At 39.9% G+C, this 144,179-nt stretch overlaps 7 protein-coding genes and 2 long non-coding RNA genes across 12 annotated transcripts; 7 read left to right on the top strand and 2 right to left on the bottom strand.

Moving 5' to 3' along the window:
* The first annotated feature begins 43,105 nt into the window (after positions 1-43,105).
* On the top strand, positions 43,106-53,719 carry psip1a (PC4 and SFRS1 interacting protein 1a). 2 transcript variants are annotated; one of them, XM_028598238.1, is made up of 17 exons: positions 43,106-43,370; positions 43,854-43,943; positions 44,111-44,187; positions 44,887-45,025; positions 45,362-45,451; positions 45,800-45,943; positions 47,052-47,111; positions 47,203-47,263; positions 47,827-47,923; positions 48,161-48,338; positions 48,442-48,521; positions 48,853-48,908; positions 49,255-49,325; positions 50,078-50,179; positions 50,281-50,482; positions 52,396-52,492; positions 52,717-53,719. In XM_028598238.1, exons 2-17 carry the CDS (start codon positions 43,872-43,874, stop codon positions 52,745-52,747), a joined length of 1,557 nt encoding a protein of 518 aa, XP_028454039.1. In that variant the 5' UTR covers positions 43,106-43,370; positions 43,854-43,871; the 3' UTR covers positions 52,748-53,719. The 2 variants fall into 2 exon arrangements, with proteins under 2 accessions (XP_028454039.1, XP_028454048.1); XM_028598247.1 differs by lacking the exon at positions 45,800-45,943 and having other exon boundaries at positions 43,107-43,370.
* A 152-nt stretch (positions 53,720-53,871) lies between these two features.
* Positions 53,872-58,955, bottom strand: snapc3 (small nuclear RNA activating complex, polypeptide 3). 2 transcript variants are annotated; one of them, XM_028598266.1, is made up of 9 exons: positions 58,691-58,955; positions 57,925-58,008; positions 57,736-57,814; positions 57,538-57,642; positions 57,271-57,436; positions 57,028-57,076; positions 55,655-55,813; positions 54,290-54,397; positions 53,872-54,201 (listed from the first exon to the last, which is right to left on the bottom strand). In XM_028598266.1, the coding sequence occupies exons 1-9, from the start codon at positions 58,921-58,923 to the stop codon at positions 54,054-54,056; spliced, it is 1,131 nt and encodes a 376-aa protein (XP_028454067.1). In that variant the 5' UTR covers positions 58,924-58,955; the 3' UTR covers positions 53,872-54,053. The 2 variants fall into 2 exon arrangements, with proteins under 2 accessions (XP_028454067.1, XP_028454059.1); XM_028598258.1 differs by having other exon boundaries at positions 57,028-57,110; positions 57,287-57,436.
* A 1,436-nt stretch (positions 58,956-60,391) lies between these two features.
* On the top strand, positions 60,392-67,685 carry LOC114572618 (tetratricopeptide repeat protein 39B-like). Its single transcript, XM_028604322.1, has 18 exons — positions 60,392-60,513; positions 60,879-60,910; positions 62,272-62,376; positions 62,879-63,010; positions 63,222-63,298; positions 64,396-64,525; positions 64,646-64,751; positions 64,906-64,971; positions 65,097-65,205; positions 65,320-65,387; positions 65,487-65,546; positions 65,667-65,828; positions 65,915-66,006; positions 66,101-66,221; positions 66,309-66,420; positions 66,514-66,631; positions 67,092-67,208; positions 67,420-67,685. The coding sequence occupies exons 1-18, from the start codon at positions 60,481-60,483 to the stop codon at positions 67,532-67,534; spliced, it is 1,755 nt and encodes a 584-aa protein (XP_028460123.1). The 5' UTR covers positions 60,392-60,480; the 3' UTR covers positions 67,535-67,685.
* Positions 67,686-69,307: 1,622 nt separating this feature from the next.
* Positions 69,308-81,475, top strand: dnajb14 (DnaJ heat shock protein family (Hsp40) member B14). The gene is made up of 8 exons (XM_028567070.1): positions 69,308-69,520; positions 72,501-72,666; positions 74,298-74,443; positions 76,615-76,815; positions 79,425-79,510; positions 79,682-79,791; positions 80,299-80,471; positions 80,565-81,475. Exons 1-8 carry the CDS (start codon positions 69,379-69,381, stop codon positions 80,687-80,689), a joined length of 1,149 nt encoding a protein of 382 aa, XP_028422871.1. The 5' UTR covers positions 69,308-69,378; the 3' UTR covers positions 80,690-81,475.
* A 581-nt stretch (positions 81,476-82,056) lies between these two features.
* Positions 82,057-88,309, top strand: LOC114570690 (phospholipase A2, group XIIA). The gene is made up of 4 exons (XM_028601140.1): positions 82,057-82,471; positions 83,031-83,107; positions 84,855-85,020; positions 87,367-88,309. Exons 1-4 carry the CDS (start codon positions 82,258-82,260, stop codon positions 87,483-87,485), a joined length of 576 nt encoding a protein of 191 aa, XP_028456941.1. The 5' UTR covers positions 82,057-82,257; the 3' UTR covers positions 87,486-88,309.
* A 10,765-nt stretch (positions 88,310-99,074) lies between these two features.
* LOC114569474 (caspase-6) lies at positions 99,075-105,247 on the top strand. The gene is made up of 8 exons (XM_028599305.1): positions 99,075-99,239; positions 99,559-99,600; positions 101,085-101,127; positions 101,234-101,383; positions 101,497-101,573; positions 101,781-101,956; positions 102,082-102,232; positions 103,463-105,247. The coding sequence occupies exons 1-8, from the start codon at positions 99,209-99,211 to the stop codon at positions 103,696-103,698; spliced, it is 906 nt and encodes a 301-aa protein (XP_028455106.1). The 5' UTR covers positions 99,075-99,208; the 3' UTR covers positions 103,699-105,247.
* A 175-nt stretch (positions 105,248-105,422) lies between these two features.
* LOC114569462 (mitochondrial calcium uniporter dominant negative subunit beta) lies at positions 105,423-123,891 on the bottom strand. 2 transcript variants are annotated; one of them, XM_028599283.1, is made up of 9 exons: positions 123,796-123,891; positions 123,316-123,703; positions 110,167-110,236; positions 109,373-109,540; positions 107,461-107,565; positions 107,175-107,332; positions 106,795-106,998; positions 105,978-106,094; positions 105,423-105,729 (listed from the first exon to the last, which is right to left on the bottom strand). In XM_028599283.1, the coding sequence occupies exons 2-9, from the start codon at positions 123,421-123,423 to the stop codon at positions 105,652-105,654; spliced, it is 1,008 nt and encodes a 335-aa protein (XP_028455084.1). In that variant the 5' UTR covers positions 123,424-123,703; positions 123,796-123,891; the 3' UTR covers positions 105,423-105,651. The 2 variants fall into 2 exon arrangements, with proteins under 2 accessions (XP_028455084.1, XP_028455093.1); XM_028599292.1 differs by having other exon boundaries at positions 123,316-123,539; positions 123,620-123,886.
* On the top strand, positions 123,845-128,750 carry LOC114569480 (uncharacterized). Its single transcript, XR_003694402.1, has 3 exons — positions 123,845-124,013; positions 127,574-127,675; positions 128,331-128,750. It is a non-coding gene; the product is annotated as an uncharacterized LOC114569480 (long non-coding RNA).
* Positions 128,751-130,812: 2,062 nt separating this feature from the next.
* On the top strand, positions 130,813-131,830 carry LOC114547752 (uncharacterized). The gene is made up of 2 exons (XR_003691266.1): positions 130,813-131,207; positions 131,690-131,830. It is a non-coding gene; the product is annotated as an uncharacterized LOC114547752 (long non-coding RNA).
* Positions 131,831-144,179: the final 12,349 nt, after the last annotated feature.

Below are 144,179 nucleotides of genomic sequence, written 5' to 3'. Positions count from 1 at the left end.
GAAAAAAAGGGTCCGTGCGCCGGGCGCATGGTTCAAAAGGGTTGTGCTTAGTGTCTTCATTAATTCATAGCTATGTTTTTGGGGTAACATGCAATGAACCAATCCGTGTCATCTCCCATTCCCTTTAAAACACAGGCACGTTTGTACCTTGGCACATTGCTATTATGATGGCAGATTTGCACCTAATATTTGTATTTGTAATCTTTTGCATGTTTGTGTGCTGCTGCGCTTCCGTGTGTGTGTGTGTGTAACAAGCACAGTGAGCGTGCGCTGTGCACAAGCCTAGGAGCATTTTACTAATTTGCTGTTAAAATAACAATTAAATGCTGCGTTTTTGACTTTAGACCAGGTTTGTGTTGGTCAATGGCGCCTCAAGATAGCAATACTCCAAGAATGCACCTGAACACACCTCCCTGTAAGACCGGCACGCCCATGGGCGCACAGATGGCCGCAGGTGCATTTGCCATTTAAACGACGTGGGTGCTGGACGGGAAATTGACTGCGTTGGTCTTAAACTAGCAAAGACACTTGCGTTGTTCTTTGCGCTGCTCTGCGCCGGGTGCAAGATAGGACCGTATATGTCTGTCTGAGTCAAACTGGTAGATTACTGTGCACACAAGATCATTTTGAGGTCACGTTTAACTGCACAAACAAAATCAAAACAAGTTAGGATTTATGGCAAATGTACCACTACTTTCAGTGTTGTTTGCTTACTTCACTTCTATTTCTTTTGTATTGATTTCTACTTACTGTAAGACAAGGTAATTATGCTGATGAAATAGATTTTTAAGAAATCGTAATTATTAACTTTTTGCTGCATGCTTCTGTGACTGCGGTTAGAGCAATGCTTGGGAGGCTTGGGAGTTTCAGTGGCAGGAAAAATAACGTGTTGTGTAACTAAACTGTAGCCTAAATTGTTTAGTATTCAATGGAACATACAGTAAAGTATTTCATATAATAGTTCATTAATTAGGCTATATATATATATATAGGCTATTTAATATTTGAGGGGTGACTTAATCGTCATATGTGCACAGATCTGTGTATCAGCAATATGTGTGTCTTCATTGATTAATTTATTTCAGGTGTGTCCAGATTCTTGTTAGTGGCAATTGAACTGTTGCTGCTGTAATAATGAACTTTAATATTCTTATTTTTTTCAGTATTGTAATTTTGAAATATAGGCCTAATATAAAAAAACAAATTACACCAAAAATGATGAAATAGTTGACATAGTATTGATTACCCTTTGAAGCACAGAAGTTGCCGGCAGAAATTATGTCAGGTCTAACCTTTCTCTAAACCAAAACTAAAACCTGGTCTACACTGGTCTTAATTTGATGATATAAAGACACTTCAAATCATCAAAATCAATCATCAAAACACTTATATTGCTAACAACAATCAGATACACATGCTAGATTTTACCCCATTCTATAAAATGAGGTTTGTGGTAAAATAGCAAAAATTTTACAAAACACCCATTGTGCAATGTTAATAAATCCTTTAGCAAAATGCCTGGCGCTGCATCTGGATTTCCACCTAAACCAAATCACTTCTTTCCTGGCTCATGGCCTAAACTCCATCCAAATTTCATTAATATTTGTTTATAGATTTTCCAGTACGCCACTAACTCACAGACAAACAACCAACAGAACTACAAAACACAACCCCCTTGGCAGATGTAAAAATTACAACATCTACAACTGAAAGGTTTAAAAATGTATCTGGACTCATAATTAAACAGAAAATAAAAACTGTATAGTCATAAATAACATGACCAAACATTTAAACACATTAATCAAACTCTGTGTGGAGCTATACAGTAAAGCATGTACTCTCAGTGGTTCTTGTGGACTTCTGTTGTGATTGTAAGTCCAGGCATCGGAGTGGATGTAACTGTGGATCTTTACAGTTATTACTGTGTGTTATTGGCATCACGAGGAGAGCAGACCTGGGAGGAAGGGTTCAGGGTGGAGGGGGCAGATGGGGGAAGTCTAGCAGCAAACATGATAATTTGCAGGTTAGCCAATTTCAGGAAGGCTGGATGGCCCGATATCCTTGGTAAGCATCTGAGAGCAGAGGAGACCCGAGTAGAGCAGGGCAGAGCCATGCACAAGGAAGATGAATCAAGTTTAATAACAAAGGGTTCTAATTGCCCCCCCCACCCCACAACCCCACACCCCCACCTCGGAGCTGAACTCTAATTACGGTGAGAACACAGTGCACTGTCACCCAATATTAAGTTGTTGAAGAGCGGGACGAGATAATCGATAAACACTTTAGCTGTAAAGGGGGGGTGGGGGAAGAGGAGGGGAACAGTGAGAAGAGAGAGAACGAAAAAAGTAAGATGCCCCTTCCATTCAGTGGGAACCAGCAGCACCCAAAGCCCTCCTGGCTCATGAGAACACCATTGGGACGGTCCAAGAATGATTGCAGAGCAATAATCCTGAGTGAACCCCCACCCCCCCACCCTCAACATCCTCATACAAATACACACATCCTAAACACTCCCTGAAAACGCACAAACACACACATGCACGGAGCACATGTGAGCATACAGCACAATGTAGAGCCCCACTTTCCCCACGGGCTGCCTGAGCACCCGTGCGTCTGAGAGGAAAGGTGAACACGGTCACCCTAATTACAGGGGCCCCAGCTCTCTCACACACTAACACACACTCACCAGGCATAACTAAAGACAGGCCAATTAGGGCGAGAGGGAGATAAGGGAAGTTTTATTTGTATACTAATTAAGCCCCTGATGAAATTCAAAAGGGAGGTGGTGAAGGGGACTGGGGGAGGGAGCGGACGGGTAATTGTGTGTTTGAGAAAAGGTTGCTTTAGGTGCGGTTATCTGAGAAGCACAGCCTTGAGATAGTTGCCCCCTAATCCCATGCTGAGCCCCGGCACTGCACTCAAGGTCTCTCATAATTTGATCTGTTACATATGAAATGGCGGGCTCTGACAGCGAGATCATCAGCAGTGTTTATTGTCTATTTGGTCCTCGTTTCACCTAAACGTAAAAGAAGTTGTCATGCCAAAGAGACTTAGGACTGGGGATGAACTGCCACCTCATTTGTTAAACAAATTGAGCAGAATTAAAAATATTTAGCAATGTGCATTGTACATATGCAAAGTAATATTTAAAAATATAAACTCTGATCACCGAAGTATGAATTAAAGAGGCAAAAAAGTTGATTATCCTAAATAGACTCTTTTAGGTAAAGCACAGGTGTAACTAATAACATTACCAATGGCTCTGTTCTATTCCACTGTCCCAGTACAGCTACAGTGAACATAGTCTGGATCAACAACAGTACATTTCCAGAATAATTGCTTAAAGCTTTGATATTAATAAATGTCCATTATATTCAAGCCATTGCCAAATTAGTTGCTAGAAAGCTAATTAAGACTATCAGCTCTCAGTATGGCTATGTTCAGAAGATTGTGTGGTCCGGTGACTTTCCCTCCTCCTGTCCTCCTTGACTACTAGCATCTGCGTGGAGGAGGGGTGGGGGTACGTGCGTGATCACATAAGGCTTGTATCATGTGGACGCGCCGACAGTGTTGTTGTCATTACATAGAATTCTTAATGGGGGAGACAGCAACTACGCGCTGTAGCTTTAACATTCGGCGCTGACAGATGTTCTGCCGGATGTCCCTCACCTTCTGTTCTGCGTGTTGCCGTTCTCAAATTCTGTTCTATTCGGGAAAGAACAACAACTTTCGAACTAGCAAGCTACATGCTAAAAATGGAACGATTTAAAAAATGTGCACGAGCATGCATAATACCCTAAGACAGTCACCTAAATGGAATGCAGCCATCATTAAGGTTGTTATTTACAACTGTGGGTTTCCTGCTATGAATAGCAAAAAGGTCTAATCACACAAACTGTATTTTGCTCAGCAGGTAGTCTGGTCATTAGTGGACATCAGTAATAACCCTTGTCACACTTTGTTTCATTTGAACATTTGTGCGAGGCCTGTAGGGGTAATATTCAGAATGTCAAACAAAAAAGGCAAAGATTACAGAAAAGTCTGAAAAAAACTAATATGTTGTGGGGGGTGGGGATGGGGTTCTTCCCTATTTCCTATAGTGATAAGACAACCGACTCTTTTACGAGTGTCGGTTCAACAGTACATATCTATCAAGATAACATTACGTGTATTTGTATGCGATATAGGCCTAATACTTTCCCCTTGGCAGTATAGCATATGAATTTCCATGAACACAATTCGAAAATGCACGAGACATAAAGGCTTCTGCTATCGGTTGATAAGTCAAACTTGCCGAGAACCTAGACACCCGTTTGATTACATGACTCGTGCATTAGGCACGGTTACGGTCTTGTTCAGTAGTCTGGTGCACAGTCTCCTAGTGACAGCCTACCTATCACGTAACAAACATTTAACTTAACATAACTACTAAGATAACATGACGTGCATTTGTATGTGATATCCATCAATAATGTAATCTATTAATTTGTATGTACACAATCATCTAAGATGCACGAGAAATAAAGGCTTCTGCTATCGGTTGATAAGTCAAACTTGCCGAGAACCTAGACACCCGTTTGAATATAGACTCGTGCAGTAGCCTCGGTTACGGTCCTTACTGTCTCGTTCAGTAGCCTGGTGCGCGGTCTATTTGTGACAGCCTAGCCTAGCTACCATGTAGCAACATTCACTTCTCTAACATTTAACTTAACATAACTACCAAAATAACATTTGTGTATTTGTATGTGATGTACTGTACTTCCCTATCGATAATGTGTGAATTGCCGTGAACACAATCCTCTAAGATGCACCAGAAACAAGGCTTGGTTAATTTCTCAAACTTGCCGAGAACCAAGACACCGCTTGATTACATTAGAGTCGAGCGGGCAGGCCGGTTGCACGGTTACATTCGGTCTCGTTCGGGTCTAAGCATTAGTAGCTCATTTCCTGATTGATTCTACCACCACCAGTCCAGTGGAGGCGCTAATGAGCTAGATTACAACACACACAGTAGCAGAAGAATACCAGCTACACAACGGCCAACCATTGACCCTATGCCATTGACATATATATAGTGCCAACGGCACGAATGAAGTAAAAGAAAAAAAAACAGGAGTGAGTCGGTTCATTGACGTATGGCACTCGATTCTCCCGGCTCAGTGACACGAGTCGGATTAATTAACCGGCTCTTCGGTCAGTTCGTCAACACTAATTTCCTATATCGTCAATAAACCCCTCAGACTTATCCCACAAGCCCTTAGGTTTTTTTTTGTATATGCATATATACCTGATGCCACAACATTAAACATTTTAATTTTAAAAATGTAAATGTCATACGCTTCATTGTGTATCTGAGGCTGGATATAAAGTCAGTTGCCAATTTATTAGATACACCTAGCTAAAACTAACATCCCCTGCAACTTTTGTTAAGGTTACAATGTTCAGTTTTTGTTGAAGCTGCTTTAGAGAACATTTTGGAGGATGTAGTTTGTGGTATGGACTATACTTCATACAGGGAAATTATTTAACCTATCCGCATTGATATAAATGGGACAAAATAATAGAAACACCTGTCAGTATAACACTGAGTTGCAATTCAACAGCACCACTAACTAACAAAATTATCATACAGTTGAATCAACAGCTCTTTAAAACAGCTTCAACAAAAACGGAACACATTAACCTCATTGTGATCGTTAAATATTTTGTGAAACCAACAATAGTCAACCCTACAATATCGTCCCAATATTGATATCGAGGTAACGTTATGTTAGAAAACGCAACAACGGTTAGCTAGCTAGCTAGCTAGCTTTACTAACGTTAGCTTATTTACCCAACATTAACATTAGCTGTATTGTAGGCTAGCTACAATACAGGTCACTTACCTTTCCAACAAATATAATGCCAACTCCAGTAAATCCCAAGTGGCCTCCACCTTTCAAATGTCACACCAAAGTTCACTTGTGTTTTGAAGAAAAAAAAACGAATTTATGAGCACATTAACTTCCTGCGAACATGTGTGTTGTTGCTGGACGTTCATAGATATAGTGTTTAGGCCTATATCTATGCTGGACGTTAAGGTTAAAATGCGCTAATCACGATTCCTAAACATGGTGGTCAACGTGAGCTTCAGTATCACGCAAAAGCAGTAACGTTCGTCATTCATTGCCCAGAAAAACGTGTGAATCTTCTGCTAATATTTTCTGTTTGGTTGGTTGTCCAGCAGTTTTATTAGCCAGTCTAAATAAAATTTTGTTTGTATCAAGACTACCTTTTATTGCTTAAAAGCATGGATTGGAGACCCAAAGTAGGATATATCAAATAAATAGATACAGTAAATAAGCCATTATTAAATAAACAATCATGTGAAAAAATACAGACAAAATATAGTCATTAAAGTCATTTTTATTCAATTCCAGCATTTATTATTTTAAAACGTACTTCCAAAGTCTTTTTTATTTCAAAACCCAATTTTTCCAGTGGCCTTTTTTTTCTGCATAATGCCATTTTTTTACATAACAAAGTCTTTGTCAATCAAGGAAAACAGGACAAAGACAGTAAGCTAATGTTCATGTATTTATGAAAAAACCTTTACATTATATTAAAATGATTAGCCATATTTGTATTAAAAAACAATAATGAAACACAAGTTACGAAGTAGATTTATTAAATATTGTCTTACAAAATAGTGTTGCTACTGCTTTGGTATAAGCAATAGCAACAATAATTTTCTTTTTGCAAGACAATATTTAATAAATCTACAGCATAACTTGTTTCTCATTATTGTTTTTTGTACAATTCCTAATTATAGATTTTTATTTTGATGAGACCGTTTCTTTTATATTTGGTTTCTCATAACTAAATAAATAAAGTGTTTTATAAAACAAAATCATAAATTATATAAATAAATAACTGCAATATCTCAGTGAACAGGAGCCCATCCAAGAGTGGAGGTCCATCATTAATGCTTCTACCTCAACCATCTTAAGACATCGTCATTACCAGTCAATCTTAAAGCAGTTCTGTAAAGATCGACCTGGCATTCAGCTGCTTCATCAGGAGCAGCATTTCATCTCTTATTAGAGATTAGCTTCACAGAGACCCCCTGTGATGTGTTGTCACAGTAAGCCATGTTGGGCTGGGTATCAAAGTGGGTGCCCCACCGAGCTTTAGCAGAGCTCCCTCTGTATTGGCCTCAAAAAGCAGACCACATGTGGCCAGATCTTCAAAAAGTCAAGCAATCTGAATGATTTGACGGGTCACAGCAGGTGGCTGTGTTGCTCATTTCTGAGACCAATTCTTCACTGTTTCTCCACCATTTTGCAAAGCTCTCTGCTTCAAATTAAATTCGCCTACCAGCATATGAAAATATTAATGATGTAATAATTTAAGATCAAATTCTTAGTATGTTCTATATACTGTGTGATGTTGAGTGATAAAGAGAATGATATATGACCTTAATCAGTGAAATAAAGACACAGTCATTCATATGAATGCAGTATATTTTATACTTGGGCACACCACATGTGTAAACAAAAGTTTTGAGATATTGTCTCAGCACAGATTAAAATTCAAACAGTGAATGGGTTTTAAGACAGACTTTGATGACTGAAATATTCTCACTGTCACATCCTACCATCAAGTGGAGTACACTTAGATAATTCATTTCCTGATATCATTTAGATTTAATATCACAGTCCAGCGAGAAAAATAGTTTGCAACGCTCTGAATTTCTATTGACTCTCAATAGTCCAATTAGTTATAGAAAATATAATAAGAGTGCGAACATTTATCTATGACCATTTGTACTGGTGTGGATTTACTTGCCAGAGAGGGGCATTGGGGGAAGATTTGAATAATTCATCCAAGTTAAACCTATTAAGACTATCCATGTGGACAATTTTTTGATGTTAAAGACAGTGTATGATCTTAGGGTGATTTCAAACTGTATCTAGCTTTACTTATGATGTCTGTTTTCCCCTGAAGTGACAAAGATCAACTGGCCTTGTGTTAATTTTGTAGAAGTGTAGTACAGAGGTCTTTGCTACAGTGTTGGCAGACTAGCTCCCCTGTCAGCGTTTTACAGCTTTGCACCCAGCCTGAATAAGGTCTCTCAAAAACTACAGAATGACAAATAACTCAGTGCATCTTTCACAAAATGTATTTGAAAATAAATAGGCACGAAGGAGCTTTTATTGTCAAATGACTCTGTCATCAGCTCAAAACTTTGATTAATATCCTACTTTTACCTCAGATGTTTATCAGCTTGATGAGAGTATCACTTAAAAATAAAGGCCCATGTGAGAATTGCCACTTCCTTACTTTCTTATTAATTCATATGCTATTAATGTTGTTTACTTATTTTCTGCAAACACATCAGTCCAATCTTCATCCATCTGATAGGTTTCCCCTCTTGAATTTCACACAAATATTTGGAGGTGATGCAAACCCCAGCAACAACCACAGGGTCAAAACAGGGTTGTGATATCTCAAACATAAACATAAAGCATCAAAAACCTCCCAGAATACTCCACTGTGAGTACCAGACAAAGAGCGTGCATGTGAGCATTTGAATGAAGGGTAATTCAACACGGTGCTTGTCATGGATCGCAAAGAATAACAACATCTAGCGATCGCCTCCAACAGCATAAGAGCTGTCAGAGCCTTTTTGTTTTTGCCCAGTGGTCACTCACACTTTTCAAGTCGGAGAGCTCGACTAAGCCCCCCCACAGCGAGGGTAAAAATCAGAGAGTAGGAGGTTTGGCATGTGAAGCAGGTGAGGCAGAGGCTTCCCTTTGGAGCCTGACTGACTGTTTCTCCCAACCTCAACATTGGGCTTTGCTCTCAGGCAGGATCTCTGTAGGCCTAATGCATAGAGTATACATTTTGGATGTCCATCTTCCAGTTTGAGTCCAACAAACTCCCTAAACAAAAGTACTGCTTGTCAAGCATGTAGTGATAAAATCGTTCCTTGTATGTTCAAATATTCTTAGCTATGCTTAGCTATGTGATGAATCCAACGGGGATTAAAACTCTGTGACCTCAGAGTGATTTCTTCAGCAGTTATTAGCCAGAGGCCACAAAGGAGAGCTCTAGAGAGTTTTCCACACAAGAGCCAGCGACAGGCCCTGCACAGAAAAACTGCCAGGGAAGCATAATAAAGATAATTAGCAATGAGACCACTAGCCGCCCGTAGCCCCATCACAAGCTCCCTATCCCCTGGATATCTCACCCCCTTCATCCTCAAACTGTGCTTAACTCATCCCCCCCTCCCCCCACCCCCATCTCCTCTCCCCTTTTTAACCATGTTCAGTATCTGTCAGTCCAATAAGCATCTGATACATGACGAGTTGTAATGTCTCCAGCTAGTGGTGAACTTTACAGGTTACTGTTAAACATTTTAAAAATGTGCCTTTTAGCCAAGAATTTGATGAGAGGATGGATAGCACTCTCATATCTGTCCACTTTTTAATGTCATCCCTTTAATTTCTTTAATTTCTTATTTCATTTTTATGTATTTCAGATTTAAATAGTTCTTTAAATGTTTTCTTACCTCTTTGCTTGTCTCGGTGTCTCTGTAAAATATGAATTACCCGCCGGGATCAATAAAATCCTATCTCTTATCTTAAATATGAAGCTGGAGCTAGCAGCCAGTAAGCTTAGCATAAAGACAGGAAAATAACTTGTTTTTTACACTTTTTGGACAGATTAAACAAACTGGCTAGAATGTGTTCATCTGTGAGCTTTATAGGTTCTGCTAAGTGGATTTTGTTGCCTTTGGACAGAGTCAGTCTCAGAGTGTTTACTCCTGTCTTTATGCTAATCTAAGCTAACCGGCTGCTGGCAGTAACTTCAAATTTACACGAGAGAAGTAACAATCTTCTCATCTAGCTCTCGTCAAGAAAGCAAATTGAAAAGTGAAGAAGAAGAGTGAATTTCCCAAAATGTTGAACTGTTGCTTTAAGCTTAAAAAACAGTGTGCAACATTATGCATTGAACATTAGCACTTCAATTCCAGGCCTCAACACTGAAACCTCAGTCTCGGCTTTGTAAGAAGCACGGAGTGAAATTAGTAAAAAAAAAGAAGAAAAAAAAAAGCAAGGTCGTCTGGTGTTTAGCAACCCATTACTGGACCCACAACACTCCACCATAATCCCAGCCCTTTGGCCATGTTACTTCTGTCTGAAAACAAGGTAGTGTAATTTAGAACGCATTTCAGGGCAATTAAAATTTCTCAGGCACAATTACTTATTCCCCCAGTGGGGCCGCCTCAATCAGTCTATGTGTGTAATGGGTTTACAGCCTTGATGCGGCAAACATGTCCTGCCTATCTGCCTCGTACTCTTCTCAAGGCTGTGGTTATTAATTGTGGCCAAAGTTGATAAATAAAATCACCAGTGCTCTTAATGCTAATTAGTGTTTGAGATAATATTTATGATTTCATAAGCACATATTTCTCCAAAGGCTCAGGCATTGTGCCCCCTATCCATCGGTCATAGGCTGTCTTGGATGTAATCTATCTTTGGGGAAAGGAGAGGCCGAAAGAGGGGCCAGAGGAAACACAGGCAGTAAATACTAATAGTACTTAGTGTGTACTTTGGGAGCAGGCGTATTTCAGGCTATTTATTGAGCGGGGCTACTAAAACAGAGACACAGGTTTATATATAGAGAAATATATGATAAATAGGATTGCAACACAGTATAAACAAATATTTAAAGCAGCATGTAATCAATATTTTTATATTTGCAATGGGTCACGACAACTCATAAATTAATTTATGGTGACAATCCAAAAGAGAGTTATCAACCGACTACAACTGGGAAGATAGTGGGGATAGAAGACCAGCTGAGGAGCCAGATATTTTGCTCATGAGTTAATGGAGACCAAAAACATATCTTAAGGGAGGCCTGCTTCCTCTGGTGGCCAGAAATAGACTCCATATAGAGTAGCAAAGTAAAATAACGGAACGTTCGGGTTCTGTTAAGACGAGTAGCCCCAGCAAGTTTAGATGTCTGTTATAACAAAAAATGACTTTAGAAGCGAGAGTTAGTGAATATTATGCATATGAATGAAACCAAGTTATGATGCAGTAAGTACCCACGCTGCTGAGTTGGTACATTTTCAAGAGAGGTTTTTGTATGATCTCACAGCAATTGTTAAAAGCAAGCGCTGCAGTGGCTGCAAATTTGTCTTAGAATATGTAATCCTGGAAACATGCTTTATTTTTTTTTAAAGACAGATAAAATAAATGCTCAATGAGAGATTGTATTGATTGATTGACAAGCTGGTGAAACAGGATAAATGATATAGCATGTAAATTATGTCTTTTAACATGTAGTAAGGGCAACAAAAGGATTTTTCTATTTAAAGTAATTTTTTTCTGTTGTGCTTCCATTCACAGAGCAGCTTTGTATGGCTTGATCCATTGTGGCTTTCCAGTACTTTGTAGCCTGCAGTGTGTGCTGCTGAGATGATCTTGACAGGAACCACTTCCTCTCACTTGCCCGGCGCACAGGCATTGAGAAGCACTACAGCTACTTTTTAACATCACAACATGCTGGTGCCAGTGGCTCACTGGTCTGACTATTGATCCAAGTCACCACATCAAGGTGAGCATCAGTGCTGCAGAATCCATTGTGGGACCTCATCCTAAAAGAGCAGAGCGGTCCACAGCTCTAGGCGATGCCCGAAAGAGTGACAAGTGCTGAAACCACTTCAAGGGGGCTAACAGTGCCCTCAGCCCTTTCTAGTCCCAGCTTCAAAGCCGATCGCAGCCTCTGGCAGTTCACCCCCTCCTTTTTCTCCCTCCCTCTCTCCCTCTCTATGGTCCTCTGGGGTAGCTGGCCCCCTTCTCCTCTCCCTGGGCCGTCAATGTCAAAGCATGAGTGAGTCCAGTCAAAGCTAGTCGCCCCCCTTCAACACACAATTGTTTTTTCCCCCTTTTCTCCCTTTAATTTTCTCTTTCCCTCTGATGCGCAGGTCCCATCCCCTCTGCATGACTGGCCCTCACTGACAAGTGGAAATCAGACAGATCCTACTGGCAAAAGATGGAGAGTGAAGAAGACTTCAGTAACGTGTACCCTACAGCTATCAGTGTCCTCAACTCCAGAATAAAGACACCAAGCACATTGTCTCTGCTATATACTATAATATGGGATTAGTTTTGTGACTTTAATTCCAAGCAAAACTTCTCAAGTATCAAACAAAAAACACTAACTCAAGCAAAAAAATTGTCACCTCAAAGGTAAAACTTAAAACTTGCAAACAAAACATTTGTGTAGTTGTAAACTATTGGTCTTATATTTGTTTGATATTATGTCCTTTTGTTTACAGTTCCCTCTGCTTCTTTCTCAATGATCAGTCTTTTGCTCTCTCCATCACGTTTGCAGTCATGCTCCCAGCTTTCTCCTTTGCGCTCCCTGAGTTTTTGCTTGCGATTCTGATCCAAATATCTCGCGTGGGCGGGTCTTACAGAGGTGCGTCCCCATTGGCTAATGAGTGTTAAGGGAAAGTTTGAGTGACAGCTCACCCTCAGTGCAGGTAAACTAACGTTAGAGACTCAGAGTCTGGTCTGAAGGACACACAAGCTACTCCACAGGGGATTCCTACAAGATTAATAAAGTGTAAGTATTGATCATATATATATTATCTGTGATCTACGTTGCAAGCATGGTTACTAGACATTTTTTGTTTCGTTGTGTTAAGCTATACTGCTAACATTATCTAAAACTTACTGAGCTAATAATTTACCATGGGAATCATGTATTCTTCGTGAGGCCTTACTCAATGGAGCTGTATTAATTATCGTCTTCTCTCTGTAGAGACCTGCAGGACCCGAGCAGAGCTACGATGCTCTCCCAGGTAACCTTAGGTTAGTAACGTAGCTTTATTATGGTCTATTAGGAAAAATTATTATCCAGCTAACTACTAATTGTTGTGGTTGCTATTGGCCTGATAATACCCAATGGGTATTGGTTAAGTTGTACAATGTAGAAGCTGTGAATGTAATGTATTATATAGCTATAGAGTTCACTGTAGCACTGTAAATGTCAACAATATTTAGAATTAATGCATAGTGTTACTACTGTCCAAACTATGTACTTTAACTTATACACCAGGCCCTTGACAAATACTTTGCTTAGTGATCCTTATGGTTTGATGTGATGTGCATGTGTCCTGGTGGCTGGCCATATCTTACTTTACACATGTAGTCAACGTGGAGGTAGGAATCTAGAAAGTGTGATCAGAAATAAGTGTTCCAGTAGTGTTCAGGAAAGCTAGAAAAATGTTTCTAGTGTGCAGGCTTTATTACAATTATTTATTATTGAGCTAATTTCAAACACTATACATGGGTTTCGCGGCAACGTCATCACTGCTTGCGCAACCGGGGGGCAGAAAGAAGACGTGTTTTGTGCTTTTGTGTAGCTAGGTAGTAGTAGCGGCATAGCGTAAGTCAAAATGCCAAGGAGTTGTTGCGTAGTTAATTGTACAAACAGAGCCAGGAATGGGTGCCTGATGTTTAACACACCTAGGGGGAAGCATGCTTTTGCCAAAAACCGGCGGAGGTTATGGCTTCAAGCCATAAGAGGGGCAGATTGGGGTCATATGCAAGAGTCAGGCTCCCATTGTATCAATCAGAAAAGTTGCAGCTTGTTGTTGTTCAGCTCAGTGATATCTACCTGTCAGGGCTGTGGTACTCGAGTCCGGACCATAGACCGTTAAATCCGGACTCAAGACAAGTTTAGACAGCTAGCTAAAGCTACGCCGATGTTTTGCTAACGTTAGGGCAACAGCGTTAGCGTAGCCTACTAGGTACATATTACGACTACCTTCGGAGTTTACTATATCTGCGTCCACGTTGCCAACATAAGACCTGTGGCGTTAGTGCTCCTTTTGTACATAATTTTATTGAATGAAATATTAAGCTTCGCTCCTCTGAGATGGGTGGGTTTTTGTTACGTTACATACAAAGCTAACTGGCTATAGTTAGCCTACATTAGCTAGCGGACATTAGCTAACGTTGCCGAGACAGTGGCAGTAGAGCTTCGGCGAGCTAACCAAGACAGTGTTGTCGCCCTCTCGCCCACAATCAACCTCTGCTGCTAAAAACAATCAAACTGCAGTGATGTTTTGAAACAAACATATCGTACCTTTTCCCAGAAATCATGGCCATTATTTTAAGGCATAAACCAACCATAAGGGTACACTCAGGAGTAACCCTGCTGCTAACACGGGCTATTACATTAGCCTAAAATGATAATTATAGCCCTACATATATATCACAGTAACACTGCAAAATTAAAGACCGACAAACAGATGCTACTAAAATTGTTTTATTTGAGTCAGCAGTTGTATACAAACAAAAGGAATACGCCACTGGAATGCATGTCGACATTCTAGCAGCGATGTTTCCCCATTGGATGAATGGCAAACAGAGCTATAGCTAGCTTCCTCGTAACGAGCGAGACCTCTCCAGCTCACAAACTGATTAAATTGTAATCGGTCAAAAACGTTAGCTTTGTAAGACCATAACGTATGTGTTATATAAATGCCATGACGAAATTCAAAGTGTAAATATATGCAATGTATGTCGAAAGTCTAGTCGCGATGTTTCCCCATTGAAATGAATGGCAAACAGAGCTATAGCTAGCATCTCATAACGAGACCTCTCCAGCTCAAAAAAAATGATTAAATTGTAATCGGCCAAACACGTTAGCTTTGTAAGACCAGAGTATGTGTTATATAAATGCCATGACGAAATTCAAAGTGTAAATATATGCAATGTATGTCGAAAGTCTAGCCACGATGTTTCCCCATTGGAATGAATGGCAAACAGAGCTATAGTTAGCTTCTCTCTAATCGGTCAAAAACGTTAGCTTTGTAAGAGCATAGAGTATGTGTTATATAAATGCCATGTCGAAATGAAGTGATTAAGACAATGTGCACTGAGACAAAAATGCGTTTGCATTATCGGACCAGCTCACCAATCTGGCTTTCTGTCCCTGGTATGCGCACGCACCCTGTAATGTTTGTAAACAGGAAACCCGTCTATAAGGTACTTCAAGCTTTACAATAAGAAGTCAAGGAAGTGAAGGACTACAGCCACATCCCAGCCAGAGATCTTCAGAGATCTTTCCTGCAGAAAAGGCTGTCGTCCAGACTGGAGCTGTGGGCCATCAGTGAGCTCTGGAGACCAGATGATCCCAGGCGTCCAGGAGTTGTGTGTGATATTCCTGCACCACCCTCAGACGTGTTGTTGCAGACACAAGTCAGCAGAGAAATACAGCTTGCCTTAGGTGAAACTGAATATGTGAAATATATACATAACCCAATTACTCAGTAGGTTTGTGTATTGTTGGTGATGAAAAACTGACCCTGACCTGTGATGTACTGCAAATAATGACTGACACTGAGTTCCAGCTTCTTCTACCACCGGGGCACCACCAAAATATGTTCAAATATCCATTATGTATGGTTTATATTGGACTAAAAATAAAGCATTATAATAGTCTCAACCTTATTTCCTGTTTTATATAATGAATCAAACAGACAAGGGTGAATGTAAAAAAATGTTTTAATATATTATGTGCATTTTAAAATATAATTACAGTAAGACAATGTAAACACATTAAATTACAGGACAGTATACTGTAGTAGGATATATTGACATAGAATGGACTAAGAAACTACAAGTACACCAATGAAAACTTAAGAAAAAGGTTATTGTAAGTGTTAATTGAGTATCTGAGCAAAATATGATCAATACATACGCTATTGGTCTACACCCTGGCTGTTTGAAGCCTTCGCACACAGTGTTTCCTCCACAGAGAGACCAAAGTTTCCTCTCCCTCTGCTGCTCCCACATCCTCCTGGTTGGTCTGCCTGCTGCCTGATGTGAGCTGTGATAGAAAATTATAACAAAGTTTCTTACACAAATCAAATGGTAACAAAGTTCTTACTGATAACTGAGGCTTCCAAGGTTGTGTGATTTACAATTAAAATACCTTGCTTTTAAGTAGCCATTAGCAAATGTGTAGGCTTTAAAAATACTATGAACATTTTCCTTATGCTGACCTGCTTGCAAATGCAACAGAAGACATGTAATTCGAGTTATTTCTGATCACACTTTCTAGATTCCTACCTCCACGTTGACTACATGTGTAAAGTAAGATATGGCCAGCCACCAGGACACATGCACATCACATCAAACCATAAGGATCACTAAGCAAAGTATTTGTCAAGGGCCTGGTGTATAAGTTAAAGTACATAGTTTGGACAGTAGTAACACTATGCATTAATTCTAAATATTGTTGACATTTACAGTGCTACAGTGAACTCTATAGCTATATAATACATTACATTCACAGCTTCTACATTGTACAACTTAACCAATACCCTAGCATTGTGTATTATCAGGCCAATAGCAACCACAACAATTAGTAGTTAGCTGGATAATAATTTTTCCTAATAGACCATAATAAAGCTACGTTACTAACCTAAGGTTACCTGGGAGAGCATCGTAGCTCTGCTCGGGTCCTGCAGGTCTCTACAGAGAGAAGACGATAATTAATACAGCTCCATTGAGTAAGGCCTCACGAAGAATACATGATTCCCATGGTAAATTATTAGCTCAGTAAGGTAGCCGGTGGCTACAAGTTTAAGATAACGTTAAATGCTAACTTAAAAAAGCTTTACTAGCTAGCTAGCTAGTAACTTAACACAACGAAACAACAAATGTCTAGTAACCATGCTTGCAACGTAGATCACAGATAATATATATATTAATAATACTTACACTTTATTAATCTTGTAGGAATCCCCTGTGGAGTGGCTTGTGTGTCCTCCAGACCAGACTCTGAGTCTCTAACGTTAGTTTACCTGCACTGAGGCTGAGCTGTCATTCAAACCTTCCCTTAACACTCATTAGCCAATGGGGACGCACCCCTGTAAGACCCGCCCACGCGAGATATTTGTGTCAGAATCGCAAGCAAAAACTCAGGGAGCGCAAAGGAGAAAGCTGGGAGCATGACTGCAAACGTGATGGAGAGAGCAAAAGACTGATCATTGAGAAAGAAGCAGAGGGAACTGTAAACAAAAGGACATAATATCAAACAAATAAAAGACCAATAGTTTACAACTACACAAATGTTTTGTTTGCAAGTTTTAAGTTTTACCTTTGAGGTGACAATTTTTTTGCTTGAGTTAGTGTTTTTTGTTTGATACTTGAGAAGTTTTGCTTGAGTTAGTGTTTTTTGTTTGATACTTGAGAAGTTTTGCTTGGAATTAAAGTCACAAAACTAATCCCATACTATAAAGACTAGTGAGAACATGTGCACAAAAAATTTAAAGGGGGGTTAGAAAAATGGTTTGCTGCGTGGTTTTTTTACTTTCTAAGATAAATAAGTGATAGAAAAGAGGCAAGAGAGGGAGCTTTACTTTGCCAAAAGGGACCTTGGGTTTTGCCCTGTGGGCATGGCAGCATTCATTTTCCTCTTTCCTCCGTTCATATTCCCAGCCGGTTTCCGGAGTTATGATTGAGTTTCACATATTGGAGTTATATCTGGCAGCCAGACTTGTTTATCTGCTGGGGCTGATAACTGTACTGGCCTGAGTATGAAGCAGAAAGCAGGTGGAGGGAAAAAGAGAGTGGGAGGGAGATACAGACAGACAGACAGACCACTCACATATTCTCATCTCCTCCAGTCTTTTCTCATTGATTTAGCATGTCTTCATCAACAGTCTGACCCAGGTACAGCTTTTTTTCTTTATCTCACACTCCAGCTTAGACCTCTGGTATGGACTTGACGGGAGCACCCGCCAAGCGTGTGTCAGTCAAAGCAGCTGAAAGTGGACTAAACAAGGCCAGGACATATTTTATGGGGACATATGGATACCATATTAAAATGTTTACCAAAAAGCTGTATTTCAGATGTCTATTGTTTCTAAGATTGATTTACTATCTAACACTAATGTGCATGAATAGAGTCACAGATTCGGTACAAACAGACATAACTTAAGTTGAGCTGGATGAAATTAGAAGTGAGAGAAGGTTTTTTACTGCAAGGGCACTAACTGATCAAAGTAATGGGTGACAGAGGGCAACACACAATTTGGCTCAGTTATAATCTAAACCTTCAGTGTCACAACATCTTCAAACCAGAGTCTGTCAAGGACTGGCTGTTGATTCCAGTTGAAAGGAAAGTGAGACAAAGAGACTTGGGTAAGGTTGAGAGAGGGGAAGAAAGAAAAAAAGACGACTGAGGGAAAGTGAAAGAGAGAGGGCAAGCAGTGCTTGCTGGACCCTGACTGCGTGCGAGGCCTCAATTATTCATGCGGCAGTGCACATGTCAAGAGCCCACAGACAAGCACAACAGCAAGGCCGAGCGCAAATCAAACAGCGCATCCGTGGGCAATGCCCACAATGCACCTGAAGGAACACACCTCGGCGCATTTCTCTGTTGTTCTCGGATAAACAGAGAACAAGGCTACCTGAGCACTGCCTGATTCTCCTCAAGAGCCAAGAGCTGCTGAAATCATGGAGTTTTTGTTTGTTTGTTTCCCCCTCCCCACACTTTATTTACTTATTTTTGGCAGAGATGTTGGTGCCAGTGGGTTCCATCTTTTCATGGCTCATTAGCCCCCTGTTTCATTCACTTTATTATCTGAACTAGCTATCATGCCCTTAAGCCTGCTGGTCCCCAACATGTCTACGTTAACTATGGCTGAGGTTTGTCTCCTCGATTGCTGGAGGTTAACGGATGGCTCCAGACTTTCATTCTCATCTTGTCTTAGTTTATCGACCACTGCCTCACATCTGTTTTATTTTTTTCTCTCCATTTTTTATATTATTATTGAATTGTTCAAGGCTAAAAAAAACAAAACATATAGTACCAGAAACTGCAGCTAATCATTCAAGAAATGACAATCCTTACTGGCTTGGCTTCATTGTGATGCAGTATTCTGCATGATTAATGATTGGTGTATAATTGTACTGTCTTAAAATAGCCTGATCACCAAACTGAATTTCCATTTTATTAGCTGTTTTGTGTTTGGGAGGGGTTTCAAATTGCCATTGCACGCTGCAGTAGCTGCTGCTAGGTAAGTTAACTGAACATGTGAAGTGTAATTTTTTTTTTTTTTTTTATGCTTACTTTTGGGCATTTCCGCCTTTAATGGATAGGACAGCTAGATATGAAAGGGGAGGGAGAGGGGGAAGACATGCAGGAAATAGTCACAGGTCGGACTCGAACCCTCGAGGAATAATCCTCTATAGATGTGCGCCTGCTCTACCAACTGAGCAAACCCGGCCACACAAAAAAATACTAATTTAAAAGCTCCTTTTTCTGTACGTTGACATAAAGTATAGCAACCTGTATAGCTGCATTGACCTCAGCTAAGCTTGTTGCCATTTTTATTTTATTTTTTAAAGAATATTTTTTAGGCATTTTAGGCCTTTATTTCCCGACAAGACAGCTTAGACACGAAAGAAGGGAGAGAGAGGGGGAATGACATGCAGCAAAGGGCCACAGGTCAGAGGTGAACCCGCAGCCGCTGCATCGAGGACTACATTTTTGTAGCAGTTTTTCTGTTGCTGTTTTTCTTGCTCATACACAGAAAGACGATGTTCCCATTTTTTAATACAAAGGTGTGATTGACTCAGTTGTTTTTTCCATAATAGAAACAATTTGAATAACTAAATTGAAAAAAGAAATACCATAAAAAATATTTTGACAGTTGTAGACAGCTCTAGGCTAAATAGGTAAAATAAAATAAAATAAAATAATGAGATGTGGGGAGTAACTCAGAGGTCTGGAACAAGGCTAAACCTTAAAATACTCTACAGTATTTAAAAGGACATACATGCAATATTTTAACAACTCTTTCAATGTTTTGGATACTTGAGAGCGAAGTATAGCACTTATATGCACACTTAAACCACATCTTCTCTTTACATTGCCTGTGAGGGGTCTCAGCGACCTCAAAGCCCTGATGCACTGCCTGTCACCCAAGGGCCATCCTTTTAGTGCCCTCTTTGATTGGCTCCCTGCTGTCGCTGAAAGGGAGGACCCATGGGTCACCTCAGGCCTGCCCCAGGCACACTGGAGTCTGGGACAGTTTACACATCCTTGGGAGGACTGTGAAACCACACAGCCAGCAAATTGTTACCTGCCTCATGTGCCTCTGTTGGCAGAACGGGGATGTTATACAAGAGTAGGTTCGGCCTAACATACCTCATTTTCTTTTTATCAATAATTTGCCGCCATAGATAATAAAAATATAAAATGACATACATTTATGTGAAAACAACTGGCGGTTCTGCCACAAGTCTACTTTTTATGTCTATAATGTTCTTTCTTTCCACTCTCAGAGAAGTGTTAATCAAATGATATGTTTTAGCAGTGAGTTCATAGTTAGTAGTTGTGTTGTACTGGACTCATTATATTGAGAGGTTATTGAGTTTCTAATAATCTGCCCCCTCATGTATGTAAATAGAGATGTAATTTATACATATAATTCAGTCCAGTAGAACATTATCTTCATCTATGACCTCACTAATAAACATAATTGAATTTACACATTTGTGACAGTCTCATCAATAACTGAACATTATGAGCTCAGTAAAGATAGATGTTATGGTAGATCAGTTGTACTGATTGCATTAGCTTGAACATGTGTACCCAATTAAGTGGCCATTTTATTTTTTAAGTATTTCCTCAGTTGCTTGACTTTTGCAGTTGTATATCCAAGGCCTTGCACATCCTTCAACATATTGGTACGGTACACGTGTGAAACAAAGGGAGACCACTTCTCTGTTGTCAACTAGTTCTCAAGACACAACTGACTGCAGGTTTCTACGTGCTTGAAAAAACAAAAACATTATTGGCAAATCCCTCTGTGTTTGTATCCTGAACTTAATTTTCACTGGCCTGACAGACATGAAATGTGCATGGCACAGGTTTAGAGAGCGCAGTGCCTCTGGGAGAAGAAAAAAAATCACTTTCTTGAGACATAATTTTACCGGTCAGTGAATCCCATTTCTTTCTTCGTAGGGGGATTCTAAGTCTTCCAGTAAATGCAATAATCTAACATGTTCCTCTGGACCGGCCCTGTTCAACATCATTTTAGAAGTATTTTCAAGGGAGGGCACACAAGCTCTTTGGGCCATTCTGATTTTACTGTGAATTTCTCTTCCCCTACCTCTCCTTGTTTGCTTGGTCATGCAACATCAATATATTTATGTGGGTGAAATGGCCTTTTTATTGTTGAAGCGGCACCAAAAGGACACTTGAAAAGAGCATTGTGAGGATGCAAACACTTGTGCAAACATACCACAACAACATTTTTGCTGTTGTTTGCTGATGTTCAACAGTAAAACAAGCTTCACAGGAAATTACCTACAATAGCGTGACTTCAGTGTGTGCAATAAACCCACAAAGGAACACTGCCACCATGTTTCCACTGTGGATTGTTGTGTTTGTGTAATGATACAGCAAACATCTGAGACTGATGGGGGAGTTTGTACTAGTTCAAGGCCTTCCTATTGTCGCAATAAGTCATCCTTGTTCACTATTCAAGAGTACAAGCTTCTACCTGTGTAGGCCAGTGTCTCTGTGTACACAAATACAGATATTCACTGTTCATTAAAGCCCAACAACATCATTCACATTTTCCATCCACAAGCAGTGTGTCCTCATGCTCTGCATCAGAGGAAAGCGAGAAGAATACAGGGACAGAATACATACAAGCACTAATTCTGGATTGTATACCATACTGCATCCTTACTCAGAGGTTTAGATCAGTGGGTAGATTTTCTCCCCTTAAACCTAGAGCAGCCAACCTTGGTGTTATCCATAGAGGCAAATAAGAAAAAATTGTGTGATTTGAATATTGCATTGTGTTCATGTTTTGACTATTGTTAGCACTGCACACAGGTTCAACATCTGCTCGGATAGCTGCTGGGTTTATAAAGGCTGACCAGCAACATGACAGCAAATGTGTGTGGAAATGTATTATTTTGTGTACATTTCTGAGAAGCATAAGGGGGAAAAGGGTTTTAGCAGGTTATAGGGGATTTTCTTGTCATCACTGTGATGTTACCTGGAAGTCACTGCACCCAGCCAAGAAATAGTCACACAATAGTAATGGACAGGCGTGAGTGCTGTCGATATTCTCATCTGACCTTCTGCAAAAAAAGCAATTGAATGTATTTCCCAAAATGTTGAATTATTCCTTTAAAAAAACAAACAAGCAAACGGTCTAAATCCAAGGCTGAAAAGCTTTATTTGCCTTCTGTGTGATTCATATTCTAAAGTGGCTACTACTATATTGCTTAGTGAAAATAAAAGACTAAATACCTGTTATGAAACCTAGAATGAAAAACTGAAGGTGGAAGGACGGCTGGTCTGCAGTGAAATTATTAAACTGCGTAGAGCAGTAATTAGTACAGCCTCTGTGAACTGCCAGACTAGAGTTAATCACACCCTCACTGAGGTGGCATTGGCCAGATATAGATTAACACGCACGCACGCACGCACGCACGTACACACACACACACACACCTCTCTGCAAGCAAGCAAAACAGACTTACTCTACCAAGTAAACACAGTCGGCCACGTCGGGCTGCTGTGTGGACAGCGAAAGCCAGCGCAGCGGCGTACTGCCCTGCGATGGCACCAGTGACTGCTTTATCAGCATCCCATCATTTATGTTGTGTTAATTAGGTCCCTGTGGCTGTGGCTGGCTGGTAGCAGTGGCTGGTCTCATGAAGGAAGAAAAGGATGGAGGCGAGAAAGAAAAGGAAGGGGTGGTCCTCACAGACACAGTTACATTAAGATGCCCTCAGCAAAGGCACCAAACTGAGATACAGGCATGTCATAATTAATGTTAGTGAATTATTAATGCAGCTGAACTCGATATGTTTGTGTGTGCAAGCTCTTGTGATTTTACATGTTTACCAGCAGCCTCCTGTGATTTTGAGAGTGAAACATTCACTCTGAGCTGCCTCCTTCACATTCTTTCAGCAATAAGGACGAATGTCATCATCTGGAACTCAGAATAAAGCTCAGCTGCCGTACGGCCCCCAGCTCAGCCATAGCTGCTCATTAGCTCAGGACGAGATCAGCGGGTCAGGCAGGGAAGAGATGCAGCACACCGGCGCCACGGTGCACGGGGGCCGACACACAGGCGGTCCTGCAGGCACCGCTGCCGTGTTATTAGCTCACAGGCATGCTGCAGAGGGCCGGTGCAGGTCGCACACTATAGTCCACTGCAGCTCCTGTGAGGATCCTATATGCACACAAGTATACAAACGTACGCACACGCTAAGCTGTGAACAGTAGAATACAAAATAGAGTACACTCATAAAGAGTACTTCCCAGAAAGGGGGGGAAACTTGCACACACTCACATAAAATGGAAAGGCTGAGTGGTATTAAGATCCATATTGACAGAGTGGAATCCCATAAGCACCCCAGTTCTCTCTATATATCAAATAGTCCTCTAGTTGCGGATCATACAGTTTTATTACCTTGCTTTAAATTTCAATTGCACAAGAGATTTAAGTCTTTTGGTGGAACACACACACACACACACACACACACACACACACACACCTCTGGAGGTATTATTACTGACAAAGTGAAATACAGATTAAAGGACTCATCCTTAATTTTTGTGACCATATAAATTTGAGTTAAATCCACTCATATATTTGGGGATACAGACATACTGTACGGATGAAAAATATAAGGTACTTGTACTTAACTTTAGAACTTTAGTACTGTATGTCCATTTCATGCTACTTCTTACTTCTGCTCTGCTAGGTTAAAAGGAAATATTGTACTTTTTACTCCACAGCCAGTTACTTTACAAATAAATATTTTACATAAAGAACACATTATGAACTTATAAGATATGATGCATTGTTATAGGTTAATCTACCTATTTACAGATAAATTAATCAGTAATATCCATGCAGTAATACAATAATAATGTAACACTTACTGTATGGCACATGTGTCAAACTCAAGGCACGCGGGCCAAATCCGACCCCTTGCCAGTTTTCATCTGGCCCACATATCAGTTTAACAAATTTTGGCTCTATGAAGGAACTTTTTTGCTGACTTTTGTCAACCAAACTGTAAGTGACAAAGCTGTATGAGACATGCAACAATACAGTCAACATTTTTTGACTTTCAATTAAATAAAAGCATGTCAATAAACTAAACATGTCTGGCCCTTAACCTCCTGAGACCCAGCCCATTGACTTATGTCCACTGTAGAGGACATTTGAGTTTCATTCATCTCCTTGGAATCTTTTGTGCAAGTCTCTTAATTCCTGCTGTACTGTACAGAGGACATCCTGGGCTTTTCAGTGATGTGTTATTTGATTGGCTGGGAGGCCGGGAACCGCCTCTATCTTTCAATCCAAAATGGACAGCATAGGAACAAGCACATTTTATGGAAAGATAAGAGATGAGTCAAATATTGTTTGTCTATGGTTTTGTTACTATGATAATCATATATTTTCTTGTTCATTAAGGTGTTGGGAATCATATATTGAGTTCTGATAGAAACTACATTATGTATCTTTTGAAAAATTTGCCATTTTATGAATGTCAATTATAGTGGACATCAGGACTATCTTCATGTAAATAATGACTCCACATCTACCAAATTTGTCTTTTTTTTTTTACTCAAATGATCCTGTTGTCCACTACAGTTGACATTCTTTAAATAAATAAAAATAAAAAAATAAAAATTGTAAGATGTTTTTTAACCTTAAACAGGTATGGAATCACAAAAAAATATGATTAGGAAAAACAAATTTTTCCTTGGTTCTCAGGACTCTCATTTTCTAGTGTGGCCCTTAGTGAAATTGAGTTTGACACCCCTGCTGTATGGGCACCATTTCCTGTATTGAGTGCTTTCACTTTTGATGCTTTAAGATAATTTACCTAATAACACTTAAGTACTTTTACTTGTTAGTATTTTTACATTCTGGCATTGCTACTCCTCACTAATGTATGCAAATATAGTGATTACAGTAAAACAAACCTTTAACAGCGTCTGAAAACTAAGATTTACTGTAGTTGATCTGTTTGCTGTGGTCATTTGACTAGTTCACTGTGCATTGACTATAGAAATAGAATAAGTTCAGCCGTCACAATTCTTTGCAATGGCAACGGTACACATAAAAATGGCTGTTGTGCTGTCCTGCCATGTTTATTTAAATAGGAATGTACGTTATACTCTCACACAATTTCTATGGTTAGCCCATATAATAGAAGACCTGCAAATTAATTTGGAAATGTTATCAGGGGTTCGGTCCTTTGGAGCTGCTCTTTTGATAAGATTTAGATGTAGGGTTGTGCCTTTAATGTTACATTAAAATATAAACCTGGGGTTTTCTATTATATATTTGTATTATTTATGTAGACAAAGAATCTATGTTGCTGGTCAGTGGAAAAGACACAAGTTGTATTAAAAGATTTTCTGTTAAAACCTTAAAAAACTGGGCAATCTAATCAGAAGAGCCAAGGGTCACCACTGATGGGATCTCCCGTTTCTTTAACTTCTGTCATTTCCTTTGATTTTGCGTTGAGTGTTGCAGTACTTGTGATACATTTCAAATAAATAAAACAACATAATTTATGCATCTGCAGCATTGAGGGAATATATATGCCTTTTGAACACACATTACAGAGGCATGGCCTGACAAGTAGCAGTTTTATTTTCCCTTTTACATACCCTACATAGAAAAGACATTTCAACTGCTAATCACCACATAGCTTTAATATCATACAGACAATAAATAATTTAGACAAATGTCCAGTCGGCATAATTCATTAACTCTCGTTCAAATCCCTCTTTATTTCCAATCTGTCTAACCTTGAAACACTTTAATCTAGTGATGTTAAATGAGATAAAATCATAATTATGGCAGCAGTTGCTGTTATTTAACCCAGATCAAGGACAAGAAGGACTGCAGGGATGGAGGGATGTAGCATGGATAGCCATGTAGTAGGAGGAGAAAGAGGAGAGGGCTGTAAATGGGCCAAAACCTCCCAGACCTTTGGCACTTTGTGGAGGGCTGTATTTTAAACCCACAGACCATGACTGTTTTTATGAAATAAAAACTAACCTTTAATGCACAGAAAAGGAAAAGTATAAAAGTAAACCTATAGTGAACCTTTCAGGTGAGTAGAGAAAGCTACAGACATACAGTCATACTGTCAGGATAAGAGGCATTATGTGTTTTACTGTAAAACCAACATTCATACAATTTGTCAGATAGTACCGCTGGAGCTGAACGCAACCCAACGCAACGCTGTTTACTGTTTGCGCATTGGTATTTGGCACTGTCCAAGCATTGGAGTATTTTGCGTCACTCTTGCATCAGTGAGCTTTGAATAAAGAAATCAAGTTTGTCTTCTCTCGTGTGTGTGTGTCTTGAGCTACAAGTGTAAGCAAGATGAAGGTAAAGTAAAGCGTTCAGACCAGAAACAATGTGCCTTGGAGTATCTATGACTGTGGTCAGGAGTGAAGGCGTGTTGGAGAGAGTTATTTGATAGCAGTCTAGTGTGGGTCCAGATGACTTTGGCTGGGTGTGGACGCCATAAAGAGGTGTGTGTGTGTGTGTGTGTGTGTGTGTGTGTGTGTGTGTGTGTGTGTGTGTGGTGGTGGATGGTGGCCAGAATAGTTGCCCCGTCTGTATTTGTGCAGCATCGGGCCAAGAGGAGCATGTCTGCATCATAGCCACAACCTTCAGTGCCCTGCCCATGCACAGCCACCTTAGCCCGGCTGCAGAAGTACAGGAAAACCACTGCAGGAATAACAAGTCCAAGATGTTGGATAACATTGAGTCTCTATCCACAAAAGTCAAGAATCAACATGAAGAATGTCAATGTTTGCGCAGAGAGAGTGAAAAAAAGACATCTTAAAATATACATTTATTCAGAGCCTGTGCAAGATCAAACAGCTAAATTGATCTGCTCTTCCTTCCACCCTTGCTCTGCACCCTCCCCTCAATTCCCCTTCTCACCAAGTATCGACTTTCCACACAGGCCATCGCCGTGACGACTCCAGCCTGGCCTGCTGTCACCTCTCCTCAGGGCAGAAGCCTGACTATTATGGGATAGGGTTCATTTGACTGCCTTAGGCAAAAATGTGTTTGGAGGAGAGCACTGAGCCCTATTCACGCACTTGCACGCGCACACGCACATGCACACACACACACACACACACACACACACACACACACACACACACACATACACACAAAATCAGAAACTTCTTAACTGGGCCCTCTTGTCTTACAGCAGTGAGCCACTGTTTCACAGAGGCCCCCTTCAGACCACAAACTACAGTCTAATCAAGACTAAGAATATGAGCCAAACTAATGCCAATTCTCCAGGATCCTCTTGCATTGATCCAACAGAAAATCAGATCACTCACTGTGACCCATCAAATTTAATTACAGTAATCCTTTAAGTTGCTTTTTTGCTGAAACTTTTTACAGCAAAAAAATGCCAGGAAACTTAAAAAAAAATGCAAATGGGAATGAGCATGTTAAAAGGTAGGAAGTGACCCACATATGAGGTGACATCCTATCCTGCAGTAACAGTTCAATTCAATTGGCTTGAATGCCAAAGAAAGGGAAGTAACATGGATCAATATTAATGATTTAAACAACAGCAACAACAGTGGCGATATTCATTAAGTAGAATTTACCAGAGACATTTATGTGACAATGGACTAGATCTGTTTGTGTTAGGTGATATTCTATACTTTTGTCATTGTCAACAAATCCCATAAAAGACCAAAATCAATATGGAATGATTTTTTAGTTTCTCAAAACACTTCTTACTTCCCTTTCCTGTTTGTGGCATTCAACCCCAAGTACATTCGTTTCTACTGAAGATGATAATCTTTTTTTTTTTAATGGGTGAGAAAAATATAATTTCATTTTTAGTACATACTTTAAACAGCTAGACACTGTAGTTTTTAAGCAAATGTTACTCAAACATGAATAAATAGTGAATTTGTTAGGGAATATTTTCAGCTGCGAATTAATACACATTTGGTGCTCAAGTGAGGATTTATGGCAGCAGGACATTGTATGTGCGAATGTGGCTAAATCAGTGGTGAAATGTGTAGCAGTGCATTGCACTGCCACAGTTTTAAAGCTCACATAATGTAACATAATAGGAAGTTCATTTTATTCAGCAGTTGAGTAGAGTTTAGAGACTACCGAGTCCAAAATCCAAAACACGATTCATTTAATACTATAAGTGAAGGAGTGCTGTTGTGGCTGGACGGACACTGGGTTTGGTCCAGTGGTGCAGATATGGATGCAACAGCTCCTGTGGAGGCAGATCAGATGGTCAGAGAGGAGGATCAATACCATGAGGAACAGATAGAGAGAATGATGGGCATCCCAGGCATCTCAGTGAAGTAAATTACATTAGAAACTCAGACACTGATTCATGATGAAAAAAAAAAGTAGTGGAAGGAGGAAAAAACAGCCAGAGGGAGTTTTTTTTATGATAAGTCAGCACTTAAATTTATGGACTCCCAGACTCACAGACTCCAGAAACATCAGGTTATCGTTTGTAGTCTGTAGTCAATTGTTCGGTTAAGGATTTTCTTTCTTCTGGTAAATAGAGTTTAATCTGTTATCCTAAACCCAACGTCTCAAATTCCCTTCAGCGTGATCATTTTTAAAGAATATGTTTGCAGGGAGCAATCGTGGCAGAAGTATTCAGATCTTTTTTTTAAGTAAAAGTAGCAATACTATAATATAAAAAAATGCATTGAAAATGTCACTTCAGTAAAAGTACTTAAGTATTGATAGCAAAATGTACTTAAAGTGTCAATAATAGTCATAATGCAAAAAAATGGCCCCTGTGAGCGTGAAACCATTATATACTATGTTATTACATTATCAATTTTGATGCATCAATGTGTAACATTATAAGCTCATCATATGCTTTGGATGTGAAATTCTGTAAATTCTAAAAGTGCCAAAAGTGGCACAAAATGGAAACACCCAAGTAAAGTTTAAGCGCCTCAAATTTGTACTTAAATACAGTAATTGAGTAAATGTACTTAGTTACATTCCATCACTGGCAAAAAGTGAATAAGGTCCACACAAGCCTGTCAAAGTGTTTTGTGGAATATGGGCCACAAATTTAATAAAAAAGGTCTAGAGTAGAGTGTGTCTGTGCTCCAATTCCTTGACCTAAAGCTCCTCCTCTGGTCAGAGCTCATCAACACCGCATTTCTTGATCTTTGCTTCTTTGTAGTCCGTCATTTTGGGTGTCCACCCCCAGCCTCTCGTGTGATTTGACAGTGTAAAAGTAGGAGACCAGTGGGTGGCCCCTGTGAGAGCCAGCCCCTAGGTCAGCCGGTCACTGTCCCTACGAGGCAGCCCTGCGGCGGGTCACCTGCTGCCCGCTTTCCCCTCGTTATTTATCTCTCCCTGACAGTTCATTCCTCTTCCTGTCAATGCCCCTCCTCTTCCTTCTCTGCATTTTCTCCTCTCCTCTGCTGAGTTTGGCACCGGTCCTCCCGATCCTTTTGCCAATACTGGCTACCCGTGCCAAGGCGTGCTGAGTCGACCCCTTTGCATTACCCCCGTCCGGGTCATATGACATCCAGCTTCAGGGGCCACCCTAACAACGGGGGCCGGGCCACAGGACCATAAGTGAAAGTCCACAGTGTGCAAGTTTCTCTGGCCGGCTGGAGGGGCTCCTCTAAGCGGTCCACCAGAGGGGTAATTACTTCCCCAAGTTGGGCATGGAACTGGACTTCTTGCCCCCTGCAGTCTCTGTGGACTGACCAGGACGCAGCACTTCCTTTCATTAGGAGAGCAGACAAAGTGAAGGCCCTCCTTTGGCCGGTGATAAATTGGTTTGCCTCGCAGACGGGGGGGGGGGGCGGGGTGGAGAATGACACTCAGAGGACATGAAGGGGATGAGGAAGTCACAAATACAGTGCAGGAGAGGAGGGATTTCACAGATAAAAATATCTAAAGATGAAGGTACAGAAGAGATGAGACACAAGAGCTGTTCAGTTTGGCCTCTATTCTAGATGTATAAGCTGGGGAGCACACATCAAGGACAGAGCCCAAAGTGTGAGAAGTGAAGGACATTAACATCAATGTAGCACGTGGTAATTACAGGAAAATAATTGCTATCATCTTCGCTCAGTCACTTAGCCGTTGTTATCCCAAAGCCAGTTACAAGTTTCTGTACCTTCCACTACCTCCCAGTGATCATAACCAGAATAAAGTGACATGGTAGGGAGGAAAGGGAGCGAAGTGAACATGTAATTAGCAAGTGGTTTCATGTAAGTGCTCTTTGATTTATAATTCAGCATAGCGAGAACCCCTGCTACCCAAGGCTAGCGCTCCTCTGAATTAGCCCTGCGACTGGGAAAGGCTGCAGCGAGAGGGGCGAAGAACCTGACTAATTTGTGCTCTGTTTGAGGTGGGTTTAAAAAAGGGAACGAGACGTGAGGTCCATACGTGGACTTGATAGGCGTCAGATCATAGAATATGGCAAAGGGAGGTTTAGGGTAAAACTGTTATGTATGTATAGGCATCTCTCCCTCTCGCTGATGAGATGAAATCATGGTCAGAGTTGTAAATGTCTTTGCTAAACCAAACTTGTTAAAAAGTTGATATGATAAAACATTTGTATTATGACTCAGAAGTAAAGTACACAATAGCATTAGATTTATATACTTTAAGATAATGTTGCTGTTTTCAAGCCAAGGTTGTGTATGAAGTTATTTTCTATGGGAATTGAGCAACATTATTCCCACTCTAACTGCATCTTTGATAAGCGAGGCTTTTCTGTCAGCAGTGGCCTCATTTTTCCTCCGCTCAGCTTGGTACATACTGGATTCTCTTTGGTCCCCCATGGGTCCAATGATCCCCTGATCATCCTATATTCTGACGCCCTTATAAAGCTAATGTGCTGATTTTACGTTTTCAACCTGCCATGATCCCCCACAATCCCCTCAGTTCCCTCCGGTTCCGCTTCACACTCAAGTGAGGATCCGCTGCCGCTTTGATCACAGTCCCCTGTTAAAGCTTTAAAACGTCTCAATTCCTGACGATTGTTGGGGCCTCTGTGGTTTACGTTAAGCATTTCCCCATGCCCCCTGTCCAAATTCACTACTCCTAAATGAGGTACCCACTCTCCCAGCTTCCCATCCCAGCGCTGCTTTCAAGTTCCCCCGATTGGGTGCCGCAGCTGTAAGCCCTAGATTTTGTCTCCTCCATCTTTGTCAAGCCCATTTGCCAAATACAAAAAAGACCCAATAAGCTAGGTCTTCATTGCTGCTCTCCAAAGTAATCCCCAGATCTCCCACTCTCTTGAAAATCAATGCAAAGGTTGGGATGAGGTGAAACTCCCTTCTTAACTCATCGGGCTGGGAAGTGATAAAGTCTGAGGATCACTTTTTTGTAATCATTATGGCTCCATGATGAAACTAATTGTCCTATTTCATGCAGCCTCACAGTTTTTTTAAATGTCCTTTATCAACACACTTAGAATACAGTAGATGAAGATGTCGTAAAATAAGTTAGTAAGCTGAGTAATGGCAGAAGAAACACTCTATAACAAACTTAGAGCAACATAGTTAAGTGCTATTATTGGGTGATGTGACAGGGTTATTTGTAACAGAGCAACATCATCCCACTGGAGTCCTCTTTCTCACTACTTGTCGAATATCAGCCCAATATTCACCCACTTTTTAGCTCCTGAGAAAAATATATCTGGGTCACTCTGGCTTTTGGATGTTCGACTTTCTTCATCAGATTTATTTGGCTCTCTGCCATTTCATGCAGGGCAGGTAGCAGGTATCATACAGTTGGCTTGTGTGAGCTTGTTTGCTGGAACAGGTTCCCACAATTTATTTGGAGGGTTTGTTGAAAGCCATTGGAATTGAAACACACAGACTAGTAAACCAAAACAAAAAAGTGTAGTGAGTAAAACTAGGGGCAACGTAACAAAGCTGTAAACGCAATATTGACATATTTTCGCCTCATAAAGGAGTTCTGTGATCATGTTAGTTAACTATTGCTGCCTATTTACACATCCGGTAGATATGGAGCAACATTATGATTTATTTGAAGTTTTTGGTCTCTTGCAAACATTTGGCTTTTTAGCAGCTAAATGCTTCACAATGTTCACTAGCTAGAGTCGCTAACTTCGTCTGATCCCATTTGGGGTGAGGCAGGTAGCATGCAGTGGCTTTATCAAAAATAAATGTTGGCCAGCAGGGGGTACTGTAACTCCACTGGCTCCAAAGAGAAGTCAGAATTCTATGAGGAAAAATTACCCTACTTCTCACTTGGCTTACTACCTTGAGATTGACAAGTTGCTGCCACGATGCCATGCATAGTGTGCTTGGCTTGTCGGTCAGATCACCCTCCCCCCCCTCTCTCTCACACACACACACACACACACACACACACACACACACACACACACACACACACACACACACACACACACACACACACACACACACACACACACTTACTTAAATTGAGCATCCATCTTTCTCCTTATCACACTTTTACTGACATGGCTCTTTTATAGTAACTCTCTAATGTATTAGAGATGTAGTTGTCATAATGTCGCTGTCTGATTTGATGCTCTGCATGCTCTTCCTCCCTCTCTGGTCTGGAGCCTTGTGGTAGGGCCTCATTTTAAATAGAATGATTAGAATCAGCATACGGTATTTACACTGGTAAAAACGCAAGACAACTGAACACTAGTGCAGCCAGTTTGTCACCCTACTTCCTGGTTTGCTCCCGTCATAACTACTGCGGCCACTAAAGGGCAGCGCCACTATAAACGTAAATATAGGTTGTAATTGCACAAATAACCTATGGGGGCGTTTCTCAGGGGAAGGACAGTCTTTTTTAATATTAATCATCTCTCTTTTTGTGTTTAAGGTCACATGACACAAAGTGTAGTTATATGTGATGTTATTCTGTATATGTTAAGGGCAGAGGTGTAGTGGTAAAAAAAGAGGTGGGTAAACTATAAATTCCGGTGGACCACGACGTGGTCACCCGGTACGGTGGGCCACTGCCTACCGGTGTATGTGTATCCTGATGACATCGCTAGAGGTTATCATTTGATGGTACTACCAAGGGTATCACTTGTTGTTCCCTCATCATAGGTCACACAATCACTATTCAATTCATACATTAATCTAAATTATTGTTGAAGAGACTCAAGAAGGAATAATATGGTTGTAATCTATAAAGTTTACTAAATGACAAAACAGATATCTCTTAAACAGATATTTAAGAGAGATAGAGAGGGAGGCTTATATCCAGGGCTTCCAATGCAATGCACTTTTACATAATGATTAGGGTTTAGGGATTTGGGATTATTTTCATAGTCGATTAATCTATTGAATATTTTTGCGATTAATCGATTAGTTGTTTGGTCTATAATATGTCAGAAAAATGTGGATCATTGTTTCCCAAAAGCCCAGGATGACGTCCTCAAATGTCTTGTTTTGTCCACCGGATCACCTACAAAATCCTGGTCCTCACCTACTAAGCCCTCCACCATCTGGCCCCCTCATACCTCACTGACCTCCTCTCCCCGTACCAACCCTCACGGTCCCTCAGATCCACCTAAACTGGTCTACTCTCTCCATCCAAAAGTCCAAACTCCGCAGTTTTGGGGACAGAGCATTCTGCAGAGCAGCTCCCAGGCTCTGGAACTCCCTCCCCCAAGAGATCCGCACCTCTGAGTCCCTCACCATCTTCCAGTCCCACCTCAAGACCCATCTCTTCACCTCTGCCTATCCCTAGCCCCACGCCCCCCTCCCTTTTCATCTGTGCCTGAATCTTGTTTTGTTTAGTATTTTTTGTCTTGTTCTGTTTTTATAATTTACCCTGCCCTGTAAAGCGACTTTGAGTCTGTGAAAAGCGCTATATAAATTAAATTTATTATTATTATTATTATTATATGACCAAGTTCAGGCATGTGTTGGCATTCTGAGTGCCTCCATGCTGCACTGTTACTGGACATCAGGTGATACACAGGGATGAGCTTCTTATGGTGATCATTCAAAAGACCAATATTTAGAACATTGAAGAAAGCAATCAAAGTAGACTAAATTGTTATTAGACACATTATCTTCACACTGTCAGAGATACGAAGAAGAGACAGATCCTGACTAAACACAGGCTCAATGACCACCAACTGGGTCAGACAGACAGGTCAGAGAGAGAGAGAGACAGGCTCAGTGACCACCAACGTGGAGGTGCACTTCCTCCTCCACTGGGAAAAAGTATCTTCACTAAGAGAATTACACCTTGGAAAAATAACCAAAAAAAGTTACCACCAGAAATGAAGCTGGTAGTTCTCCTAGGAGAGGGGACAGCAGCTCTACTGACAGCTAAACATGGATCTGAGGGACTCACAACCACTTTAGGATCCCAAAATTACAGATTGGTTTAGTATTTTATAGTAATTATAGTAGAATAGTATATATGTGACACCTACATATTTAATATATGACATGTAGGCTATGAATTTCTGTAAAGTACTTGAGAGAGAGAGGGTCAGTCTGATTACCTCCGCTGTCTGATAACTCCTGTTTTCCGAACGATAGTTGACACATCGACGTCCTATGTGAAGGCATTTTATCCTCTGCTGTTTTAGTGTGTAATCCCCTGCTGGGTCTTCTTGCTAATAACAACTGTTTTCGTCTTCTCTGAGGTGATTTTCGACCGTTTTCGACGCATTTTTTTCGACATTCTGAACTACCGCGGAAATGTTCATCAGCCAATGAGATTGCGCATTTAGAGTTAAATCCCCCCTTTTACTTTCACAATTGGATGCTTATGAAAAGTAAATGACCATATTTGGATCCGACAGCATTACACAGGATTGTAGAGGAGAGAGAGAGAGAGCTTTCCAACGGTATATGAGATGACAGGGGGCAGACAGCGATCGCGGAGCAGCGGGATGATTTAGAACGCCAACTTTTGTTGAATTTAGGAGAACGCGTAGTAAAATAAAGACCTAAATGTGTATTTTTTTACTTTTTTTCACCACAAGTTTGAAAGAATATATGTTATTGAAGACAAATAGCCCAAAATCTCAAAATTGACCAGTGAAAAAAAAACCATTGACTTCATGACTTCAAGGCACCTAACCATTGCCTAATCCTAGTGCCTTCCATCGCTGCCTGGAAGGCGACCTTTGGGGCTGAAACACCAAACACCGCAAGAGATTTAGCCTCCACTACATCCCTGGTTAAGGGGTTTAATACTTTTAATTACTTAATTTTTTTTCTGACTAGTCTGCAGACTAAAATAAATGTAAAGTAATAACAGCTAATCACTTTTTAAAAATAGAAATGCTGAATCTCGCAAGTTGAAATTGATGTTGAAAATTCGCACGTTGAAATTCCCACCTTCATTAACCTGCAGAGAATCAAAATTTGTCTTTTTCTTCTGTTAAAACCTCTTAAACATGCAAATAATCCAATAAAAACATCTTAATGTGCAGAAAATCCTTTAAAAAACCCTTTAACACTTACCAAGACATAAATGATAACCAATCAAAACCCTTCAATATAGTGTAATACACATATACATATATATATACATATATACATATATATATACATATATATATACATATATATATATATATATATATATATATATATATATATATATATATATATATATATATAAATAAATAAATATTGAGACAACCTTCTAGAGTCTGAAGAGCTTAGTTGGAAGTGAAAGTGCTCCACAGTTTTAAGGTTTTGAGTTCAAATCCCATTTTTGTCATTTGATTTTTTGTTTCATAAAAGATTCTCTTATTGTGAAAAGCCTGTGCCGGAACTCACTAAAATGCCTCAGAAGAGGAAATCACTCCCAACATATTTATGTCCTCTTTTAGGACAAAGAGTTAAACACATTTAATCAACTCACCAAACAGGATGTGACTCATAACTCAGCTAAAATATCTCAGAGGAGTTTGAACCTGCTGATGGAGGCCACACTGATGTTTTTAACTTGGTCTCATGCGATATACTGTACTGTAAGTGGCCACGTTTTTGCAGTGCCACAAACACATACTGTCAGGTAGCCTATATTCTGCCAGAGTTTTGAGAAACAAATGTCCACTGGAGGTGCTCAAGAGAAGAACTGTAATGTGCCTGAAATGGGTTATACTTACGCCAAACTGTAGCCCCAATAGTGCAGAACTTTGTACTGCTTTTACCCAGTAGCAATTTTGAAGTCCACCCCTCTACTTTTTGCAAAAACTGTAAAACTTCTTAAACCATCTCCTCACAGTTTTTTTTCTTTCAACTGACACCAAACGTAGGGAACTTCATCTTCAAACAGTTCTGCACAAATTTTGTATTCAGATTTTTGATATGTCAAAAATTGAGCCCACAGTACATTAAAACATTTTACTGCGGGCCCCTGGTTAGCTCACCTTATAGAGGGGGCACCCACATATAGAGGTTTACTCCTTGATCCAACGGCTGCAGGTGTGACTCCGACCTGCGGCCCTTTGCTGCAGGTCATTCCCTCTCTCTCTCTCTCTCCTTTCAAGTCTAAGCTGTCCTATCCAAAAAATGCTCCCAAAATTATGTTTAAAAAAACTGCATACAGTAGAGTGAACAAATTCAAGAATTACTTCCAAACAAAAAAAATCCACAACATTCGAAGATCACTGTAGATTTAGTGTGCAACATTTCAGAATTCTCAAAAAGTGAATTTAAAAAAGTGTTTGAATTTATTGATCTTTGTGAAAATAAATTACAGGCATCTCTATGTTGTCTTGACCAAGTACCTAGTGAGAAATGAATGAAATTAATTTTTGACAGTAGTTTAAAATTCAGCATTTTCATTCAATCCTGCCCCTTCTAAAAGATGTTGTGAGGCACTTGTACAATCACCCAGATTATAGCTCTGAGATCATAGCCTGCCTAAGGTCTCAAAGGTTCTGAGTTCCCTGGTGGGTTATTATTTAATGAGTCAACCCGGGTTGACTCAAAAAAATTAATTACAGGCATCTTTATGTTGTCTGGAAAAAGAACAATTTCTAAGAATTTACTAGTGATTTTTTCATTTTTTCTTTTTTTTACATTATTTTAATATCCTGCATTTGCATTGCAATTCCATTGACCCGGATCGGCTTGATATATTAAATTACAGACCTTACTAGAGAAAGTACACAAATTCTCTGTGTATAATTCTCTGATTAATACAATTCTGACCGTCTTAGCTGTCTAAGCTACAGGTGGTATGTCATCACCTGGTCAATAGTTATCTGAGATCAGCACTTACTCTGCAACCCAAAAGGTTGTGAGTTCAAGTACCCCAGTGCTACGAGATGACCATCTTATACCTAATCAGCCAGCATGTTTGGACACCTTGCCTGCATGTTTTAGATGTGTCTCTGCATCAACACAACTGATTCAAATTAACAATCAGTTCACCTGTCTGAAATGAGACACAGGTTTCTAATAATAAATTGAATTTTTTTTTTTCTTAGAGGAGCTGTAGCTTAACTAGGTTGATACTAGTTTTCAGAGTGAGAGGTTTGTAGTTCAAATCTCCTATGCACCAGGCACCATTACTCACTTAAACAATATACCTGTTTGGGTTCCTGGATAGCTCAGTTGGTAGAGTGGGCACCCCTATATAGAGGTCTAGTTCCTCAACGCAGCAGGCCAGGGTTCAACTCCAACCTAATACCCTTTGCTGCATGTCACTCCCCTTCTCCCTCCCCTTTCATGTCTTCAGTGGTCCCGTTTAATAAAGGACTAAAAATGTCCAAAAAATAATGTTTAAAAAAAACAATAGGCCTGTTTTCTTGGGCATAATAAACACAAGGAGCAGGAATGTTTGGTACTACTGCTGACAGAACACTTGTATATTTGCTGTTTTTCTCCTATTCTCCATCCACCTCTTTTTTCCATTTCCCCCTCATAATGCTCGGCACCGACAATTGCTGCGGAGCAGCTATAATTTTAAGGTTGTTTTTGTCGTGACGCTTAGCACAAATATCAAACTAATGTATTTTAATCAGAAGTAGCCTATATTTCATGCCTGCACCACATTTAGTTTCTGTCAGAAAACATACTCAATTTTACTAATGATGGACTGCCACAACAACAACAAAAGTAAAGAGGGGTAGCTCAGCCAATCAGGGCAACATTAGCCTGTACCTGTGCATGCACCTGATGTCCACTTCTTTTATACAGTCTGTAGTAGAGCTGAGGTGAAATGCAGTCGGGTGATACAACTAGTAACCTCATTCACATTATACATCATCATTTGATCCATTATTGCGATGAAAATATTGATTAGAGCAGCTTTAATGGACCTTAAACACTAACTTTTAGTTTTTTAATGCAAGTAAACGGTAACTAGTTTTTTAATGCAAGTAAACGGTTACTCCTGGATATCACCTCAGTTGTTGTGATTAAACCAATCCAAACTGCTGCCTCTGCATCAGTGAGGTCTGGTTGAATAAGCGGGCTAGTGCTGGGACAGCAGTAAATCTGCCAGCCAGCCTTGGCTAATGTCAGCCTGATGGAGGCTCCAAACCAGTGGGGTGGGATGTTCCGCTACAACCCTCTGCCCTATGGTCTACCGTCATAATTAATATGTTGTTGTATCAAAGTTGAAGCATTTGCCTCCAAAATGTCCCGCGCTCAGCCCCCTTATTAAAGACCTGACCTCCAAGCAGCTGAAGGTTGCTCTGCAAACTTGGCACACCCCCGAGTGAAAACATCTGCTTTCCTCACAGGCAGGACCGCCACGGCCCCCATGTCTCAGCAGGTTCCCACAGCTCAGAGAGAGAGCCCTTCCCCTGTCCTCGCGCACTGACCCCCACATTTATAACCCCGCTCCCACCGCCGCTGAGACCTCCTCGAGCCTTGGGCCCAGGCCTGGACCTCTCCATCAGCTCACCCTCTCCCTCGTCCACATGTCGCACCGTGCCAGTGTGGTCACTTTACTGCTGAGAGAACTGCTCCTGTCTTGTTATCCCCACATCAGAGCCTGTCGAGAGGGAGGGATGGAGGGAGAGGAGGGATGAGAGGGAGGGAAGGCATGGAGGTAGAGGGGGGAGGAGGCATCTGCGCTGCTCCCACAAAGCGGCGACTGTTGGAACGCTGACAGAAGCATCTGTCATCCCCTGCCTTCACAAACTCACCTGCTGTCCGAGGGCCTGACTCTTTCTATCTTCCTCCTTTGCTCCCTCCCGCTCTATCTGAGCTCCTGCCTCTCTTTGATTGTTTAAAGCTCTTGGACGCCTCCTTTAGAAATCCCACAAACTGTACCTTCTCCCTTCCTCACTCTTAATGAATCAGAGTCCTCAGTGCCAGTCTACATTGACAAGCATGCAGACTTCTATTAAATATGTGCTGGTATTATTCTAAAGTTGTTTTGCACATGCCTAAATAATACAATTTTGTTTTTCAACCATCATAATAATGCAAAAGGAAATCCTCCAACATGTACTTTTAGAGGATGTTCTCTGAACAACTATGCAGAAGTACATTAGATTCTACTTTGCCAAAGTCCTTGCCAAATTAAGCAGCATTTATTAAGAAATATTGCAATGGTGCTATGAAAAAGTACTGACCTGTCTTGCGACTACTTTATCATTCTCCAGTGGCACCCCCGTCCATTCCCCTAACATGCTGAAGGCTTGCCAGCAGTAAGGGGAAAGATGCCAATCCATGTGTATGACACACACATAAAAACGCACACAAGCTCAAGGACACCATCGCTCATTCAAGTCCAGAGAAGTTGCCCTTCAGATGATGCCACACGAGAAAGTGTAAAAACCCAAAATCAATGATTTTGCACACAGTTTGAAGCAGAAAAACCTTTATACATTTTCATCAGTATTGACAATTAGACTGAATAATGGCAGAGGGGTTACTTAGGGTGAGGTCTCTTCTTTTTTTCTGTTAAAGAGTTTTTGGGGGAGTTTTTCCTTATTCAAAAAAGGTTTAAGGAAAGAAGATGTAGTAAGCCCTTTAAGGCAAATTTGTAGGCTATATAGATCAAATTAAGCTTGACTTATAGGTTGTTTCTTAGCAGCATATCTGGATATTGCCATTTTAAATAATCTTTGTTATGTCCTTTAGTTTGATGGGCTCACATTGTGCATATTAGGAGAAATAGCATTTAATGAGTGTGAATACTCTCTTATACTTGATACAATATGTATTATTTTATTATGCAACTTGCCCAAAACCGAACTTGTATTATTATTATTATGTATTATTTTAGTTTTTAAAGTGACACACTTATTTTATTAATGTAAATCTTTTAAAAGAATTGAGTGGCCGGGTTTGCTCAGCTGGTAGAGCAGGCTCACATATATAGTGGTGTATTCCTCGACGCAAAATTTCCAGGGTTCAGGTCCGACCTGTGACAATTTCCTGCATGTCTTCCCCCTCTCTCTTCCCCTTTCATGTCTAGCTGTCCTATCCATTAAAGGCGGAAATGCCCCAAAAATAATCTTAAAAAAAAAAAGACAAATGATAGTTTTCCTTGTTTTTATTCAACAGTTCATGAACCACCAGGTGTCACTATGACATCAGAGCTCGCCTGTGCTGGTCAAGCTGCTGCTACAGCATCTGTCCATGCAGCAGTTCTATAGATCTATGCTAAATGTTGTAGAACATGTACGGCCAATTATTACCCTTTCTGGATTGTCTCATTGTCATGATTTGCCAGAGGGCAGCACTAAAGTATGGGGAGGGGGATTTTGAATGGCATTGGTCATATATAAAGTAGCTTCTCTCAGCATGTGAGAGAGGACACGGCAAAGAAGAGAGGCAGGTTAACAAATGAGTGAGAAAGGATAACAGGACTGTGTGGCCCTCGGAGACAGAGTGGGATGGGATGTTCTGCCAACACCTCGTCTGCCAGGGTGAAGGATACACACTCACATTCATATCCACACACACACACACACACACACACACACACACACACACACACTGTCATCTCTCTATAGCTCCATCCCTGGCCTCTGTTACAGCCGTGTGTCTGAGCAGGAACCCCACTAAGCTGGCTGGGGTCCAACACTAAGGTCTCTCACCTCGCAGGCTGGGCAGGGGGCCTGGTAGCTCCTGTGAGTTATTCCTGGGCACGGACCTGGGTTCCTCCTCTCTCGTCTCCTTTTGTCTCATCCACTCGCCTCTGGCCCATCCTGGCCTCCTCTTCTCCCTTATCCCCCTCTCTGGGTCCCTGTGGCTGATGAGCCTGTCCTTCAATTATCAGCATCTTTTATTGTCTAGCACACACACACACACACACACACACACACACACACACACAGTAGACTTGGATTTATGTAAGCTTGCTTGTGTATCTGTGTGGCCACAAATGTTGAGGTCACCTTCATATACTTTCACCATCTGCAGTCTTTTATTAATATAAAGCACTCCAGAGCCCTGTGGCTGACTTAAATGTAAATATTTTTTTTCTTAAACTCTTGGTTATCCCTTACATTTCCCTTAAAGTTTTTTCAACCTAAATAGAAAACCTTAGAGAAACAAACCAAAAAAAAATTATTAAATGAAAGTTTTAGATTTTGATTAGAACTGAAACAATGGTTTCCAAAAAATGAATCATCAACAAAAAAACAAAGAATTTAAGCAAAAATGTCAACATTGTCAAGTTCCAGCTCCTTATAAGTGAGAAATTGCAGCTTTTCTGTGTTTATGTCACTGTAAATTGAATATTGTTGGGTTTTTAAACTGTTGATTGTACAAAACGAGACATTTCAAGATATCAATTCGGCATCCAGGAAAACTTGATGACCATTTTTCAATATACATGTCAGATATTTTATTAGACTAAATGATCAAGGAAACAATTGTCAGATTACATGGGATCACTATGTAATCTGACAATTGTTTCCTTGATCATTTGGTCTAATAAAATGTCTGACATGTATATAAGAGAGCATAACAGGCTAGCAAGACAGCATTGTGTGAATTTTGTGGAATATGTAAATAAGATTAGGAAATAATTTGGGCTTTATAGGGAGTTTAACTAGAGTTTAAAATAATTTTGTTAGAACAATAATAGGGCATATGTTGTAACATGAGTTTGTAAAGATGAACACAGTGTTTAGACAAAATCAGCCATGGAAAAACATTATGGATACATTACAGGATATACTGGTAGTTGATGGTAGTTTGTCAGATGCACTGGCGTAAAATCATAGTTAAATAAGTTAAAATGAGTTTTAATGAGCATTCACACTAAATTCCATATCAATGGCTTTTACAAATAAACAACATCCAGGCAAAGCATAACATGGCCCTGCTATTTTAAGGCATATGCTCCTTACTTTATGGAGCAAATACCAAACACCAAAAGCTGAACACCAATCCATTAGTTTTGCTTTGCTACACTTCATGTGTTAGGCCACTAGAGGTCACTTAATACCAACCAAATGGAGTCCAAAGGTGCCCCTATTTTGTCCATAAAGGTGTCCATCCATTTTACAGAAAGTGTATGCTAATTATTAACACACACTTATACATAGATTACAGAATTAATTTAGTTTTGAGATTTTAGATTAAAGTGAAACAAAAGTGATCAAAGAAAATCTATTTCTTCGACAGGGATGTGAGCCATGTTCTTTATGTTGCTGAAAATAAATCCAGACAGCCCTACATTTAGCTGTCGGCCTGGGATAAACCTACATGTTTTTATTTAGGCTGGACCCTGCATCCTCAGCATCAGTACCAAGCAGCAGAGAGGAGCAGCTGCAGAGCTCCCACTCTGATTCTATTTTCAGGTACCAAGAACATCCGATATTGGACATATCACTAAAAGAGAATGAAAGTCATTGTAGGTTTGCCTCAAGTAGTTTCTATGACAATGACGTTTAGGGTGGCTGTATCTATTTTATTTTTATTTTTTTAACGTCTAATAAGTTTTTTAGTTCAGGCTGTATCTATTTGTAAATGTTGGTGTGATAGCGCATGCTTGGATGTTAACGCCCACTTTTTTCTAAGACGTCCGTCAACCCAAATACATGTAGACGATCTTGACAGTGTAGAGATACTCGCACACGTAAAATCCCATTTGGCGTAACTGTGACTCACAATATAACTTCACAAGCATTAAGCATTTTACTAAAGTACATTAAGGCGTTTGGTTCTCTTCCTTAAAAATAAACACAGGTAACGACGAGTAAATAAAATAAATCCCCCCCGTCCTGCCTTGTAATGGTACAGTCTATCGACGTCCTGCGCGGGAGCGGAAAACGTGCATCTGACTGTGAGGAAAAGGAGCGTCGTGGTTTCTGGTAAGAATTTGTGCTGCAACAACTCTTTACTGAAATACTAAACATATATTTCTTATATACGTTTGCTGAAACTAGAGGTCAGTGGTGGGAATTTTGTAGTTTCGGTAGCATTAACAGCTACAAGCTAGCTAGCATGCTAGTTTGTTGACAAGGCATTCTGCTCTCTGCTTAACGTTACATCTTGTTCACGCTTGTTAACTGCGTTGAGCTTTTAGGGCTCGTAAAGTGTCAGTGATATTAGCTTGAGTATAGTCAGTGTATGTGTGTGATACGGAACTATTTCTGTGAGACTTAACATGACATGTCATGTTTGATGAACTACCGACTCCAGAGGATGTTGGTGGTGGTTAGAGGGAGGGGCACTGAATAGATGTATACACGTTTTACATGCCTGAGTAGATGCACCTCATTATTAGATTAATTGAGTTGCATAGCAAATATGTTAAGGTGTGTATTCATTTCATTTTGTCCTCCTTTTTCCAGCTTGGTAATACGTTCAGCATGACTCGAGATTGGAAACCTGGTGATCTGATCTTTGCCAAGATGAAGGGCTATCCACACTGGCCTGCAAGAGTAAGTATGGCACATTATAGAATATGCTATTACAATTAAAACTCAATGTGCTTCACATTAAAATGCATGTGCAAACCCACATCCACCCCACAGACATAAAGCACAAACTAATTAACTAAGCACACATATTGTAGTAAATATAATTTTTTTCCTAATTTTCTGACCAGATTGATGAAGTCCCAGACGGTGCTGTGAAGCCATCCAATATCAAGTTACCCATCTTCTTTTTTGGCACCCATGAAACGTTAGTAACCAACCGTTAATGATCTTTGTTATCTCCTTTAGTATGATTGGCTTACACTTTTACTTAGATAAAGTAGCATTTCATGTTTTGCGTAGTATGAGTGGCCAGAACAATAGAAAGCATTGCAGGAAATTAAGGCATACTTCAATGTATTTTTAGGTAAGGTCAGGTAAAACTGATACAGAAATATGTATTGCCATAGAAAAAAGAAGAAAAAAAAATGTGGAAAAGTAGGAAAGTGAATTATGTACTAAATTTGAGTTGCCCAAGAGAAAGTTTGCACAAGATACCGGCCTTACATGTGAACATTTCAGTGTTCTTATAAATCATCATGGGAATGGCAGTGAGTGTACTACAGTGGTTATTGAAAACATTTATTTTATTAATTAAAAGTGTAACTTTTCATATTTTTTGTTTTTTAGATTGTATGCACTCACATACAGTGAGTTCACAACATATATATTTTAAATGGTAAATGGCTGCATTTATGTATCTCTTTTATCCAATTTTGTTTATTGAACTGTCATTCTTTTGAAAGTGTTTCTTTAAATACATAAATATTTGATGAGTGGCTGAATAGAGTTACCTGGAGGCTTTGTCTGTGTGCTGCTGCTCCATCTCACAGTAAACATACTACATTTGTAATAGTTCAGAAAGTATTAAATACACAGAGATTCTGGATTATCTTCTTTCAAACAGCGCATTTCTTGGCCCAAAAGATATCTTTCCGTACCAGCCCAACAAAGAGAAATATGCCAAACCCAACAAGAGGAAAGGCTTCAACGAAGGATTGTGGGAGATTGAGAACAACCCAAAAGTTGAGCTCACTGCACCCAAGGTACATCTTGCTCCTATCTGTCTCCGCCAAAGACATTTTTCAGTGTTAATCCTCCAGACGTTTTCCTTTGGCTTGAATTGACTGTACCTCAGATCCTGATTGACAGTTTTATTGTGAGTGCACTTGTTTGTTTCATTTTGTCCTAATTTGTAACCCAGAGGTTTCCCCTGGTTATCTAAACCTACAATATGTTGGCCACCAAAGTGTTTTCATATTTTTCTTAGTTTTTAGCTGTCTGAGAGATGTTGGGGTAAACAAAAATAGCTGGTTCGGAGCGTCCTAGTTGTGCTTTAGCTCATTTGTTTTATTTAATACATTTGTTTTGTTTGTCTAAAGCCGGTTGCCCCTGAATCTTTCACCGAAAAGGATTTAGACAGCAGCCCAGAGGGAGAAGAGGGAGCAGATGACAAGGGGATACAACCCAAAGTAAGTTTTTGCTCTTTAAATTTGTCATTCTGCAGTTAATATATACACAGTCGCTTCACTGCATTGACATGCTACTGGACTGGTTTGTTCCTGTGTTGTCAGCTTCTTTCTTTTTTTGCTGTTTTTCCTCTGATCGTTCTCTAATGTGTGTCTGCTTCATACTGAATTGCATACCAATGCATGCCATAGCTTACTGAATTAATGGTATAATTTTTGTATTAATAGATTAAAAGGCCTGTACGCTAAGAGTAGCGTGTGGAACAGAAGGATGGTCGCTAACTTTTCTCCCTTTCAAGACTCGTTTACCCCACCACACTGCGTCCTATGCTGTGTCTTGGGTGCATTCAGGTTCCAGGAAGTGAGGCTGAGCAGGAGAATGTGAATGAGGAGTTGGAGGAATTGGAGGAATTGGAGGAGTTGGAGGAGGAGGATGAGGAGGAGGAGGAGGAGGAAGGGTCTCTGATCTCTGAGCAGGGTCCTCAGAACCAGGATGTACGTACTTTGCATGCTGGCTTCCTATAAAACGGCGCAGGTCGCCTCACCCCCTCCCCACGGGAAAGCATGTGACACTTGGTGGTTTTTCAACTGGTGGTTTGTTTCTGTTTGACTCCGAGTTCTTGTCAGCGGCCACAAACATTGCATTGGTGCTTGGTGTTTTGGTTGGGTCTGGGTCTTCTGTGTTACTGCCAGTGAGGTGATAACTGATTATTTGAGAAAACAGTCCCTGTGTTGCCACTTTAAAGTAATATATATATGTAAGATAAAGTTTGGGACATAAACTCTGTGTGTGGCGATAACAAAAATAATTGTAACGTGTGTTTTCTTTTTCTCTGTTTTACCTCTCTGAGACCACCCTGACAGCTTGTGTTATTTCTTTCCATTTCCTGCCTTTCCCTGTCCACATATTCACAAAACTACTGTTTGCATTTTGTTGATTATATTTTATTTTTGCATGGCTTTCTGCGTGGTTCGGAGAAAGGTGAGTTGTTAATCTCTTTTACTCAGGATGAGATGGACTCTTTTTTTTTAAAAAAAATTTATTTTGACATTTCTCCTGCTGTCACGGCAACATTTTTTTCCAAGTCATAATCTGTGTCCCAATTCCTTACTATATACACTAATGTACAACGATCTTGCAAAACACAAAAAAGTATACTTTAATTTTAATAACATTCCAGATTTTCTTTTTGTGTTAGTATAAAACAGTTAAGTATGCTGATTTCTTGTATACTAACTTCAAACACTGTATACTTAGATTTTACCTAAATATTAGTATGTTTGGAATTTGGACAGAGCTACTGTTAATAAAACTGGCACATTTAATACTCGAGTGTGTTGTATCACAGCTACACACTAGATGGTGATATTGATCCATAAATTTAACTTGTTCTTGTTAAGCAGAGGGTAAAAAGAAATGGATCAAATCATCCAAGAAGGACTGCCTGTATGCTAAGTTGTCCACTTGATGTGTATACCTGGCTTTTATTTTAGCAAATGTTGCAGTTATACTAAAAACCGCAAAGACCGTTAAAAGTCGGGAACGTACGCTGAATTAAAAATTAACAACAGTTGTTGTTAATTGTTAGTTGTTGCATTTTAGGGCTCGACACGGAGAGACTCCGCAGATGTTCTGAAACCCAAGAGAGGAAGAAAGAAAAAGGTGAGTGAGTATACAATCTATATATAAATAAATGCTTGGTGGCAAGTAATTTATAAGATGGTATGTTATCTTTTTCTTTTCTTTTTTCCAGAGTGAAGCTGAGCAGGAGACTGACAAACACGATGCCCCTGTCAGTCCTGTTAGTCCCTTGGGTGAGCGGTGGTCCCTGTGATGTTGGTACTCGTAATGCGATTTAATTGCTTTGTGCTCTTAAGAAGATGCCTAATCTTAGAAGGTTTCAGCTCATTCAAAACGCATGTTATATAGAAAGCGTGTCCAAACTTTGGACTGGTACTGTATAGGGGGTGGGGGTGTCGATACAGCATAGTCTGCTTGACAATCCCATTTTGCAGCAATAAAATTGAAGTGAGATGAACAAACGGAGAAATGTATCTTTTTAGATAAAACAGATGTTGACAAAGTTTTCCTTTTGGGGACATAATTTGAAATTGAGAAAAATTTGAATTTGGAAAAAAGGTAATATATTACAATATGTTTAAAATTGCAATAATATCATATTGTGAAATAAGTATCATGAGGCCACCCCTAGTACTGTATGTATATACAACAGTTACAAAGAATACATTTATCACAGTGACAAACATATTGCACTGTGGAATTGTAGGATATTGGCACTGTACCAATACTTTATTTAGCATTCAGCTCTCATTTTGCGTAAACTGGATTTATGATGCGTGTGTGTCTGTGTGACCAGGTGCAGAGGGGCCTAAACGAAGAGGCAGGAAGCCCAAAAGTGAAAAATTACTTTTGCTCCAGCAACAGCAGGACCAGCGAGGCTCAGGAAGTGAAATGTAACCACATGGGAATGAACAAACAACATACAGACACACACACAATGCAAAATTCTCCCACAAGTCTGTTTCTTGTACACCACATGCAACTGTGTGACATACTCTGAATGATCTGTTGCAATGAAGAAATAATGCTAATATTCTTTAATTATGATCACAGGTTAGAGTCAAACTGGAACTATAGAGAGCTGACCCCCAACCCTTAGCCTCTTAACAGACCATTTACCTCAAATTTAGGGACACTGCCGAGTCGGACAGAAAGAGAAAGAGGGCACAAGAGGACAAGTCCAAGAGTGGAGAGGAGGAGAAGAGAAAGAAGGAGGACGGCAAAGGAAAGGAAGCCGAGGGGAAGGAGCCTGAAGCCAAGAAGAAGAAGAAGAAGGACGACAGCTCCTCAGGCTCTGACGATGAAGAGGCAGGTGTCCAGGCCAACGTGATGCCTCCTTATTAGAAAGTTGTGTGAACAGTCCTCATGATGCTTTCATGCACATGATTTTGATTTTTCTTTTTATTCCCAGAAAAACAAAGGCAGAAAGAAACACCAAAACTCAGAAATGGACAAAGATGTGCGGCGACGGAAAGCAGATGAATTGAGAGAGTACGCATACATATTTAGCCCATCGGAACTTACCACAGCCTAAAATCTTTGTCCTTACATTGTTTATTCTGGTCTTACCAACAGCCAACAATCCAAAAGTATTTAAATTACAATTATATGAAGAGAAACGCTACAATTTGAGAATGAATAACCAGAGAATGTTACATTGAAGGTATTTTAAATCCAGGAATACCTCGAATATTAAATGGAATAACATTAAAGGTTAATTCATTCATCAGCTACTCACATTGACACTTTTTAAGATGTAAACCGTTTCATTGGGAGAGGAATGGATATATTTCTTACATGGTGTGGTCATTCTGTCTTGCAGGCCGAACAAAGACGATGGGAAGAAAAACGAGGAGAGGACAGGAGTCAAGAAAAAGGGTGAGCAGTACTATAGTTCAAATATTAGAATGCAATTAGTGTTGAATTCAAGTACCATTATTTTCAAGACTCATGTTTAGGGAATGAGGCAGTCCTAAAACCTTCCTATTTGAAGCCAATGAAATTAAAGATCTCGTTAAGATGATAGTCGTCAGTGCAGCTAAAACCATGAAAACAGTTGAAAAGGCTAAAGCTTTCTTGTTATTATGCGATACAGGATTGCACACATGTAGCAGTTGTAGCCTAAAAAAAACTGTTGCATATCTCAACAGAAATCCTTTTTTAAATTCACACTTGAATAGAGTTCTGTTAAAAACTCATTTCCATCAGGTTTTCTATTCCACAGAAATGTCAACTGACTTGAAGCTCCAGAGACTGCACAGTGAAATCAAGATTTCACTAAAGATCGACAATCCTGTAAGTTCTACTGCCGACTGTCAGATCATAAATGCAACACATCACATACAACTCCATCTTTCTCCACAGACACATTTGCAAATTAATGTTTGTTTAGTGCATGAAGGGTAAAATGAAGAAAGACAAAGCATTCATACTCTGCACAGTGTTTATATCAGTTGTCCATAAAATGATGTGAAACTGAAAGCAGTATAAGGATTCCTTTTTATCTAAATATTATTTATCTTTAGTATGTTTTTATTTATTTATTTTTATTTTATTGCATTATTTCATGTATCCCATAATCCCCATGTTGTGGATCTTTTATGACCAACATTTTGTGATTGTATCCTAAGATGAATGACCCTGTGACTCCCATCCTTATACACCGCTGAATTTGTGTGTGCAGAATTTAGATTATTTGGGGCTCAGGTCTTAGCATGACCTTTTTAAAAGTATAAACAAAACAATGTTGTGTTCTGTTTTTTGAGAATGCTGTTATGCACCTCAATATTGCTGCTCACCAGGTTCATCCTTTTAATGTCCACCTTGCTTGAAATGGCACTTTAAGCTAGGATAATGCATCATCTTTGATGATTCAAGGAAAATGAAGATATCAGTTTATCTTAAATGTAGGACAGATATGCGAAGAGCTGTTTAAATACACCATGGTTAAGTTGATTCATTACTACTAAATGCCTACACTTCTTTTTTTTCTTTCTTTCTTTTTTTCTTGCTTGCATGCCACTTATCCACGGCTCCCTCTTCGCCAGGATGTGAAAAAGTGCTTGGAGGCATTGGACGACATTGGTGCCCTTCAAGTGACGACCCAGCACCTGCAGAAACACTGCGAACTCATTGCCACGCTCAAAAAGGTACACTCAAATCCATTTAAAACTTCAAATTGAGCAATCAAACTACACCAGCGTGTGTTTCTAAGCACAGATGTGTTTTTTTTTTTTAATCTGTCTTCTAGATCCGCAGATTCAAAGCCAGCCAGGACATCATGGACAAAGCCACCATGTTGTATAACAAGTTCAAGAGTATGTTTCTGGTTGGAGAAGGTGACTGTGTGCTCAGTCAGGTGCTCAACAAGTCTTTAGCTGAACAACGGCAGCACGAGGAGGCCAAGAAAGGAGCACTCAAGAGAGTGGAACAATCCAAGGAAAACAACTCTGGTAAAATGTATTCTAGATTCAATCGTTTTTCTTGTGATGTTGTTTTCTTACTCCCTCCCTGTCATACTGTAGACAGGAGGTTAGTTATTTCAGTTGGCTGGAACACATACAAACAGGCAAGTATTCTTGGTGTACACATAGCATTTGTTGAGTGATTTTTAGTAGAAATTGCAGCTGTATGTGACATTTGTATTCAAACATAATTAGTAGTTTTCTCCATGAATAAATAATAAAATTACAGTAGGCAAACTTTGATAGACTTATAATATCTCTGATCATATAAAAATAATGACCTCACAATTGAATTGATGTCAGATGTTCTGGACATTTCTTGCTTAAATTCAGAGATGTACAGAGTTTGAGCACTAAAGTATCTCTGTATGCGTGTTTTCAATGGCGTTACCCATGAGTCCATACAGTTAGGATAACTGCACCGTGTGTTCCATGATCAGACCCCATGATGTGGGCATATAGGGACAGGTCACACAGCTTATTTTTTTTAACCACCACCACTCTCTTACTAAATTTGATCAATACCGACTTTGTGTCTTTGGAATCTTCTAAAACAGCTACAGTAGGAGTTTTTCAGTCAATTTTTCAACACACACACACACACACACACACACACACACACACACACACACACACACACACACACACACACACACACACAGGATAACACTGGGGCTTGGTTTAGTTAAAAATGTCTATACCTGTGCCAACAAAATAGTTTGAGTTTCGTCACAATACGTTACCAATACTAAAACGTACGTAAACCTTTTTTTTTTTTTTTTTTTAACAAAAACTGCCAAACTGTGTAATGCACCGTTGTTTTAGGAAAAAGCATTGCATGAATAAAATGGCCGGGTTAGCTAAGTTGGTAGAGCAGGCGCACATATGTAGAGGTGTAGAAGGTCCACGGTTCGAGTCCGACCTGTGACAATTTCCTGCATGTCTTCCCCCTCTCTCTTCCCCTTTCATGTCTAGCTGTCCTATCCATTAAAGGCGTGAATGCCCAAAAAAATCTTCAAAAAAAAAAAAAGTCAGTCAGTAAACATCGCTCAGAAACTGACACATTTAGGTCAGTCTCAGAAAGTAGTAATGTCATTCCCCAGCCCTATTAATTACTATAATCACTCAACAATTAAAGAACAATTGTATTATTGGTCTGCTAATTCCTTTATCTCATTATAATGAATAAGGGCTGCTGTTTAATTCACCATTATTGTAATAACACATTCATGCTAAGAATAGCTGGTTATCATTATTCATGACAATGATTGTAATCGTTGTATACAAATGTTGATATCAAGGTAAACTTTATTATCCCAAAATAGGAAAATTCGGGTGGTCAAGGTGCACATACATAAGTGTCTATATATAAAAAATGGCAATGTACAGAAGGTTTTTAAGCTGGTAGTATTTCAGCACGTTAGTACAGTTAGTACAGTGAGAGATGACTTGGTCAGAGGATATAGATTTGTCATAAGGCTTGTCTGCTGGTTATTGTTAAATCAAGTATGACCAGCTGAGTCAAATATGAAAACCAACCAGACAACAGAGACATTGAAGCTTTCGGTAAGTTTCTTCTATCATCATCTTAGGATCTCTGTGGTTAACATTCTCAGTAGAAACGCCGAGTGTAATGGGAGGTTCTGCAGCCACATCCTCGCTCTATTGACTCACTGTTGATGTACTGTATTATGCACTACCCACTAAAATGAGTGTCTCTGAGAGGTCTCTTTCTACAGCAAAGCATGCCAAATGGATGGAAAATCGTGTTCATTTCAGTAAGGTCTGGAGCTCGGCGTGTGCCATCACATGCTCCTGTGAGTTCTCTCTGTGCTGTTTTAGGTTGTGTAGTGATGTTCTGTCTGACTGAGTCTGTCTCTCTCTCTCTGTACTGCCTAAAGACAAGATGACAAATGGTGATATCAGCCCCGAAGAGAAGAGGCAGGAGACGGAGAGAGAGAAGCTTCTCGAAGACACATCAGTGGGAGAAAATCACAGGTACATTTTACACAGTTGGTGCTCTAGTGAGCACCAGAACACAGTGTATGTGGGATTGACTTGGCAACCATGCTCATTGCACTGAAAGGAACATGTCACCCAGTGCAACCATGTGGCTCATTAATGTGTTTTAATAGTTTTTGAATCTGGATTGTTTAGAAGAAGCAGCTACACCAGATTGCCCATACTGTCTTAACCTATTTCTTTATTCTCTTTGACTGCAGTGCCCCTAAAGCTCAGGAAGAGTCCACTTGAGCGTCCTACATGCCTGAAGGAAAGACAAAATACTTGCTGCTGTACTATACAATCTTATGTCTAAACTGGGCTAACCAACTGGGATCTCCTGTCCAGTTCCTTTTTGATGACTGATAATGATCACCGGTTTCCAATTTACTGACCGTTTCTGTCAGTGTTGCTGCTTAAAGTTTTCAGCACATCAAACCCCTTCACTCCCGAGATAGACTGCCTGCATATTTTATTTTTTTACGTTGTGAAATCTTTAACTTTCCGACACCTTGTGTTACACCTGTTGAATTTGAGTAATGACTGAGTAAGAACTTGTAGATCTTTCAAAATGCTCACAGAGGCAAGGTTAGTACCATATGGTCCCATTTTTTTCAAATGGAGTAGTTTTGATAATTATTTTATATGCATTTAAGTTGTTTTTGACATTCACAGAATCAACAGTTTGATCTCAACTTTACTTAGATATTATTTGAAGCGTAGAGGTTTAGTTGTAGTTGAAAGCGCTATTATCATGTCTAATAATATTGGCTGCATTGACATTTTAAAGATTGACTTCAGATCCACAAAGAAAATTCACGAGTTCAAGTGTATGTATTTTTTTTTTTTTTTTTTTTTTTTTAAAGTAGATGTAAATAAGAGTATTTTTGTGCCTGTCTGACCTGTTAAAGCATCCAATAATAAAGTAGTATGTAGTATTCTTTTATTTTTTTTACTTTCATCATATATTCACATTGATTGCACAGAAATCATCTCAAACTTGGCTATCGTGGTTGTAAAAAGCACCTCACAAAGATCTGGACTCCAGTCTTCTTTAGATTTTCTATTGATGAAGTTCTTCAAAATGTTACTATACTTGTCCGTTTTACCACCAGGTTTATTGCTGTGTCATGTTACAATTACTACAGAGTTCCAATAGTTCCAAATGTGTTGAATTTGAGACCCAAGTGTTTAGGGTGAGATGGATTAAAGACTTACACCTTAGTAATAATGACTTGAGTACTTTTCTAAACACCAAAGTCATGAGTCACCAAAGTCATGAGTTTGCTGTCACATCTGAATTTTTAATGAATGGTTTACAAATTAAAATGTGCAAATAAACTTGAACCTGAAGAAATTCACAGCTCAGTAAAACATTTTCCAGTAAATGTTACTGTTTATTTCAAACATCTGTAAAATCAAATAATTATTGTCCAAAACAGTTTCTTTTTTAAACAAATTATACATTTCCCATATATCAAAACATTTGTCTCTGAACTATAATACATTGAACTGTATTATGCAACAGTGAATCAGTGATCTGATCTAAAGAAAAGCATTAGTTAAATGCACCAGGGTCGACAAAGGGATAGGCCAGGAAGTCTCCCAGCTTGTTGCCTTGCGCGTCGTAGTGCAGCATCCGGAAGCACTTGTCACAGAAGAGACACGGGTCACTCGGAGCAAACTGGTCATTGGTAGTAAACCATCTGGAAAGATTCGGGGATGTTAAAGTTCACAGTATGAGAATAACAATGTTTATGCTTTTTTTTTTTTTTTTTTTTTTTTTTTTTACACCTTCCAATGAAGACATGGCAGACGGCACACTTCTGGGTGATGACCCTGTGCTTGTGTGTGAGAAGTGGATACAGCTTCTTGTCCAGGCAGTCTACCTTATGGGACAGTCTGTACGGAGTCAAAAGAGAGCGAAGAAAAAAAAAAAGAAAAAAAGGACCAGGCCCATTTCTTAAAGAGCGACTGATGAGAACACACATTCATGATATTAAGAGCTGCTTTCAGGGAAACAAATCAGATTGAGATTTAGAGAGCATCAGGTTGCATGCTACGTGCCGGTAAATCAAACCACCATATCTAATTTTTGTAGTATAGTTCGTTTCGGTAGTGGGTATGATCAGGGGTTTGATCACGACATTTACCGTACCAGCATGTGCTTCTAACTCCAAACAAATACCTCATTCATGATTAGTTGCAACGAGATAAAATGACCCTGGACAGCTGCTTCGGTAGTTTAATGTGGCATATTTGTACTTGGTATATGAACCTGACAACAAGTACTTCTATGAGTACGTGTCTAGATAGATGGGGGGGGGGAACCTTTTGAGGAACTCATTAGCCGCTTTCCGACCAGAGGGATTTTTGCAGTTCCTAGAAGCCTTTTTTTCTTGTGTTCCGATTGGAACAATTTGGGGATTTTTAAGTTCCTCTGGCCACAGTTCCTGTAAGTCTAACTACTTGGTCGGAAAGAGGCTCTTGTGTTTTTCGACTGCAGCTAAATTAAATTCCGGGGACATTTTACCCCCCCCAAAAAAGTACCTGCTCAGGGGGTTGTACTTTCTGAAAGTACAGGAACCTTTGGTGTGGGGTTTGCAGGGATGACCGCCTCTGATTGGTCAAGCAGACACAGCGCTGCTGCTTCAACTCCCCGACCGCTTCGTTCACAAAACGAGGAGGGATCTGAGTATAGATTTCCGACCATTTCAGGACGAGGGGAGAACATCGGTCTTTTGTTTGATAACATTAAGTGTAAAGTTCGGCTTTGCTGTTGGCTTTCCGACTCATACTAGAAAAAGAGAGATAAAGACGTAGAGATCGCTCCTGCGAGCTGAGAGCACAGCATGGCCGATCGAGCTGAGAGAGAAAGACATTTCAGTCCGGACCAAAAGTGGTGGACCAACTGACTGCAGCCATGCTGCTAGTGTGGCTACATATACAATAATACAAGAACCTGAAAAATAATAATATATTTTTGAATCTAAAAACAAAAAAATACAAGTAAGAAAGAAAAAAAATAATAATAAGGGTAGTAAAGCAATCCTTAAAATAGCCACAAATGACATGATAGTTATTTTTGCTAGGGGACACTAACAAAAAAGCCGGATCACAGAATTAACACAGAAAAAAAAACCATCCAGCAGCACTGACCTGACGTCTGTGATAATGACGAGATGTTCGCAGTCTCCCTGATGACAGTAGAGGTACGGGAAGCCCACTTTCACTTTCAGATCCATGAATCGTGTGTCCTCCATCTTGGCCTGGCTGTAGGGGGGGAACTTGTGGGCCTTTGCCCATTCAATGGTAGTCCTGTATCGTAAAGACGTAAAGGGGACATCATAAGATCATTAAAGAAACAGTATCTGTTCATTTTTAAGTTATACATTAAACTTCCAGCTTCTGGAATGAGGGGTGGAAATGACAAAAACTTGAATTGTTAATAACAAAGCAGTACAAATGCACGTGACTTGAAAAATAGAGTAATCATATTATCAAGTGATTTGATTCATTTAAAGCAACACTATAACTTTTCCCGCTTCGGTCCCCCTACAGGTTGGAAGCGGAATTGTCCGTTACATTTCATTGTCCAGTTCATTCGAACTACAGATCCGCTACCCGATCTGGCAAACTTGCATAATGTAATGTAACGGACAATTCCGCTCCCAACCTGTAGGGGGACCAAAGCGGGAAAAGTTCTCTAGTGTTGCTTTAAAGCTAATTTGATTAAAAGACATTCATGATATTATGAAAACAGAGCCATGTTTTCATTATTTTCCCTGTCTTACATTCATATATACATTCACCCACAACACAAAATTGCCATGTATTATTCAAGTGAAGTGTCCTTAAGGGTGCAAGTAACAAAAAGTAATTGAAAAAAACTGAAGTGATGGAAATGCATGTGAATTGAAAAATGGATTATATATCAGGTAATTTGATAAACTTTTGACATTTTATTTTAAACAGTGTTGCTCAGATAATCAACTAGGCTGGGTTACTGCATACTGTCTACTTTTCATCATTCACAATACCTCCATCCCCCCCCCCCCATTATTATTTAGTAAACTCCAATAGGCAAAGACATCTTCATCTAAACAGGAAGTCAATAAATATCCCCTCAAACTGTCCTTGTCCGTGCTGCCATCAGCAGCTGACTGCAAAAGCTGCAGTGTGAACAATAGCACCACAGTAATATTTAAAAACATACTGTAGAGTTTTTTTAAATGTCTATAGAACTCGTGGGCTGCCTTACAGTATATGCCTATAGATATTGTACGTTATGGCACACTAGCAGTTAAACACCTGGTAAGACATTTTGGTGAGGGTTGATAGGTTCGAGACTCATTATATTGAAAAGTTTAAAAAGTAAAGCCACGTTCTTCTTACACATAGGGTTACCCCAAAAACCATAAAATAGGAATCAATTCAAAAACAATGTTTCAATGAGATTATAAATATGATTATGCTACTACAAATTGTGGTTATAATGTAGACATTAAAAAAATGTTCAATGTAAAACTTACATGCTGATGTCCTGACACTCGGGGTATCGCATGTCGTTATAGAAAACTCCTTCGAAGAAAAAGAAAGCGGACTTGTAATGATCCTGAAACAAAAAAACATGAAAATATCGCCTCCAGGAGTTTGTCTTGTGCGCAAATATTGACCGAATCAATACCATACAATAGATAACTATTAATATAACATTGTTAAATTAGGAGACACATAATAATCATGTTCAGATCTTGTTTGTAATCTCAGATGACCTGTACGTGTGCTCACTTTGCTGATGAAGTCTGGAGCAATGTCCGGCGTGTTGCTGAACTCTCCGCACACTTGCAAGTCGCTGACACAACAGATAGCATCCCTGAGCTCTGCCAAGCTGTGGGAGCCCGTCATCAGCAGAGTTATGTGGGGTCTGCTGTAGATAAACTGAGGGTGGTGGGGGTGTAAGGAAAATGTCAGTACAATGGAGAATAATATATTGTCATATATGGAGGGATTCTGGCAAACTGAGAAAGGTGAAAGCTTACTTTCTCATAAACAGCGGGGTAGTAGACGTTGATGGTTAGAATGACTTCTCCTTCAGGGACCATGTCAGTCACTGCTTCTGGTTTCCTACCGACAGTTAAGCGCTCCTGGAAATCACAAGGAGAGTATATTATATTAAGACACGAGAACGGTTGTCTGGAACCCCAGTCTATTTGTCTATTGTACTCCAATGGACTCACCAGTTCATCTGCGTACAGGTCGTGTCTATTCTTGCTGATTTTTAGAGAAGCTCTGTGATCTTGTTTCTTTTTTCTTTGTCTGTTAAAAACAAATCACAGAGAATCTCATTGGTTTACATGCCGAGAATTTCATTTGTGTACATGCCGACACGCAATATAAATTATAACAATTGAGGAATGTATAGTTACACTAGCGTTCTCAGCGTTGAGTCTGGAGGAACAACTTCTGTATCGGGCTGCTCGTCTTCAGGATGGCAACAGAGAGAGTCAAGACTTGAAAGGAAAACATGAAAAGTAATGTAACTACTTTGCAAACATGGTAAATACTGGCAAAAAGAAACCTTTAACAAACTAAAAAAAAAAAAACTATTTCTTTTGTTACAATATACCATAGCACAGTAAGCAATATGCAATGTCGGTCATACTATAAATCATAGATACATAGAAGGCATAGAGGGTTTTGGAATTTGCATTGGCATTTTTTGCGTAGTATATGTCATTTTCTTTACTTGCAGGGAACTGAAAAATATATATATATATATATATATATAAAAAGTTCCAAAATGTCAGTTCAGTGCCTAACTTTGTTACTTACACACCTGATGTCTAGGTGGTGTATCCTTGTGTCGTCACATACACACTGCACAATGATTGTATACATTATTTCAATGCGAAAATAATAACAATAACCCTAAACATTTTACTTGTAACAGAGTATTTCAACACTGCGCTACTTTAGTAACGTTACTTCTTCCACCACTGAGGTTGACACACTGGCCTGATAAACTGTAATGTAGTGCAGTTTCGTGATGTTTTATAAACCTGGATACATGTAGAGAGACAGAAAACTGAAAGAGCAGCTGGTAGAAACATTATCATTAGATACAAGTCGTGTTGCTAAACGTTAGCTTACTTTGCTACGTTGGAGTGACTACTAACGTTCCGTTAACGTTACCTGCAGATGGACTTGAGGTCAGTCATCGTCTCCGCACTGATCCCCATCTCTTTAGCAAAGTTAGCATCAAACGTGTCCTCGTCCTCCTGCTGATAGGAGTAGTTACTCGGCTTCAGTCGGTTCAGCCACTCGTTTCTGAAAGAGCCGATATGAAATATGTGAGTGTTAACATCAGTGTATTCATATTCTGGGATGTTTGTGTTCGGGTCTGTTGAGGGCTTCGACGCCGCCATGTTTTCCCGAATGACTACATCACGGCGTTGAGGATCATGGGTAATGTAGTTTTTACGAGAAGTGGCAAAAGGGCATTGTAGAGGCTTCAAAATAAAAACCTCAAACTACCAGAGGACAGGTTATGCATAAATATCTCCAGATTTGTTCATTTTTAAAGAATATTTTATACATTTATTTGTGCCTTTTTTCCTCCTACTTTTACAAAATGTACTTCTGTATTGCTTTACGAAAGAGCAGCAAACAATTACAATTAAAATATATTTGATATAGGCCTCCAGAAAGTACTTTCCCCGTTTTCTAGTTTAGACATCCAACCTGGCAAACCGTTTAATATGACATTTTTTCAAACACCGCCACCCTAGACATCTCATAAACCCACTCCTGGATTGACGGGACCCCTTCATTCTTCCATCTCCTTATAATATTCTGTCTGGCTATCATTAAACTATTCTGAACCCATCTTCTTATGTGCTTATCCATTAGGAGTGACCCATCTTCTGGAACAATTAATATTAGGCTGAATGTAACCTGGGTCCCTGCAATCCGACATACAGTAGTTTATCATGTATCCTGGTCCAAAAATTCTGGACCTTATCACAAGACCAACTGCACATGTTTAAAGATATGTCTGTTATCAATGTTTAGAGGGGACCCCTTTGTCTGAAACTGAATTAAAACATATGAGTCAAATGACAAAATGACTTATTCCACAGTGATGAAGGCTGATTAATAGCCTACTGGAATTTCTGTATTTGCTTTCATCTTTGACCAATCAAGGTCTGCGACATTTGCATGTGCAAAACTTTTTTTAATCTAATGTTTAATCCCCTTCAGGTCCTTTTTATGACGTGCGTTAAGAGTAAAAACGTCAGATGCTTCAGAGTGTGGAAATGACCAAACCACCAGAAATAAATAGTTAGGCAGGGAGATCACATGCATGCAGATAACCAGAAAGCACTAAACGATCTCACATTATCACAATAAGGACTTTATTTTCAGGGGTGCTGAGATGATATTTAGGGGTGCTTCAGCACCCCTAAAAATAGCCTAGCGCCGCCTATGCTTTTGATACTTTAAGTGGCCTACATTTTGATGATACTTCTGGACTTAAGTAGGCACTTTTACTTGTAATGGAGAATTTTCACATTGCTGTAGGCTAAAAAGATCGGAGGAATATTTAGGCTATTGATCATAACTTTATAGACCCAGTTTAATAAATTAGCTGTGTGCTCTGGACCATATAACCTACTGCACGCACCCTCGTGGGCTACACATGCACCAGTTTGTAAAGGTTGCTCATAAATTTGCAGGGACTGTCAGCTGTAGAGGATGTATTATCTTTTTTAATCAGTTCACACAATGATGTCGTTTGACATGGACCAATAGATTTGTGGGCGGCACCAAATCCTGACCTTATAAATATTGCGAGAGGCCAAACTACCAATGTGTCTTCAAGTGAAGAGATCGTTTTCCCTACATAGGAAAAGAAAGACGTCAAGTCTCTTTGCAACGTTAAGCGTAGTCTTATTTTAATCTGACTCAAATTCCGACATCAAATGGAGACTAAAAAAGACAATTCACTACAACAGGTAGGTTATGTTTTACTGCAGCTTCTCTACAGGTGTTTGATGACCAGAGATAGTTTTCCAACAAACTTATTTTATTTTTTAAATAATTTCTAAAGCTGTTTCTGTGTCTTCATTTTAATTGTTCAATCAAGTGTAAAATAATAGCGGGAGTTCCAAGATAAGAGTCGTTGTTGATAAGATAAGATACGAATGTTGTTATTCCTTTAATGCATCAGAGGTCCGAGTTCTCTTTTAAATTAATAAAATACGCTAAATTAAGTAGCCTACCAGCTTTGTCAGGCACACACAGTTTAAACATCACAGGAATTCAGTTGCACTATAAAAACTTAAAATAAGATTTTCCTTTTTTTTTTTCCCTATTTCAGGTGGACCTAAACCAAATCAGTGAGGATTCAGTGTAAGTGATATCATGCTTTTATTTTATAGGGTTTTACAGGGATGTGTGCATGTGTTTCAACGATTGGCACATTAACTGTGTTCCAAATTATTATGCAAATTATAATTTTATAATGATTTTCCTAAATAGTCGATGCAAATGAGATGGAGAGATAAATATAATTTTCAAGTCAGAAGTCGCCAACCGTTAGGGTATAAGTCGAATTCGATTGAACAAACCACCCAATAAAAAACAGGATTTTTTAAAAAAAAATAAAAAACTCAAAATGCACTGTTCCAAATTATTATGCCCAACAGAGTTTCAAATCATTTTATAGGTTGTAAAGAACTGAAAATAGAGGGTTACTGAACTGAAATAGCTTTTGATTTCAGTAAATATGACCTCCTAATACTGCAAATTCAGCAAATTACCGTTTTCAGTTCTTTACAACCTATAACATGTTTTGAAACTCTGTTGTGCATAATAATTTGGAACAGTGCATTTTGAGTTTTTTTATTTTAGAAAAAACACTGTTTTCATTTGGTGGTTTGTTCAATGGAATTTGCCTTATTATCTATCTATCTATCTATCTATCTATCTATCTATCTATCTATCTATCTATCTATCTATCTATCTATCTATCTATCTATCTATCTATCCATCCTTTGAATCGACTATTTAGGAATCAGTGTAAAATATAATTTGTATAATAATTTGGAACACAGTGTAACACAAATAGGAATCACAGAGAATCTTATGGAAATATTATTGGAAAAGGGATGTCAACATGTCATTACATCTTGTAATGTACTACACACACACAAGAGGGCAGTACATATATCTTACTGGTACTTTACTACTTATTCATTCTTCTAACTGTACATACATATGTACTTTAAACCCTCTTGTTTTACACACCCAACTTGCTTACATGCTGTAAATTTGACATCTCATCTCACAAAACTTTGAAGAAGTACATTGGGAGGGGTTAGACGGGCGGATAGGGGGTTGGGGGATCGTGGTCAGCCTGGTTGTGTTCTTGCCATCGTTTTTGTATTGTTACTTGTCTTGTTTTGCTTTGCCTTGTTTTAATGTTGTACCACTTTAAGTTTTTACTGTTTATTTGACTTTTTGAATTAGTTATAAAAAAGAGAATGTACAAGTGAATTGTATGTTAAATCGTATGCTTTAATAAAGAGACGCTTGATACAAAGCTTTGAAGAAGTAAAGCCTGAAGTTGTCCAGAGTGCCACTTGCTTCTTGGCTTTAACACTCCTGTGCTCCCCAATCCTTATTCATGTCTTGATGTCACTATGTATGTGTATATGTATGTGTCTGTTGGGATGTAGAAGCCTAAACTGATTTGCCTATCTGTCATTTAGATCCCCTGAAATGGATTTAGAGGCTGCACTGAAGGATTGCTCGACCGCCCTCGGTTTGTTTCTAAACAACAGGTTTTCTGATGCTTTGGCTCTCTTAAAACCCTGGTAAGTCCACCACACTCTTATAATCAATATTAGAATCAGCATAAATGTTCCAGTAAGTGTGAATACATACAGGGAATCTGACCCTGGCTTTTTGTTGCTGTCAAAGTACATAGACAGAAGACCTACGGCTAAACACAAGTTAAACAAACCTTTTGATACTATGTACAGATATAAGTTTGTATATAAAAAAGGGCATACACATACGTGCATACATACAGTACACCCATGTAAACAAACCGCTCTATGAGGATTGTAAACCGTAATACAATAGGGCAATGCTAAAGTGCAAATGGTGCTGGAATAGATTAGGAAATATTAATATAACAGGTTGCCTACATCTGAGGTATAGGTGGATATGACCGTATATACACACAGTGTATATTGACATATATTGACATATATTCATGTTTAAATTATGTGTTTAACACTATAAAAATACAGTTCACTTGAAGGGTGGATGCTTAGTGTTACAGGGTTATTTCACAGCATTTGTCCCCTTCAGGAAGAGTCAGAGCATGTACCACGCAATGGGCTATAGCAGCATCTTGGTGATGCAGGCAGGCATGACCTTTGACCCGAAGGACATGGATGCCGCCATGGCGTCACTGAGAGAATCACTGCAGACATGCCAAAGGTATGGCTGAACGGTTTCATAACAGTTTAGGATTTAAGTTCCCACTTTAATATTGGGAAAAACATGTGGTACATTCCTGAGTAAAGAAAATTACAATCCTATTCTGTATACAGAAGAATTGATTGGTCACCAAGTCGTCATAAATTGTTGAGACACCACCCTGTTGAGTTTGTCTTTATTAAATTGTTACCTTTTACTTTGTGTTCTTTAGATTTCGGAAGAAAACTGGAATAGTGGAGACTTTAACAAGCCTGTGGTTTAGACAACCGGCTGACAACCTGACAGAAGGTAAGTGATAAGGCTGAGGCTTAGCAGGTAGAGTGGTCATCTACCAATTGGAAGGTGGGTGGTTCGATCCACAAAGTGTCTCAAAGTGTCCTTGGGCAAAAGCCTCAAATTGCTCCCGATGATGTGCTGTGATAAACATTCCTTGTATTCCATCAGCGTGTGTGTGAATAGGCTAAATGGTGCCTATAGTAGTGTAAAGCGCTTTGAGTGGTTGTTAAGACTAGAACAGTCCATTTAACATAATCTTTGAGACTCTGTGGATCTATAAGGAGAGGAATTAAAGTGCCAATTAAGTGTTTTATTAGAAATAAACCTAATACTGGGCGACCTCTAGCTCACCCAGTAAGAGAGTGCGCCCCATGTAGGCTGAATCCTTTGCAGCGGCCCGGGTTTGGGTCCGACCTGTGGCCCTTGGCTGTGTGTCATCCCCCATCTCTCTCCCACCTCTCCTGTCTATCCACTGCCACATATTATGTCACTATGAAATAAAGGGAAGAGCCCCAAAAAATTATCTTAAAAAAAAGAGAAATAAACATAATATAGAATTTTATACACAAGGTGAACATGGGGTGTGGAGAGTATTTGCATCGGTAGTTGGTGGGGGGAAAAAATGCGAAACCAAAGCTTGGAGGGTGTGGAGCCTAGGTGTAAGGGGGGCTGACATTAAATTAGGGTAACAATCTCTCCCTGACTGCAGGCTCCTGAAGGAGGAAACCAGTTAGGCAAGTCAGGCAGGTTGTAAAAAATACTGTACATACTTGATCCTGTATGACAAGATCTCTTATGTTGACAAACAGGAAACTCAAAGAAATTCGCATATCAAATTAAGCTATGACCCATTTAACCAGAAATGACCAGAATCAATCAACATCTGGATTAATGCTACTGATCCAATATGAGTCGCAGCACAAAAAGCATGGGTTATGCCGGCCTTTCAACTTGTTCAAGTTCACAGTGACAATATGGGTAAATGCAGTTTGGTGCAGCCTGTATCATAAAATCCCAATGTGGATTTTTTTTTTTTTTTTTAACAATATATTTGCAGCTCTGAAAAATGTTTTTTTCACCCAGCATGTCACATTTAATTTCTGTCACAGAGGAAATGCATGCAGAGCTATGCTATGCTGAAGTTCTGCTGCAGAAAGCAATGCTGACATTCCTGGATGAGAGTATAATCGGCTTCATCAAGGGAGGGATGAGTATCCGAAACAGTTATCAGATTTACAAGTAAGAAGCTTAAATAGGTGTTTTTTTTTTGTAGGGGATATACTGTAAACCGAGGAAAAGGAATAAAGGAAACATTATATTTACGTATATTTTTAAATGAAATGTTGTCTCCCCAATCAGGGATTGCCAGATATTGGCCAGTGTCACAACTGATATGGAAAAACAGAAGAGCACACACGTTCATTTTAGGGGCGGTGTCAACATGGGCATTGGATCATTTAATCTGGTGAGAGCAAGAGAAAACATTGCATTCATACTAAACATTGTGTTTTTGCCTTTATTTTTTGCAAAAAAAAAGGCTAATGAAATGTCTGAATGAACAAAGTGTTGCTGTTAAGTTGTGTCATAATTACTTTACCCTAACCTACTTTGTTTATCAGATGCTGTCTCTGCTCCCATCCAAAGTCCTCAGATTGATGGAGTTTTTGGGCTTCTCAGGAGACAGGGTAGGTGCCATCAGTCTTTTTTTTTTTTTTTTTTTTTTTTGGTAAAACTCATGATATACTATTAGTGTTTCTATAGCAAAGATTTTTACGTCAAAACAAAGAATTATTTGCTAATTATCTTACAGGAAATGGGTTTGTCAGAGTTGAGAAAAGGAGCAGCCAGCAACAGCCTGCGCTCCATCCTCAGCACGCTGACTCTGCTGATGTTTCATCTCTACATTACAGTGATTCTGGGTAAATTTCTTCCAGGAATTTAAATCCCTCATTTATTTGTAGATAAACAGCATTTTTATCATTTATATTAAGATTTGTAATGGTCAGAACATTCTGCTCATGTACTTTCCTCAGGTACTGGTGAAGGTAACCTCACTGAGGCTGAAGCTCTGCTGGAGCCCTACATTGAAAAGTTCCCGAATGTGAGCGTTTTTGTTGTCGAACTAAACAGATCTCACTATTTTCTTATCCCCCTCCTCAGGGAATTATTTTTAATGAATGTGTTTGTATCTTGTCCACAGGGAGCCCTCATTCTTTTCTACATTGCAAGAATTGCTTTGCTCAAAGGAAACTTCTCATTTGTGAGTACTTGTAATAGCTGGTCTAACAGCATTTGTCTAAAGTAGCTCAATGTTTTTAAAATGCAGCTGATGTAGTGGTAGAAAAAAACCCTGAAAGCATAAGTCTGGGTTTCTCCGCAGGCCCAGGAGAAGTTCCTAGCTTGTATCGCCACACAGCATGAGTGGCGTCAGATTCACCACCTGTGTTACTGGGAGCTGATGTGGGCCTACTCCTTTGAACAAAATTGGAGGGAGGCGTATCGATACGCTGACCTGCTCTGCAAAGAGAGCAAGTGGTCGCAGGTAACGAATATAACCTTTTCGCCCTGATGTGAAACCGGTCATGTATTTACATTCCTTATGACGAGCTGATTGCTCTTCTCTTGCAGGCCACCTATACATTCCAGAAAGCCGCCATCTTGAGCATGCTACCAGAGGAAGAAGTGACCAAACTGGGAGAAAATGTGGTGGAGTTATTCAGGTTTGATAAGAATAACCATTATTTGTGCACACAACTCACTCTGTAAGTTCTGTAATCATGATACAGTAACTGCGAAATGTGGTTTTGTCTGTAGGCAGGTGGATGGTCTCAGACTGAGGATTGCTGGGAAGTCAATTCCAACAGAGAAGTTTGCCGCAAACAAGGCGAAGCGATACTCTTCTTCTAATCCTGTGAAACTAGTCGTGCCTGCTTTGGTGAGGATGTGTGTGCACTCTTACTTTTAATGGCTCAACATTGAAAAATCCGTACTGGCTTTATAACAACCATATATTTCCCCACAGGAGATGATGTACGTATGGAATGGTTTCACAGTAGTTGGCAAAAGACCCGAACTGACTAAAAACATCTTGACCACCTTGGAGGAAGCAGAGGAGCTGCTTAAAGATGATCCAAGTTAGAGCAGAACTTTAAAGCACATTGATTAATGTGTTTTTTGTTTTTCCCTTACACCCATGTGAAACTAACTGCATTTTATCTAATGTGTAGACCCATCAGAGTATCAGCTGGATGACCAGTGTGTGGTCCAGCTGCTAAAGGGCCTGTGTTTAAGACAGCTGGGGCATCTGGTCCAGGCTGAGCTCAGCTTCAATCATGTCATTTCCAGGTGAGGCAATCTTAATTCTGGATGTATGTATGTGTGTGTGTGTGTGTGTGTGTGTGTATATATATATGCTCCATCCTCCTCCACTATCCTCCCTCTGTCTACAGTTTGCATCTGAACAGACTCCATCATCTTTATAGTTGTGCTCTTTAAATTCATAAAATGACAGTGAGTGTGCACACACTGTTGCCTGATGGATGAAACCAAAACTACAAATGTGATGACTAGTCACTTTAACTTAACTGTTAACACACTGCTACATGTGATGTGAATTGCATTAGCTGTCTTTGATATTTTTCCATACATACCTAGTCTTGAAGAAAATGGTGCATAGATCCTACCTCTGTGATGTGGAGACTTGCAGTTACTGCAAAACTAGAATTAAATTTGGCCACTGTCAATGTTTTTTGAACACTACTAAATACACCCACTGAAGTGACTTTGATTTAATATTTTTTCGCAGTGAAAAAGATATCAAGCATGACAACTACCTGGTACCATTCACCATGTATGAGCTGGGCCTGTTGCACAAGCAGAAAGGTGACATCAACACAGCCATCACAGTGATTGAAAATGTCAAGTAAGTATTTTTAGTCCATCTTGGGCTACATTTAGTTCCACATTTTTATTTATCTTAAAAAAAAAAAAAAGGAACCTGCTTCTGGATGTCTTCTTTCATAGTCAAGGCGGCATTTCCCAAAATGCCTTCATGAAATATGGCTGCCAAACAAAGTGAAATTCTATACTGCCATCATGTTACATAAAGAGCTGATAAGTGATCTTATTTGTAGGATGAACTACAAAGACTACCAAATGGAGTCGAGGCTACACTTCCGCATCCACGCAGCACTCAACACCATGGGCTCTTTTTCAGCCAAACTTCCCCCTTCACGTACGCCAGCTTAAGAGACCGTTTGGAAGGATGCTCACAAAGTACAAACAACCTGAAATAAAAGTTCTCAACCCTGTTTGCTGCCTTTAACTCTGACTGTACTTGAAATCCTCTAGATGTGCATCTTGGTGCCAGCCCCATGATAATGGTACTGCATACATCCAAACTAACAGTTGCAACCCTGTGTATTTTTTTTTATTCTTTGAATTGAATCTAGAGCAAGAACAGTAAAGTAGACTCCTTGTTGACTTTAGGAATAGCTTGAAGATGACTTGGTTATTTCCATAATTACACTACAGCTGGTCAGATCCAGCCAGGGCAGTGTAAACCCCAGGAGAATGAGGGTCAAGAAGGAAAACTCCTAGCTATCAGAATCGGAAAGGGTTTTATTGGCAAGTACGTTTTTTTTCACACATGCAAGGAATTTATTTTGGTGTTGGTGCACGTCACACATTCTCTTAAAAAAAAACGCAACTTCATTGGTATTAACACTTCCTGTAGTTTTTTTTTTTTTTTTTTTTTTAGATTATTTTTGGGGCCTTTTTAGGCCTTTATTTTCACAGGACAGCCAAAGACATGAAAGGGGGGAGAGAGAGAGGGGGAATGATATGATAGGTCGGAGTCGAACCCGCTGCGTCGAGGAGTAAACCTCTATATATGTGCACCTGCTCTACCAACTGAGCTAACCCAGCCACACAACACTTATTGTTGTTTGAAGTCTCCAAAAAATGTTATCCAGATTATTTGTATTCATTGTATTAAAGTGTCAATATTTTAAGGATGTTGATGACCTACAGTTCAGCCATGTTCTACAGCTTAAGATTAAATTGTAAATAAGTGTTTGTCTTTTTTTCTGTGCAGTATAAATCTGTCTAATTTGATAAATGATATTATCCTAAATACAGCCTATGAATCAAATGATGTCCTAATGGTGGCACAACATGTAAGGCATTGTTTTGAGCACATTTGGTCACTGAACTCTTTGAGTGAAGGTGGTATTTTCATCTTGCTCAATGTCCCATCACTGTATCTGCTTGCTAGTGAGAATATGAAAGTACATCAGACATATGCAATGGTACTATGCCAGTTTTATTGATTAGATAGTTCTTCCCTCTCTGATTAAAGGTGTACGCTACGTTAAAATTGCATAGTAGTATTTGCTTGGAATAAACACCTGAGGCCTGTTTGAAGGCGCACGTTCCTCAGTTATCTGGGTAACTGAATAAAAGGTTAAACCTGCAGGATCTTTTTTTTCCACATCAGTTGCAGATTTTAGAGGGATCCAAGTTGTACTCAGCACAGCTATCAAGATATAAACCTAACATTACATACCTAATCAGAGCTCATTATAATATAATCAGGTAGTCATTGAGATTAAGATCTCATTTCCAAGAAAGACCTGGGAACAAGAAACATTCACAAGAACACAATCACTAGAACAGAAACACAACTATACAATAACAAGGATTTATGAACAAGAATCACAAAAAAACATCGGATTAAAATTTAAAATCTCCAAGGGGGATGCAAGACTGTAGTTTGAGGAAGGCTGGCAGGGAATTCCATTTAAAATAAGTATCTGAAATCACTTCCGGCAACATGTGCGTAAGGATTTAGTTGTAATGGAGCATTTTTACATTGTCGTACTGTACTGTACCTTAAATAAAAGATCTGAGAATTCATCCACCAATTCCAAAATATGCCTATTTTTCCATTCATAAAAAAAACACAAATATAGTAACATATACTGTATAAATATATAACAAGAGGAAACATAGTAGGTTGGATTTTGCTGCCAGTGCTGGTGAGCAAGTGCTGACTGAGATGATCAGCTGACTCTGGCGGAGGAGGAAGAGGGATGAAGAAGATGGAAGGAAACAGAGATGAAGCAGAAAAATGTATTAATATAGCGACGAAATCTCTCGAAGCCGGAGATAAAGAGAAAGCGTTGAGGTTTCTCAACAAAGCAGAGAAGCTGTATCCAACCGACAGAGCCAAAGGTAACGTCAACGTTAGGTCCGCCTGACCCCGGCTAGGGCTGTAAATTACTAAGTGTTAGCTAGTAGCGTTAGCTGACGTTTGTTAACATCACTAGCGGGTTACGGTTACTGCAGGTTGCCTGTTGAATCTCGCAAAACACATATTTGTAAAATTAGCTAGTTGACGTTAGTCACGCTTAAGGTGTGGTTGTAAGACAAGAAATTAGCTAGGCAACACACATCCGAGTTAGCGTTAGCTACGTTGAGTTGTGGGCCTAGCATTATGTTCGCTAACTAACCTAGCCAGCGCTTCGCTGTTGTGTGGACTTCTGTCATTTTGAGTAATCTATGATGAGTGTTAGCTTGTACTTTGCAGCTATCAGTAAAGCATTGTAATGCTTCTGAATACAAACAGCTGACACAAGTTAGCTAGCTAACCGTGAAACGTCAATCCACGATCAAGCCTTCATTGATTCAGAAGGCAATGCTAGCTGTCACTCATTGTAACGTCTTAAAAGCTAGCTAGCTGGACTTTAAAGGATTTTTTTCTAGCTGTAATTTTATTTTCACTTCAAGTAATACACTTTGGCCTAGCTACGTTATTGATGCTGTAACTTAGTTTAAAGGCCGTGGGTTTATAGGGATTTCGGGGAGGGCAGAACAGGCAGGTGGAGCCTGGAGAAGGATGGAGTCACGGCTCGGACTTCAGGCTGGCCAGCCGACTGTCAATCCTTTAATTGAATAATTGACCCAGAGTATAGGCTAATCTGGGACATACAACTGTGTCTCTGTAAAATGACTGTAAACAGATAAGTAAGGATGGGACTGACAAAAGTGCTTTGGATTGTAGTTCTAAAAGGCACATTACAAGATTGTGAGTGTGTAATAGTGTAGATAAACTTGTACTGTGTGTGTGTGTGTGTGTCTGTGTGTCTGTGTGTGTGTGTATGACAGTTCCAAGCTTCTCAAAGGAAGGTAATGGATAACTGGCTTTCCAAGACTGGACCTTGAAAAAAAACTAAATGGCAAATATATGGCCACCAATTTGCTGTGGAAAAAAGCAAGTTCCACTTATCAGTTTTCAGTTATTTGAGCAATCATCAAGGATAATATGGCCAATATAAAAAGCCATTTTTCAAAAGAGAAGTAAAGAATAAAGAAAAGGTTTTAAACAATATGCCAAAAAGGATGGGTTATACTGGGGGAGGAATTAAAATAAATACTGTAAATAGGAAAAATATAAAGTGTGTGTTTTAAGGGTAAGGGGACTGTGTGTTCATTGTCCTGGCAAGAGTTCACAATACTGATTGCTTTGGTGAAGTGTGTGTTTGTGTAAAATGACAGTTCCAAGTTTCTCAAAGGAAGGTAATGGATAACTGGCTTTCCAAGACTGGACCTTGAAAAAAAACTAAATGGCAAATATATGGCCACCAATTTGCTGTGGAGAAAAAGAAAGTTCCACTTATCAGTTTTCAGTTATTTGAGCAATCATCAAAGATAATATGGCCAATATAAAAAGCCATTTTTCAAAAGAGAAGTAAAGAATAAAGAAAAGGTTTTAAACAATATGCCAAAGAGGATGGGTTACACTGGGGGAGGAATTAAAATAAATACTGTAAATAGGAAAAATATAAAGTGTGTGTTTTAAGGGTATGGGGACTGTGTGTTCATTGTCCTGGCAAGAGTTCACGATACTGATTGCTTTGGTGAAGTGTGTGTGTGTGTGTCTGTGTGTGTGTGTGTGTGTCTGTGTGTCTGTGTGTGTCTTTGTTGGTAGGAGTAATCATGGGGGGTTTCCTACTGACACAAGAGGACAACAATTTGCTTTTTATATTAAATGGTGAAAACAGGGAAACAATATCTGAACATTCACCAGTTTCTTCAGTTTGGAGCCACTGCTGCTCAACACCTCTGGCACTACAAGTCTGTGAGTCTCTGAGAGGGTTTACATGTGTACAGGTCTGGCATTGAGCAACCAGGGACTTCGATCCCCAGATGATGCAATTCAGGGCATCACACACAAAAGGTTGACATAAGAAGGCAGACCAAGACAGCACCTGTCCGCCAGCTTTCCTCACATCAGTTTTGATCAAAACAGCCGCATGGGGGGGTTGAACCTGTCTCACAAATAACTTTCATTTTTGTCCTACTGTTTTTGAGTTATTTGGCATTAGTAAAACTTCATTCACACTGCCTGCGTCGGCCGTCAGATGGTCCAGCAAAAACACAAGTCTTTCCATTCATTTTGAATGGGGGTAGTGCGTTGAGGCTGCGGCGGGGGTTTGCCGCAGGGGCGACAGGCAAAAAAGCTGTGGACTCTTAAAAAAAAAAAAAAAAAAAAAACAGTGAACATGTTTTTGTCTTTCTCAACATGTTCAGTAGTCTAGAGTGCTATGGAAAAGAGGGATTATGGTTGTGCAAAAAGGCAGTAGTTGTGTTCTTATTTTACACGTCAATGCATTAATAAAACATTTAAAAGCATTTGAGAGAGAGAGAGAGAGATGATTAGGCTACTCTACTGATGCTGTACTGTTGCTGTCTGACTTTAAGTATGTATTTTTGCATCACTGACTATATTTCCTACATGGATGGCAAACTTGAAAGTAGGACTACTGGATGGACACTGCAATTAAAATGTGTCGATAAATACGTAAATATTGAGTAAATACTTGAAAATCTTTCAACTGGAAGTAATCGTAGAACTTTATGTTTTTGTGTCTGAGCAGAGATGTGCAATATAGATTTGGTCAAACAAATTTAAGCAGTGTAACAAAGTTGTATTGAATGATGAATGACTGATATTGAAATCCAAACTCATATCTGATAAAGTGTGTGTTATATTACACACATTTAAGTTTTAATCAGTGGTAATGTCAAATCTTTTTTTGTATATCATCTTTAGTGACACCTTTTAACTTTAAAAAGTTGTTAACAGCTTGGACACTTACATTATTCATTTAACTCATTGAATTCATCTTTAGCCTCTTCCTCTCTCCTTCAGCTTTGTTGGACGCGTTAACAAAGAATGGGAGCTCAGCAGGTAATGGTGCATATCGTAGGAGAGCAGCCGAAAGCACCGGTGCCCAGCCAGAAAAGGAAAGCCGAGAGTCTGGAGGAGGCGAGTCTTCTAAAGGCTTCACCAAAGAGCAGGTTGAAGGAGTGCAAAGGTGAGGATTTTAAGTTTACTAGGTCTTCCCTTTCATGCTGTATTTCTTTTCCCACTAAGAGGTAATCTGCCCCACTTCAGTTGCCTATTTTGGTGCTTTCATATGATTGGTCCTTAGCAGTACTGTTTCTATTATACTTGATTAGCCGTTTCATGTGTGGCTACAGGAGGACACTGTAGTCTCTGTTGTGCACACATAGCTATTGTCATGGGAACCTCTTCAGCTTTGTGCTTTACCCTTGAGGGGATAAAGTGAGAGACATTTAGCATGTGTGAACTAGATACCAGGTAACAACTACATGCTCTAATTTTAGATCGTGAGACAGGACTATAGAGAGAGAGGTAGGAAGTCAGTGCATTTAATCCACAGATGTCCTCCTCCAATCAGATCCTAGAAAGTTGCAGATGGCAACTAAAAAAACATGCTGCTCGTCATTACGCAATCCTACCAGTGTATTGTACCTCAAACATCTACTCCATTGTTACTCTATTTTTTATACTAAATCCTTTGGCTTTAGTGGGTTAAAAATTGCATCATGTCTTCTAAGAAAAATAAGACCAGTTGTGTGCTATGTTTACATAAAAACTGTCTCATTTAAAGTGCTCATATTATGCTTTTTGGCTTTTTCCCTTTCCTTTATTGTGCTATATATGTTTTTGTGCACGTTTATAGGTTTACAAAGTGAAATAGCACAAAGTCCACCACAAAGGGACTTACCATCTCCAACAGAAAACACTGTTCACAAACTGCTCCAAACAGCTCTATTGTAGTCCAGCCTTTACTTCCGTGACAAACGTGAGTCACTTTGTAACACACGTTATAATGCTCGCCTAGCTGCTACCGTGGTACGCCCTCATACTCTGCAACTGACAAGCTAGCAGTACTTACTGTGCATGTGCGACTCCCAACAAAGATGGTACAGAGAGTAAGATGCCTCACTCTGTAGCTAAAACAGAGAGCTCAACACACAGGGTGAAAAGAGGAGCTGCAGCAATGTGCAGTACGACAAATATATGGTGTTTTCTGATAATTAAACCACATAAACCTATTCTGGTACAACCTCTCAATACAATTATGAACCTGAAAGTGCGCATAATATGAGCACTTTAACTTATGAACTCATTACTAGTCCTACTAGTCATGATTCAGTGACGGGTACACTGGGCGATAACTTTATATTATGGAATTTTAGTTTATCATGATGATGTTTTCATATCATTAACGTAACAAAATCTGTTGTCTAAATCGATCAGTCAGTCAGTCCATCAGTTTTTATTTGTCACATGAAATTGTACGAATTCAATGTCTGAAAATGCAATTCTTATTGATACAAGTACCAATGTTCGTGTGGAAACATTTTAATCACATACAAATTTGAATCATGATACAGCTCTGATAACCTCCACCATCTCGGTCAGACTTTTTTTGTAACTCCCGCCTCCAAACACAAACACGTGGACCTGATTGGTTCTTGAGTGGTCCTCATTTGAATAAAGTTAAACTTTCGTCAACTTTGTTAAGCTTGCCTCGGCGAGGAGAAAGAATATTTTCTCACCTGCCTTCCTGTTGGAGCGGTCAAAAATGATCCTCTGGATTGTTCAGCTGCTTCAGTCTCTGTCTCTGTCTTTCAGAATAAAGCGGTGTAAGGACTACTATGAAGTGCTGGGTGTCAGTAAAGAAGTCAACGAGGATGAGCTAAAGAAAGCTTACAGGAAACTAGCGCTCAAGTTCCATCCAGACAAAAATCATGCACCTGGAGCCACAGAGGCCTTTAAAAGTAAATGATTGTTCTTTTCTGATCTATTCCAAGCTATTTGAAATGTAGCTTGCATGCTGTATGAAAATACAATATGTAATGCAAACTTTGAATATATAAGCATTAGGGCTGCACGATTAATCGCGATGTCACGATTACATAACCGCAAAATTTTTGCAATTTACACTAAGTAACCAAAAAGGCTGTGCGTGGACACTCTAGTCTGTGTTAAGAAGCTTGTTGTTTTACTGTTCACTTTTAACACACTTTACGTCGTCTTTGCTATCTCTTTTTCCTCTTGTTTTTCCCCTCACACAGCCTCTCGGACACCCCTCCCTCTGCCTCCTTGCTTGACCAGTCACTCACTGACGTCGCTCACTTAACGCACCTGCCATTCTCGCTCTCATTCACGCTCCCATCGTAACAACGTCCACAAAAGATATGACCAGTGTCGTGTATGGTCACGTGAGCATCACAAGTGTAGAGGCTTTCAGAGCAAGCAGACTTTAAGAAGAGGTTTTACAAAGTAGGGCTGGACGATTATCGAAAATGTATCGACATTGAAATTCTGAAGCTGTTGTCGACGTATTTTTCCCATGACGATAATTTCGATAATTTATTTCTGTTGATAGGCCTACTTTCTCCTTAAAAAACATTCTACCGTGTGTGTGCAGGGTCCGAAATTAAAGGTGCAGTAGGTAAGCCTTCTAAAACTAACTTTCTGTCATATTTGCTGAAACTGATCCTATGTTCGAGTAGAACTACATGAAGCAGGTAATAAAAAAAAAAAAAAAAAAAACTCTTGTAGTGCGTTTTGCAAAAATCCACAGCTCTGTTCAGATGCACCAATCAGGGCCAGGGAGGGTGTCTAACTGCGTGTCAATCACTGCTCATGCACACACATTCATTCTCCCTTGTGGGGGGAGGGGCTTAGGAGACCGTTTTGGGCTTTAGCAGAAAGGGATCTTCAGTCCAGTTGCCAAATGCGGGGGCGGGCCGACACGCACACACAAACACTGGCGCACACACCAGACACCAGCCACTACCTTCTGTTTACTGATAGCTTGCGTTTAACTCAGGCTAATTAATTGGCTAATAAGTGGCGATTTTTGGCAGCCAGCCTTTCAAAAGAAAGCACAATGAAATTATATGTAACCGAAGTTTTACCGTTGACCGGTAAGCAGGAAACGGAGTCTCAGTTCACCCGTCCAGGAGGCTCTGACACACTTCTGCACTCTGTATCTGCGGACAGCTGTAGGCTTTTACAGTGCTGATGTTCTGTGCATTGTCGGACACATGCAGCCACTTTCCTGAAACCGCTTGCGGGACTGACACAAGTCCACAGCGGCGTGTATGTCCGAGCCAGTCTCAACCTGCTGGTTGTCAGCCTGGCATACTCTCGGACAGCCAATTTAACTCGCCGGTCCTCATCAATATAGTTTCATGTGTCACGTAGCTCTCCACAAGCAGAAAAAAAAGAGGAGCTAAAACGCAACTTGCTGGTTCAAAGTTAAGACTAACAAGTTAATTAGCAGTTAAGAAATAGATTGTATAGCCTATTTACATTTTTTATCGTGCAAAAGACATTTTTTTTTAAACTTTATACAAAAAGACGCAGTATCCCTCATCAAATCACAATTTTTTTTTATTATCGTTCATTTATCGTTATCGAGGTGAAATGTGCAATTAATCGTGATTTTTTATTTTAGGTCATATCGTGCAGCCCTAGTACAAAGTATATTTTGTAACTTAATCACTAGTTACTATATCACGTTCATCTTAAATGTCAGTTTATAAGGGCATACAAAAAGTTATTTTAATAAGAATTTGTTTGTTCTTATTTATTCTATTTATTTGTACTGTTGAGCAAAGCAAAAATGTCTATTTTTTATTAAGTTATTTAAAAAAAGTATTGCACATTTTTTGTTGATGTATTTCTGCTCGTTTAACTTTGTATGTTTCTAAATGTTAGTATTTTGTGCATTATCCTTGATAATCAAGCAAGTAGACTCATGATACCGTTACATCGCAATCGCAGTATTGTCAATCGCAATATGATTTTTTTTTTTTTCTCCAAATCGTGCAGCCCTTCTAAGCATTGTATTTAAACACCTACAACGAAAAACAGCAAGAAATAATTTATGTCCATAACTCTTTCCCCTCTTTGATCCATCAACTGTGTCCTCCTTCAGAGATTGGTAATGCATACGCAGTGCTGAGCAACCCAGACAAAAGACGGCAGTATGACCTGACAGGAGGAGAGGAGCCGAGCAGCACGGGTCACTCCCACGGAGGAGGAGGAGGAGGAGGCTTTGACTTCCACAGGGGCTTCGAAGCCGACATCACTCCTGAGGACCTCTTCAACATGTTCTTTGGAGGTGGCTTCCCCTCCTGTAAGTGAGCACATAAAGTTCATTCACTTAAATGTGATTTGTGTTTTATCCAAATATATTGATTTTATTTATTTATTTAGTCTTGTAATGTCACATCGCTTTAGTAGTCAACTAATGATCGTGTCTTTAAATTTAGATGGAGTGTTTAAGTGAGAACTTTAACCATGTTATCTTGGTGTTTTGGTAAATGGTGACCGCTAGGCCTGTCACGATAGTCAATTAATCGCACGATAAAAAAAAAAAATCTGGCCGCGATAATTTCCATTTGCATGCTTGTTTGTTTTCCTCGTCTCTCTCTACCAAAGAGACTGGAGGACGACTCTCGGTTCCTTAGGGTAACGAGGAATGAACCCTCTTGTCAGTTGCATGGTCTTTGTGTGGGCAGAGAGAGAGAGAGAGAGAGAGAGAGAGAGAGAGAGAGAGAGAGAGAGAGAGAGAGAGAGAGAGAGAGAGAGAGAGAGAGAGAGAGAGAGAGAGAGAGAGAGAGAGAGAGAGAGAGAGAGAGAGAGAGAGAGAGAGAGAGATCCCGCAGCAGAAAAAAAAGTATATGAGCGATATCAACCGTGTTACTTGGCGTCCCGTTTTCTCCCTTTCATTCTAAACCACACAGCTGTCCACCTGTAGGTGGAGACAACGTGTGTGTGTGTCCGACCTGCAGAAGCCGCACCTTTGCCAAAATGAAGACTGAAAAACAGAACTATTTTGGTACAAACATTTATTCGCCATGTGGCAGATAGCCATATAGATGGATTTAATTTAATATTTAGTGTTAAATAATTGTAAAATGTAGTCTATCACACAAACATTCAAGGAATGCAGCAAACGTTTGACAGCCAGTAGGCTATGAATTGCCTGGGAGAACATACGTGTCACAAACAGCAATTCCACAACTGTACATCAGCGTGAAAGACAACATACTAAAGGAGATCAAAGACATATTGTGGATATTTAAAATGTCTTCCAGTTCAAGTGTTAAATATTCTTTAGAAATAAAAGTGTATTGATCTTTGAAAAGGTGTACCTGCATTATTATGCCATTATTATTATATTGGATGCAAATGGTCTCTCAACGACAGTATTATCGTTTATCGCAATAATTTCTGGGACAATTTATTGTCCAGCAAAATTTGTTATCGTGACAGGCCTAGCGACCGGTGCACCCTTTTTCTTTTCCCCGGCCCTAAAAATTGCCCACCAGGACTACAGTTTCGACATAATGTACGACTATGTGAACACCTAGTTCTGAATACTGATCTTTGAGAGTAGGTGTAACTAGGGCTGGGCGATATGGACCAAAAGTCATATCCCGATATATTTTGGCTGAATATCGATATACGATATATATCCCGATATTGTTTTCCGCAAAGTGAGAGCAAATGTTCAGTCAAAGCCAAAATCAAATATGACATGTCACAAGTAGTTTCATAGAGACAGTTGCAAAATCAAATAAATAATAAACCGGTTTCTTCACCTGGTTCATGATTAAATGCTCAGCTGTTCAAATAACAATAAAATGTAAACCTAAATACTGTATAACAGGAGTACCTTTTTTGAAATCAAAGCTCCATATTTGTGATTCGTTCCAAAGGTCAATTAAGCTTTTGATATTAATATAATCTACTTTGTTCAAAATGTAATGCCTCATGCCTGTAAGCCTAGGTTTATAGTCCCATTCTTCCACTTGATACTGCTTCCACTTAAGTAAACTAAAAGATGAACTATCGACTACAAAACAAAGAAACTAATTAATGTGTTAATACAAAGAATATTTATTATGATCGGTTCACAGATCTGAGTCCAAACGGAAACTTCACCCTTCTGAACTAAGAGTTTCTGCTTCAAGGTGAAGTTTAAAACAGACTGAAATGTCCAGGCTCATTCCTCCACTATTTATTTCTGTATGTATTTATGCGTTACGTGTCATTTTAACGGGCACTGAGCTCCAGATCCTGCAGCTGCAGACGGTCTCTGCTGCCCGCTGTAGCTTCTCTCCGTCCGCCTGCCGCCGGCAAACTTAGTGGAACTTTCCGCCGATATCGACATACAGGTCGTCCTGGACTACGTGTAAGATCCTACCGATCACCACTCTGTCTTTGGCTGGTCCGATTTGGATCAGCGGGGACCCATGCAGCAGCGAGGCAAAGCTGTGTTTTCCCTGGGGAAGAGACGCTGCGGCCGGCCACGGAGCTCTCCGCCTCCCGCTGCCGCCGGAGCTCAGGTTGCTGGTCGAAGGCGGCATACATAATCATAAAACACATTGTCACCTGTTAAATGTTATTCATTGCTGTTTGTTCTTTTCATTTCCTCTATCGAACATAATTAAGCAGTACAAAAGTCCGGCATCTTTAGCGTTGATCTGAATGCTTCGCACCCCTGTTCCAAGATGGCGGCGGTTTTGACGTATGTTTAGAACCTCAAGGCGACATCTGTGTATATATCTATGGGAGCAAGGATCACATTTGAACTATATCGATATATGCGATATGGTCTAATTCCATATCTCATTTAAAAATATATCGATATATTTTTAATATCGATATATCGCCCAGCCCTAGGTGTAACTGGTGAAATTTGTATCTGACCTCAGTCATAATATTTTTTGTCTCCAGCAAGTACACACACCTTCACCAACAGCAGAACGAGCTATAGCAATCAGACGGATTCCCGACAAGAGAGAACGGAAGAAAGGGGAGATGTACGTACATGGCTTCACATTTTGTGTCTTATATTTTAAAAATGTATACAATTTAATTTGCACATGTACATTATAATTTAAATTGCTGTGGAGAAACGACATGCTTTGACTGTACATTATCATAGTGTGTTGTTGAAAATGAAGTACTGATTGTGCTGTGTTTGCCTCCAGGGTGGTTTCTCAATGTTTATCCAGCTGATGCCCATCGTGGTCCTGATTTTAGTGTCAATACTGAGCCAGATGATGGTGTCCCCTCCCCCCTACAGCCTCTACTCTAGACCGTACGTTCCTTGACGATTACCTTAAATAACTGACAACTGATAAGTGGAATTTACTTTTCTTTACAGCAAATTGGTGGCCATATGTTTGCTATTGAGTGCCATTTAGTTTTTGTTTTTTTCGAGGTCTAGCTTTGGAAAGCCAGTTATCTATTACCTTCCTGGGGAAGGGGGAGCTTGGGGACTGCTATTGCCACTTTACACACACACACGCACACGCTTTCTTGTTTCTTGCAATTTGTAGGTAGCTCATCACAACTTTGTCAAATACACTTCAAATCTGTAGAACTGATTACAACATGTAATGTTATGATTGATTACTTGTCAACAAGGCTGTTTTGACTACTAGAAAGTATCCTTTTACGTAAGTACTATAAACTGTTGGCAAAAAAACAACTTTTCCTGGTGTCTCAGTAAAAACTGAGTCTATAAAACAATTTCAGAATTTAAGATATGCGGGGGATTAATAAAGTTGACAGCAACAACTTGTACTCCCTTAATCTCTTGCAGGTCCACGGGTCAGACCATAAAACGGCAGACAGATAACCTGAAAGTCGACTACTACGTCTCTAGAGATTTCAAGTCGGAGTTTAGGGGCTCGGCGATGCAGCAGATTGAGAAAAATGTGGAGGACGACTACGTATCTAATGTGAGAAATAACTGTTGGAAGGAGAAGCAGACAAGTGAGTAACCATGGTTATGATACACCCTCCAAACAAAACAAAGCTTTTTTCCTTATTTATAACTTGCATTGTTTTTCTGTTTTTCTCATCCAGAAACGGACCTGCTGTATGCTGCTAAGGTATACAGGGATGACCGAATGCGCAAGAAGGCAGAACTTATGACCATGGATAACTGCAGGGAGCTGGACAGACTAAATAGCCTATTCAGAGGAGGATGAGTTGGGCTCTTTAGATCATGTAAATGTATATGAATAGATGTGTATGTTCATGTTTTTTTTAAGGAAGAGTCTTTACACTAGAAGCAAAAACTTAATGAAATAAATTAGCTCTATTGTAGATGTTATAAAATGTCTCCCCCCGTAACCTCCTCACTCCAGCCTGACCCCAGGAACCGCCTTGTTACATCTTAATGAACCAATCTACATTCGCTGTAGAAAGCCACAGACCTTTTTTTTTTTTTTTTTTTTTTTTTTTACTCTGCTTTTCTTGTATTTTCCTGAAAACAAGATGGACAAGGACACTTGATTGTAAAGGCATGTGCTTTGAGTAGTGAGAACCCAAACAAATCACTGTCTTAAGATCAACAAACCACTTTTGGCATCATCTGCTTGACACAAATATAAGATGAGAGACTTTGCAGGTTCGTTTGGAGGGGCTGTCCTCCAGCCACGTCTGTTTTGTGAAGAACACCGGAAGAAAAGAAAACAACACAAGGCTTCTTCTAGCTTCCTACTTACCTCCGAGTGTGGTTGAAGATCAATGGATCATAAAGAGATGCCTGTGATTTTGCTACTAGAGAACATTTTATGTCGTCATCTTCAAAAATGTGAAGTTGGTTGGGACTAAACATGGAAGGCCAATGAAGCTGTTCTTCTTAAATGGTTGTACATTTTCATTTTTGAATGTTTGAAGTTTATGCATTTATTTAAGAAACTATAGAAGAAACTAAAATTTTCTTCGATGCTCACCTAATCATTTAAATAAAGTTAAATTATTACCGTAGACTGGATGTATTTTTGTCTGTGATTCAGATATGAAAGGGTCAATACTTTGTGAATACATTATGCACCAAGTATTACACAGATTCTCTACTGACGTAAAAGTAGAAACACCATAAGATATTAGAGCTCAACTCCCTGAAATGTATGCAGGGACCCCTTTACATTACATCCACACAGACCATAATGTGGACCCCTGATATACAGATCGCCTATGGGCTCCTTTAGTGGAATGGAACATTAGCTCTGTGACTTCCCTGTTACATTTTAATTTCAGCATATATATATATATATATAAAAAAAAAATTTTTCTTTCTAAAAAGGTATCTGCATGCATGTTTGCTGCATGCTGTACTGTTTGTCTTGTACTGTACTGTAGGTGAGCTTTAGAGTGATGTTGAATAACATTGCTTGGTGTTCGGACTTACAAGAAAGCCATGGGTTTTCTAACTGCTAAAATACATTGAACTACCGATTTTGTATGGCACTAAATTAATATTTCAAATATCACCACATGTTTTATTTGACTGACGTGACGTTTTAACTTGTGACGACACCATCTTCATTGGTTTATCAGCAGCCACGTGACAGCGTCAAACCCGGAAACGACATCACCACAGCTGCGACAGATATGTCAATGGCGACCTGATGGCGACAGGTAGTGAAATGAAAACAACCAGAAGTGGAACTTGAGATGCCATCAAGACAACATTTTTGGGAATAAATCAGCCTTAATTAAACTAATTATCCGGGAAACGCTGGTTTCTCGCTCCGACGTTAAGTGGACGATGCACTACCACGGCTGTGTTTTTCTGTTGGGTTTGTATTCTTTTGGACATCTCCAATGTGTGTCTGCATGCAAACAAGAGCCGAAGACTCCAGACTGGAGGATGACTCTGAAAACTATCCGCAACGGAATACATAAGATTGACACGTACCTGAATGTAGCACTGGACTTGTTTGGTGGCGATGACGGGCTGTGCCATTATAAGTGTAGTGATGGTAAGATACTTCTTTCTTCTTTCTTAAAGGTGCAATATGTAATATATTTACTGTATTAAATCCAACAATGACTACAATATTTCATCAGATATTAAGGTAACATGCTAAGCTGAAATACTATGTTTTCTGACAACAATGCAAAAGCCAGTATTTTCTCCTTTTGAAATTTCCGGGTTACGGAATGTCTGTTTGATTTGTCAACCACATGTGTAACTTATAACATTAATAGTGGCTGTGTTTCATTTATTAGGGCTCTTGTGTTGTACATGCTGGCTTACTGGCCACCCATAGGGCACACCTAAACATCAAGGATATTATTCATACGTGCTTTTCCTTGCTATGACAAGTTAACATAAAAGAACTATTAACAAATAGTGGCAGACAAACTTAATGAATGTTGAGTTTATGCAAGACTTGGGAGGCACAAGATATACATTATCGCCCCTTGGGCTGCACAGTAAGCCATTCAATATTGTGTACTTATGTGGCTATCTCTAACAGCAAGATAAGGGACTGTGGCAGAACAAGAATGATCTTCACCTTTGCTCCTCTCTCACAGGTTACAAGCCGGCACAACGTCCTGGATACAAGCACCCACCACCCAACGGATGTGGCTCCCCGCTGTTTGGATTTCAGGTACCCTGTGTGACAGTGTTTGGAGGGTAGAGATTTCTTACATGTATTATAGTTTTTTTTGTTTTGTTTTACTCTGGTCATGCCAATAGATAAGTATCTATCGACACATATATGTTAGCTGATAAGTAACAACAAATTGCAGTACAGACACAATTTACTAACGGTGTCAAAATTCCAATGACCTAAGAGTATTGTAATAGGATGGGGTCCTTCCTCATACTCTTAAAGTGTGTGTAGATCAGAAATGCAAGGTGCTTCTCTATATATTGTCTTTGTCTTTGTCTCTGTCTAAGTCCAAGATTCTAGTTAAGTGGAAAACACCAAGTGTGCCTATGCCCAAAAAGCCAAATACTAGGGCACTTAAGGACCTTATCCCTATTGCTCTCACTTCTTCACATATTATGAAATTACCTGCTCCAATTTTCATGAAGGATGATGCCCTCCTTTAGCTGTAACATATGATCTACAGCCATGTGGAGGTATCTGGTACATATGTCAGAATAATATTCTTTGACATCTCTGGTGCTTTTAACACAATACATATTTTAGCTGTGCTCCTTAAAGGAACACGCCGACTTATTGGGAATTTAGCTTATTCACAGTAACCCCCAGAGTAAGACAAGTCGATACATACCCTTCTCATCTCCGTGCGTTCTGTAACGCTGCCTGACGGTTCCAGCATTAGCTTAGCCCAGCACAGATCCTGCAGGTAACTGGTTCCAACTAGCCTACTGCTCCGGATTGTGACAAAAGTGACAAAATAACGCCAACATGTTCCTATTTACATGTTGTGATTTGTATAATCACAGCGTGTACAAAAAACAACGTAACATGAGACACAGCCATCTTCTAACAGTAAACAAACCGGGAACTATATTCTCAGACAGGCTTGCTGCGAGCATATCACTCCGCCCAAGTATTATATTCTTCCGCCTGAGAATATAGTTCCCGGTTTGTTTACTGTTAGAAGATGGCTGTGTCTCATGTTACGTTGTTTTTTGTAAACGCTGTGACTCTATAAATCACAACATGTAAATAGGAACATGTTGGCGTTATTTTGTCACTTATTTGGAGCAGTAGGATTACTGGAACCATTCACCTGATGTTCTGTGCTGGCCTGATGCCGCTGGAGCCGTCAGACAGCATTACAGCACTCACGGAGATGATAAGGGTATGTCGACTTGTCTAACTCTGGGGGTTACGGTGAATAAGCTAAATTCCCAATAAGTCGGCGTGTTCCTTTAACTGTAACCTGAATAGTTTCACATTTGCATCATCGCATGTATCTTGGATTACCTCACATGTCGACACCATCACCACCAACACAGGGGTGCCACAGGGTACGGTTTTTATCTCTGTTCTTATTCACATTGTACACCTTTGACTGCAGGTATAGCAACAAATTATGGCACTTGCAAAACGTCTGTGAAAACCCTGCCCTAGTTTCTACATTTCAAATGATGACATTTCAGCTTACCAAGAGGAAGTGCAGAGATTTGTCAGATGGAAGCCCACCTGATTCTTAATGTAGATAAAACTTAGGAGCTTATTCTGGATTTAGAAAGAAAGAGATGGCAACTTGGAACAGTGAATTATCCCTTGTGTCATTGCTGAAACCTTTTTTCTTCAGATTACTGTTCTCACATCTTTTGAATTAAAGGGAAATGCGTGTCTCCCAACGGCGGTTTCATTTGAATGTCATTCTAAAAACATTATAAAGAGTGACAAACCTGTTTTTTTTTTCCAGTTTGACATAGGCATCCCGTCCATGACCAAATGTTGTAACCAGCATGACCGCTGCTATGACACCTGCGGCCGTGAGAAGCACGAGTGCGATGATCAGTTCCAGGACTGTCTCGAGACCATCTGTAGGAATGTGCAAAGGACTCTGGGATTGGCCCAGAGTGTCCAAGGTAAGAGGCTGAGTCAATAGCTGGGTCTCATGTCGCTCAAATTGCATCCCCGACTCCTCCACTTGCCTCCTGTCTTATTCCCTCTCACCGAGGAGGCACGAGGGAGACGCATAAAAATCATGGGAGGAAAGAGGCAACGAGCAAATGTGTTATAGAGGGATGAGATGTCCTTTCCTCTGAAGCGTCACATTAATTTGTCAGGTGTAAGGGCGGAGTTAGCAACTCCTTCAGCTGCACGGCTTACGGGAAGGCTGCTCTCGTGTATCCTCGCCTACAGCTCCTCGGTGGTCCCTCCTCTGGGCAGAAATATAGAGCTTTGAGACAGCCTTCACCGAGGAGGGACAGAACAACTTCCGGTTCAACTGAGGAGCTATCACATAAGGGACATGAGATGCAGCTAATGTGTTCAAATTAGATGCAGAATGAGATGGGATTGAATAAAAAAGTAATAGAATCTATGGATTTATCTCCATGTATTTGGAATGCTAAAAATATTACCAAAAAAAATATTTAAAAAACAATAAGCAATCAGTTATCCTGCCAGAAAAAGTCCTTGTGCAAATCAAATTATAAACAAAAAACTTGGATTACTTTGTGGGTCTAATAAAGTATAGTCATCACTAACAGGTGACCAATAACGGGAAGATCAGAAACATTTTTGACATGTCACAGTAGGAAAAGCACAGGTGTAAATATAATAATAATATTGGCTGAATTCCAATTAGCTGCTTCTGGTTCTGGGTGCATGCCAGGTACATCCCACGTCCCTTATTTGTGAGCTCCTCGACTCCTCTGTCCTCGGCTGAGCTGGAAGTTGTTCTCTCCCTCCTCGGCGAAGACCGTCTCAAAGCTCTTATTTCTGCCCCGAGGAGGGATCACCGAGGAGCTATAGGCGAGGATATATGAGAGCAGCCTTCCCAGATGCCGTTCAGCTGAAGGAGTTGCTAACTCTGCCCATACAGCTGACAAATTAATGTGACTCTTCAGAGGATAGGATGTCTCCTCCTTCTAAAACACATTTGCTCGTTGCCTCTCTCCTCCCGTGATTTCCTCCCGTCTCTTCCGTGCCTCCTCAGTGGAAGGGACTAAGACGCGAGGAAGGGGAGGCAAGTGGAGGAGTCGAGGAGGCAATTTAAGTGACGTGTGAAGCACCTCCTGTCACACTCACTGCCATGGCTTACAGAGACACTTGAATAGAACGCAGCCATTGTTAATGGGAGTTAACCTGGTTTAGCTGCATGCTGCTGGATGATGCACAGATAAGCCTGTTCTATTGTTACTGTTATTATAAACACCAGTGTTTTTCCTACCACGTCATGTCAAAATGCCTAACGTGGAAGAAGCCTATATTTTGTACTGTAGCCCCCCCCCTTTTGATTTCTGCACTTCAGTGTTGGCACTCTGTCAGCACAGCCAGTTTTTGAACACCATCTGTATATATAAATACAATTAATGTTCCACAGTAGTATACGGTATGATCTAATGTAGGACAGGTACGCCTGAGAATGCAATCTTTTCGCACAAATGTAAGGAAAGAAGCTATGCTTTGATATTTAAGAGTCAAATCAAACCTATCTTGCCACCTGGCTCTCTATGCTAATGTGATTGTAGATATTGCGGTGCGTCATTTTTAATTTTATCTTTAAAGGTCCCATTGCATGAAAATTTCACTTTGAGTTTTTTTAACATTAATATGCGTTCCCCCAGCCTGTCTATGGTCCCCCAGTAGCTAGAAATGGCGATAGGTGTAAACCGAGCCCTGGGTATCCTGCTCTGCCTTTGAGAAAATGAAAGCTCAGGTGGGCCGATCTGGAATCTTGCTCCTTATGATGTCATAAGGAGCAAGATTACCTCCCCTTTCTCTGCTTTGCCCGCCCAGAGAATTTGGCCCACCCATGAGAAAGAGAGAGACATCATGGCTTTCAAACGGGCAAAGTGGCAGTTGGTCAAGGCCACACCCCCACCCTGCACCTCTCTCCTCCTCAATAGCTACAGACACAGAAATGGCACATACTAAGGAAAGCTCATTGTGGGACTGGCTCTAGTGGCTGTAATTCTGCACCAAGGCTGAATTTCCGGGAAAAAGACTTCAGGGGACTTCATTAGGGGCATCCAAAGAGCACCATGTCATGGGACCTTTAAAACAAAAGTAAATTCTGAATGTTACTTTATTCTACAATAAAATCTGCATTTATCGAAAATGCATACTGTATTTCAATGCACACAAATGTTTTTGACTCTCTTACAGTAACGTGTTAGCAGGCAACTGTTTGAAACCAGCTGACCTTTCCCCTGTTGCGTATTGGCTCATGTTCAACTTATTGTTCTTTCTTTCTCTCCTGGCAGCTTGTGAGTCAGCAGTGACTCTGCTGTTTGACGCCGTTATGCACTTGGGATGTAAGCCATACCTGGACAGCCAGAGGCAGTCTTGTATGTGTCAGTATGAAGTGAAGAGGGAACTGTGACACCGCCACAGGAGCAAGGCTGTAGACTGATTCAGAAGCACAACACTGACAGAAGGATGCCAGCAATAAACTTTTTTTCTCCAACTTGTCGATTTTCTCAAGGACAGAGCTGCACTGACTTGTGTCCATCTCCTCCCTTTATTGGAGTTTTGAAATGTAGACATACGGTATGTTAGACAAAGTGAATGTGAAAATACCTAGTGGACAGTTAATATCTTTCCTATGCAGTTAATTATTTATATTTTGTTAATACTGTGTGATGTGTTTGTCCTGTGATGGACTGGAAACAGGGTGTTCAGGGTTTCCCAGGCTGTTAGATGCTTGGGTAGCACTTTATTTTACGGGTTCGTAAATTCCTAAGAATTCCCTAAGAAGTTTTGTGGTAATGATTATGGGTAAAACAAAGACAATGTAAATGGAGCTGTTCTCTCTGGAAACCAGCCACAGTTTTTAAACTCAAGCACAACAAACTAAACTGACTAAGATCTTTGTATTATTTTTTTATTTTTCATGTAATTACAACCACATTTATATAGTTCTTTCCAGGAAACCTTCAATAAATTATTAGGAAAAAATGGACCGTAAAATAAAACATTACCTCCCATAACCCTATTAGGAACATGTGATGAATAAGTAAGACAATGGCTGTTTCTACAGCATATTAAACAATTGTGGTTTTACCTTTTTTAAAATTTGTAAAGTAATTGTAAAATATCACATGACAGGGAATGCACTGTTGCACTCCACTGATGCCGATGTCATGACACTGTGGAGAAAACCTGTGTTAAACTGTTGTAAAAATAAAGAAACATGCTTTTATTGATCATTCTGTGTATTAGTTATCCTATACACTTTTATAGAAACAGTAAAAGTTTATAGTTTCTTGTAAGCAGCATCCAGAGTGGAGTCTAGGGACCACTCTGGGTCTGTGACTCAGCTCCCATTGATCCCTCATCTAAAAGATGACTTTTCTATACTTTATTTGAAGTTGATGAATAAAAAGCTCACTGAAAAAAGTCTGGATTAGATGTTTAGCTATCCTAATCTTTGGCTGTACTAACCCTAGTCTCTGTTATTGTTCATGATTGATCATATCTATCCCTGTACTTGAATGTTTTATGAGTCACCGTTTTTAATGAGCTATTCACAGACCCCATGAATCGGCCAAGAAGGAGCTGCAGCACCTTGCCTGGAACAGACCTGGGAGCGAAGTCGCAGATGAGCGACTCATGGCCAGGCCTTGACCCATGGGGCCCACCTCCCACAGGAATAGGCATTTGGGTCTGGTGCATTTTTTTTCTAGGTCTCCGCCTCTGCCTCTAGCCTTTAGCCTCTTTCCCTATTCATCGCATTGAGAAGCAACATCCTTGAGAGGGGCTGGTGTGGGGATACTCATTTGCCCCCAACTGAGCGTCTCTGTTTTGGAGATCTCTAAAGATCAAAAGGATCAACACTATACGAGTTGCTAAGAGGAATGTTGACTTTTGTTTGTGCCAATGCACTGAACAGCAGATCAGAGTATCCACTCTTTGTGGAGTCTCTGAGTGGGGTGCTCCAAAGGATAGCTTACCCCCTAGGTACAAGTACTGCTTGGGGACTTCAGCACTGGGCAATGGTCAAGGATGGAGAAACCTGGAGGGGTGTGATTAGGATGAAATGGTCTGCCTGATCTAAAACTGAATGGTACTTGGTTTGTTATTGGACTTTTGTGTTCGTCATGGATTGGCCATAACAAAGACCATGTTCGAGCAGCTAGGGGCAGGGGGTGATTTAAAAATATAGGCGAAATTGGTACCAGAACACTTCAGGCCAAAGATTTGATCAACTTTGTGGTGATATCATCAGATTTGCGGGCCGGCGACCATATGTCTTGGACAACCAGGTTACAGAGGAACAAAGCTGTCAACTGATCACCACCTGGTGAGTTAGATCACGTGGCAGGGGAGACTAGCCTACTGGAAGGACCGAGAATACTTGGGGACAGATCCCCGTAAACCCAAATGTTTAGTGAAGATGAACTAGGAATGTCCGGCTGGGGCCCAGCCGTCTCTAGAGTCTTATAACTCCCTGAGGTCACCTTAGGGAAAATGGCATCTTTGTCAAAGGTTGTTGGTGTCTGCCGTGGCAGCAACCCCGGAGGACGAAGTAAATGTATGACGCTGATATTAATATAATAAAAATATCACAGACTTGTATGACGTTGAAACTGGTTTATCATCGGTCACGTGACCGCGTCTAATTATCCACACAACTGCAGCAGGTAGGCGCTTACCTGCTAGGTGCTAGGTATTGAAATAAAAACAGAAGTGATCTTTGAGATGCCGTCAAGACAACATTTTCAGGAATAAATCAGCCTTAATTTAATTTACCTTCTCCAGGAAACGCTGGTTTCTGTGAATGTAGCACTGGACTTGTTTGGTGGCGATTACTAGGGGCGTCGGACTGGGGGTAAAACCGATACTGATTACCAGGGCCCAAGGGTAGAGAGGGCCCTTGAAAAGTCTGTAATATATTTTATTTCACCTGGATATTTTCATTTCCTAATTAAATTTCATAATGCATGTCAGATGAAATGTAAAGGTAGTGTATTGGCTGAATAACTTTGTTGATTGACTGACTACATTTTGTATACAAAAAAAGACTATCTAAGGTCTCACCAACCCCTTGCTAATGCGCCAAATGGTTTAGTCCATCTGCACGCATTTGTTTACGTTAGCTAGTTCAGTTGAGCGTCTGGTGGAGCGCAAACTTCTGCTGCAGAAATGTCTTTCTCAAAGAAAACCAAATCAGGCTACCAAAAAAGAAAGGAAAGACAAGAGAAGGAGAGAAAACAAAAAGGATAGGAAACAATTGGTAACTGACTTCTTTTCAAAGAAAGGTGAGCACAAACTAGAAAACCAAATCCATGGTGCTAAACTGCTTGAATATCTCCGAGATGAACCCTAACCCTAACTCTAAAAGCCGAATGACATTTAATGAGAGAATCGTAATGTCATAAACATTTATGACTTGTTTATAATGGTTATGACACGTTCATGACAGTGTCATGTCACTCTTATGTAGATACCTTGTGTCACAGCTGCTGCTGCCTTTGCCATTGCAGGATTTGTGACACAGTATTCAGTTTAAGTTGACCCCTCGCCAGGCCGAAGTAGATAGGATGTTTTTCTAAAATATATTTTATTTACACTATAATATAGCACTAATATAACTTTATTTTTATTTTAAAGTTTGGTAGACAGCCCTGGCGACAGAGTGCAGGGACAGAAGCAAGTGATGAAATGCTGAGGATGGAGACAACAAAAACAGTTTATCCACCTAAAAGAAGTCCTATAAATACATCAGTTTAACTGTACGTTTATTTAAAATATTTTCAGTGTTTCAACAGGTTGTAAAGCAGCCGATTTTGCACAGTTGTGCTTATGTGTAGGAATACAGGAGTTCTGCAGTTTGTTCTGAAAGAAACAGCTGTTTTACAATCAGGTGTTGCTGAAAGCATTCCAAATATAGCGTGCAATTAAACTAGTGTATTTGTTTTGAGGTGAGACTTTAATAGGAGCTAAAATATTTTTTGTTGTTGCTGTGTGTCCTGCAGTGTATTGTCCTGCTTCTGTCCCTGGACTGCGCTCTACTCAAGGAAACTGGGAGAGTGCAGCTAATACACTGACTAGGCATACATACCGCACACAACCCCACTTCAAAAAAACTGAAATATCCTTTCAGTAAATAAAGAGTAGTTCACAGTGCCAGCTTCATATTTGGAGCATTTATTGGTATCGGCTCCGATACTGCCTAAAACGCTGGTATCGGTATTGGGAAGTACTGGAGTTTATGCACCGATCTGATACCACGTAATAAAGCCCTAAAGAAAATCTACGTTAAAGTAGTTTATTTATGTTCTTTTTCCGTTTTAAATGACTGTCAAACTGGATAATAAAAGAAAGTTTTGTGGCGTTCACTGTTTGTGTTTGTTCATGTTTCACAAAGAGTTTAACCTGAGCCAGACAGACAACAAAGATAGAAATAATATCACATCCATACAGGGATAGTAGTATACAGTTGTTAAAACATAATAAAATATATGACACACTGGTATCGGATCAGTACTCAGTATCGGCCGATACGCAAGTTCAGGTATCAGAATCGGTATCGGGAAGCAAAAAATGGTATCAGACCATCTCCAATTTATTTATAAATATGCTTTCTCCAGTTTTCTGATTGTTTTTAGGGTAGACTGTGTCATACATTGGAAAAATGTCCCTGAAATATAGGTGTGCTATTTGTATTTTTAATGCCTTGTCAATGAACAATTTTTATATCTTTCAGACATGCGCCTAGTTTCTAAGAAAGTACTTTTAACATTTACATTCCATGTAAAACTATGAAGGACCTGATGTGATTCAGTTTGAAGATAAAGTGGGCTCAAAACCACAACATTAAGTTTTTTATACAATTTTCAGCAAGCTTTAGTATTATAAATAAGCAACTGTGGGCAAACTATTTTAGAAATGTATGACATCTAGTAGTATAGAACAATACCAGAAAATGTCAAGGCCATCTGATATCCACAAAGATATACATACAGACAGTAAAAGGATTAGGGTCAGAAATCTGAACACTTACCTGCACTGAAGACTTGAATTAGTCTTCTACACTGAATAGGAGGCAGAATTCCATCGACGTCCTCTGTCTTGACAAAGTTAAGGTCATCTACACAGTTCACTCCAATCACCTCCAGTCTAGCCAAGAGTGAGTCCATCAGATCACTACTAAGTGATGGCAAAGCTTTCTGGGCCAGTTCTTTTACAAGATCCATAGTGGCATATGCTTAAATGGGATGCGTAACCTTGCACCTCTGTGGTAAAAAGAAAGTACAGCATAATCATTAAGCTTGTCTAGATTTTTGCAAATGAGCATATCTGAACTATTTTTTATCAATTTCATAGACCCCAAGCTCAGGGATCCAGCTGGCAGTTTTCCCCCGCAGCAGAAGTAAGACAGTGGTTTCATTTTTAATAAAAATGCTCGCTATTTGCCCCAAATGTTATTCTCCTTTGGTATATCATAGTAAGACTAGCATTTGCATATGAAGTGCCTCTCACCTGGACTTTATCTGTGACAACTGAGTTACATGAGTTAAATCCAAAGTCTGTGACGGCTGCTTTTCATCATAGAGCTCTGGATAAAAACTGGGCTAATAAACTGCCCTGACTCTGATAAGCCTGAAATAACTGATAACTTTACATGACCTGATGCATCTTTTAAAGTAGCTATGCTTACTTTCAAAGCGCATTGTCCAAGTATGTATGAGTGGACCAAACTGTAAACTCAAGTCGGCACAGTGAAGCAGATAGTGGTGTTTTAGGTTGAAGATTTACATGTGGGAATAACTCCTGCCTCATTTCCACATACTCCTCAATCAGTACCTTTTTATGTAAGCAATCTGAGATTCTGAAAGGCTAGGTGCACAGACAAATTCAGTTAGCTCCCTCAGAAGTATTATCAGCTGCCATACAGCATTGCCAGCATCTTCAATTTTGTCATGCACTAAAATAGGCAAGAACCTCAATAGCCAGCTGTTCTGGGCTGCATGGCCCCCAAGCTTTGCCCCATTGGGAACAGCGTTTGGTTTGTTGCTGCTTTCACCAGGAAATGAGTCTGTTATTTAGTAACTCGTAACTAAACCACTTTTTTGTTTTGATTAAGAACTGCAAACACATTGCTAAGTCATAGTCTATAACCCCCTCAAATGTGTCATGTGCTAGACAGGGAGGCAGTCCAGGCTGACACACATGGAAGTGAAACAGTTAGTTGAAAAGACTGTTGCCTTTAATGCCCTGATGCATAGAAACTTCAGGGTGACTCTCCAAGAACTGACTCATTGTAACTGGCAGGATCTTTCTGAGTGACAACTGTGAGAGGGTTTGACTGAAATGCACGTTTTGTGACATGACAGTATCTGCAGGACTAAGCAATACTGACATTTTCTGTAAACCCTCCAATCATGTGGGAGCCCAGGTTATCTCCCATTATGCATGCGACAGTACCTCTATATGTCTTATCCTCAAAGGATATGCCTTTTCCCTCCAGCTCACACAAGTCAGACACAAGTTCACTGAAAACTTTGTCCACTCCAAAATATTCTTTCTCTATACAGAACTGTGCCAACTGTATTTGATCAACAGTTGACCGTTGGTGTGGATGGAAATTTCTCAGAGTGAAGTAAACAGCTAAAACTTTGTGCTTTTGCTTGGCAGATCCATGTGGATTAGCTACCTCAAAAGCCTCTTGAAAAAGCATCACTTTTAAAGAATCTGGGTCTGAAGAAAACATAGCATTAGATTGAATAACGTGCCCGTCAGTGAAATCACAGAGTATGCCATCTTCAACCAGAGGTGAGTTAAAACTCTGCTGAGCTGCACTTTCATCTTTTAGCATTGCTTTGAGGCTTTGCAGTATGTTCTGTATTTCTACTATCCAGCAAATAAATGGGCAAACGGTAACTGCTTCAAAACGAGGATTCTTTACTTGCAGAACTTCAGGCATGTACAGGCATTGCATCTCAAAAAAACGTGCTCTTTTACGTTATTTACGTCAATTCCTAAACGTAACCCGCACTGCGTTATGGGTAATGTAGTATTACTCAATGTAACCTTTTAATCAACAATTTACATCAAATAAGGAATGATGCATTTATGTATATCCTTAAACATATCTAAATCAGTAACCCAAATTCAAACTCAAAGTGCTTAACACCCCTAACAATAAACATTAAGTTGCAACACAGTATTGGAATATAATGATAGTGCCTCTTCTGCCCTCTATCATTGTACCCAAGTGAGATTTCAACAGGCTGAACATAGTTAAAGTGCGTCTTGTAATATTGCAGCCTTTGATGGTGCGTATTGTTGTCCTCCAGGAAACATGGTGTAAAGGTTCTTCCAGTGGTTGTCAAATAGGCTACAGAGAAATTATTGATCCATCCACCAAATTAAAGTCACTCAGGGGAGATGATTTGGTATGAATCTGAATATACTGATTCAATAGAATTAATCAAAAGAGGTGAATTTTATATCAGCTGACAAAGACATATTCCTGCCCCACATACATTCCAGACTAAAGGTTGTCATGACATTGTGTAAAAACATTGTTGTCATGTTTTTTAAGTCAACTGTTTTTAATGTTTCCTCATTCCCCAAAACACAAAACAATCAATCCATCAGCAGATGAATGTGAAATGGTCTAGGCAGACATGTTCTGGGACCTCCCTACATAGTTGGAGATCTCAATGTTAAACCCAAAGTTACACCCTTCTGTCAGACAAAGCAGGTGGAGAACTGAATGTAACTTTGCAGCTTCTCTTGCTCCCATTGGACCGAGATCAAATGCTTAGAACACTGAACCAACTGGTTCATGGGATGTAACTTTTACTTTTGTCTTCTCTGAAACTCTTTACACTTAATACTGGACCAATGTCAAAGACTGTTGTTCCCATCAGTCACTTAGACACAAAAACATGGAAAATAATAAAAACTTTTTTGCGAATTTGAGGAAGTTTTTTTTTCTTGAATTTTGCTGTTTCCATCAACATTTTCTAATGCGATACTTCAAAATGCGCATAAAAATACATTGATGGAAACATGACTTTTTGTCAGATAACATGGTGTAAAGGTTCTTCCAGTAGTTGTCAAATAGGCTACAGAGAAATTATTGACCCATCCACCAAATTAAAAGGAGTCACTCAGGGGAGAGAATCAGGAGGAATGATAATTTGGTATGAATCTGAATATACCGATTCAATAGAATTAATCAAAAGAGGTGCATTTTATATCAGCTGACAAAGACATATTCCTGCCCCACATACATTCCAGACTAAAGGTTGTCATGACATTGTGTAAAGACATTGTTGTCATGTTTTTTAAGTCAACTGTTTTTAATGTTTCCTCATTCCCCAAAACACAAAACAACACTTGATTAAGTGTCTGTAAGAAGAAGCAGGCACATAAGGAAACTCATTTCAATTTCAGATCCATCAGCAGATGAATGTGAACCAACTGGTTCATGGGATGTAACTTTACTTTTGTCTTCTCTGAAACTCTTTACACTTAATACTGGACCAATGTCAAAGACTGTTGTTCCCATCAGTCACTAAGGGCGTTTTCACACATGAAAGTCCGAACCAAGGTCCGGACCAAGGTTCATGTTTTTGTTACATTGTATACATTTGATCCGGTAAGTTGTGGTTTCACACTGCAGTTTTGCAAGCGCACTAAAGATCTATACGTGACAAACCTACGTCCTGCTGTCATCACATACGTGAGCTACGTCTCCAGATACTTCTAACTGATTGGTTTGTTGAAGGGCTTCCTCGTCCTCTCATATGCTCTCTCTGTGTCAGAGTTTTTCCAACTGACTGCTGCTCTCCCCCTACTGACTGCTGCTCTCCCCCTACTGACTGCTGCTCTCCCCCTACTGACTGCTGCTCTCCCCCTACTGTCGCGGCCCTTTTTGTTTTGTTGTGATGTTGAGAAGCAAGACACGGGAACTTTCTTTCTGGAGCATTTATTCAGAGACAAACTGAAACCTACGCTGTACATTTACCACTTAACAAATAAACTGCTGATGTATTCTCTGCTCTGATAGCCGACAGCTGTCTTCTCGGAACGCATTCACCGTCACTCTCTCTCACTAAGCACCTTAAAGGAGCTTCCCCGGTCTTGTAACACAAGGAGAGCCTGCCAGAGCTTCTTGTATTTGGTCCAAAAGTCCGAACCATCCAAAAAATTGATTTTTGGAATTCATTATTTAGCATTGCTTTGAGGCTTTGCAGTATTGGGATATATTGATAGTGCCTCTTCTGCCCTCTATCATTGTACCCAAGTGAGATTTCAAAATAAGTGTGTCTTGTAATATTGCAGCCTTTGATGGTGCATGGTTAAAGGACCATTTGCATGTAAGCCCTCGTGCATTGGGCTCCGCTTGTTTCCAAGACGTGTTAATGTCTCTGTTGGAACACCATACTGTTCAAGGTCTCGAGATAGTACATCCATTGTGTATTCATGTTGAATAGTTCTGAAGAGTTTTTTATTTAATTTGCTATCTCTGTAATTGTGGAGGCTGGGACTAAATACTTTGCCTGCAAACCTAAGTAAAACACAGCTAGATTATCTGTGTAGGCATCTTGCACTTTATCATGATCAACATCCTTACTTTGATCTGCATCACTCACATCAATTACATCAGGTCCATTCTCCTCTTGTATGTGTCTACTTAAGTGAGACATGAGCATTTTAACATCTACATATTCTCAGCTGCAAAAGTTCAATGAACACTTCAACTGTACAGACACACTCCAGTCCCAAGTTTGTCTGGTCTGCAGATCTGGGTGTGTTCGTGACATATGAACAGCAAAGCAGTTGAATGAGGAAAACCTTCTTCCACAATCTTAATGGCCACATAAAAACAATACATTGTGAACATGTCTTTAGGTATTCAGTGAAACACATTGAAAGTCACAAACACTACAAGCCAACATAATGGTAATCTAACGTTAATCCTCCCTCCACCATGCAAATTCAGATTGTTCAAAGAAAAAGAAACGGAAACTGAACTGTTAATACGTTAACATGGTTTGAGTCTCCCCTCCAGTCACACCTTAGCTTGCAAAGCTTAACTTAGCTACTGAGCAGCAGTCAATCACACAAAGCTTCACAAAATGAACATTTTACGTGTAAATACATTAACGTAACTTTAATCATAAAAAGCTGGTTAACTAACATTAGCCTGCCCAACCGGCCCCGTTTTAGCTTGCGATATCTGGCTAGCTAGCTAAATAGTTGGCCCAACCGTGAGATGGGCACAGAGGTCTAACGTTACCTTATAATTATTACTTAGGTAGCCTATCTTTGAAGTAAAGAAACTAAATTCTACAAAGGGAGGGAAAAAGATCAATAAAGAATTCTTAAAGAAGGTTGGCTTGTCCACTGTGTGCAGTGCTGCTGCACATGAAGAGAGAGGGGAGGGGCTGCTCCTCAGTGAGTCTCAGAACAGAAGTGAGAGGAGACTGTTTTGAAATACCTTGCGTGCCCGCCATTGACATATATATAAGGTGCCCGCTGGACAATACCTACTGGCAACTTTTCTACGGAAAGTCGCCAGATTTGTTGCTAGTCGCTTTTTTGAAAAAAAATAAAAGTCGCTAAATCTATAGCGACAAAGTCGCTAAGTTGGCAACACTGGGGCACACCAGCTAAAATAGCCAATGTTAGGTGTTAATGTAACCCATTTCGACCTGACACCCAAAGAAAAACACACAAAAGCTGGATGAAGTATAAGTCCCTATATCATAAACAATATATTTCTGAATTTTTACCACAATGGTGTAAGAAAGGTTCCTCCAAAATCCCAGTGAAACAGTTAACTTTTGAACACCTTTGTGAATTTTTTCGCGTTTTGCGGTGAGTCTTGTTTGCAAGATGCATTGCGCAAATCAAAATACGGGAAAAATACCTGTGAAAAATCATTACAAGAAATCCCTTCGCATGAACACAGTATATTAGCCTGTATTTTTACGGACTTTTCTTACAGTGTGGATACTGCTGTGTAGGAATTTTTTATTGTATTCCTAAAACAAAGTAAAGCTACCTGTTCATAAACCAGCTGACCTTTCCCCTGTTGTTTATTTGCTCATGTTCAACTTCTTGTTCTTTCTTTCTCTCTTGGCAGCTTGTGAGTCAGCAGTGACTCTGCTGTTTGATGCTGTTATGCACTTGGGATGTAAGCCATACCTGGACAGCCAGAGGCAGTCTTGTGTGTGTCCACTGGAAGTAAAGAAGGAACTGTGACACCACCACAGGATCAAGACTGTAGACTGATTCAGAGGCTGAACAAATTCTGTCCACTGACAGAAGGATGCAAGCAAAAAACGGGTTATAAACGCCGATAATCTCTGACTTAGCCACTGAACATCAACGTCAGCTAATGTTTTTTGACACTATTAACACTATGATGGAACTAAACCTGACACTTTATAAGTAACAATAATGACCAATTTGACACAATGTTCTAACATTCAGCAATTTTACTTGCTTACGTTTCAATGTGGGTTCTAATCTGTGCCATTAAATTACCAACTTCTTTTACGCCATTTATTGAGATCAGTCTGTATCTGGACTACCAACATTAAACTTCACCATATCTATGAAAGAAATGTGAGTAGACATCAGATATTAAGATAGCTTTCTTATTGGATACCATCTTAAGAGAATCAAAGTACATGTCGAATTCAACCTGGAATAGTTTGAAACACGGTGTTGATTTGGAAAGTTTTGCCTTATGGATATGGTACTTTTATAAAATAAAGAGATTTACAATATTACATAACTTTCTATCTTTACATTCAAAATAGGTAATAATATGTTTCCCTTCAAGTGTGATTGTATTGTATCACTTTTATTATTTCGGATTTATTTAATCCCTGTATTCAAATGTTTTATCTGTTGCAATAGACTGTATATTACAGTCTATGGTGGCAATGTGGCAGACACGGAAGTCCTGGCTGTTGACCTTTGACTGAAAGTCCTGATAGCCAATCGTGTTCTCCAGTTGTCACTTTGAGCCAATGAGATTCGGAAGGGGAGGAGCTACTTCCTGGCTCATCGTTCTGGCTTTAAGGAAGCAAATGCATTTTTCAGCAGTGTCAGTCGGAGTGAAGATCTGTGAACATGTCAAACACGGTAGCAGACAGATGTGGAGGTAATGAATTTACATATATGTTTTAATTAAAAGTAGAGATACATTGTGAACTCTTGCGTACGCCATTTTAAATGTTTGAAAAATAAATACAATGACTTCGCTAGCTAATGTCCGATGTAACTAAAGGCTCGGTATCATCAGTGAAGTTCTGTTTACTATCGTTTACTATGTTCTTACATAAGAGTTGTCGTGGCTTTACTGCCAGTCTTCTATCTCTTCAGTCAGTCACTAAGTTAGTACAACATGTAAAGCAGGTTTTAAATGTCATTAAAACATTCTCAATCTCAGGACTTAATTGCCCTTTCTCTCGCCTTTCTAGGAAGTGTTGCTAAAGGCAACACAACACAAACAGACAGTGCGGGTGAGTGATTTACACTAAATTACATACTATTTGTTAACGCTTGTGTATTATTTCTGGTGAAGTTTCTTTGCTCTTATCAAAATAAAAGTGAAACGAACAGGATAAAGTTAAGAAATACGGTTTTATTGCCAGCTGGCCAAAGTACAGTCAATTTAAATGTTAAAGGTGAATCATTAACTCAAACTGCCTCGGTTATTACTGTGTATCATACAGGAGATCATTTTTCCCAGATTTCCTGTCATCCTTTGTCATTTAGAAACTGATCAGCATGAAACTATAACAGCCCAGCTTGCTAAATAGTTTGGGCTTGATCCAATACACATTCATCATATGGTTATTAGGTACACCTTGTCTGCCATTAATATTCCTTTCAGCAGTGTTTCCTCTATGTTGATTTTGTAGTGGCGGCCCATCATGGCAACATTTCTGCCACCACATCAGAAATAGGGCAGATGCCCAATGTAGACACAGTTTTAAATTATCCTGCCGACATAATGCACTGCCCATTGCAATTTAACAACAAGTAGAAATATTCAGAGCATATTGGGCCTGTCCAGTTTAACTCCACATACTATTGTGTTGATGTACTTTATTGTCAAAACGTTCGCTTTCTTCCGAGTCGGGTTGTTGTTTGGACAGACCGGCCCCCATTGCCTAAAGGAAACACTGATGAGGGTTATACGTTTTTTGTTGAAGCTGTTTTTCAGAGGTGTTGCTTTAACTGTATGGTCAATGTGTTCGTGGTGCTGTTTAGTTGTATTGTTATACTGACCGGTGTTTCTCATATTTTGTCCACCCTATTTATTTATCAATGAAAGCACACTAAATATTACAGTGTACAGCATCTAAAATGACCATTAAGTGGAATCTACACTTCAATAAAACCAGTTTAAAAAGAAACTTAACATTATAACTTTCATGAAGGGAGGGTTATATTGCAGGACTGTTGTATTGGGCTGCAACAGTTTTAGCTTGGTGTACATAATAAACTGCCAACTGAGTGTATACTAGCAAGGATATATACCGACTTGTATTTTTTTATAGGTCAGATAATACCTTCCACATTGTCAAACACACCCAAACTGTTGCCTTTAGCATACAAAGCCTAACCTACATATCTGTAGGGTGGGGTGGAGGTGTCACTTTTGGCCTCTGTTCTTTTAGCACCCTTTGCCATCTTTCTTTACCTGTCACCCAGCTATTGAAGGCAATGAGGACTCTAAACTGATGGGACAATGGCTGCTTGACCCCATACAAGCAGCAGTGGAGCAATTCATGCACCTGTAGTTGTGCTGTTTAACAAAAAATCCAGAAAGCTCAATCATCTGTATTTTTGGCAACTTCAGATACATATTCTGAGTATATTTATTTATTTATGTTTAAAAAAAAAAAGCTGTAAAGCCAAACCTTTGGGTGAATTATTGTTTAGTAATTATATTCTACATTGTTGTATGGGTTATTCATGTATATGTTGTTTTTTATAGCATGCACGGAGAACCTAACGGAGACTGATTTCTTCATAAGGAGGTAAACCGTTTCTTCTCGTTTGTGTGGTTATTATCCTGAAATTCTCATTTCCTACTGGTTCAGCACTTCAACTAATGTTTCTGTGCTCTTTTTCGTCATAAAACAGCTCTTTAGCTTTGGATCCTGCCGAGGAGTACAAGATGGACAACAAACAACGAGGCCTTGCACTCATCTTTAACCAGGAGCGCTTCTTCTGGCGCTTGGGGTTAAATGACAGGCATGGAACCAACGCTGACCGCTACAATCTGGAGAAAAGGTATCCCTTCCCAGCCAGCTGCTGGAGAGGCAACATTGTATTTTGCGACTGTGTGCTTAAGAACTTGTCTGTACTTGTTCAGTTACTGTAGGACATTCCTTCACCTCTTTTAGACTGAAGGAGCTAAACTTCGAAGTGAAAGCTTACGATAACTACAAACAGGAGGAAGTCTTAAATAAAATCAGTGAAGGTAAGCACATGCATGATCGCTTATGACAGTCAAATTACTAAATATATATTTGGTAGGCAGCACTATGTCATTGCTGTAGTTCAAATTCCGATTCCTCGTTGTCCTGCATAATAAAAAATTAGTCAGATCCAACATGTGATATGCTGAAATGCAGGCCTTGTTTTACTTGTTCAGTAGCAAGTTTAACAAAATCTGATGTCCCACTAGCCGCAGAAGCCAACCATTCAGATGCAGACTGCTTTTTGCTCGTCTTCCTGAGCCACGGCGAGAACGATCACGTTTACACCTACGATGGCAAGATCAGCATTCAGGATATCACCTCCCTGTTCAAAGGAGACAAGTGCAAGAGCCTCGTAGGCAAGCCAAAGATCTTTATATTACAGGTACATACAAACAAAACCCCATTTAATCCATCAGAATATGGCAACAAGCAGGAAACTATTCTTGGAAATCTATAGTTAAAAAAAAAAAATGCAGTCACAGTGAATGACGCTGTGTCCATCACTAGGCATGCCGCGGAGACAAGCACGACAATCCAGTGACTGCCTGTGATGTCGTGGACAGTGAGCTGAAGACGAATGAGGTGGTGGTGGACGCTAGCGCCGTACACACCCTGCCTGCTGGGGCTGATTTCATCATGTGCTACTCTGTGGCTGAAGGTGAGTCAGCGGGGCTGTTTGAAACTCTGAATCAGCTCTTGTTGCAACACGGTGGCAAGATTCCCACTTCATTTGATACTTTGAAGCTGTTGAACAGTAATCCTACTTAAAAACTAGAGTGAATTATTTAAAACATCTATACGGTGTCCCTGAGAGCTCCGTGTAATGCAAATTAAGAAAACACATGCAAATAGACATAACATCTTCATCAAAATAGACAACACGTGCAGCATTTAGAAGAAAAAAAAACATGGCAAATAGAGAAAACACAACCAAATACATAAACGTGCTGCAAGTAGCACAGACAACAAAGGAGACTGTTTCCAGGGTACATTAAAGAAAGTGATGCACACAAGCTGAGACACGCTTGTTGTTTGTGACTCAGTAAGTTATTGAAGTCGGCTAGTCCGTCCGTGTTGTTGGAAAATGAGCTAAAATGTAGTTATGCAATTGTGGTTTATTTTAACATTGTGATTGCATGATTTTTATATTATTGCAGATATCCGCTGTTTACCTAGCGTTAGCCTTTTGCTTGACTGCCAATTCAAATAATTTGATGAAATACACATACAATTAATAGTGAAACAAGCTATTGTTATGTTAGCTGGTTATAGTTATTTTTATTTTTATTTTCACCAAGTAATGTTTAAGAAAAAAAAAATAGCAAATGTTGTATTTATTGTCATAAGTCATAATAGGTCCCAGTTTTGACAGCCTGAATAATGTTTTGAAATGTATACCAAACCTTTCTGTAATGAGCAGCAGTTACTTAACTGTTGAGTGTCTACCGGTAATTTAACTTGCTTGTCCGCTTTTACGGGTTCTGAAAGTATCTATTACTGTTATAGCCCGCGAGCTAACGTAAAGTTAGCCTGTTTCACAATAAATTGTGTATATTTTGTCAGATCAATAGTTTTTTCAGATCAATAAATTCATAAGCCACAAACCATGGCAAAAAGTTAGTCACAGCCATGTGCATACATTTTTTGTGCCCCCTGGGAACAGTTTCTTCAGTTTCCTTTATTTGTAGTGTTTTTTTCTAAATGCTGTACATATGTTTGCAAATCGGTGAAGACGTTTTTTTTTTTTTTTTTTTTTTTTTGCTTATGTTTTTCATAATTTCCTGTTCGTTGAGCTCTCAGGGCCACCGTACATTAAAGGCACTTTAAATGTCCTTCTTGCTGTTCAGTCAATAACAATCCTGTCCTGTCACCTGTGTTGTTTGTTAAGGGTACTATTCTCACCGGGAGACCATCAACGGCTCCTGGTATGTCCAGGACCTGTGTCAGCTGCTTCAAATGTATGGAGACTCCCTTGAGTTCACAGAATTACTGACACTGGTCAACAGGAAAGTGTCGATGAGGAGTGTTGGGAACAGTATCGACTTGAACGCCATTGGGAAGAAGCAAGTACCTTGCTTTGCTTCAATGCTCACCAAGAAACTCTACCTTCGACCAAAAAAGTAACCGTTTATAAAAGCTCAATCATAAAATGAGCTGGTTTTATACCTGGGAAACAGGGACTGGGAGATTTTAAAGAATGTTGGTGTTTTTCTTTAGTCCTCCACTCTATTTTTGCTCAAACTTTATTCACATATGCATTGAATCATCAGTCAAATGGCAGCCGTAGTATTTTCAGTGAAATCAGTGGTTATAAAATAACAGGAACAACTTGTATTCACGTTTATCAGTGTTTTAAGCCCCCAACATCTCCTTCCAAGCAGCGATGCCTGGAAGGCACTAGGATTAGGCTCTGGTTATGGTTAGGTTAGGGTTAAAACACAACGCCCGGGATGGGCGCTGTGAGGGGCACGGGCACAAGGGGACTTCTTAAGGTTAGGGTTAGGTGCCTTGAAGTCAGTGGTCGCAGCGCTGCCTGGAAGGAGACTTTTCTGGCCTCAGGCCATCACTCTACTTCCGAAACCTAATGCCATGCATTTATCATGTAAAGTTTCTTCTGGAGAAACCAGATTTCTTGGCTGGGTTTAACCCTGACCTGGTTTATAAAGAGCTTTCAGTATTTTGCATTTGCATGACAGAGAATCAAAAGAGGGAAAGTATCTGTAGAGGGTGAAGGAGAAATCTGATACTTGATTGTCTGTAAAAATCAATTAATTCATCGATCAACTGTAAACTATGCTGCCTCTATTTCTCACAACTCAATCTTTTTCATTTCCAATACTAATTTGCCCCCCAAAGTCCAATGTAAGGGTGATTTTATATTCCTGAATCTAACTAATTTATAAAACTATAATGTGATTTCTTTGCTTATATATGACAGAAATATGTTGGCTCAAATCAAGGGTAGTTTCTGAGACCATGATGTATGGTCTTGTTGTATTCGAGTGCATTATGTTTTAAGGTATTCCTATTAATTTGTCCAACCATTGTAAATCAGTAGACATTTTGCACTTTCACAAAATTGCTTTTAAACTTCAGGAATATTATGGGCCACGTTGTGGTGTTCTTGTCTTAGCAATTTGTCACATTTTGCTTGCTTCTTTAATCCTGTTTAAACTACTGTAGCACCACACAAATGTTGCCTTATCTGAAAGCTTTCCTCAGACTCTGAGGATGCTGGAAATTTAAGATGAGACATGTGACATAACAGCATGACAGCCAGGTCATTCATGATTTCGGTCACATCAGGGTTTTTATACATTATTATCTCTCTATATGCACCTAGTGATATCTCTCATCTCCGGGTGCCACATAAACACGCTGTTTGTCTTCAAACTCATTCCATCAAAAAGGGAATTTATGTTTGTGCAGTTCTTTGTGTTGTAGCAGTTTACAGTACTACATTTAATAATGCTTATTTGCACCCAACATGGCAACAAACACCTGTGTGGAAAGAACCTCAGGGAGGAGGCTGTACTGTGGACCTGTAACACATGATCTATGACTCAGGAAAAACAAAGTTACCAGCATACATTGATCCTGTATTTTTGTGGTCTTACTGTTGTGACTGTATAATAAAATCAGTGGGACATTTTAGTTCCTCCCGTTACAGTGATTATGTTGTGTATAACTTTCATTATTTTTGTGGCAAAAGTGTATTCATGCGATGTTTTTATTTCACCTGTGCCCTGGAATCTCTATCCTCCGCTAAGTTTTAGCAGTGAGTACAATCTCAATACCTTTCCACAATAATGAATTCATTACTAATTAATCAAGACATCAGGCAGACAGGAGATTCTCCCAATGTTTGGGAAATACTTTTTTATTTCAATAGTCCTCAGTGTTTTTTCTCAAAGACATAATTGGCATCAGAATTATCAAGTATTTAAACAAAACGCAGAATGATATGGATTCCCGTAAAAAAAAAAAAAAGGCACCATTCTCAAAATAAAGCAGGACATTTGTTTTTGCTCTGGAGTGTTTAAGCGTGAGAGACCATTATTCATGGCTTGGCTTCGTTCACGGCTTTGGCTGGATATGTTCAAGTGGAAGCTGAAATTCAGTCGAATATCTCAGACGTCTCAGGTCCTCCTCCACCTGACACACAGAAAACAGTCACACAGACCACCATTATCATTAGTACTAACAATTAATTCAGTAGGATTTACACATAGCAATGGATTATAATTGGTATAGGGTCTTAAAACAATGAATGCTGAAATAGTTCAAGTGTAGCACATGTACAGTTTGAATGTACTTCCTACATTTGTATGTGTTAGTGAGGTAGATATGACTCTAAAGTGCATGGATGCTTGGGGTTGTAAAAAGTAAACCAATCAACCAACCTCAGCCAGTTCATCCTTAAGTTCATTGTATTTTTCCACGTTGAACCTCTTCCTGCTGGCCCCTTTATAAAAGTAATGCAGGAACTGTCTGTCTCTCATGTCTGGGTATATATAGTCCTGAGGGAAAAAATGATATAGGATTGCTCTTAATGTGGGTAGTAAAAGTGTATCTGCACACATTTGCATGATTTTGTACAAACAGAATTTTAAATAACTAGATGAAAAGATTGATATCACTGTCATACCTGTCTGTTAAATATGAAGTGAGGTTAACGTAAAGACTGGAAACAGTTAGCCTGGCTCTGTCCAAAGATAACACCATCCACCTACCAGCACCATTACAGCTCACAAATTAACACATAGTTTTACTCTAGGTTTAATTCATACAATAACTGAAGTGCAAAAACCGCAAATTGGGGTTTACTAGTGTGCTGTTGTGTGCTGAACTTTGGGCGTGGTGCAAATACTTCCTGAAGTCTTGTGGTCACCGTGAGGTTGCCAGGCAAGCAGCAGAGACCAGAATTCCTTGCGGGCAGCCAATAAATAGTCCTGCAGTTAACCCCACATCAAACCCCACACTGTCTTGTGCTGGTAGGTTTTTTTTGTTCCCTTCAGACAGAGCCAGGCCAGTTGTTTCTTTATTGTGTCTTTATGCTAAGCTAAGCTATCTGCTGCTGTCTGTAGTTTCATATTTATCTATCCTCTCATCTAACTCTCTGCAAAAAAGTGAATTACCCAAAAATTCTCTTTATATTAAATCAATTAAAAAAGAACAAAACTTAGTTTGTTTTGTGTGTCTTTTGACCCTGAGACTTGCCTGTTTGGTAAGGACATAATAGGCGAAGGCTCCAATGCTGGTGGCGTAGGTGATGAAGTACGTGACGGGCTCCATGACGTCCCATGAATATACCCACCATGTGAGCCAGGCCAGAGCGCCACCCTGCACGGATAACAGGGCCATGCCAGTCCAGACAACCCTGGAGCTGTGGAAATCTGCTGAATGCGACAGCTGTGCCTTCATCTGTCAGGGTCAGGCAATAATACATGAAGGGATAGGTTACCAGCCAATAAAGCTAACAGGACGGAAATGTCACCGGTTTCTTTCAAAACAGTACTGAGACTAAAGTCGGTCAAGGGGATGTAATGAGGGATAAAGCGAGGTTTAATGGCATACAGATGTTGAGACGCATCTACTACCTTCTCCAGGGGTGACAGCTCCTGTTTGAGGTTGTCCAGTCTCTCCAGCAGCTGCCTCTCTTTCAGCAGGTGGTGTTCGGGCAGGTGGAGCGCTGTGTGCAGCAGATGCACGACATGCTTTACGTCCTCCAGCTCCATGGCATGCTTGCCGCCGCTCACTGCAACAGAGGGCACAACAAGGTGGATGAGTCGTGCCACTGATATTTATCAGCAGGCCTAAGTTGTAATTGCCAGGCAGACAACATGAGGAACATTTACTGTATGACCGGAGAAAAATGTGTTGTACCCTTTTCAGGAGAGCAGACATTATAAACTGCATCATTGATGACGAGCTGGAAGTCCTTGTCCAGCAGGGTGTCTATCAGCGTGGAGTTGGCTACACGCTCTCCATCTGTCAGAAGAGGACAAATATCTAACTCAGTACTTTTATTGCAATCATATAAAATATATATATATATATATATATATATATATATATATATATATATATATAAATAATGAAATGCTAAACAGATCACCCTCAAAAATCATGATCTACAATCGTCTGAAATGAGAGTCAATAACTTACTGCCTAAACAAAGTTACTCATCACTGCAAAACTACAGGTCTTCTAAAGAAATGAGACACACGGGGAAAGTAAGGAAGACTCCAATATTGTATCATTAAAGATCTGTCCACTTTAAATTCCAATGTGTCCGGTTTCCTGAAATGAAACCTGTCCAACCTGCCTCAGCAACAATGCATGTGTAAATGGACAGAGCGATTACTACCAAAAAAACATGTTTTTCCAGTCAGGAGATTGAGTCACACCCTGTCCTTAAAACACACTGCAGGAGCGCTGTATTACGGACCAACAAGGACAGCTAAAATAAGTTGTTACATTGTAACTGCCATTTACAGTCGCCCTATTCATCACCTATTGCAGTGTAGTGATAGACCGATTTTATCGACCGGCCGATATATCAGGCCGAAATTTGCGTTTTTACGTGTATCGGCATCGATTATAAAAAAAGAGGTTGGGTTTAGGAAAAGAACATTGGGAAAGGCTTTACTAACAATAAAAAACATGAAAAATCATCCGCAGACTTGCGTCCTTTTATACTACTCGCTACGGCGATAATTGGCGATAATGTAATGTAGATCAATGGTGGCCAAACGAGGTTGATAAACACGCTAAAAAGCTATTACGTGTCTTGATAACACGCCAAAATGGCATACAAATTGGCGTGTCATACATACGCCACTTTATGAGCTCAGTCTGGAAATGAGGTGCGAGCTACAAAGGTCTGGTAAGAATCACTTCTTTCTACTCCACACCCCCAGATTTTTTCATCAGTCGGGTCCCCGAGATCCCAAAAACTGCCTCAAAACACACTGAGGCGACACACAACTTGAGCTTACGTAATACGTCTCCATAGCAGCAGACGGCACTACTCTGTATCAAAAGGTACTTCTATACTCTTTGTCTGTATTGTTGCCCAAGAAATGAAAACCGGCAGCTGATTGGACGAACGCGTCACGTGAATTAGTTTTCTCCGGAAATTCAAAGACAGACTGTCATGGCGGCTTGTTCAGATTACGATCTCATATTGTACTAAAATAGTTAACTGAAACGTGTTTCTGAAAACATTTTAAGCGAGAAATAGGCCATACAGCTGCTGAATCCGTCTTCATTTCAGATCGACAAAGGTAAGTTTAAAAGATTTTCGGCAGATTTTGAGAGGCTCATCCGCTCGCCATTTCCGGGTGAGTCCCGTCTGCCCTGTCTCCGACTGAACATGTCAGGTCGGCCAAAATGAAGGCCGACAGCCCCTCAGATGGACGACGGCACGGAACACACTGAACAGACTCGAGTCACCGACCTCGCCAGACCGTCCAACGGCCGATTATCGCCCTTAGAGGTTTAAAGTAGCAACAAGGAATTGCTGCTCTCTTGATTATTTCAATGCTGATTTACCTTTTAAAACCTTTAGGGTGGATGTTACAGCAATCTAGCAACAGTGGTGAAAATGAGTTAATGGTTTGTGAAAAGATAGGCATCGTGCCAAAGTACTCTGTGCTGCTCTTCAGCTTTCACTCGAAACAAAAGAGCCTGCCAAACCAGGTTGCTACCAAAATGTTTAAACCTGACTCACTGAAACCACAACAATGTGATCGGTTTGGTTTGTTCAAATCTAACACATGATGTCGAGTCCTACCCTTAGAGAAAATGGAAGTAGTGGCTCCAGGGTCCTCTCTCTGCAGATCTACAATCAGGTCTCCTACGTTCATCAGCATGGGTCTGAGGAAGAACACACACTTCTCCTTCCTGGAGGGCAACGGGACCTCCAGAACCAAGCGGCCATATTTGTACCTCAAAGACACGTCTGCAACAAAATGAGGAGGAAATCATTTTCATGGTATATGTCATCATCATGCCAAGCTGACACATTTAAAGGTCCAATATGTAATATTTGTACTGTAATAAATCCAAAAATGACACCAGTGCCTCATCAGATATTAAGGAAACATGTTAAACTGAAATACTATCTTTTCTGACAACAATGTTAATGTCAGTATTTTTTCTTTTTGAAATTTACATTCCGTGACGGAATTTATGTTTATGTTTTGATCTGTGTGTTGTTATCAACGGCCCAGTTTGACAGGCAGGCCGGGTTGCCAGATATACCTGTAAAAACTGTGCTGTGGAGTAACGTCTGGCTATGTTAGAAAAGCGTCTAGCAACGTTGTTGTGAATGCTGCGGTCTCAGCCTGGCAACCCCCGTGAACTTCGAGTCTGGGCAGGAGGGGGCGGGGGAGACGACTCTCCAGTATTTTGAATTGGTAGTGCAGTAACTATTTTAACCGCTAGCTGCCAGTATTACACACAATTACATATTGCACCTTTAATCATTTTTCCCCCCAGCAAGAGGGATTGTAAAGTCACAAACAGGGGGCAGCCGTGTGAAATACAGCAATTAATTATCATGTGGAGGTAGTAACTGTGTATTACCACTGGAGGGTGCGAGGGCACTGTAGAAAAGAGCTTGACAATTTCCAAGTAGAGGCAACCTCTGTTGAATCTGAAAAAGAAAAGAAGGAAATAAGTGTTAAAACCAGACCATTACCAGCTTATTCAGTTTGTTCTCTATACTCAAAAGTACATCCCTCCCTTGGTGAACTGACATTAAAGAGTAAAAGGATCCAAAGCATCCTGTAAAGAAGGATCTGGAAACAAATCCATTCAAAAACAGCCTGTCAGCAAACCACATTGATTCAGTTTTAGCTTTGCTCCGAGAGTGCTTTTACATTAATATAAATGTCTTCAATAACAACAATGGGGGGCTTTTGAAAAAAAAAAAAAAATTAAGCAGATTAAACCAACCCCTTTTTTTTTTGCAGCCTTTTTTGCTTAATGAAATGTGTGTCTCTCAATAAAAAGTACCATCAAGAACTCTGCCACACTCCTAAAAATAAATTGGGCACCCACAGGGTACCGCTCATTATTCCAGTCAGCAGGAGTACTTCTCTGTACTGTACTTGATATTTTTGGAGTGTAGTCTTTATTAGTTTGCATTCAAACACATATTTCTACTTAATATTTAAAGCCACTGGGATGTGCTACAAAGCAACTATTTTAGCATGAAGCCACAAACATAAAGACGTTTACTCGAGAGTCAACTTAATATCTCCATAATATCAAACTAAACCAACACAAATGTACTAAATGCAATCTTAATAGCAGCATTAATAACAAATATTATGTTCAGATACAGAAAAGTTGTTAGGTTATGTCCTCAGTTTCCTACTAAGAAGCTCTGAACACTAGCTTCCTGGTGCTGACACTTGGGTAGTTTGAACCTCAAAAACAGCATTCATCACAGCATTTCCTATTGAGCTGAGAGTCAGAGGGGTCCAACTGACATGTAGGGATGTGGCAGCCACTCTCTCCCACCGCTTTGTCCTCCAGCTGGGAGTTCATTCGATCAATATCACATTAAACAGGAACAAGGGAGCCGTCCATTTTCATGGGCTGAGAAAGCAGACAGGCCTTGTGATGGAGTAGAGGCCAGATGTGCAGAGGTCCCTCACACTCCACTGGTTAGGAAAAGGGGCTTTAACAGGAACAATAACATTCACAATCAGCAATGAGTAACTTTCTTCATTACCAGAGGCTTTTGTATGTGGAAACTGGACTGGACATATTGGACAAGCAGAAAGAAACATTATAAAAGCAGCCGGAAAAGGTTTTTGTTATCTGGAGATTGAATACCACAAGTGTTTGTTAGCTTGCTAATGAAGTAGTGCACCACACTGTGAAGGACAACATGATAAATACTCGCTGTCCCAAAAAAGAGCCAAACAAAGTGATCCCAATGAGACACAATTCAAGTTCGGCTTGTGTGAGAGCTCCAGATGTTATTGTACAGCTGAAAGCTGTCACGGAACTTTACTACCTACACATCAGCACACCTGCTCCCCATCGACAATAGGAAAAAGTATTTTTAGGGAATATACGTGTATATTCTTTAATACCAGTAAAATATGTCAACCAAATGGATAAGCATGGTGGAATCCAAAAGTACAGTGCAGTATACAGTGGTTTATATGGATAGAATTCCTTTATCACTGGGTCTGCATAGTTATAGTCATATTTTTATATAATTCATTTTCTGGAAAATCAATTGAGAAATAGTTTATGGACAGTTTCAGGCTAATTTGCAAATGAAATACCTGACAGGCTAGGAACTTCATCACATACCTGCAAAAACTACCTAAAACTAAAATCCATACTGCCATAAAGCATTCCCACTTATTGACTTGCAACATAGGCGACAGTGGCCGTTTACAGTGGTTCCCAACCTGGGGTTTCCTTAACTTTGCCTCTCTTATGAAATACTACTTAAGGCCTCTATAATTTTTTCAAATTTAACAATGTGAGAGGGAAAACTCTTTGGTTGAACTGCTCACCCACTGTCCACAACGGGACCATAATTTGTAACGAGTAGTTGCAAGTAGGCACTGCTTTGTTTTAAGCCCAAAATGTTGGAAATCAGTGGCCTTAATAAAACCAGAGGAAATAAAGGGATAACTGCCACAGTAGAAATGGGATCAATAAATCTCTTACAGTTGACAAATTTGTAATATCTCACTGTCGTCGTATCGCCCATCCGTAGTACAGCTGTGCATAACCACGCTGTCCCTGAAAGCTGAAAGGGTCTAGTTATTATGCGACTCCTCATAGTTAACCATAGAGAGCAAACACATTATGTTAAACAGTCTCGAACAGCGTCTTATAAACCGCCCCTACCGCCCCTGCCATAGTGCTTCATTAAACTGAGTGGTGCAGGCACTGACTGCTAACACATACAGTGTATATAAGAATACAATGCCTGTCACTTGTAAGCAAACACTTCACGTCAAAGTAGTTTAACAGGGGAGTGAGTTGAGCGGCATTTGTGCTCATTGCTAATGTGAAAACAGAAGATCTGGAGCTAAGCGAAGCTGGACTATTTGTCTCTTTACGGAGTGTGTGTGTGTGTGTGTGTGTGTGTGTGTGTGTGTGTGTGTGTGTGTGTGTGTGTGTGTGTGTGTGTGTGTGTGTGTGTGAGAGAGATAATTGACCACCAGAATCAATTCAAGTTTAAATGCTACGTGCAGACATACCAATCCCATTCGAAATCAACACAACGTGGTCACTGTGGCAGATAATGCAGCACGAGAGCTGTGTGATGAATAATAGTCCATTTCCAAAGCCATGCTGCTGGCCCTGTGTTATTACTGTATGGCACACTGCATTACAAATACTGACCCCTTTTAACTTCTCTCGCCTACATGTGAAAGTTACAAATGACCTAACACAGCACTACAATAAAGAACAATTTAGTAATATGCTATATATTTATAGCAAACTCAGTCAATATACATATAAAGGGGGAATGTTACATGACATTCAACATTGAAAATCTAAATTCAAATCAAGTTTTATTTAAGGTGTAAAATCACCATTAGACATGGTCTCAGTGCACTTTACAATTAAAGGAACACAAATAACAGACAGCAACAGAACAACTGAACAGCATTAAAGCAGTAATAATAAACAATACAAAACCAGCAACATAAGACAATAAGTGAAAAGTAGAGATGCACCGATTTCAACTTTCTAGGCCAATTCCGATTTCTCATTGAGTTTGAACTGCCGATACAGATTTTAGCCGATTCCGATTTCATATTTTCTAACCACTTTCCAGCACACACAAATATTTATTTTCTATCTTTTCTTTAATAGAACATTTTTTGAATAGATAATCAATCACTATAAAACAGAACTAGGCCTATATAAATGACTCCTGGTGTGAGACATTAACACACATCTAAAGTGCAATGTTAGAACCATTTCCTTCTTCTCACATCCAATATAACACTGAGATATATATATATATATAACAAATACAAATGAAATAGCCTAAATATAGTCTTGCAGTTAGGGGTGGGAGATATTGACCAAAATGAATATCTCAATATTTTTTTTCAATATCTCGATATCGATATTCAGACGATATTTTTGAAATCCTTCTAGAAGTTAAAAGAAGCCCTGTTCGGAGTCTATTTCAGTGGTTCTCTTGGGAAAATGTACAAGATGAAATCATAACAAGATGAAATCATAACAATAAACAAAGGGCTCTGTTCTGTAACATATTGTACACAACCCTGTCCTTATTGGAAGCAGTCCTGGAGCTGGGACAGGGCCGGGTCAGACTAGGTTCTGATAGTCCTACTTGGCTGTATAGTCCTTCTGACCGGGATTTATGCTGGGATCAGGAGTTGGATGTGGTCTGGATGTGGCCTGGCCCAGGTGAGGGAGAGGTGCAGTTCTGTGTGCTTTTTTTTGATGTTAGAGTATACATGGTCTAGTGTGTTCTTCCCTCTAGTAACACAATCTACATGCTAGGAGAAAGCTGGAGGGGAACAGACTTCAAGGACGCCTTGTAAAAGTCCCCTGTATCCCGTATCCAGGTGATCGCGCTGCAGTTTGTTCACTATGGTTAGCAGTGAACCAAACTTTTGCTAACGTTAGCATCGGGGGCTATGTAGATGGCAGTGTGCTGTTTTCGTAGTAAATAAAATGTACAGTATATTACCGACACGGCTCCAGGTCAGGTGAGCCGTACTGGGCAACGATCCTGCAGTTGGTACTCCATTCATTGTGCACAAAACAGCAGTCCTCCGCCTCTGGTCGTGCCGGAGTTATGTTCTCATTCTGCCGGTAGATAGCTAGCTCGGCGTGCTAGCGCCGACAACAACCTGGAGGGCTCGGTCAGGCTATTTCCTCCGGGATGTTATGAGTCGCCTGGAAGGCTCTCGTAACGGCTGTGTTGTATCATAGTCCTGTATTGATTAGTTCAGTGTGGCTGTACGTACTTGTATAAATATACACCAACAGGAGAGCCACTGCACAATCGCGCACCGCCATCTTTGTTGACATGAGTGAACGTCATAACGCACAGGTAAGAACTAGTAGCAGCTTACTCTTGTGCGGGACGATCGTGATTTTGTACAAAAAATACAGTCAAACAAACCCCTACAGTATTAAAATCGCTACATATAATTGTTTAGAAGGTTATAGTGTGCGCTATTTGTTTTCTCTTTAACTTCCTTCAGCTCTTTTCATGTTTGGGGGGTCTGATTGTACAAATTATGAAATATTCGATATCCCAATTTTGCATATCGTCCAGACAACAATTTGGATATTATCGTCTAAACGATATATCGCCCACCTCTACTTGCAGTATAAAGATATTTCTCAAAACACACACGCAGGCCTGTTTGAACGTCAACAGTAACGTTACCTGAAAACATAAACGTCACACAGATGATTTAATGTCACCGCTCATTTTACAACCAGTTTAGCAACAAAACTAAACGTTGAGGGAAGATTAGGTTACTACGTTTTTAATGTTGGTTTGGAGCGGTATGCATCCCCACTAACCTGGAAAGCGTTTTAAACAGTAATACAGTGTGTGTCGGAGGAATACAGCGTCTTGCTCTTTTTTTTTTTTTTTTTGCAGCGGGGGCGGCAGAGGGACCGCAGCGTTCGCTAAAGTTAGCTTCTTGTCTCATCTGGGGTCTGATAAACAGTAAATTCAGTGTGCCCAACACTATTTTCCAATAAACTGTAACTGTCAAATTTCAGGGGACCCACATGAGTGCGGTTTTCATGTTCCAGTTGTTCAGCCTCAGAGGGGAGAGAGAGAGCGGCTGACTGTTCGCCTGAGATCAGTAGAGCAGACTACTCTGCAGAGCCGTAATTACGACTTTATGACATTTCATAAAAAGCTGATTGAGCGTCGGTGCGCTCATGTTGCGCGATGTTAATCATGTGGCGCCCGAGTGAATTTGACCGGCATAAAATCGGCATATGTCAGACTGACCAGCAGGTCGCCGGTCATGGCCGGTCACGTGAAAATCGTCCAATTCCGGTCACTGGCCGGTCAATCGGTGCATCTCTAGTGAAAAGGTGTGTTTGTGAAGGACGCAGAAAGCATGGTGTGTTACGGTTGGCTATAGTATAATGACTAGAAGTGGGTTTTCAATCTAGATTTAAATATGTCAACTGCTTCTTTAACATGTAGTAGGAGCCCATTCCACAGATGAGGGGCACGGTAGGAGAATGCTCTATAACCAACTGATTTTTTTTGTTTACAAGGGGAATGACCAGGAGACCAGCATCACGGGAGCGGATAGAGCTTGCAGGTGTACATGGTGTAATAAGCTCAGATAAATAAGGTGGTGTGAGTCCATGCAGGGCCTTATATGTTAAAAGAAGAACCTTAAAATCATCTCTAGCTTGCACTGGGAGCCGGTAAAGAGAGGCCAGAACAGCAGCAGACAACCCCCCTGGCCTTATTACATTTTAGGTTTAATTTTTTTTCCTTGCAACATCTGACTGCTGCTGTAAATGCCTCGAACTCACTAGCAAACAATACAGAGAATCTTTGGGTATTCTTATATATATATATATATATATATAAAAAAGATCCATATTATTAACAGTCTATGGCTGCAACTAGGGCTGGACCCGAATATTCGAATATTCGCACATTTTCAATTTTAAAATTTGACATTCGAATATTCGCTTTTTCATTTTGGTTTATTTATTTTCTGCATTTATCGCGCTCACACTCCAGTCCAACTGGCGGTAATGCACATTTAAGAAAGCCAATAAACTAGAAAGAAGAAGAAGAAACTGTCGGTACACAATGACGCCCACTTCAAGCATTTAGCAAGCTGGGCAGAGAAGCTAGCGGCGATAACAAGTGCGGAAATGGAAAACTGTTTCGCGTTTTTCCGTTGTGATTCGGCCAGAAACTTCAACATTGTGAGGCAAATAGATCGTTTTGGAATATAGAGCTTGGATATTACATTTCCTTGGACTCTTGGGGATTTATGAAAATCAAGTTTTGGTCAAAATACCACTTTGTTGCTGAAAGGACAATGAAAACAGGTATGCATGCACTCTTGGCTGCGCAGATTATGGCTGAATTGTTTGATTTTCTGTTACTTTGTAACAGTTGTGTACATAGCTGTATATTTTAAAGATTTAATGCTTTAAAGTTATAAAAACGCTCATGAGTGGAAGTTTTATCGAGGTTACAGCGACGCCACAGTCACAAAGTGTCTCGTTGACGGGACGGTGATCCTTGAGAGGTTAAAAGTTTATTAATTCTGAACGCGTCTGGCCTGTCTATCTATATTGCACCAAATACGACACTGCTGCACTCCCTTGTGAAGTTGTTTGGATGAAAGGTTCTCAAAATAATCAAAATGCAAACAAACAGACACATAGAGATTCCTGCATTTATTAGAGATAATAATATGTTCCGAAGCTTCGAATATTCGATGCTCATTACTACCGAAGCTTCGAAGCTCAAAAAATGGTATTCGGACCAGCCCTAGCTGCAACTAATGCTTATTTTCATTGTCTTCCTATTATAGAGTGAAGGAACTACAAAATATTCACATTTAAGAAGCTGGAATCAGAGAATTTTGAATTTTTTTTATAACAAATGACTCAAACTGATTAATGGATTATCAAAATAGTTGCCGATTAATTTAATAGTTGACAATTAATCAATTCATTTTTGCAGCTCTAATATAATCTATGGTTTCATTGAGGCTACTCCCAGGCAAAGAGGCGGACACCCATTGACTGCAGGTTAAAGTCTGTACTGCCTGAACAAGGACATACACAGCAAACACCCGAGTAACAGGCGATCACGCCCATGCCATGTCACAAGACCCAAACACAGCCTGCAGAAGGGAGGGCAGAGGACTGCTAATCCACATGACGACTAACGTCACCACTGGCTTCTCAATTGAACATTTGTTTGCTTATCGAAACTGAACACTCTTCCCCATTACACGGACAATCATTATTCAGAATGCAGGGCGGTCGCTGTTTATCCATTGTCCAGAGTCATTTTAAAGCTGCAGGGAACAATGCTGCTCACCTGCTCCTTATCTGCAAATTTTATCCTCTGACTGTTCTTTCTCAAAACAATCAGAAGGTATATTTACCCCTTGAGCTATACATTTCTTATTTATGCCATGCCAACAGGGGGAGAGGAATGGGAGAAGACTGAGCAATATGGCGACGAACTGCCATCTCCCTCCTCTGCAGTGAAGCGGGCTGGGGCTACACGCTCGAGCAACGATCAGGGTTAGAACAGTGACAAGCAGCCTCATTTTCCCAGCAGTCGCCCAGCGGGTCGCTCCATTATGAATCCTGTCACAACTGAGCTATGGCCTGTTGCATCAGGACTTTCTAAAGAGATCTCCTCCCACTCTCATCAAGAGTTTTTCACCACGCACACACATACACATTTGTGGCACTATCTTTGTGGGGACCTGTCACTGACATAATGCATTCCCTAGCCCTTTACCCTAATCTTAACCATCACAACTAAATGCCTAACCTTAACCCTTACCATAACCTAATTATATCCCTAATCCTAAAACCAAGTCTTAACCCTCAAACAGCCCTTTAAACTTGTGGGGTCCAGCATTTTGGTCCCCACAAATATGGACCCCCGTTATACTGGACTCACACACACACACACACACACACACACACACACACACACACACACACACACACACACACACACACACACACACACACACACACACACACACACACACACACACACACACACACACACAATAATAATATGACTTGCAATATCTTGCAGGAATGTCATGAAGCAGAAGGAAAGGAAAATGTGTGAGGGTGATAAACGACCTAAAAGACTGGAGTAAAAAAAACAAAGGCTGCCAAGGAGAGAAAATGAACTACACCCTGTTGCCATCATAAGAACAGCCAGCACTGTACCATGAAAATGATTTGCATTGAAGCATTCGTCTTCTGCTAGCCAGTTAATGATGCAGTCAGGTTAGGAGGACAAAGAGCATGAGGATGACTGCGGTACGACGGCATGAAGGTAGTGGAAAGACAAATTTTGTACAGTGCTTTTCATGCAAATACGACAAATAAGATGTTTGGTTGTTTTTTTTTACTGTAAAACATACTCTCAAAATATGTCAAAATGAAATCAAAAATGAAAATCAGTAAGAGATAAGAAGCCAAAGGGCAAAAACATGAAAACCATGGATACACGGTATTACTACAAATCAAATGTCAGATTTAATTTATTCAACGCATGCTGGGAATGTGAAGAAGGCATTTAATCAAGCAGGTAACAGTTTTCCAAATAGTTATTCTGCCATGAGAAGAGGGTAATTGTCTGTTTGAAAGACCTTCTCATCTGTGTCTTCACTGCAATCCAAATGGGTGGTGCAGGATGAAAAGTAGAGGCAAGATTTTTAGTTATCGAGATCATACTTATGAGATTAGGACTTTTGCTCTTACAAGTATTCCTCAGCGTTAACACTCCAAGCTTTAATCCACAGACAGTTCTTTACCCTGCAGCTTAGCTAGAATACTGAAAAGAGGGCGACAAAATGTATTGCCACAGGGTCACTCAAGGACAAGAAGTGCATTCAGTGGATAACTAGTTTGTTGGATTAAAAACATCCTTGAATTCAGTAAGCAAGGTCTCATTTAAAAGTCTGCAAAGGCAGTGCAATAAACCTTAACAGGTTTAATAGGAGATTGTTTTTATTAAGACCTGTTTCAGTGGATCATCATAAATAAATATGATGTTTGACCATATGGTTGTAATTGATGAGGATTAATTTATTTATTTGATTATTTTTTGGGCATTTTAGGCCTTTATTTTTACAAGACAGCTGAAGACATGATAGGGGAGAGAGAGGGGGAACAACACGCAGCAAAGGGCCGCAGGTCGGATTCGAACCTGCGGCCACTGCGTTGAGGAGTGAACCTCTATATATGGGTGCGCGCTCTACCAGGTGAGCTACCCAGGCGCCCTGATGAGGTTTGATTTGAAGGATTCGATCCTATGGATCTCACATATGTCCAGCATGTGTTGTTAACAAGACAGACCACAACATGACAGTGACATATTGTATACATGTATGTGTCTATGTATCTGCCCAGGATGATACACTGAATTGTATTGTGTATGCACATTTCTACAAGGAATCAATAATGACTTGGCTCAAGCAGACGGAAAGTCTAAACTTTAAAGCCTGTGCCAGACAAAATATATTCAAATATCTCAAGGTGACTGGTGATGCACATTCAACTTTTATAATGTAATCCTTGTGCTGCATAACAACTTCTTACTGTCACTTTGAAGTTTTGAGAAAGTCTGAAAACTAAGACCTCATTCACATCTAGTATTATGAAATTTGATGAGAGTTACTCCAAAAAGAACAGAGGCATATTTGCCATTGCATTTACATCTGGTACGAATATGTGTTCTTGTTTTCTCAATACGCAATTTGCAGATCTAAATGTGCAAAGACTGTGTAGTGTTTCAGCCAGGTAAAAGGTAAAGGAAAGCAATGCTCTGTATTGAGCCCACTTATTTTTTTATTTGCAGAGGAGAGTGGCTTGTCTGTAGCTTTTTGCCAGTACTGCATGACAGAGGAGGAAGAAGCAGAATTAGAGGACCTTTCAACTGTTAGGCAGATCTTTTTATTAAAGAATGTGTTTAAACTTTACATCCGGCTCAGATCTGATTAGACTGCGAGCCAGACCACGTACAGATGTGTTATCTTATAGCATTCCAATTTTAAAAAGGCTCTGCATGCGCATACATTTTTCCCCATATACAGATGGCATGTTTTTTTCCCGCCGTTTTCATCTTTACTTCTCTCATCATAGCTCTTTTGAGGAATTTTCCATGCTGAGCAGCACTGGTCCCAACACCAGGACCTTGATATCAACAGAGTGAAATGCAAGTAGGGCTGCACAATTAATCGCAATTGTATTGAAATAGCAATTTGGACTAGTGCAATATCCAAATTGCAGGGAGGGCGCAATATTTGTTAAAGGCAAAATATGTGTCAAACCATTCCTGATTTCTTTCTGTATGCTTTTGAAACCCTGCTTGTGCATGTTTTGTTTTCACAATGTGCAGTGTTGTCACTCCATGCTTAAAAAGGAACAGACATTTTATATGCTATACTTGTAGTTTCCCCTTCTTCATCCTGTTTAGCCTCCTGAACCCTTTCAAAACTGGATGCACAGCGATGAAACTGATATTGATCCTCTCATCTGACTTAGAAAAAAATGCAAACAAGTGTTATTTTAAATACAGGCAGTGAACAATGACTAGTTGCTGCAGAAAAAGTCAGTATCACTTATTGTCGGTTAAATTTCTCTCAGCACTCCTGCCCTGCTTAGTAGTATTTCAATCTCCATCATATTATACCTGTAGCATAGCTACAATGGTGAGTGTAGAAAACAAAAGAAAATGATCTAACAGCACCATCACTCACTGGCATAAAAGACAATTTCCCTGGAGCTTCTCTCATAAATGCAAAAGTGTTTTGCCTAGATAATATTTTCCAAATGGCAATCTTTTGCTGAGGGCAGTACAAACAATGACAACAGATGTTGCTAGAGGTTTAATCTCTTGCAGATTCTCAATGAGGTCTCATTTTACTTTTTTCAAGAGCAGCTGTGTGAGCAGCCGACAACACACGCTCGATACTCAACTCATCTCTACTGCCACTGACTATTATATTTTATAATTGCTGTTGAGCAGGGGTATAGAAACACTAAATTAGCGAGTCAGAATTCGAAGAATTCCACTTTCAGTTGCTAATCCACAACATCTGTTATTTCTCCGTTATTTTACTGGCTAATACTGCTTCCTATTATGTCATATAAACCGGCAACTTTCTCTCTGGATTCCTGAAACTGGCCAGCTGTATTTATATATAGTCTGTCTTGTTAATGGCTCTCTTATCACAGGTGTTGTACCAGCCTTTTCAAAACGAGCTGTGGTGCAGCCACTCCTTTAAAAAAAAAAAACACACTCCTGACCTGAGAGTTTTACATTTTGTCCAATATCTAAATCTCACAACAGTCTTTTTGATCAACATGGGCCAGGCTGAATCAGCCTATTTGATATTCCACCTGTCTTTTGATATCAAACACTCACCCAGTCTGTAGTTATGGGGAGGGGGCTTAGGGGTTAAAGACACTGAGCCTGTAATTACAAAGACCCCTGTTGCATGTTGCAAGGCTAAATACGTTGCTTCTGCTGTATCTTTAGAGGTTTAAATAGGGGAATAGCACAACACAGAAGTAGTGACCATAACCATACTTGGGTGAAAAATGTGACTTATGTGGAACATCCCGAGGACACAGAGGAGTAAGAGGAGTTCTGTTTTTGAAAAAAATGGCTGCGTTCAGTGTGTCTTTACCCTTAGAGGTCAAAATGGGGTTTGCTGCTCTGTGAGAAGCTGCCTGCATCAACACTTTGCTTACAGTATGTCATTTGAAAAGAGGAAAACTGCAGCTCTGCGATTTTATATATGACTCAGTCTAAAAATAGAAATCATCTTAGTCATTCTTGCATGCAGGAATGACTCATGGCAGCTTGTCCATCCAACGGAAATAATGGTTATCCTCATTCCCTCAAACTGTATGCTAATATTCACACAGTATGGAGACTATCACGGCGTTTAGCAATACAGTATGCCCTGTTCTTCCTGCACTGGCCAAGATTTGGGTGTCCGCTTGGGATAAGCCTGTTCAAAAACTAAGCTGACCTATGCAATTTCTTCATATGTATGGAAAAATGGGTAATAAAATAAAGATTAAACTGGCCAATTTAACAGTTCATTATTAACATGAGTGAGTAGAACCACACCACAAAAACCTCTTAGTGATGCTCTGGTGCCATGTGGGGTTTCACTTTATGCAGCAATACGCTCACAACTATTATTTGTACAGACAGACATTTACCTTGCATCTTTGACTATGGCTGTGGCATGATGATCAGTGTTGAAACTATACAGACAAGCCTGATGGTGCACAATGTTGGCATATGATACAAGATATTGACCTTTATGCTGTAGCAAAGAGCTGTTAGTGGTGTCTCTTGGGATTGTTAAGGGTAGTATATTTAGCAGCCTAATCATGGTATTTTTCTCCACGAACAGCTTCCTTGGAGGTGTAATTGAATGACTGCTTACGTGATGACATTATGTACAGTAATGACCAGTCATAAACACGTTTCAAGGCTGATTGGCTTGATCAATCATGTTTATAAGAGCTAGGTAATGCATTTAAATAATTCATTTGTTTTTCTGTAAATCCTGAATGCAAATTACAGAATGCATGAGACAGGAGAGCAGATAGTGACAGTACATTATGAGGTTGGTGAAAGAATGGATCATATTCAAGCACAAGGAAAAACAACCAACCTCTTTTTGATCAAGTTTACATCTGATGTTTGACAGGTCAAGAAGCCTGATGTTAGCTACAGAAAATAAGAAGTTGAAAAAGAAATCCTTCTTTGAACAGTGCCCTGAAATGACTGAAGTAACGTTAGCTATCCAAATCGACCACAGTGTATACCGAAGTCAACGGTGTTGTGTTCAGAAAGCAGGAAAAAACAGGCAATCAACCTTTAACCTTGGACTTTTTGAGTTAATTAGTTGCACGGTGGTGTAACAAACCTACGACGAATTTAAATAATTACCTAAAGGATTAATTTACCTGGTGAAGAATTGTAACAGGACGAGTAGTTTTGAGACCACAATGAAGAGGCTGAATACTTCCCAAAAGTCTCGCCGTAACTTTGCCGAACATCCGCACCGAAGCCATCGTCAGCCGTTAACCGTGTTAGCTGTGCTTTTGAGGCATAGCTACCGGGTAGAGATACATCCAAAATATGAGCCCCAGAGCCCGATGTTCCGGTTGGTAACGGGTTGTTGTTGTCTCTGTAAAAATAAACAGATGACACGATAGCGAACGTTACGGGACAGAGGGTGGAACAGCCAGCCCCGCCTACGCTGCATACCATTTCCTCCAAACAGCATGCATGGTCCGTGCCAGAATCCGCTTCCTTTTCCCCCTTTTTTCCGTTGGGCTGTTTTGCGTGAATCTGCCAGCAGGGAGAAACTGGACGTTAAGTGTCAATATCATACACCCAGGGTGCCGTCCCAAACCAACCTACGTAGTCAGGTTTAGGCTTACCGGATGTACATTGCTGGGATAAAGCTGAAAAAGCACAGTCGCAGCATCCGGGGTTTTGCGCCGCTCAGGACGGTTGTGGTTGGTTGGAAAAAAAATACAAACAAGCCTGACCTTTTTGTCCCCCCTCCCATCTTGTTAACTCGTGCAGCCCGTTCTCTTAATACGTCCATCGTACAGCCAGACCAGAACCCACTGGCCCACTCCCAACCCAAGGGAACGTGAGTTGACCTTGCATTCAGTACACCCCATACATACCACCCCAACTATAAACTGCTAATACGCATGAACTGAACAGGTAGGCTGGTTATCAAAACGAGGCTGGAGGACCCTCGGGTGTCTTCCTCGACTCAAACGCCCCGGACCTGTTGGGAATGACACCCACCAATCTACCGTTGGTTTCTCTTCATCTCAAATTAGATCAAATAGGTTTGCTGTGTAATACCTGAAAAAATTATAAATGTCTGAGCAGCACTCCAATGGGAGTTCAGGAAATTATACCCGCCATCTTGGATTTCACATAGATGTGTTGAATGGTAAATTGCACTTTTGTGAATTATTTAACATAGTCTACATTAACTTGAATTTTTATAATTTTTTTGCTGAGAAGTAAACCTGCCTTTTGACGTGTTTGCACTTCAGTATTTGCTCAAAAACCAAACTGGAAATTAATGTCCATAATAACTGGTGCTTCACAAGCGTTGTTGGGAAAATTAATTGACAAAATTTAAGCAATAAACATTACTCATTGAATAATAATTACATTGCTTTAATGATACTGTTGTTATTATGCTGTAGCAGACGTAATTGGGGAATACTCATTACTGCACCTCCAGCCCGAGCATATAAATTTGCTTCCTTGAAGAAAACAGTGTGGCCATGTTTGTAGTTCTTTTTCAAAAAAGCTGGACACAGTTTGTTCGTTGGTTTCAACCAACCCGGGCAAGGATGTACTGATCCCGAGCAGACCGTACAACCGTGCGATCGAAAATACTTTGGACACATGCACACTGCTGCTGGATAATTATTTCACCCATAAGGTTTCTGTTGAGAAGCACGTGATGGATTCTCGTAATGTACGGAGTGCTGAGTCACGTACGGGGTTACTCCAAGCTAACATGTCCCGGACCAGTTGGTATGAAGAGGGACATGCTGGACAAAACTACCCCTATCATTCAACTGGTAAGACAGCAAAACAAGCTACCCCCCCCCCCCATACAATGTTGCCGTAAAAGAGCATTAGTGGGATAAGTATGAACTACAATCCCATACACTGCTTGTTGTTAAAAAAAAGTAATCACATACTGTAACTCACTACTTTTACTTAATAATGTGTTACTGCCCATTGCCCAACACTGTTATCTAATCATACAAAAATAAATAGGGCAAGTCCGATTGCTGATTTCAGTTCACTTCCAATACTTTCTGTTGCATTGGCAGTTCCCCAGCTTCAGACTAAACCCCGTCAGGCAAGTAACTTCTTGATATAAGCTCAGGCCCCTTGAATTGAGAAGCTTTGTGCCATCACACTAGACAATGACTGCAAATATTAGAGAATTACGTAAAAACTATCCTCTCCTCAAAGACACCTTCATATCCCTGGACTTTGGCCATGGACTTTGGAAAGAACTAGACTGCCCTTACCTAACACCCTAATTAACATAATGACTGATGAGTTCATTTGGTAAATGTGTGTTCTCAGTTCCCAGTTTTTTATGATGTCAAATACCAAAGCACAGGGAACACACATGCATCTATACTGTATTTGACTGAGAAATATCTACAACGGCCATATATCTGTGCGTGTGTAATTTGTGTCCGTGTGACAGACGGAGAAAAAAAGTAAGCAGCTTCTCACTTTGATTATCACATATCGCTCAATTAGTTTTTATTAAAATGCATATACTTGTTTGTGTTTTTTGGCATAGAGTGTCTGTACATGCGTTATTCATTTAATCAGTCAGATTACTGATGAGTTTTTACCCAAACCAAACCTTTCTTTGATTTATAGGTATGGACTTATTCGTTATTTGCCTCCAAACTAATCAATGAGCCCTCAGAGATGTGTGGTCAATAGTAGCCATCAGCAATTTTTGTTAATGGCTCTCATTTCCCATAATGACCAGCCATTATATGGTGGACAAAATGCCAGTCTGGAAACATTTAAAATACCATTGATTCTGGAGGCTCCAGTTTGCTTATTAATATTTAAGCATTTTACAGATAAGCTGTGCAGTTGCAAGCTGAGCCTGATTAATAAAATCTGTATAACCAAACTCAACAGACAACAACAACCGCTTTCAGGACACTCTTGAAAAAAAGATTTCTCACCTTGTACACATCATTGTATCTACTGTACTTAAGGAGAGCTATTGTGTAGTTTTTAATCATACATGCAATATACTATAATACGATTAGTTGTTTGTAAGGTACAGTACCTTGGTCACTTATCAAATGTTTGTTTGTGTTAAGCTTTTGTGGAAAACAATATGAATGTTAACCACTATATCATAGGGGTTTAAGAAAAAAATCGATTTACAATACACTACACTACAATAAACTTATTTTGCAATACTGTATCGATTTTCAAAAATATATGTATATATATATATATATATATATATTTTATACAGAACAGGCCAAAAGTTTGGACACACCTTCTCATTCAAATGCGTTTTCTTTTATTTTCATGACTATTTACATTGTAAATTTTCACTGAAGGCATCAAAACTATGAATGAACACATATGGAATTATGTACTTAACAAAAAAGTGTGAAATAACTGAAAACATGTCTTATGTTTTAGATTCTTCAAAGTAGCCACCCTTTGCTTTTTTATTAATAAGGGAACAAATTCCACTAATTAACCCTGACAAGACACACCTGTGAAGTGAAAACCATTCAAGGTGACTACCTCATGAAGCTCATTGAGAGAACACCAAGGGTTTGCAGAGTTATCAAAAAAAGTAAAGGGGGGCTACTTTGAATAATCTAAAATATAAGACATGTTTTCAGTTATTTTACACTTTTTTGTTAAGTACATAATTCCATATGTGTTCATTCATAGTTTTGATGCCTTCAGTGAGAATCTACAATGTAAATAGTCATAAAAATAAAGAAACACATTGAATGAGAAGGTGTGTCCAAACTTTTGGCCTGTACTGTATATATATATTTTTTTTGTTTACGTGCAAAAATATTCATGTAAGACGGTGGTTCACGTTTATGTTGTGTTTAAACCCCCTACTGCTATGGCTATGCTGAGACAACCACTAGTGTCCTTGCCTAACAGTGCCTAGCAGTGCCTGAATTTTTGCTAGAAGCTAACAATGACAAAATGATATCTGCCAAAGGGGGCTACTTTGATGAGTCAAAAATTTAGAATACATTTTAGTTTATAAATTGATTCCATGATTTCTTTTTTAACTTAAATTGTTCATTTGTTCTATTCTTTCATTTCAGAGTACAATAAGACATTGAACTGCATGAATTTCAATAAAAACCTGGAAAAGTTGGGGTGTTCTAAAACTTTTGACCGGTAGTGTATGTTGCGATGGGAAGTAACTGTTTGTGGACCTGTGTTTATGTTAATCCCCATTAGGGCCCTAAAAGAGCATGTATCCTCAAAATGAGCTGATGCAAATTGAGACATTACGTCTCTCTCTGAATCACCCAGACAAAAAATACCTCAACTAAAAAACTAATATAAAAGAGAGGAAGGTTCATTCATAAATCAGTTGTTCATTTGTCAGTCTCCCTTTCTTTATGCCATATCCTACAGAGACCAGTGCACTGAATCCTCTAGATCAGTAAAAGTCATCAATATTCCCAGAGAGAAGATGGATGACCGAAAGGCTGCATACAATCAATATGCGTTTGGCAAGTAGGTTTTTCCCCCTTTTGAATCTAACCTTTTTCTTTATGAAATTATGTTTTCAACATTTTTATGGAGAAACTGTCGAAAGACAATGTTACCTCATCGGTGTACACAATAAAGTTGACTAAACAACAATGTATTAATGAGTGTCCGTCATCATGTGCAAGCTTCCCTTGACAGAGACACTCAATGAAATTGCAGAGAAACTCTTCTGCCCAGTTACTCTTCTTTTTTTATGGTCAGCTATTATCCGTCACCCACTGCTACATTTATCCATATTGGCCACAAGCTGACTAAGACCCTATTCAGCTCCTCCTAATGAAGTAATTTATTGGATGTGTACCAAGTTTCTTTTTGAAATGAGTTGGCTAGTGTACTTAAGGCCATTGAGAGAAGCTGCACTTTAATAACAAAATTTGCTTGCGTAGAGATTTGTCTGCAAGTTAATTATCGAATATCATCTTGATGCAAATGAATGAATCTAAAAAAATATTTCACCACATCTGGGTTTACTGTTACTTAATGTGGTTTAATTCAAGTTTTAATCCTTAATGGGTTGTATTAAGTAAGAATCAAAAACAAACAATTAAATAGGTTCTTTCATATACCTTTTGATGAGGTTTTTACAGTGTTTTATTTGTTCCACTGGTCTACATTGCAGGTTAGATGGTTCTTGCAGAACCTCTTCAGCTACATGGTTGCTGGGATGGACAGACAAAACAGCAGACTCACAGCTCAACAGCTTGATGGGTGAGTTTGTAGTTTTACTTTATCTTTTGGGGGGTCTATCTAGTTCAGCAAAGGCTGACCTCAGCAATACAAAACCATATTGCACAATGAATACCATCACATAAATAAACACTGTACAGCTGCTAAGGTACTGAACTCATACAAATTAAAAACAGGATTAACTTCTGTATCGCAAAAATCTACATATAACCTTATTGGGTTCTGTTTAAATTAATAAAAAGGATTAAAAGAACAGCATTACAGTACTCTATAAGGCTTACACTTTGTGGATATTTAGCGCCGTCTTGTGGTATCAAACAGTCAGATGCTCTGAATACAGTGCTGCTCATGAGTATAGGAACCCATGCTAAAAAGAGGAATAAAAAAATCATCTTTTGGAAATTGATCTTAATACCCTAATTAAAAAAATGAGGAAAAGTCCAGCCTTTAAGGACACCAATTTTCTTTGTGAATGATTAATGTATTGTAAATAAATAAATGTTCTTCCTTAAAATACAGGGGGCATAAGTATAGACACCCCTATGTTAAAGTCCCATAGAAGCAGGCAGATTTTTATTTTTAAAAGCCAGTTATTTCATGGATCCAGGATATTATACATATACTTATGCCCCCTGCATTTTAAGGAAGAACATTTATTTATTTACGATACATTATTCATTCACAAAGAAAATTGGTGTTCTCAAAGGTTGGATTTTCCCTAATGTTTTCAATTAAGGCATTAAGATCAATTTCCAAAAGATGATTATTTTTTTCTTTTTATTCAACTTTAGCATTGGTTCCTATACTAAATGAGTATGTTCAATTTAAGGAACAGATTGAAAATGATATAACAATGTCTGAAATAACTCGTAAGCTAAGTGAGTGAAGTGAGTCTGTAAAACAGTATGGTTTTACTAACATTACACACACACACACACACACACACACACACACACACACACACACACACACACACACACACTGCTCAACGTCAACATATATTGCATCTTTAGCTGCACAGTTTCAAAGGATGATATATTTTCATACCAATATCATTTACAGTTTATTGATAATATGATAACTTTTTACAAACGTTTCCTGCAGTTCTTCTGTCTGCACAACACATCAAATCCAAACCCTTGTGTTGAGACAAGTTAACCCTAAATGTTTAATATCTGCAGACTATATATATCAAAGGCTTGTGGAAAATTATTGATGAACCATGACAAGTTAAGTTCATTTGAGTTAATCAGACGGAAAGACACACTAAGAAAGACATCCAGAAAACTACTGTGTAATCTTCATATTTACCGGTACTTTCACTCAGTGTATACTGTACCTACATTCTGTCAATCAGTGGGTCATGTTCTCAAAGTTAGCCTATCAGATGCCTCTGTAACATAACTTCTTCTGTGGTATTTGTATAATCGCCATTTTACAGATTGTTTGTAGTCAGTCTAACTCCTAGTTAGGTATTTAATTGTGTAACACAGGCTTGTTGCTATAGTTAACTGTTGTTTCATTTATATTATTCATCCCACTTGAAAGCTTTAATGTTTGATTATCTTGCAACATTAAATCAAAGTAGCTTTTTTGTCAGTGATCAACAGAAAAAAATAGTTTGATATCGCAATCCAGTGAAACCCTCAACTACACACGACACTCTCAATTTATGGCTCAATTTATAGCTGCACCACTGATGATCTAGGTGTGTCCTATTAAAGGGAGTTAATACTTATGCAAACACTTACTTTATATTAGTATTTAATTTAGAGCTTTGTAGAGATCTGTTTTCACTTTGATATTAAGGTTTTTGTTTTATTGAATGTTGTTCATCAATAAAACATGAAAACTTCCAAGGGGGTGAATCCGTTTATGGGCATTGCTCACTCATCCATGATAGCAGTTGAACTACTGACCTTAGCTGCTGCATGTTTGAGGTGTCCTGATATCTTATTGTAGCTGATACCTGCCATCAAAAGTCATGTGGCCATGTTACAATGTATGATTAATATCCAAGATAGTTGGAGAATGTGTATTGTGTGTGTCTGAGCAGAGGCAGTAGAAAGTGGAGGGCTGTCAGAGGGACGGGCTGTTGTTTGAAGTGCCGGGGAGCGCGGAGCCGAGGTAATTGTGTCTGACGGGCGGCGATAATGATGAGGCGCAGATAAGATCAGCTGCAGATCCCCTGCGTCCAACCCCCCTGCTGCTCGCCTTTACTTTTCCCTTCTCTCTTAATTGACCGGGCCGCGTCTCCCCCGAGCCCCTTTGTTATTATTTATTAATAATTCATTGCTAAATAATTCACACCCTTGGACCCGCAGTGTTAATTGAGCCGGGTGGGGTGGCAGCGCTGGTGAATGTGTGAGGGGGTAGAAGGGGGGGGAGGTAAAAAGTAGGGAGGAAATGGGAAGTGGGCCTTCCTCAACTTATAGGGCAACCAAAAAGGTAAAAAGGTTTGTTTTGTTGTCCATAGGGTTGGGGCTTTGGGGCTACTGGACATTACAGTTGTACATGTGATTTGTGTGTGGGTAAGGGTGCGAGAGGGGAATGAATCAATAAAGTTTATTATACATGGAATCAGGGGCTGAAAAGCTCTTGCGTCTTAATCCTGACATAGCTCACTGATAACATTAAGGTTCTCACTCTTTGCCTCTTTTGCATAAGGTAGGAAGGGAGGTAAATACATATTTTTTTAATATTTAACTGACATTGCATTTAAGTGATAAAGGCTTGTTTAAAAAAAATAAATGACGGACCTAAGCGGGAGTTGGAGCGGCATCGCTGACGGCGAAATAATCATTTAAACGTAAGTATCTTTAGTGTTTGTCGTACATGTGTCATCACCGTTAATGTTTTAAATCAATGTAAAGCTTAACGCTTTAATGCTGGTACAGATTGCTATAGTAATTAGGTAGATACACCCGAGCTAACGTTAAGCTAACTGAACCTATCATTAACATTAGGCTGTTGGCTAGCTAGCTAGCTAGCGGTCTTTTTGTGCCATTTGTGTTTTTAAAGTTTAATGTCCGGTGGCATTTTCATCTCTTTTATATGTTGTTACTCTATATGCGTAACGTTAGCAGAGATTTAGAAATGTGTGTGTTTATCAGTTGTAGCTGCAGGGTGGTAGGTAACGCTGCACCTTATTTACTTCACTATCAACGTTACATGAAGGCTAAAATGTATGAGTAGTTTCCCCTGTAAAAAGTATAACGTTTCATATAACGTTACGTTATAGCATTCATAATGGTAAACATATTGTTCTTGTGTTTTGCTGTCTTTTAACAGGGACAAACGGAGGCGGTCACTGAGGATGGGAAAGCAAAAGACAAGCAGGGAGACAGAGGCCAAAGACAGATGTTGTATAGCTAGATTATTTGCTAAAGCCTTTTAGAGATTGGCATTCTGAAAATAAATGCATTAAATGAACTATTTTGTCTGTGTCATTACGTTTTTGGGTGTGTATATAATATAAACTGTTTTTCAATTTCTATTTCTAACTGAATAATTATATTCAGATGGTACCTGTTTCAATAACTTGTAAGGTATAGAAGCTCTAAAACGACATTAACGAAACGTATCTTTTATTATAACATTTATTCAAACATTACTATATACTGTACACAAGTATATTCAACATGAAGCGGCGATCAGACTCAGCTGATGATGATGGTGTTTCCAGACTGCAGACAGAAGGAGAAAGCTTTAGGTTAATGCAGTAGTTATCAAACCCGTCCTAGTAAGATTAGAATTGTTTCACAAATATATGTAAGCATACTGTAACTTAATGTAACTGTGTAGTGGTCTCCATTATAGTCTTAACTGACAACTGTTGACCATTTAACACACTTACACCTAGCTACCTTTACTGTGTTAGTGGGTGTTTATCAATGGTGTTGTTATGACTTTTCATATGTTGGTTGTAGCCTTGTTGCTTGTGTGTCTATAGTACTATTTAACCTTTCTCACTTGCAGTTTACTGCATATCATACTGCCTGTGGTAGCTCATTAGCTCGTAGTGTTTACCTTGTAGTTGCTGATCATATTTTGCACTGCATTTGTTTGAAAGCTAGAAGCTACTGGACAATGAGCTAATGTTACATGCAATAAACTACAAGCTATTGTAAACAACTACTGTAAGCTTAATGTAATTAAGATTAATTAATGCAATTCTCCTTACCAGTTAAGTGTTATGACAACTACAAACATGAACTCCGACGAATTTTGAATTTTATTGACATGGGATAAATAAGAGAAAACGACTATTGCTTACATTAAAGCCTATCAGTGTCGGTAACGTTACCTACCTTGGCACGTTGCGGCAAAGTTGCCGACAGAATATTCTCTTCCTGCAAGCAGACTGACGCTGATTCACCTTCTCAACAAAAAAAAATGGAACAACATCCATTTCGCATTGACATTTTGTCCAGTGTTTTGAAATGCAGCGCGGAAGTGAAGGCGGCGAAACATTTTCAATGACGCAAGCACGCAATGACGTGCACTTGCTAGCCTGTTCCAATCATAGACAGTAGCCGTTTCTCAATGTCAAGGATCCTTCCTTGGTAGGACTAGTCCTTCCAAGGAAGGACCACTGGCAGTTTGATTTTCTGTGTACTGAATTGTTTACCTAAAGTAAACTTCTTTTACTTTTATGAACATCATAGTTAGTTAGTTTTTCTAAAATCATACTTTAAAAAAATCCCAATATATCGCCTTACGCACAGTATCGAAATATATTGCAATATATTGAATCATGACCCATGTATCATGATACCTATCATAAACCAGATTCTTGCCAATACACAGCCCTACTCTATCATTACAGTATGTAATCATTTTCACTCTCAAAATAGGTAGCGGCCTCAAAAGTCCAGTGTTAGTGGGTCTAGAATATAAAGATGATGGTGGTTATACAAGTATCATTTACTATTATAAAAATAAATACACAATAAAATGGAAACTAAATATACTTAAACTGACATTATAATGAATTTATAGTTATAGGTCGAGTATGTGGTGATGCCTGAGAATAATGTTGAGTCAGTCTGGTAACAGTCTTGAGTTCAGCAGCAGAGCCGTCCAGTAGAGGTCAGCATCAGATCACCAGAATATCTACCTCATACGCTGGAGCTGCTTCATGTGTTTGTAGGGCTGCAGTTAAATTGGAATTACATGCTTTGTTTGTGTTAAATTATTCATGCAACCTTTCATTAACACCCTAAACAAATACAAATTGCACAGCATACAGGGAATCATGGCAGTCACACTGTGCCAAGGAATGTTTTCTTAAGAAAATGCCTGCTTACTGTATATTATTACTGAGAATCACACTCCTCGCCAAAACCCACTGGCCGGCTCTTTTCGCTTTCTGCTTACTAACTAGTTTGCAAGTGATTGGAATACATGAAATAGGAAAAAGTTAGATTTGACACTTTTTGTTGCCTCTGGCTGCTCTATCACTCTCATCATCTCATCACACTGAAGCCAGTGTTTAACATTTTAAGATGAATTTAAAATTGAAAATGTTGACTTTTTTCTTAAGAAGTTACAAAATAATTCTCTCTGTCCCCCCCTCCTCTTTCACTTCTTCTTCTTCCTCAGACATATTGCCTAGTTGCTAAATCTCTTTTAAGCAAAAAAAAATCAAAGCAACTCTGAACCCAGTCTTTTAAAAGTTTAGTTTTTTTTTTGTTGGGGAAATTTCTGGGTTGGGGGAAAAAAACAAGTATGTGAGAAAAAAAAACCTCTCCCCAGTTTGTGTTACTTTGGGGAATGGTTCATCTGAAGCTGTCGACAAGGTCCAATACAAGTCTCCTGCTACCATGGAGCATACAGTCTTTCATGCTGTGGTGGTTTGGGACCAGAGAGGAAGGGCCAGCAGAGAGGAATCTGTCTAGCCGAGCTCAGTGTATACACTGCATGTATTTTTGTAGACATCGCCGTAGACTTCACTTAATCTAAGAGTACATCAAAGCATCCTCTGCTCCTCTTCTTCAGCTAAATCCTTCTCTGGTCCTTATTACCAAAGTGCTCATAAATGCCTTTGGGGAGTTGAGAAGAGGGGAAAAAACACAAACAAAAAACAAACATGTTTGCTTTTATCTTTCAAATAACTATTTATGCTGGTACAAATGAGCATTCTGAGAGGGGATCATATTGTATCATAGTGGGTGAAGATGTAAAGATTCACACTGAGTGAAAAGAACAAAAGGGAGACAGTGTACAGAAGAGTAAATAGTTTCTGTGACGTTTGCCAGAATGTCATCATCGCTGGTTTATTTAACTAGGCTGCCAATCTCGAAAATGACGCTTTTTCATTCAGCAAGTTGTTTCAAAAAGTGCCAGCGAACATGAGATTAACAAATGGCTTGCACCAGTCTGTTTTTGATTTATTTTTGATGGCTCTGATGTGAGCATGGAAGTGAAGGGACTGGTTGTATACTCCAGTGGACCGCTGGGCCGGGGAGTAAACAGGCTCTCAGCGGCACAGGAGTCTTTCCATCAGGATAGAGAGTGTAACCCCATGGAGATCCTAGAGAGTTCTGAAGCCAGAGATGGTAAATAATAGAACAAAGTGAGGATGAGTCTTCTGAGGTTCCACTGCTCTTCAACATCCCTCCATCGCAGGGAGACGGGGTGTGTGAGAGAAAGATGGAGAGAGCACTGATAGTTGCAACTTCTCCATCCAGTTTCACTAAACTATGAAGAAGTTAGACGTGTTTTTCCTCTTACCAAGTAAAACACACCACTACATCATCTAAACTTTCTTCGGAAAACAGCTCTTATTGTAAGCGGACACGATGACAGCTACACAAAATGTCTGCATTCAAATGGAAGCATCCAAACCTAATCCCATGGGTCTGTGGAGCCCTTATCCTTTTTTTTTTTTTTTTTTTCGCTTATGAAAAATTCACCACAGCCACCCCCCTACTTCTCTCTTCTGTGCGCATCCAACACCGAGAACTGACATGCGGTAAACGGAGAAATATTCAAAGGCAGGCCGGGTGCTGCCTGTCTCCCACAGGGGGCTTCTTTTTACCCCCTCACCACTGCTGAGAAATCAAAACTCTTTGGACGTCACACAGGCCGATTGAAGTTCTGTGCCTGCTCTGGAGCGGTCCCTTGCCCGACGATGGCAGGCGTCATTAGAGCTGTCAGTCAGGCGTTGGCAACGGGGCAGCGCCGCAGGGCACCCTCAGGGCCCAATCAATGTTGGGGTCCCCAGGAAAGGGCCATCAAAAGACCCTGTAAGACGATGCTGTAACCTTGCATCGGCGGGCTTCACGCTCATCCCCCATTGATCGCATGATTAATAGCACAGCTCCGTACTTTTAGCCCTGTGTTTTTGAACTCTGATGCAAAGCTGTGGTCTTGTATTTTTAATCATTGACTTCCCATTGGCTCGGCTATGGAAATGTGCACCCTGGAAGTCTATATAGGAACCGTCTTCCAGAAACCCTAATAATGAAGGTGAAATGAAACTTCTCTCACAAACAGCTCCCCAGTAGTGGCAGTGGGAAACAGGAGCCAGTTGTTATTTTTTGCATCATTTCAGCCTGCTTTTTTCCCAGTGTGTTGCAATTACAATGACTCACATGATGCAATGAAAATAAATGAGCCAGTGGGTGCTTCTCTGTCCAACAATCTCAAATCCCTGAACAATGAGATATCCACGAATTCACGGTACACAATTGAAATACAGGAGCAAACAAAACCCAAACAAAACAAAGCAACCGTCTTTGAAGAGCAAGAAACTCAGACTGCCGAAGTTCCTTTTAACAATATACAGAGTGCAATATTCTCAGTACCAGTATGTTATTCAGAGCGTTCCTCCAAATATTTGGAGAGAAGGAGGGGAGATGAAACGGGGAAAGAACAATGGGACTGTGGCTGTGTTATGGCGTTCGTGCACCTCGCCCCGCCAACCCTTTGTAGTGTGTGCTGTGTAGTGTCCGTGTCCCCAGTCGGTCCCCCGCTTGTTCTGTGTCCAGGTGGGGTCTCAGTACCCCATTCCCCCCCCCCACCCTCGTTCACCCTCCCCCCTATCTACTTATCTTGCACACACCTGCTCCATCACTCTCACACATACACACACCTTTTTTGTTCCCGGCATCCAAACACAGATAATAGGGAAGTTTAATATTTTGTATTTTAAGCATTTTCAAAATGATTTAGTTAAATATCAGTATTGAATCAAGACTGGTGCCTTTTATCCAAATCTCGTCCACCATAAAATAAGTTAGTCCTCCATAATGTTAATAACACTGTAAAATGTTCTGTTTGATTGTTTGGTTTATTTCGGTGACATATAAGAAGATATTTTGAGTCTCTTGATTACATAAAAATGGAGATGTACTTAATATATACATATTATATATATATATATATATATATATATATATATATATATATATATATATATATATATATATATATGCAAGTAATATATATATTTTAATTTATATTATTGATTACAAACAAGATCACTGCTGTCAACTGCTGTGCATAGATGAAGAAGGATAAAGGATTTTGCTAATTTTTTCAGGCTCTCTTCTCATGGACATGGGTAAAATATTCTCTCTGGTCTATTAACAGTGAACAACTCCGGAAAGTTGGGCAGAAAGTTTCCCTCATTTTAAATGCATTTCATATGTAAATAGTTGCCCTTAAAATGGCCCAAAGCAACACATTTTCAAGTAATAGGATATCAGTATGCTTTTATCTCACTCTCACATCAAATCCACAAGATAAACCCTTCACTGCATGATCCCCCCCCCTCCCATTGTGCAGTACCCCACCAGACCACTGGGGGATGCTGAGAGGTGCACCGCATGAAAATGAAGTTGTTGAGTCTTGAACAAAGAAAATAAAGTGATGATTTCTCTGTCAGATATTTGGCTTTGGGTACAGAGTGTTGCTCGTGTTCTAAGTGAAGGGTGATCATTAGCAAGTAACAGGGACTGCAGACACCTTTTATCCAGCAATCAAAGGCAAATAACAACAAAAACGAGGTCTGACCTAAATTCACTCTGCAGCTGCCTCCCAAAGGAACGACAGGTACCCAGGCATCATGCACCCTCCTACCAATACATTAACTTCTTACAGGATGTGAAGAGTGCAAAACAAATATGATCGTAACCTTTCTACTTTTGGAAATATGGATTGATAAAAATAAACCCTTTCCAAAACCTGATCAATAAATGTAATTATTTAATATTAAATTTAAATCTGGCTCCCTCCCTCCCTCCTTCTCCCTATAGGGGATTTAAGACAGTGTCTATGGTCAGTGTGTAGAGGCTGTGTCTGGTGGAGGTAATCCTTGGTGATCTGCCCTAATCTGTCACAGATACGCAGCTGAAGCACAGAGAAGCTGTTAGAGGAGAGCAGAGAGGGGGGGATGAGAGTAAAAAAAAAAGGGGGGGTGGACGACTGGATTAGGCAGTACGTCTGCATTAACTCACTGGCCTTATCTCTTAAATGCTCCGCAAAAAACAGCTTTGGCTTGTACACAGGGAATGGTGCGGTGAACAAGCTCAGATGCACGTGTGTGTACACAGGCGGTGTGTGTGTGTGTGTGTGTGTGTCATGTGAGCTCAGCTAATTTCATGCCAACCATACAGGCCTGAGAAACCAGTGTCCCTATTATAGAGGAGGAGCTCACCCAGTGCCACCTTGTGCTCGTTCACATCCCAGCCAGCCTAGCTCACTGAAAGCCTGACAGCCATTCTCAGGTGATTCATTTCTCCCTCTTTGGTTGGGCGCAGTGGCCAATTTGCTTCTTGGAATACAGTTACTCGATTGCCAGACATAGATATCAAATCCCTTTTTGTCCCCATATCCGAGCGTTATGTGCTTTTGACATTTTGTTCCTGTTGAAACCACTTGCAATTATGGTTTACATGGTTATTGTGGAAAAATAACTAATTGTCAGTTGTTGCGGATGAAACTGTCCGACATGTTGAGTCGTGCCCTGGTTTGGAGCCTGATTTACCCAACAGCACAGGGCAACAGAAGCACACACATCCTTCGCAGTCGTACACACACACACACACACACACACACACACACACACACACACAGAAAAATCTCAAAATGTGTTCACAAACAACTGATATGTTGATTGATACAGTCGGTGCAACTCTGCCAAACACAAACAGCCAGAAGCACGCACAGTCCTGCGCTCATGCAGTCCCTCATCTCCAGTCATCGGAGGGTCACTCCTCGGCCCTGAGAGAAAGAGAGAGAGAGAGAGAGAGAGAGAGAGAGAGAGAGAGAGAGAGAGACTGTGTGGATGCTCTCATGTTTATGTTTGGGAGATTAGCATTGATGAAAGAATGCCTTTTCAAGTCTGGGCTAGAGGGGCCTCTGTTCAATGCCCCACCCTTTAACTATACACACACACGCACACGCACAAGTGTGTGCGTGTAGAAACATAGCCATATACACTCACACAGACACGTTTCGTCATCAATCCCAGCACATTGTACTCTATAGCCACCATATGTTCACCACATCCAAAGATTTGCAAGATTGCAGAAAAATTGCCTCCAAATCCATGCCTGACATTGATTCAGTCGTCTCTCGGGGTCTAGGATCTTAGTTGCACTGTACGTGGAGGCCGCACTGACACTTCACCCTCATCTATCCTCTTCCCTCTCATCTTCCCTTCATCATCCAACCCCAATGAAAGAGCCTTATTGTTCTACTCTGTCTGAATGTGGTTGGTCTCTCAGTCTTTCCTCTCTCATTTTCCTCCTCTCTCTCGGTCTCTCTTGCAGCCATATGCTTGGCCATCTTTAGTGTTTCTTCATCTCATCTCCTTGTGGTGTCATGGATTATAATGTTACTGAATTATTTTTGGGGGTTCCCATGCCAGGAGACGAGCCCAGTACTCTCGATCATCCTTGTCATTATCTCTCCCAACCAAACCAAACAGAAGAAGTTATGAGGTTTAAAGCTGTCTCGCTCTCTCCCTATTGGTTGTGGATTTGGATTAGGGAATCCCTCAGTTTTAGGGGACAACATGCTCAGGCAATTTGTTTCCCATTTAGCTGTAATATAAAACAGAGTTTTCCAAACAAAACATGATTACCAATGGGTGAAGCACTCACCGCATCTAGGCCTCTCCCAGAAAAATGATCTAAAGACTATTTGGTCACAGTCCCATGATCCTATTCACTCTTGAACTATTCTATTGTCTGAAATGCATTAATCACAGGTTTGTTTGACCAGGTATTACAGGCTCTATTGTGTAACTTTTCTCCTTTTTATGAAAAGCTGATTCTGTTTTCTTTGGCTCCTTGACAAGGCCCCACATGACAGTTTCACTCACTGCAGAGATTCATGCTTGGGGAGCAGCTCATACTATACACCAGAAGTCATGCTTGTCTTTAAAACTGACTAAATACTTTGATATTCCCCGGTTTTATTACCCGGTGTGATGACTGTATCCAGCTACCTCCTTTGTTGTCTCGGGAAGCAAACCATTCATTCATCAAATTGTTGGAACCACAGATGTAATTGAAGTTTTTGGTATGATCACTGATTCTGGGAGGGCCCTGGCTGTTGAGAGGCAAACTCCCTCAGGTCTTACCTACCAAATAGTGGAAAGCACCTTTTCAGGTGAAGTCATAAGAAAGCAGTTTTGCGGTGGAAGATTCAGGATAGGGGGAAACAGAGGTGTGCTATTAGAATGTACTGGAAACTACTTAATTAAGCATAGATCCAAATGATAGTCATTATCTCCTGATTGGCTTGTTAATTTGTTAGCAGTTGGAGCCAACGTCCTGTTCATGGCACAGAAGAGCAATACGAGAATAAAAGCCAAAGATGATATAGACAGACGTATCAAGGAGGTATAAAAGGAAGAAAAAGATGAAAAGCTGTTGTAAAAACCAGCTTAACCTGGAGGCACTGGGCTGGCTGCCTGTGTGCAACATGATATGTCCTCAGACAGCTGCTGACACTGCTTGATGTGTAGACTTGGAGCTTGTGGAACCAGTAAAGAACTATGTGTGTGTGTGTGTGTGTGTGTCTCTGTGTCTGTGTTGTTGGGTCGGGGTTGGCGTGCTTGTTCAAAAAATGCCACAAGGCAAATGATACACCACCCTCCATTTTTAGAATTGTTACTTGCAGATTAAATTGCATTCCAACGTGCCAGTCGCTCCAAGAATGAGACGTCTTGTGTGTTGTGCCTCGCAGTTAGCGACACACAGGAATGTGATGTCACGGCGAGCTGACCTATATCAGCATGCCCTTAATACAGATCGTTAACACTGTAACGGCAACGGCCTGCCTTCTCTGATGCACAAGAATAGTGCTCCATTAATGTCTTTTAGGTACAAAATAAGGGAACAAACATTGACTCAATCAACATTGTCCTCATGAAACTTGTATGAGCTGTTAGATAAACATCCTGGATGTATCACACAGTATATGCCCCAATATAAAGCAAATAGAGTGATCAAAGCTAGTCTGAGGAGCCAGTCTATATGTAGGACAGGATATGTGTTTGGACAGTTTGTTGATGTAGATGTACAGTATTTGTTGTACATGTGGGGAAGATGGCACTGCCATTGACCCCTCCGTGTGTCTTCCTGTCCCTTAGCTGAACCACAGAGTGAGGGGGCCCTTATCTGGTCAAACTGGGCGGTGGGGAGGGGAAGGCTTTGAAGGCACGCTTGTGTGGCGATGCAATCAGGCAGACTGCTGGAGGGCCGCAAACCCCCTCCAACCCCTCCCGTCCCATAACCCTCTTTGCCCTTCTTCTGCCATTCGAAGCCGTAGAGAGATGCTTTCGGAGCGCTCAGAGGCTCCCTGGGTGTTGTTTGCGCAGCAGAGGCTCCTGGACAGGCCTTGGGAATTATGTGGGCAGTATCACGTAGAGTCCTTCCCATTCCCCAATAACAAGTAACATCTCGTGGAGAATCTCGAAGTGATAAAACACTTACAAACCCCCAGGGGATTCCTTGCAAATTTTCCACCCTGGACAGAAAAACAAATAGAGATTATCTATAGAGACAATATGATCCCAGTGGTCCACCCTTACTCGACCCTCTGCGTGGAGGACACAGATAAAGCCTCTAAGATATTGACTGAAAAAAAGGGAAGGCTTCTGAGATGGATCACATGAACAATAAATGCAATTGGATGTACTGTAATAGGTCCTGGACAAAGCTAATACCATTATATATATATATAGTATATGTTTCAGCCTGCTGTCAAAAACTGTGTGGAAATGTGGGCGTCTTCAGTCAAGTCATTTTATTTTGTTGTTCTTATTGCACATGTCTGTTTGTTTTGGCTGCTAAAGTGGGAGAAAAGTGTACTCTGAGCTGTCAGTCCGGTACCATTGAAACTTTGGTCGTAGAGCAAAAGAAAGCTACTGTTCACATGTGGTCGGCCGAATATACAGTAAGGACATTTGCATGTTAGCAAAAATGTATGCCAGCTCCCCCAGATTTTTCCAATTATTTCTCGTGATATAAAAGACATAATTTCATCTAGCTAACCACTTTGATGCTTTCATCTTCCACTAATATGTTCCACACTAGCATTGTAACAACACTCTACCACTCACAGATATTGATTTGGATTAGGCTCTGTCACGTTCGGGGATTGCGTAAATGAGGCTTCTTTTTTTCCTTCTTTATTCTCCCCTCACTCATTTTCGTTCCCCCTTTCACTGTCACATCTCCATGATGCCTCCACGCAGGCCCTTTGATGTGCCTGCTTTAATTTGGAGCTTAATGGAATCTGTGGCACTGCTGTGCCTATCGGTGGCAGGATCACAGATCCCAGGGTTCATTGCGGTATGCCTCCATTCTGGTGAGTGGGTGTCAAGATAGCCGTGAAACAACGGAGGAGGGCCTGTAGCCCTAGGAGACGAACTGCATTTCCAATGCAGATCCCTGAGTATCGGCCCCTGTCGGCTTATTGCCAGTGTGTTTCACTGGAGGAAATCCCATCTGTAGCTCAGTATTATAAACAACTGTTGACTTAACAAAGACAAAACAAAGCATAAAGCCATGTTATTGATATTATTTGATGTATTGGAGTATTATGTATTAAAAAAACGGGGCAAAAAGGAGCAATATCAAAAGAAACAGAATAAGTAGATAATACTTACAAAATAATAATAATAATAATAAAGTAATGGTATCAATAACAACGCCAGTGGTATCAATAATAGCTGCAATAATGATTATTATAATTAGGTGGTGCTGGTGTTTAAGATGCTGACCATAATCATAACGTCGTGACTTCAAGTTCAGCCAGAGACCCTTGTTGCATTCCCCCGTCTTTTTCTCTCCACATTTGATAAATGCAGAATTGTATCTGTGAGTCCATGCAGACACATACACACATAAACTGTAAATAAATTCACATACATAAGTACAGTACCGTGTGCATATATACACATAACAGTATACATGTCTACAAATATACTGATGTACAGTACAACATTTCTCACAGATTTCTTTCTCTTCACTAAAGATAAAGACATTTACTATTGGACCATAAATGACCATACATACAGTACATACATACATACATACTGTGTACATACATACATATTATGTTGACAATTACAAGTTCAGACAAAATTCACAGCAACTTTTAGAAGTCTCAACTTCCCACTTGTCTCTTTTTCTAAATGTTGGTTTTCTTCAGGAGTCTGGACAGTCACTTCCAGTCTGCCTGCATCTGTTTGAACAGAACAGCAGGGCTTCCATGGGATATGCTTTGACTGTTTTATAGCCAAACCTTCTGGCTCACACAGCTACACGTGTGACCTCAGATGGCGAACAGATCATGTTGATTTATCCCTGTGACACACTTCATATTCTCCCGCCCTTTAGTATACTGGTTGTGGTTTTTTTTAATCGCTCCTAATGTTCACAACCATTTGCCACCATGCTGTGCATCACACATTGTCTTTTATTCTTACCATTTGTCTCCTTTTGTAGATTTTTTTTTCTCACATTATCTGTCCATATTCAAGTCCAACTCATAATTTAGACCATCAGGCTCAAGGTGTGGACTGCCCAGAGCCGAGCAGTGTGACTGAACTGAGAAGAGATGTCAGGGATTTCACTCACTGCAGTCCAGACTACAACTTTCAATCCATGGGGGTTATAAATCAAAGAAGGTGGTTTCCTCCCCAAAAACCTCTCCACAGGATAGAGTGCTTGGGGGCAGCAGGTTATGAGCGAGCAATGATAAAAGTGTGGCCATAAATCAATTCTTCATCCTTATCAAAGGCATATTTCAATCACTGTATGTACCATTTAACTAGCATGCTAGTAAAAAAAAAAAGAAAAAGAAGGAACTTCCATCTATGTGTGGAAAGAAGACAGGATCTGGGATCTGAGGCCTGACGAGAATACGCCCTCAGCCATGCATTTGTACGGTTCTCAAAGACACTGGCAGTCATGTTCAGACAGTATGCTAACAGGGGGAAATCCCCCAATACAGGGGCCTTCATCTCTCCTCACATACTCAGCTTAATGAACTCTGTTGCATGTTATGGCACATACAGGAGCCGTGTTGGAGGTGCTTTGCCTCTGTCTTTCATCCATGTTTGTATTTGATGTGTGCCTGCCAAATCATTATATTGCAGGGAGTGTTGTTTATGGCTTTGAGGTCCTGCCTTTTGGTTGTGGATGTGTTGCGATCCTTTTTTATATAGTAGAATCTGCATCACACAGAGGTCAGATTGTAAAGTAAAGCACACTGAAGAAGATTTAAAATGTGTTGTGGTGACTGTAGTCAATAG

This window comes from Perca flavescens, chromosome 2 (assembly GCF_004354835.1).
Source record: "Perca flavescens isolate YP-PL-M2 chromosome 2, PFLA_1.0, whole genome shotgun sequence".
Taxonomy (NCBI): Eukaryota; Metazoa; Chordata; class Actinopteri; order Perciformes; family Percidae; genus Perca; species Perca flavescens.
This window is presented reverse-complemented; position numbering and strand designations above follow the sequence as displayed.

Bases quoted from the DNA above. Each gene is read 5' to 3' on its own strand.
- LOC114569474 (XM_028599305.1), top strand. From the start codon at position 99,209: ATGTCAAACACGGTAGCAGACAGATGTGGAG. The intron at 99,240-99,558 runs GTAATGAATTTA...TCGCCTTTCTAG, and splicing joins GGTAGCAGACAGATGTGGAG to GAAGTGTTGCTAAAGGCAAC. The intron at 101,384-101,496 runs GTATCCCTTCCC...CACCTCTTTTAG, and splicing joins CGCTACAATCTGGAGAAAAG to ACTGAAGGAGCTAAACTTCG.
- LOC114572618 (XM_028604322.1), top strand. From the start codon at position 60,481: ATGGAGACTAAAAAAGACAATTCACTACAACAG. The intron at 60,514-60,878 runs GTAGGTTATGTT...TCCCTATTTCAG, and splicing joins AAGACAATTCACTACAACAG to GTGGACCTAAACCAAATCAG. The intron at 64,752-64,905 runs GTGAGAGCAAGA...TTTGTTTATCAG, and splicing joins GCATTGGATCATTTAATCTG to ATGCTGTCTCTGCTCCCATC.
- LOC114569462 (XM_028599283.1), bottom strand. From the start codon at position 123,423: ATGGCTTCGGTGCGGATGTTCGGCAAAGTTACGGCGAGACTTTTGGGA. The intron at 107,333-107,460 runs GTACAACACATT...CCTCTGTTGCAG, and splicing joins TGTCTGCTCTCCTGAAAAGG to TGAGCGGCGGCAAGCATGCC. The intron at 105,730-105,977 runs GTTGGTTGATTG...TCTGTGTGTCAG, and splicing joins TTAAGGATGAACTGGCTGAG to GTGGAGGAGGACCTGAGACG.
- psip1a (XM_028598238.1), top strand. From the start codon at position 43,872: ATGACTCGAGATTGGAAACCTGGTGATCTGATCTTTGCCAAGATGAAG. The intron at 43,944-44,110 runs GTAAGTATGGCA...TTTTCTGACCAG, and splicing joins ATCCACACTGGCCTGCAAGA to ATTGATGAAGTCCCAGACGG. The intron at 44,188-44,886 runs GTTAGTAACCAA...TCTTTCAAACAG, and splicing joins TTTTTTGGCACCCATGAAAC to CGCATTTCTTGGCCCAAAAG.
- LOC114570690 (XM_028601140.1), top strand. From the start codon at position 82,258: ATGCACTACCACGGCTGTGTTTTTCTGTTGGGTTTGTATTCTTTTGGA. The intron at 83,108-84,854 runs GTACCCTGTGTG...TTTTTTTTCCAG, and splicing joins CCCCGCTGTTTGGATTTCAG to TTTGACATAGGCATCCCGTC. The intron at 85,021-87,366 runs GTAAGAGGCTGA...CTCTCCTGGCAG, and splicing joins ATTGGCCCAGAGTGTCCAAG to CTTGTGAGTCAGCAGTGACT.
- dnajb14 (XM_028567070.1), top strand. From the start codon at position 69,379: ATGAAGAAGATGGAAGGAAACAGAGATGAAGCAGAAAAATGTATTAAT. The intron at 69,521-72,500 runs GTAACGTCAACG...TCTCTCCTTCAG, and splicing joins TCCAACCGACAGAGCCAAAG to CTTTGTTGGACGCGTTAACA. The intron at 74,444-76,614 runs GTAAATGATTGT...GTCCTCCTTCAG, and splicing joins AGCCACAGAGGCCTTTAAAA to AGATTGGTAATGCATACGCA.
- snapc3 (XM_028598258.1), bottom strand. From the start codon at position 58,923: ATGGCGGCGTCGAAGCCCTCAACAGACCCGAACACAAACATCCCAGAA. The intron at 58,009-58,690 runs GTAACGTTAACG...TTTCCTTTCAAG, and splicing joins GACCTCAAGTCCATCTGCAG to TCTTGACTCTCTCTGTTGCC. The intron at 57,437-57,537 runs GTAAGCTTTCAC...CACCACCCTCAG, and splicing joins ACCCCGCTGTTTATGAGAAA to TTTATCTACAGCAGACCCCA.